The following is a 144,179-nucleotide window of genomic DNA, read 5'->3' on the forward strand; positions in this document are numbered from 1 at the left end:
GAAAATATTTGTGATCTTGGGTTGGGCAAATATTTCTCAGATACAATGCCAAAAGCACAATCCATACAAGAAAAAAAATGAATTGTACTACGTCAAAATAAAAAACTTATGCACTTCAAAAGACACCATTAGGAAAATGAAAAGTAAGCCACAGACTCAGAGAAAATCTATGCAAATCTGATATCTCATAAAGGACTTAAATCCTAACTATATGAAGAATTCTTATCATTCAGTGAGAAGAGAAATAATTATAAGATGGACAAAAGATTTGAATAGACATGTCACGAAAAAATATGGTTAATAAGCCCACAAAAAGATGCTCAATGTGATTAGTCATTAGGGAAATGTAAATCAAAACTAGAATGCGCTTCACACACACTGAAACGACTATAATCAAAAAGAGAGGAACAAGTATGGGAGGGGATATGGAGACTTGGAATGCATCTACATTGCTAGCAGAAATGTAAAATGGTACAGCTACTTATGAAAACAGTTTGACAGTTTCTCTTAGAAGTTAAAAATGAATATACCATGTGACTCAGAAATTCTCCTCCCAGCAATTGGCTCAATGGAAATGAAAACATATCCACATAGAGACTGGTAGGTAGATGCTCATAACAGCTTTATTTAGAATAACCCCGGACTGGAAACAATAAATGTCCATCAACGGGTGAAATGGAGAAACAAAATATGGTTTATTTGTACAACCAAATAGCAGGCAGCAAAACAAAAACAAAAACAAAAAACTGATGCATGCTAAAATACAAACCACCAAAAATTACTAAATGAGAGAAGGCAGATGCAAACATCGACATATATGAAACCATTTGTAGGAAATGTTCAGGTAAATGTCAGAGACAGCAGGTTGGTGGCTGCCTGGGGTTGCACATGAGGAGAGGGGGTGACCGCAGATGGGCACAGAGATCTTTTTGGGGTGAGGGAAATGATCTCAAATTGGGTTGTGGTAGTCATTGCCCAACTTTGTAGATTTAGTGAAGTATCATTGAATTATACCCTTGGAAGTGAGTGAAATTTATGGCACGTAAATTATTTCTTAATAAAACTGCTAGTGATGAAATAGGTTTACTTTATATTATAGTGCCTAGCACATGGCCTTGCATAAATGATGGCATTGTTCTTTGAGGATATATTTTGTTTTCTGAGCTCAGACCTGTTGCCTCAGAGGACGAGGAGGGCAATAAGGACTAACAGCTAGCATTTCCCGAGTACTCTCTGTGTTCCAGACTCTTAACTGTTTTCTGTGTATTACCTCTTTCAACCTTCAACCATTTTTGGACACAGTATTATGACTGATCACAGATAAGGAAATGGAACCTTTCTGGAGGTCAAGGGGCCAAGGTATGGGGAGTCATTTGCCTCCAACAGATCTAAGCTATCCTAACCATCAAGAACCTTTAAGACCTAAGAATTTCTAGTCTGGTCATGGGGCTAGCTAACAGCTCTGGGTACCTCCTCCACTCTACATGTGGCCCTGCTGAAGACTTCCCTGTTTGAAACCTCGTGATTCTGGATTACCTGGCAGTGCTGCTCTGTGATGAGATTGTTGGCCGCCATGACACTAATGGCCCACCTGACTCTGACTCATGTTTATTCTTGTTATAGGACTGACCCCTCTTGACCCATGTTGGAGGATGGTGATGAGTGGCAGCTTCTGAACGCTGTCAGGGTGACTTCTGTGACTCGGGCCGATATTCTGGCCTCACCTCTGCCCTGAGAGTTCCCTGGAGGTCATGAAAACCTTCCCTCAGGATTGGCCCTCAGCCAGGACTCAGTAGGCCCATAGTCCATTCACTGTCATCCCTGGGCCACGGGGCAACCTCGTTAGAGGAGGGAAGAACCTTCTATTAGTTTAAATATTTTATCCTTTAGAGTTTAGCTCCTGGTGACACTCTAGGCTACAGAGTTGGAAGTGTCGGGCACCGTTTCAGTTGCTAACGGGGCTTTAAGTCCTTGGGCCCAAATCCCTCATACACTTTCTACCATATTGCTCAAGTCCTAGGATTCTCGGGGCTTCATTTGCTCCGACCATGAAGCACCGTGGCTAATGTTCTGTATCAGAGTCCTACTAGACATAGTTGAAACATAAAAAGGAATGTGTACTCAGACAGACAGTCCTGTGTGAGCTGAAGGAATAGTGAAGGTCCCCCTCACATCCATCAGGTTTCAGACAACTTTTATAGTCTGTGCACTCTTGTGCAGCTGACAATTTCATACGTCTTGTGTTTTGTCATTTCCATAAACTGCCTCAAATTTGCTCTATTCGTTTTCTTTGCTGAAGGTATCGCCCTCCCCCACTGCCATATTTGGATTCAATTGTCCCATCAATCACTACTTACCAAATGCCTCCCATGACCAGGACCTGTGCTAGGAGAACAGGGGAGACAGGGGAGCCTAAGAGGACTCTTCTCTTCTAGGATCTTTCGGGCCCATTGGAGAGACAGGAGGCACATAGATGGAGAGAAAATTGATATTAGTGCAGATGGTGGAACGGGGAAGAGATAACCCCATACCACTGTTGAAATTCTGATTCTAGATTGCTTGGGCCAGGGTAACCGTGGGTGAGGCCTAGCAGGGACCTGGACAAACCCCCTGCCACGGAGGCCCTCTAATGAGGCAGCCTCTAGGATGCTTGGCTCTGGTGGTTCTCCCAGAGTGAGACCTGGCTGGGGCTGCCTCTCGGAGGCTGGTAAGTGGGTGACTCCAAGCTCCACGAAGCCAGAGCAGCTGTCAACAGACCATCCAGACTTGTCTTGACTGACATTGAGGGTTACCTCGGATTATCCAGCAGCCTACCTTCCCTCCCGCAAATATGCTGAATTCCCAGGCCAGTTAATATGCTCCTGAGTAAATGAGAAGTTAAAGTATATATTGAAGCTATTATGAGGCAAAAGTTAACTCAGGTCTCACTTCTTCCTTGAGCCAAATTCCAGTGTTAGATGGCCTCCGGGGTCTTTCCCTGGTTTTCTTTCCTTCTCCTCCTTCTGTCATGTTATAGCTAAATCATGGGCTAACATGGCTTTTGGAGAAGGGAGGAGGCTATAACTGGTATCCTTTGGTCCCTGGAGGGTGGGAGTGGCCAAGGAGGAGCCAGAGAGTGCCGGTGGGTGGGGGGTTGGGGGGGTGGGTGGCCTTGCTCCTTCCCTGCTCTCAGCAGGCAAACAGAGCTGGCTTGCTTTTTATCTTGATTATATCTATGCTAGGCTTTAGCATTTGATTCCTTTTGAACAATGAATCCCGCTGTTAAGCAAAAAAATACTGAAAACTACTGTTTTAAGAAAGCCCGTATTAAGTGCAATGCTGAACTAGTGATTTAAAAGAAGTTTGCTTAGGGACTTGAAATAATAATCCAGAGGAGCAAATTCCCTGTTAGTCCTGGACGTGCTCCAAGTTCATGCTCTCTTGACTCTGCGAAGTTCTATGAACACTGTAGCTAGATCTTTATTTCAGCACACAGTTTTTAATCATGTCTCCAGCCTGAGAAGAATGAAGTGGCATTCAGATTTAGGGGATTGTAAAGATACATGTATTTAAGCTTTTGCATTGTTTGCATTTGCATTATGGATACAAAGCTTTTAGAATTGTTTCTGGAATGCCCTTTTCCTAACACATACTTTTTTTCTTCCCATCTTCTAAAGATAACACTGAAAAATATTTTGCATCCAGGCTAGAAATTATTAAAAAGTTTTAAAGCGCCATAACTTCTGTTATTTTTCTCATATAGACTTTTTTGTGTACACTGAAGACTTTGTACCCCTCAGATGTTTTGTCATGAAACAGGGCTTCTGTGGATAAGCCTTGCTCACCATCTGCTTGCTTACAAAAGGTGATAGCTGGGAAGTAGGAAGAGCTGGAGCCAATAATTAAAAGCCAGGCGTCTCTGACTCCCTTGATTACCCTGATTCTAGAAGTTTCTTAACAGCTGGATTCCCAGAAACAAGGATTCTAGCCTTGCTGACTTCACAGGCTTGTTTTGAGTTGGAATGGATATTGCTGTGTGAAGGCTTTCTTCAAATATCAAGAGCTGTACACGGTCCCATCTCCTAAAGGGAACAGGGCTCTGCATTTCTCGCATGACAATGATACTTATCTAGACATCTTGACTTCATCTTTCAGTATGTTGAGATTTAGTCTTTTCGAAGAGAAAAAGAAAACCGTAAAAGCTGTAGGACTTACCTTGAGTGACTATAGAGGGATCTTTCATAATCTTTATATAAATGTCATTTTTAAAGAAAGAATGGATTGTCATGCTTACATGCTTGTAACTTGAATTTTATTGTCCACTACCATGCTATTACTGTTGTATACAGATTTGGCATTTATGTTTTCAGTCCACAGAATTTTGTATTCCTTTATTATATTAACAACAGAGGTATTACAGAGAAGAATGTCACAACAGTAATGTTTTATATCTTCTTGATCTTGTTCATGTCCATGAAGTAGTTAACATTAACAGGAAAGCTTTAATCTCTGGCTGGCACATATATGTTAAGTGTGTAAATAGCTTGTTCCATGTCTCATTGTGTTAAAACAGAGACATTACAAGGATGAACGCGAAACCAGTAAAGCTGTACTGTTTTTTTTTTTCCTAAAAGAAATTTTAGGATGTTAACATAGCTCAAAATAATGTCTTTTCATTCTTAAAAATCCTCGAGTTTCCAGACCTAGAACAAGTGAGCTGTGCTCGATGCGTTGGTATTTGGAAGGCGGCATTCCCTTTCCCTCATTTTGTGTTGTTACAGACGAAATGCGTTTTCAGTATACACGATTCAAGTGGGGGAAAAGCCCCATATTGAATTCCACAATATTCCTTAGACTGGGAAACAAATCTCTTTTGGAGTAGTCAACGTTTATTTTCTCATTACTCTGCAGCCAAACAATTTACTATGTAAATGTAGAAATACAAACAGCTTTATCGAACAAAATATTTTCTAGCTGCCTAACAGAAATGATTTCTTAAGAAAACAGAACAAAATTTCTCAGTTTCATTATTCAGCTTTGTAAATATTTTGCCAGAGCTTTTTTTTCTTGGGGTGGGGGAAGCAAATAAAAGAGTTTAAAAGCTCATACGTGTCTATTTTGTTTTAGCTTGGTGTATTTATTAAGAGTAAATTCTGTATGTCTTTGCAGTTCATCAATATGCGTATTTAGAAGTTTCTCAAATTCTTTTGCTCGTTTCTCTTCCTCCAGAAGGAAATGCTGTGCAGCCAGAGAGGCTGGGAAGACTATATCTGGGGGAGACTAAAGACAGAAAGAAATGTTAGATGAGGAAACACAAAGCCTTCTAAACCTTCCTGTTTCCAGACGCGCTTCATCCCTGGCATGGTCGAAGGGCAACTCTCAGGGAGATAATCCACGCTAAACTCTCCCTGCTTTTGTAATCCAGGGACGGCTCGGGAAATCCTGACGGAACGAAAACATCACAGCACCATTATATTCCAAAGCTCTAGAAACGAATATTACTGTGTCCAACTGCAAAAGCAGGGACAACATGGAACTTGCCTGAAACATACTTGACCAATTTGTCAAACCGAGGTTACTCACCTGAAAATAGGCAACTCCAAAAAGCTAAAATGAAGATTATAGTAGACTCGGGCAAGGAAAGCTTAATAGGAAAAAAAAAAAAAAAATTAAGGACTAGAGGAAAAAGGAAGCTAACTGCTGTCTGGAGTTGGCCAGGTGGGGAGGGCCGGCAGCATGGTGCATGTTGCCGTACGAGAAGCTTCCTCGTGGGGAAGGCCCTAGTGCTGGAACGCAGCTCGTTTGTCTGATTAGAGCTGACAAAGCCTCAGTCGTGAGCGCCCAGTTACACACTTTGTGGTAATATGGGAGTGTTCATTTGATTCTTTGTGACCTGTGAAGTCCTAATTAATACCAAATGACTTAGCAGATCCCACACTAGAGGAGTCTCTGATAGAAAAAAATTGCCTTGTGTAGCCTCTGGTGAGTTTAGTAGGCAAGTTGCATTGAAGGCCCTTAAGATTCCGCAACAAGGCCAGAGAACTCTATACTATTTGTAAAACAGTTCCTGTAATGCTGCTGAGCCCTGGTTGAGGTAGAGCATCTAAGAAGTGGGTAGGATGACTGGATCAAGCTCTGTCCTTAGCCACTCAGTGGAAATTACAGATGGGTCCAATGCGGTCTGCCTTTCGCCAAGGTTAAGTTAGCTAGCTGTTGCTATTGAGTATCTCATCTGCTTGCAACAAAGACCAAAGCTGAGGAATTCCTAACAGGGCAGCATCTCTCAGGGACACCAACAAGCCTCTTGGCAATCAGTTCACACAGGGTCCCTTACACCTTGGAAAGGGCAATGTTTCATCCTTACCAGCACTGACATGTATTCTATGGGTTTGCCTTTCCTGCCCAAAGGGCCTTGGCCTTGACCACTACCTGAGAGCTCACAGACAGACCGATTTACTGATGTGGGATCCTGATTAATACTAAAGGAACCTAATTTGCAGCAGAGGAGTATGTCAGTGGGGCATGACGTTGGCATTCATTGGGCTTCCTGCATACAACACCCTCTAGAGGATGCTAGCCTGATAGACTTCTTGAAGGCAGGGCTGGGACATCAGCTGGGAAATTATACCCTGTGAGGATGGGGTACCCTTCTCCGGGATATGGTGTAGACAGTCAACCAATGGCTATTACACACTACTGTGTTTCCAACAGGTAGAACACAGGAATCTGGGAACAGAAGGGAAGATGGAGGAATGGCTCCACTCTCTGTCATTTCTGTTGACCCACTTGGAGAATTTGGACCTTCTGTCTTTGTATCTTGAGTATCGAGGTGGTTGGTCTCAGAGAGGAAAATGCCTCCAACAAGAGACCTATAAGACTCTCACTAAACTTAAAGCACTAGCCACCACCTAGCCACCTTGGGTACCTCATTCCAACAAGATCAGAGGCTCAGAAAAGAGGTACTACCCCAGCAGAGGTACCTGGCCCTAATCACCACAGAGACTACTGCTACATGGGGCACCTGCGCGCTCAGTTCATTAAGCGTCTGCCTTCGGCTCAGGTCATAATCCCGGGGTCCTGGGATTGAGCCCCACATTGGGCTCCCTGCTCAGCGGGGAGTCTGCTTCTCCCTCTCCCTCTGCTGCTTCCCCTGCTTGTGGGTATGTGCTCTCTCTCTCTTTTTGTCAAATAAATAATGAAAATGTTAAATAAAAAAGACTATTGCTACATAACAGAGGTTGTAAGGAACATGTCTGATATTCAAATGAGCCACTGAGATTTCTTTTAATACCCTCGTGCCTACTTTTAACTGTAAGTAGCCACATCCTGGCAAGGGCATGGGCATCTAGAATGGGTGAAGAGATGATGACTAGCAGTCAAGTCCTTGAGACCAGTTGCAGCATCAAGGCCTGTATTGTGTTGCACTAACCCTCCTCTTGAGCCTTTCCCAGAAATTACGGCCAGCCAGAAGCTTGGAGAAGCTAGGCCGGAATGGAATGAACAACAGGAAGAGAATATGATCTGAGCGGTTCAAGAGGCAGATGGTAGCAGAAGCTGTTGGTGCCCTATGAGGATTCCCTTCAGTGGGCTAGTACATCCATTCCCCAGCTGCTGGGGGTGTTGGTTCTCTGGACACCTACCCTCAGCTGGGCTGGAGCCTCCTGCCTCATCCAAGAAGTTGCAGTAGCTCCTTCAGCCCATTCCCTCTCCTCCCAGAGGCAAGGACTGATGGACACAAGGCCCGGAACGCCTGACTTCCTGTCACCAAGGGAACCTACTCTGTCATGCAATTCATGCTCCAAGCTCCTGGTGAGACCAGGCCAAGCTAACTTCTTGCTGAGACCTCACCCTTGTTTAGCTTTTCTCCCCGCCCTTAGACTGCTTCCCTGACTCTCCTTCTGTCGAGAATACTACCTTCAGTAAATCACTTTCATAAGAATTTCCATCTCAGATTCTAGGAAACCTGATCTCAGATGGATGACTTCCTAACTTCTGGCTTGAATGATGAGTGGGTGACATCAATGCCATTTACTGAGAAAAAATAAAACAGTAAAAGGGGCCCATTAGGGTGAAGGTCTTACTTATTTTCGATTCCCCAGGTTCTAGCGCAGATTTGGGCACAGAGTATATTTTAAATATACAAAATTTTTAATTAATATATGAATGGAGTAAGTGCTTTTGATTTTGAATAATGCTGAATTAGAGGTGACTTGGGACTCAGACAGATTGTCATATAGAAGATGCAATAGGTCATCAGTCCAGATCTCAAAAGATAGGTCTGGATCAGAGATATTTCAAAGTTATAGATAATTAAAGCCCTGAGTCTGATTGAAATCATTCAAGACATGCAAATAAAAAAAGCAGTTCAAAAATGGGATCTTGGAGAGAACTTCATTTCAGGCCCCCATCCCATGTTCATGTTCTCGACCTTGTCAGCAATGATAACCGTATTATGTATTAATGGAGATTTTCAGCAACCCGTCTGCTATCCTTCCAGCTTAGTCTAGTATCCCCACTTTCTCACGTCACTCATCCCCTTCTAACTCTGCTTATATTCCAGATCCATCCTTACAACCATTCAGAAACTTGTCCCCCATCCTCCCCGCCCCCTGCCCGTATCCTGTCTCTGTCCTAGGGACTGGGTAAAACCCAGGCCTAAATAAACAGCCTGAGCCATGCCTGCATCTGAGGGGCAGGTAGATGGGCGGGTGGGGGTTATATCACTGCAGGGACTGATTCCACGGGAAGTCCATGACCGCAAATGTCAGGTGGTTAAACACCGCCTGACTGTCCTACTGCCCTTCCCTGGGATATTCACTTTCTCACTCATTACCTGGTGCCTCCTTCTCAGGAGGGAGCTCCCTCACCTCTCCACGCCCTTTTGCACCTCTAGCCATATTTTAGGCCATACTCAGTTTCAGAGACTCTTACTTCTAGCTCTACTGTGGATTCTATTCCTTCGTATCTTGTCGATGGCTGTTTCTGCAAATAAGCCTTGTTGCTCATGGGTCCCACCTCCTTTGCCATCAGTTTTTCCTCCTCTCCTTCAAGGTTCCCATTGAACCACTAAGTGTTATGGTCTGAGGCTTTGTCTTGGGACAGTTTCCCCATTTATACCCTGCAAAGTATTCTCATCCAGCCCTACAGATTTCAATGCCAGCCACATGCTGATTACTCCCATACTTTGTTTCCAGCTCTGATCTCTTGCTGGAATACCAGAGTCCCATATCCCAACACCTATCTGATATCCCCATCGCATGACTAATAAACACATTGAATGCAGGGCCCTGTCTAGAAATCATGGCTTTATCCTCTCACCCCACTCCTCCCCCTTGTCTTTCATGTCTGCACATGGCACTAGCATCCACCCGGTGCTCAGGGGCCATCCTAGGAGTCATCTCAGAGTCCCCTCTTTCCCTCACCTCCCAGAGCCAACCCCCTGTCAGTCTGGTGTGTTCTCCACCCCATTTCCCAGATCCCAGATGTTTCTCTCTCTCCACCGTAGCCAAGCCAGCACCATCATCTCTTGCCTTGACTACTGAAATAGCCTGAAAATTGTTCTCCCCATTCCTACATTTGCCCCTCTCTAATTTATTATTTATTTGGCAATCAAAAGGGTCTTCTTAAAAGATATTTTAAAAACAAAACTCAAAGTCCTTCCCTTGGCCTATAGTCTCTACAGATCTTTTCTTCTGAATACTTCTCTGTCCCCATTTCATTCCATCCTCTCTCTCCTCCTAGGTCCAGACTCTTCCACCTGCTCCTTGACTGGTTCTCAAACTTAACAAACTTGATCGTGCCTTACGGATCTGCACCAGGGACTCCCTCTGCCTGCAGACCTCCTCCTCCAGATCTTTGGATCATTTGTTGTTGTTGTTGTTGTTGTTGTTGTTAATTTAGGTCTCAACTTAATTTAGGTCCCCTCAGTGTCCCCTCTGCATTTTCCAGGTCATGTAACTGAAAGTAATCTTTCACACTCCTGTTACTTCCTGTCACATCACTGGCTTCTCTTTTTGTCATACAATTTATCACTATTGGATTTTTTTTATATTCCTTTGTTTCCAGTCATTAATTGTCCCCACCCTTTTTTGAGGTAAAATGCACATCAAATAAAACCATTTTTTTTTTTTTTTTTTTAAAGATTTCATTTATTTATTTGACAGAGAGAAATCACAAGTAGGTAGAGAGGCAGGCAGAGAGAGAGAGGAGGAAGCAGGCTCCCTGCCAAGCAGAGAGCCCGATGCGGGACTCGATCCCAGGACCCTGAGATCATGACCTGAGCCGAAGGCAGCGGCTCAACCACTGAGCCACCCAGGCGCCCCATAAAACCATTTTAAAATGAATCACTCAGTGGCCTTTACAATTTACACTCACAATGTTATGGAACAACCATCTCTTTCTGGTTCCAAAATAGTTTTATCCTCCTGACAGGAAACTCAACCCATTAAGCCACTGATCCCCATTCCCCATGCCGCCCTTGGTAACCACCAATCTGCATCCTGTTTCTATGATTCACCTATTCTCAGCCCTTCATATAGGTGGAATCATAAAATATATCATCTTTGGGACCTATTGCTCTTGCTTAGCCTTGTGTTTTGGGGGTTCATCCAACACATTGTAGTATGTATCACTACTCCACTCCTTTTTATGGCTGAATAGTATTCCACTGTGTCTGGGACACTATTTGTTAATTCATTCATCCATTTTTTGGTGGGGGTGGGGTGGGGCATTCCTCTCTTTTGCCAGACTGTAGACCTGTCTCATCAAAGATGTGTTTAGAACAGAACCTGCCATACACTTGATGCTTATAATATATGTGTATTTTATGCCTGAATGATGAACATTAATATTTAAGGGAGATGTATAGGAGGCAGAAGCTTGGAAGCAGACTGGGAAAAAGGAATTCGAAAGACAACAGGGAAATCAGTGAAGAATAGGGTCATAGAAGCCAGAGGACATGAGAGTTTTAAGAAAAAAAGATGAAGAAGAGTTCTTAAAGGCATATTTAATTAGCAGCTAGAAGGTTCCTGATGGTCTTGGAAGGAACAGAATTGACATAGAAGTTAAAATGCAGAAGTGTGTGGGGGGGGGAGGAACCACTGGACCCAAAAGAGTGGACTGGGCTGTGTCTTTCAGGGAACATCACAGATTAAGTTCTCCATGCCCAGACTTAAAACAGTAGAGAATTTTCTTTCCTGGTGACTGTGGAGCTAGGAATTTCCTCAAAGGATTAACACGGAATTTTAGAGACAGAAGAAAGCCTAGTGCTTATTAAGTTAATAAAACAGATGATCTCATATGCTTTCTATGTGCCTACTAGTGCCACACCCTATTTTAGGTGCAGGGGTTACAATGGTAAACAAAGAAAAAAATCCCTACTTTAATGGAGCTTAAATTCTAAAGGAGGGAGGCAAACACACAAGCAGATGTAAAATGGTTTATGGTGAAGTGCTATGAACAAAACAAAAACCAGGACTAGGGGTCAGGGAATAAAGAGGGAGGTGCTCTGGTTGGTTGGTTGCCCAGGCCCCTCGGATGAGGTGATAGTTGAGAAGAAACGAACGATCCTACAATGCCAACAACTGCTGACATTAGAACATTTAGCAATTCATCATGTTTGCTTTCCCTGGGATAATGCTTACTTTGGAGTCCTTAAAGGTCCAAATTTTGTTGATACAGAATTTGCTAAATCCCCTTAGTGGTTCCCGTAGCTTAAATCAGGAAATTTATTTCAGTTACTTTGTCGATATGAGATTTTATTCTGTTCAAATAATTCTGGCATTTCAAGGCTTCAAGGGTTAATGGTTTTAAGTCTTCTCTTTCCACCAGAGCTTAAATCTTACTTCCAAAAGAAGGGGATAGATTCCAGAAAAGCAGAAAAATACTCATGGGATAGCCATCCGGTTTAAACATTTTCTGTTGTAGCCAATGTTTATAATTTGTATCCAATATGAGTATACCATGGAGAGGTGCTGAAAAATTACATAATATATTTTGAATACAAGTGAATGCAATTGGTAAGAGTAATACTAGTTACTTTCTGAGGTAAATACTTACTTTAAGAAACCCCGTGAATATTATGTTCAAGAAATTAAATAATAAGGCAGAAAATTTCAGCACAGAACTAGAAAATGTAAAAAAAGAATGAAACGAAAATTCAAGACTTGAAAAATAAAAGACTGAAATCAACCTACCGGAGACCATTTTCTTGAGACAGGGAGAGTGGCTCTTTTATGTATAGAAACCAATGCAGAAAGTCAAGGAAAATGAAGAAACATAAGAATATGAAATTAAGAACATTTTCCCCCTGTTTTATGAGGTCAGCATAATGCTGACAAGGACAGCAAAGGAATATTACAGGCTAATTTCTCTAGTGAACACAAAGCAAAAATTCTAAGCCAATATGAACAGACCAAATACAGTAATCAAGTGGAGTTTATTCCAAAAATTCAAAGTTGGGTTAACAAGAAAAGAGGAGGAGAAAAATTATATGGTTTATAATTCAAAGTTGGGTTAACAAGAAAAGCAGAGGAGAAAAATTATATGGTTTATTTTATTTTTTTTTCGGTCATTTTAAAAGCAGTAGTAAAAGCATTTGATAAAATTCCATATTAATTCGTGAACAAAGTTCACAATCTAGGAATAAAAGGGAATTTCCATAATCTTTTCAAAGGAATCTATAAAATACCTATAGAAATATCATACATAATGGTGGACTACTGAAAGCTTTCTCTTTTCAACTGCAAATGAGAGAAGGATACTGTCTGTACCACTGCTCCTACTCAACATTTACTGGAGGAGGCCTTAGTATAATAAAGCAAGAAAAAGAGAAAAAAGGTATAAAGATATGAAAGTAGAAAAACTGTCATTAGTTTGATTCTGGATACAGAAAATTCAATAGCATCTACAGGAATGGAAAACATGTGCAAATTCAATTGAATATTTTCATGGGAAAAGGGTTTGATAATACTACCTTGCACCATATGCAAAATTTGATTTCTGGTATAAATGTAAATATGAAAGGTAAAGAGCCAAAGGTTCTAGAAGAAAATATTTTTATAACTTTGGGACAAGCCAAGTTTTAAATACGATACCAAAAATGTTAACCACAGAAGTTTGAGCGTATTAAAATTAGAAACTTCTGGTTACCAAAAGATGTTATTAAGTGAAGAAACAAGTAAGAGTAGGAGAAGATATCTAAAATTTATATAACCAACAAAGGGCTTATATCCAGAATATAGAAGGAACTCCTACAAATCAATGAGAATAAAGGTGGTCCAACAGGAAGTTGGGAAAGGAAATTGAACAGACATTTTACAAAGGAGAATATAAAAATGGCCGGTAAATATATGAAAAGGAGCTCAGCTTCATTATTCACCAGATATATAACTAAAACCACAATAGGAAGTTACCACACACTGACCAGGAAAACTAAAATTAAAAAGACTAATAATACCAAGTGTTGGAAAGAATATATAACAGGAACACTCATATACTACTTATTGGGGTATTAACTGGCTCAAACTATTAGGAAAACAGTTTTGCATTCCCTCCTAAAACTGACCTTACGAATATCCCCTGACCTAGCAATTTCACTCTTGGGAATATGCCCAATGGAAATGTGTACACATGTGTGCCAAAAACACATATGAGAATGTGTTTAGTGGTATTATTTGTAATATTCTCAAGCAGGATATAACTCAAATGCATGCCAACAGCAAAATGGATAAATTGTAGTCTTCTCCCACGTAGCATTTATGTACAATGGACTACTATAGCGAAACAAAAATAGATCAACTACAGCCATAGAAAACAATGTGGATGATGGACCTCAGAAGTAATGTTGAGTAAAAGAAGCCAGACATAAAGAACACATATAGTATGATACCATTTACATAAAATTTACAAATGGCCACAACTAATTTGTGACATTGAGAGTCAGGGTGGTGTTTACCTTAGGAGCAAATGGAAGGGGTGACTGGAAGGGAATGCGAGAGGTGCTTCCCGAGTGTCACCAATGTTCTGTTTGTTACTTGCATGCTAATTACACGGATGTTCCCTCTGTGATAACTCATCAAGCTGAACAATTTTGATTGTGAGTATTTCTGTATGTATGTCAGAGTCAATAAAAAGAATTTTTTTTTTTTTTAAACAGGCATAAAAGGACTCTTGGGTGGCTCAGACGGTTAAGTGTGTGCCTCTGGCTCAGGTCATGATCCCAGGGTCCTGGGATCGAGTCCCACATCGGCTCCCACCTCAGCAGAGTCTGTTTCTCCCTCTTTCTCTACCTCTCCCCCTGCTTGTGCTCTCTTTCTCTCTCTCTCAAATGAATAAATAAAATATCTAAAAAAGAAAAAAATTTAAAAAGAAAAAAAATAAAACAGACATAAAAGATCATTTGTTGCTCTTTAAAATAGGCAGATCATTGAGGGCTCATGCAGTGTCAAAGGATGAGTCCTAAGCGTTTGAATTTTTAAAAATCTGAATTTTTAAAATTTTAAAATTTTCACCAGTAATTCTGGCCTGCACTCGAGGGTAATAGCCAGAGACAGAAACACTTCATGGAGCATTATGGATCTCTTTTCCTTCTAAGGAAAGGCATGGCCAGATGACTCGCAGACCCACCTCAGAGTCCAATCCGGAGCAACTTTTTTTTTTTTTTTTTAATGTGTACATCAGTATATAGGTATCAGTGTAAGAGTAATCACTCCCTAAAGGAAAAAAATAAGCCACTCACCAGTGGGAACACTTCGTCGTCACTAACCAGGGGACTTGTCATTTCTTTGGTTTGAAATGGCAAAGGTGGCAGAGGAGGTGTCACACTTCTGTTTGGCTCACGATCTTGGCTAAGTCTAGAAGAGAAGGATGGTCCTCGTTTACTGCTACACCAAGGACACTGCTTATTCTCGCGGCTAAGGTAGTTTCTCTGATGTCTAAAGGTGGTGGCTGGGCGGGGGGAAGCACAAAAACTTTGGGCTTCTTATCTCGGTATCTCTTTGAAAATCATCTTCCTGATGAGTCATTTCTAATGATTAATAGTGAACCGGAAACTTGGTAATTGTTAAAAATATTCTTCTATTCTTATTCCCTGGATTGCATCCCTTTCTGTGTTTTACTTTTGGGTCTCTTTGCCATTTAATTCAATAACATGATACCCAATTTGGGAAGAATCTAAGAACGGCTCACACTGCTGCCCTTGATGATTCTAAATAATCCTCTTTTTGTATTCTCTATTTCACTTAACCTTGCTGGCTTTCTTAACAGAATTATGCTGCCTTTTTTTTAATGCTAAACTAAGTCCTTGTACAATAATTCTAATTTCTACAGGGCTTAATAATTTGCAACATTTTGCTGTTCCTGGGTGGCTCAGTCAGTTAGGTGCCTTCAGCTCAGGTCAGGATCCGGGGGTCCTGGGATCGAGTCCTGAGCTGGGCTCTCTGCCCAGCAAGAAGTCTGCTTTTCCCTCTGCCCTCCCTCCTGATCATGCATTTTCTCTATTTCTCTCAATAAAACCATAAAAAAACATTTTTTCAATTTGTATCATCTCCTAAATTCTTCCACACTTAGTAGTTTTATGACCTTGACCTTGAGCAGGAAATTATGTCTTTCTGTGACTTTAATTTTTTCTTTGATAAAAAGTGGGTTGTTGGGAGAAATGAACTTCACAATTGGGATGAAAGGTACAGTACAGAATTGGTTGTTTGTACTAAAATAGAAGGTAGAAGGTAGAAGACTGAATAAAAAACCAGTGAGATTTTAAATTTTGGTATGCTGACTAAACAAAGGAAGAACAAAGCAAAAAACCGAACCAATTTCCCATAAAATTTTACATAAAGAGGTCCTAATAGTACAAGCTACTTGGGACCAAATAAATGTCTTTCTGAACATTAATTCATGAAATTGGGGTTGAAATTCAATCAAAATCATCAAAGCCCATGAAAACATAAGAATCCCTTCAACTTAAGATTATTTATTCATTTTTACTGATTATTCAAATTCTCCACAGGTATTGATTTACCATTTTCAAAGCCTTCATATTTTAATTTCCTGCAGTTGCAAAAAATTCACATTTCTGTTCTCTGTTCTTATCCAAAGACTATCTGTCTATACAGGCTTGTTTCCTATCATGTAAACATTCTCAAAGTGGTGCATACAAGTAACAATAAAAGTAAAGTGAGACATCTGTAAATTAGGACATAAAAACAAACACAACATGTTTTCCATTTTTACTGATCTTGAAATATATCCTTTTTAAAATCCATTCTTCCAAACCATAATTACCATGGAAACAGAACAGCAAATTAAACTGAAATAACGTGGTTTATGATGTGCATGTTAAGATGAAACAGCCCACAATTCGGATAGAATTATAACAATTGTAGGGTACATCTGCACAGAGTCTGCAGTCGAACCTTTTAACTGAGTGAGGGTAACATCTACACGTCAAAGCACAGTGGGAAAAATAAGATAATTATAGAAGGGACTCAAGAAATATATATCTCTTCATAATCTCAATTATACAAAGATTTCAGGGAAAGTATTTGTCCTAAATATTCTATAGAAGTATCTCAATGACCCCTTTTGCTTTGGATGTATCGATACAGTTTTATAGTGTTAATTCCTGAAACTTATAGGTGAACATGTGTTTTACTGTAAGATCCATAAAATACAGAGATTGAAAGGAAAGTCTACATTATGGAGTAAAATCCTTTTGTTTTAAGTCGTCTTTATATCTGAAAAGTTCTTCTAAAATGCAGCTATTCAAATACTTCATAAAACCGTCTTGCAAAAATGCTCAGTCTATCAGTTTAAAAGCTATCTTAAAAGTTATTTCTGAAGGCTTTTATTTCCTTCTCACAAGCTGGTCTTTTCAGTTTGCTTTTCCACAGGCCCTTGTCCCAAGCCTCTGCCTGCTTAGGCCAGGAGGGCAGGACCCAGTTGTTGGTGGGAGCAGAGCTCTGCCTCTGAGGCCATGGTGTCAGCTGTCCACAGTTTTCAGAGTTGTCTGACTGGACATCTGTTCCTGGTCCTCTGTTAGTTTTCCCTGGGCTACAGGATAATATTCTTAGCATGAACAGGTTCCCTTCACAAGTGCTAATTTGCCTGCTTCCAACCTTGCCTTCTAGCACTCCACGTGATGCTCCCCGTTCCACGAACTACTCATTATTTCCTGGCCCGCAACTGTTCAGCCTGCTATGTTTTGCTCCTTATTCAGTAACGCCTTGGTACAAAATTTTCTCAACTTACTTTTTTGGCTTCTGGATGACAATTCCTCCCTTGACAAGGGATTCTGTGAGTGTGGTTATGACAAACCCACCAACTTTGGTTTTCTTAATATTAGAATCTTTTTATTTCTTAACTAGATTTGAAGCAATTTTAATGATTAATATTTATGATCACTAAACTCTCTCCAGTGCATGATGTAACCTTTAAAACTTTACATTAACTTTTAAGTATGTATTGTATATAGAGATGAAGCCCCTTTTATTACAAAATTGAGGTGTCATTAAAATTGGTCATGTTAATCACTCTGGATACGGCTATTCAAAATTAGCTTGTAAATTACCCTTAAACTTCAAAACTCTAACTTTTAAAAACTTTAAAAATATTCAATACCTCCTCACCAAATTCAATTATATCTTATTCATAATTTTTTAAAGTGCTGAATAACTTTATCAGAAAGCAAATCTTATGGAATATCCTAAAATGCTTTGCATTTTAAGTGGATGAGCATGAAGAACTTCTTATTCTAATAGGAATGAAAAAAAAATTGAGTTACTTCTGAGTGGATAAAAGATTATTTAAAAATGTATTATGTGAAATACATCAATCAGAGAAAGAAAATTACCATATGATTTCGCTCATATGTGGAATTTTTAAAAAAAGATTTTATTTATTTAGTTGACAGAGAGAGAGATCACAAGTAGGGACAGAGGCGGGCAGAGAGGGAGGGGGAAGCAAGCTCCCCACTGAGCAGAGAGCCTGATGTGGGGCTCGATCCCAGGACTTTGAGATCATGACCTGAGCCGAAGGCAGAGGCTTAACCCACTGAGCCACCCAGGCGCCCCACTCATGTGTGGAATTTAAGGAACAAAACAGAGGATCACAGGGAAATGGAGGGAAAAATAAAATAAGATGAAATCAGTGAGGAAGACAAACCATAGGAAACAGAACTGAGGGTTGCTGGAGGGGTGGGGGGCTGGAGTAACTGGGTGATGGGCATTGAAGAGGGCATGTGATGTGAGCACTGGGTGCTGTAGGCAACTGATGAATCCCTAAACTCTGCTTCTGAAACTAATAATACACTAGATGTTAATTAATCCAATTTAAATAAAATAAAAATGTTAAAAAATGTATTATGCCAATCTTCCTCAGCTAAAAGGAGGAAGCAGCTAAAAATCAGACTTAAAAATTTTGTGGGGGACGTCTGGGTGACTCAATCGGTTAAGCATCTCCCTTTGGCTCAGGTCATCATTGCAGGGTCCTAGGATGGAGTCCTGCATCAGGCTCCCTGCTCAGTGGGGAGTCTTCTGCTCCCTCTGCCTGCCGCTCCCCTTGCTTGTGCTCTCTCTCTCTGACAAATAAATCAATAAAGTCTTTAAAAATTTTTTTTGTGGAATACTTTCTTCATATACTTGTACCTAAAAGATTTCTCCTTTCTAAAATAGTTTAATGAGACCTCACCGCATTAGCCATTGCTATGTAAATATGACTCAGTATTTTCTGATGATTTTTATGTCTCATGAGTACATAGAGCTTTTGCTATTTGGCTTCACTGAGCTGTGCTGTGAGGGAAAGAAGGAACATTTCATTTTTCACTTGCTAAAATTAATAGACATGTACTTTACAGCTCTCTACTGCTGAGCCCGCTGTCCTTGCAACTCAACAACGCTTTCCCCATAGTGGGTTCTACATGGTAATAATTTATTCAGAACATTTGAAATGCTGTTTCTTTTAAAAATCAGGTCACTGGAGAACACTGAAATCAGACAAGGCATTAAAACTAATTTAATGAAACTTTCAACAGATGAGACTGGCAGGACACAAGGGTCTGCAGCAGAAATAGTAGGTCCAAGCTGCTTATTAAGATAATCTCCTGCTGAGCACTTTACCTCGTGTTGCTTTCTGTGTCCCCTACTGTCTTATTTTTGTTAGGCACTTTTAACACATTCTGTGCCGTCCAACAAAGCAGAAAGGGGGCAATCCAAACAATAAAATTACTTCATTTTTTTTTTAAGATTTTATTTATTTATTTGACAGAGAGAAATCACAAGTAGATGGAGAGGCAGGCAGAGAGAGAGAGAGGGGGAAGCAGGCTCCCCGCTGAGCAGAGAGCCTGATGTGGGACTCGATCCCAGGACCCTGAGATCATGACCTGAGCTGAAGGCAGTGGCTTAACCCACTGAGCCACCCAGGCGCCCCAAAATTACTTCTTTAAAAATAACAAAAGGCAAATTAACTGTCTTTTAAATAACAACTCCTGGTACTGTCATCTAAGGCTTTCAGAGTTATTCCCAACAAGCAAGAACAGGAAACAGTGTTCTGCCCCTAATGGGGGCTCTATCCAGTCCAGTTTTGGCTAAGACTCACAGGAAGACCCTTTATCATATCTTTAGGGGTTTGCTTTTCTCTTGCCAAGGGGGAAAAAAAACAACGTATACATGGGTTTGTGATTTGACCCCTGGAGAAATCTGCATAGTAGGATTAATTCCATATTAGAAAATATACTTCTGTGCCACAGTCAAAATGAGACCCCTTTTGGACAGATTTTCAATTCTACTGGCCAGCACATGGGCACATTCACCAGAGAACTGGCCTACAGCCATGTCTCAGTGGCCTGTTCCATTTATCTGCACCCCCTCCCCAGATCTCCAACCTCTGCCCTGGCCAGCATCCTGCCATCAATTTTTTTTTGGGGGGGGGGGGCAGCAGCCAGTCTGTCCTCATTTCCTTCCTGAACTACTTGAAGAAAGGCTATTAATTTAGCACTTTCGAAAGGTGGCCATTTCTTGCATCCAATTAGGACCTATCCTCTAACTTGTACAGGGATGAGGTGATACCAGTAGGAGAGACATACACAACATCCACAAGAATGTTGAACAGACATATTTTTGGTATGTCCCGTGGATTTATGCATTTATCCACCTGTAGAACTGGGCATGCTTTGTTACAAGGATGAGCCTGGATTCACCCCTCTTCCACCCCACCTATCTCTGAGGAAATGTCAGATTCAGCCATTTGACCATCAACACCAACTTTTTAGGCACTGTGTGTTGTTGAAGAAGTATTCATATTATTCTAAAGGCTAACAATTTTGTTAGTAATAATAATATCAATAAGAATGGCTAACATTTATGGAAATACTTGTTTTACATGGAACTATGTGTTCTTCTCCAATTCTCGCAAAGAAAGTTATAATTATTATCCCTATTTATTGATTGGAAATTGAGGATAACGAAGTTTCCATAAATTTCCCAAGGTTGTAAATATTATGTTATATGAAAACAGTATGTGAGCTCTTCCTGCTAAGTACTATGAGTTCTTGAGCTAAAGTTGTATTGAGGTTGGGTCCTATCAATTCACCATTTTGTGGCACCACAAAATGTTAATAAATCTGATATTAAATGAGTTTGGGGAGTGTTGCATACTACACCCCTTCTTGACCCTCACAATGTACACTAGCATGTTAATAACTCAGAGCTGTCCTGTGAGAAAAGAAGCTTGTTTATTTTGCTGAGAATTTTCCAAGTCTGGAGAAAGACAAAAAAGTCTCCAGAGACAGATTTGATTCCATAAATATTTTATTAAAGTTGAATAAATTAGTCTGATTTTATAGTTGACATATTTACTTAAATTCTGAACTAAGGCACTTTAAAAGGGATTCTGTGGCTAGCAGATATTAATTCCCCATATGCTTCTCTTCACTCAGGGGAAACCTCCTACCCATTGTCCAATTCTTTCCCTAGGAAGCAATCACTGGTTTGTTGCTACTGTTGGAGTGTCGGAATAAAGTGTGTATTTTGAAGTGAGTCAGAAGTGACATAGTCCTATATTTCTACTTTGTTTGAACAATATATGTAACATATGAAAATCTAGTTTTTCTTTTGACATTAAAAATAAGATATCTGTTTGTATATTTTATTGCTGCATCAGTATCTAAGAAGGGTCTGAAGAGACAAAAATTCACTGTAACACTACCCATTTCCCTGTTAGATTTTGAAAGCTATCAACAGCACAGAATTTCACATAAAACAACAGATCTATACTATGCAGTACCATTGCAAAATAAAATTTTTAACAACTGAAGAGCAAGTTTACAAAATTCTATTTTGAATTGTTTCAAAATTCATTTCTATTAAATGTGCATACATTTGTGTCCTTATATAAGAGAGTTAACGTACCTATCTTCATGTTTTTCCATTTTTACTTGGTTTTGATAGGTGTACTGTCCCATTTCCTCATAGGTATTTTGGTTAGCCCATGCTGATTTGCCATTGACACGAAGTTTTGCAAGATCATTTCGGAGCCTTTCATTCTCGTGTTCCAGTTTGTTAATAGATGTATGCCTTGAATGTTCCCTGTTAGTGAAGTCCATAGTCTAAAGAATTAAAAAAAATCACTGAAAAAACTGTTCCTTATAAGTGATGCATACATTCTGTGCGTTTAAACACATCTGTTGGAAGGGGTCTTCCATTGGAGTCCAAAGATACGGATCTACTCCTCTGTACTTCCTAAGGCCCTTCCCCCTCACCTCCTCACAACACAGGTACTCAGTGACGGCTGCCATTGAACACATGCCCAGGAAAGCAATGCATACTCTAGTGTCCATGTACGCATTAGCATTCTCTGTATCTAGAACAGATTAGCTGGATTCAAGAGTTTTCATGTCTATGGGGTATGCCTTCTGGTGTTAATAATGGAACAAGAATAAATATACATTTCAATTTTGAAAGACTTTTTCTGATGACAAGAACACATGTCATTAGAGAAAAATCACATATTGCTTCCCCACTCTTGGGTGATGCAACAAATTATATACAAAATCCATATAGACTAGAGTCTGCTTCTGGACCATTTTAAAGCAAAGATCTAACAGCTGAGATGGTCCCAGTACCCTAGTTTTGAGGAGTGCAGCTTCATGATGGAGTTCTACTATCTGGTATAAGCACCCCCCCCCAATTTTTAATGGGTCTTAAGAAGAGAATGAGACACATGTTTAAATCACAAGATGAGAGGTTTAGAGCAAGAACAAAGATTTCCAGTGTTTTTTGAATTAAATGCCATAAGAAGTTCCTTAGGGAGAGTCTAAACTTTTCTTCTCGCAAGTTTTAAAAAACAGGATTATTCTCCCAAGAAAACTCATAAAAATGCTTTAAATGAGTCTACATAATCTTTTCTAGTCCTGTGATTTAGGTATCTGTGAGTCGTGTAGTTGCTGATTCAACAATACTTCTAATGTTGTCAGAGGGCAATATTTAAGCACAAAAAGTGTAACATAGATAAAGTATCATTTTTGAAGCTCCGAACTTCTATGGTTAAAAGCCCATAAGACCATAGATGAAAATGGCTTAGAACTTTATTTTGAAGTTTCTAAATGTGAGGCTTTGACATGGCAGACATGTCACGGGCTAGGTACTCCATAAAATCATTACAATTTCTTGGATGGAACCATGTGTTTTAAATTATTCCTATACTACTGTATTAGTATCAGGATTGACAAGGAAGGGTAGAAATGTATACATATTAGGTATGAAAAATATTTAGCCATTTGTTGTATTTTTTCTTCAAAGGACAAGCCTGCTTACTATATTTTCTGTTTACTGCCTAATGTGTTACAGAAACTCATGAATTGTTAGAATGAAAGAAAATTCTCTGGAAGAACAAATTCCCCTAAAATAATAGGGTTGTGTGTTTATACAGCTATTGACCAAGATGTCCTTTGGAAAGGAGGATCTTTGACGTATTTCTCTGCTTGGGAGGCCCATGCCCTTAAGTATACCTCTTCACATTTGCTCATTTGAGATACTCACATTTGCTCATTTGAGATACACCAATGCAGATAAAATAGTAATTTGTACTATGCTTTATAAGAGAAGGGATTTTTTATTCTAAAGTGAGAGCAGATTTGCAATACATACAAAGGATGTGGTCTTATAAAATTTGCCCTTCATAAGGAAAATATTCATTTGAGCAGATATAGTCAAGAAAGGTCATGGAAAACATTCAAAATTTCATTCTTAAAAAAATCTATTCATCAAAATATATAATTCTTGATGGTCTGCTTCTCAGTTATAACTTTAAGTTTTTTCTACAAACTTAGATTTCATCTGTGATTCCTTTTGGCCTAGTGTTGGTTTAAAGTAATTAAGAATGATAGTAATAATTTTTTAAAGGACTTGGTAATTTTCTAAATATACCATAATTAAATAAGTATTGTGAACATGACCTGAAAAAATCACACAGGTGATGTATTTACATGATATATATTTAAAAGCATATTCTATTTTCCTTGACAACAACATTTTGGGGATCCCTCATTTCATGTTTCTTTTAAATTCTTTTCTAGTAATTTCAGGAAATAATCCTCCACTAGATGGTTATCATGTGAAAACAGACACTGATTAAATTCTACCTCTGTGATTCTGATGATTTATTTTATAGGCCTGTTATTCTAAAATTTTACCCCCATATTTTAGAGGTTTGTAGTTTTAACCTATTGCATTCTTTTTTTTTTTTTAAGATTTTATTTATTTATTTGACAGAGAGAGATCACAAGTAGATGGAGAGGCAGGAAGAGAGAGAGAGAGGAGGAAGCAGGCTCCCTGCCGAGCAGAGAACCCGATATGGGACTCGATCCCAGGACCCTGAGATCATGACCTGAGCCGAAGGCAGCGGCTTAACCCACTGAGCCACCCAGGCGCCCCATAACCTATTGCATTCTTGAAATGGCAAAACCTCTTAATGTGTACATGCTTTGACATGCTAGCACGAGGCCAGTTGAGTTACTGAAGTGTCTGAATAATAATATTTTATATGTACACTTTTTCTTTTTAAGTTCATGTATATTCAACAATACTAGGCTAACAAAATATTTCTACAGAAGGACCAGCTTTAATCATGTTTTATGGTTAGTATATTAATTTTTAATATGTAAATGGATGGATTAGATACTTATGAGGATACTAATTTTTTAGGCTAATTTTATTTAGCAAACTTTATGGATAGTGAAGGACAAATCAGTTAAAAATTACCATAAATTCCAAGTTCTGATAAAATCTGATTTTATGATACCTGTCTTAAATGAAGGAAAATTTACTAAATATACTTCTGGGTCTACAGAAATATGGAATCACAAAAAACTAGAATGATAAACTTGATTTTTCATTAGCTACCCAGCAGGAGAATAAAGGTCAACCCCTCACACTTTTTTCTATGTAACTGTTCTTGCACAAATGCAAGGAAAACATCTTTTCCAGAGCTACTTCTGCGCTATTTTAAGTATCTCATGAGACCTGAGGAGAACTGACATACCAGGTAGTTAGTCCCGTCAGTGGACTCTGCAGATGAGAAAAAGAGCTGCCATAGCCCCACGCATGCAGCAGGTAATAACTGAGAACAGGACTGACTCTTACCCCTACTGCAGGGGGAAGGCCTTTTTTAAACTTTCTTTTCCTAATTGTGAATAAGCAGGGTGCTTCACAGTTAGTCAAGCAGATAATTGCAAAGTTCTAGTGATTTTGGAGGGACCTACCTTAATATCAGTAATTTCACTTGTCTAGAAAGGAAAAACAAACAATTACTGTTTGAATACTATCCAAATACCACATATTTTAGAAAACCTAAAAATAAGGATGTAAATATTTTGTTTCTTATTGCCTGAGGTAAAATTTCAGTGCCCATTCTTTAATTCCATGCTTATTTATCCATTCCAGTTATTTCAGAAAGAATTAACTATCTCATTATGGGATTTTAACACATAACAGGAGTTTTCTGTAATGTGAAATCTTTCAACTAATGATTGCTGGGTAAGTGACATAATAGATTGCAAACTCTTAAAGAACAAAAAATTATGTTTATTTTATTTTATTTTTTTTTTAATTCAATAGACACTCCAGATCTTTCTCTTTGGGGAGTGGCTTGACTATTTCAATTATCAAAGTCAATTTCAAATCTTCATATCCAAAAAAAGAGAGAGCAATTATAAAGTCATCTTTCTGTGTAAATTACAATCCTACATAAAGTGTATGTGATTAAGTACTATTTTAATAAGGCATCACACTGAGGGCAATTCATCAGTGGCATTCCATTTTATGATAGTCATTTAAACAATCTTTAAACAAATATGTACCATGTATACATATGTGCAGTATATATATGTGCTAAGTGCTACAGAGGTGACCAAGTATGAAAAGTGACCTTGTCTTCATGGAAAATACAATAAAACTGAGTAGATGAAATTAACATGCATTTAAAAAGTGACTCATATAAATTATAATTGCATATTAAATTATGTTGCACCATGTATGAACTCAAATGTTTTCTGAATCAATGAATGGCAAGAACTATTGGACTAAGATCATGTAGGAGGTGGGATAAAACAAGGCTCTGGCAATCTCTTTAATGATGTGAGCAAAAATTTCCATGCAAACTTATTCGTTGCCTCTTACACTACTGGTGAGAGCCACAAATTCACAAGTATTCATCGAGCCCTACCCTATACCAAACCCTATATGAGGAAGTATAAAATATAGTCCACTTCTTCCCTCAAGGAGTCTATGACTGATGGGACAAGACACACATACACCACACAATTAAAATATAAAAGAAGACAATTCAAAACTTGATGTTAAATTGTTATAACTGCTAAATAAATTCCAAGAAAGAAGAAGTAATTGGAGTCTAGAGTAATTAAGATGATTTCATGGAGGAGATACAATTTAATCTAGGTCCGAAGGGACTGACAGGATTTAGTAAAGTAGAACTACATCTTTGCTTTGGTAAAGTAAAGGAAAGCATTAAGGTGGAGGGTATATAATGGATTCATTCATTCATTCTCTCACTCATTCACTCATTGCTTTGTTCATTCACTCATCTAACGAAATATTTTCTCGTTGCCTCCTGTATTCAGGCACTGAACTAGGTGCTTGGGTACAACAGTGAATGAACTAGGACCATAACTGCCCTCAATGAGCCTACTGGTAAGGAGATGGTAGCTGACAAGAAATAGGCAATTTTACCATTGTGCTATGATAGATGTTAAGTAAAAGATGTTATGATACTTTCAAAGATGGACACTTAACAGAGCAAAGGAAAATCAAAGAAGATTTTGTATAACAAGTAAAATTTTGTTGAGTCACCTGACACATTAATAGGGCATGGCTATGTGAAGTAGGAAAAGGGAATTCTTCGCTAGAAGGAAAGCATGTGTAAAGGTCTGGAAGCAAGAAAGAGCATGAGAAAGGACCATTACATAAGCAGATGAGGCTAAGACAGGCCTAGCTCTAGCAGAGGATTTGTGTAGGTCACTAAGTGGGAGAGCCAGATTAAGGAAGCCACAGAATATGAAGAGTTCTGACTTCCTACTGGGAACTGAGCACATGTTCTTGAAAGGGAAGGTTATGTTAGAAAAGCACATCCGGTATGAGGAATGGAGAGCTTGGAAGTCATTGGGTGATGCAGAGGAAGTAACTTGGAGTGGTTGCTGGATCTATACTGTAAGAGAAAGCATATCACCAGAGGAGCAAGAGCCGACAGCAACACCTGTGGAATGAGAAGGGGTAGGAACAGTAGGGTGAAGAGCCAGTGAACAAAATGGAAGAAAGAGAGAAAATCACAGAATATAATAACAATTAGTATCATGCATTTGGAGTTATTCAAACCAACTTACCACCTACGTGGTAAGTGCTCGATCCCAGGACCCTGAGATCATGACCTGAGAAGAAGGCAGAGGCTTTAACACACCGAGCCACCCAGGTGTCTCCCAAGAACAAATATTATTCTAAACAGTAGCACTCTAAAACAATTTCATGTGAAATCAGAAAAACTTAAAGAAAAACTTAAAGATTTCACTCCTTTTTCTATGAAATGAGATCGTCATACTTTCAGCATATACTTGTAATAAGGCTACAGGCACTGATATGGGTAAAGCATCCCGCAAATTATAAGGAATGTATGTGACAAGCACCCAACGAATGAGTAACAGCTCCTTGTTATCACACAGTTCTCCCAGGTTCCCTGACTCTTCCTCATCTCTGCCCTTTGCACATTCTGTTCTCTCACCAGGACTCTTTCCCACCAATCCATCTGACTGACTGCTCCCCAGATGCCCTTTAGTGCTCCCAAAACAGGGTTAGGTAATCCCTGTCAGGGTCCCTGAATTCTGAGCTTTCCCATCACTCTCTAGTTCAATTATCCAGGTAACTGTCTATATCTGATAATATATGGTTTCCTACTAATATTAAGTTTCATGAATTCAAGGATCTTTTCTGACTTATTCACAATACTCCCATACCACCAGATACAGACTAGGCATTCAATAAATATTTACAGAAAGAAAGAAAGAAAGAAAGAAAGAAAGAAAGAAAGAAAGAAAGAAAGAAAGAAAGAAAGAAAGACATTCTGTGGTGATTGAGGCATATGATAGATAGAGAACAAAATAGAGGGACCAGAAATAAACCCACATGGTATGGTCAAGTAATCTTTAGTAAAAGCACTAAGAACACACAGTGGGGAAAGTATAGTCTCTTCAATAAATGTTGGGAAGACTAGATATTCACAAGCAAAAGAATGATACTGACCTCTATATTCTATCACTCACAAAAAAAAATTAACTTGAAATGGAATGAAGATATAAATATCAGACTTGAAGTTAAAACTAGAAGAAAGCAGAGGGGCAACAAATACCTGATGTTGGTTCTGGCAATGATTTGTTGTATATGACACCAAAAATACAGGCAACAAAAGCAAAGAGACAAGTGGGACTACTTCAAACTAAAAAACTTCTTGCACAACAAGGAAACAATCAAGAGAGTGAAAAGGCAACCTATGGGACAGGAGAAAATATTTTTTTTTAGAAATTGTTTTGAAAGTATTGAGAATATTGTCACATAGAATCCAGGAATATGTCAAAATTGTTAGAACAGGATTGTTTGGGGTTGAAGGGTTGAATTTTGTCCCTCCACAAAAAAAAAAAAAAAAAGCATGTTGAAGTCCTAATTCCTAGTACCTCAGGATGTGGCCTTATTTGGGAAAAGGATCTTTACATAGCAATTAAGTGAAAGCGAGGTCACTAGGGTGGGCCGTAATGTAATATGACAGGTAGTCTACAAAAAGGGAAAATTTGGACAGAGATGGACACGCATGGAGGGAAGATGATATGGAGAAACAGACAAAGGCTGTGTGAAGGGAAATACAAGGAAGATGCCTTGTGAGGACAGAGGACAGAATGGTGTATCTATAAGCCAAGGATTGCCAAAGCTCACTGGAAAATCACTAGAAGCTATCGAGAAGTGAGGAAGAACCATCCTCTACAGGTTTTAGGAGTGTGGCCCTGTTGACACCTTGATTTGGGGCTTCTATTTCCAGGACTGTATGACAAGAAGTTTCTATTGTTCTAAGTTATCTGATTTGTGGTACTTTGTTATGGTAGCCCTAGCAAATGAACACAATGACCAAGGTTTATTCTAAAAATTCAAAGATGGTCATATCAGGAAATCAGTCTATTATATACAACAACAAACCAACAGACAAAATCCAGATGATGTCATAAATGCTGAAAAGGTGTTTGGTAAAAGCCAGGAGCAAATTTTAAAAACTCTGAGTAAAACTAGGAATAAAAAGAGTTAAGACCATAACCTAAGAACAAATATTATTCTTTTTTTTATTATTATTTTATTTGACAGACAGAGATCACAAGTAGGCAGAGAGGCAGGTGGCGGGGGGTAGGCTCCCTGCTGAGCAGAGAGTCCGATGCAGGGCTCGATCCCAGGACCCTGAGATCATGACCTGAGCAGAAGGCAGAGGCTTTAACCCACTGAGCCACCCAGGTGCCTCCCAAGAACAAATATTATTCTAAACAGTAGCATTCTAAAACAATTTCATGTGAAATCAGAAATTAGTTTGTCAGCAATCACTATCATTATTTCATATTCTCTTGGTTTTAGCAAATGCAGTATGACAAAAAAATAACTGATATGAACAGTAAAGAAAAAGAGTTGAAATTACTATTTTTGTTAAAATGATTGTATATCTCAAAAAAACCCTAGAAAACTTCCCACTAGAATTAAAAGACAATTTGACTTTTTTGCTACATTAGCAATAAGTTCTTAAAGGAAAAAAGAAAAATATTCTACTTAGAAGAGTGGCAAGAATTATATAACACCTGAGCATAAATTTTAAAAGGAAGGCACAGAACCTATACAAAGAAAATTGTAAGCTCTTATTGAAGAGCATAAACTGAGATATGAAGAAATGGAAACCCATGTCATATTCTTGAATGAGAAAACTTACTATCATATAAATGTCAATTCTTTTTTTTAAGATTTTATTTATTTGTCAGAGAGAGAGAGACAAACAGACAGACAGACAGTGAGCACAAGCAGGGGAAGCAGTAGGCAAAGGGAGAAGCAGGCTTCCCACTGAGTAAGGAGCCTGATGCAGGACCCTGGGATCATGAACTGAGCCAAAGGCAACCACTTAACTGAATGAGCCACCCAGGTGTCCCAAAAGTGTTAATTCTTTCAAAGTTATATGTATATTTATTTTTATTCCAAATAAAACCCAACAGGAAATTATCTAGAGAAACTGGATAAATTGAACTTAACTTTCCTATAAAAATTTAAATTGGGTTCTTGTTTTATATCATATGCAAAATTATAATCCATATGAATTAAAGACTTAGATGAAAAATGTAAAAGTCATTGAAAATACTCTAAAAAATAGTGTATACTGTCTAGAAGTTGGAAAAACCTTGTTATTCCAGGATGGATATGCAGAAGGTATAAACAAAAAGATACATGTGTCTGATGGATAAAAGTTTTTTTTTTTTAAAGGTTTTATTTATTTATTTGACAGAGAGAGAGGAGAGAGAGAGCACAAGCAGGGCGAATGGCAGGCAGAGGCAAAGGGAGAGACAGGTACCCCACTGAGCAGGTAGCCTGATGTGAGGCTCGATCCCAGGACCCTGAGATCATGGGTTGAAGGCAGCTGAAGGCTGAAGGCAGATGCTTAAACAACTGAGCCACCCTGATGCCCCGACAAATAAAAGTTTAAAACTTTTCATATGGTAAAAAGATATAAATAAGTTATATACAATAAATTTAGGAAAACGCTATTATAAACTGACAAGAAAAAGACATTCCAACAGAAAAATGAGCAAAAAATATAATTCATAGTACAATGCCAATTAATATACAAAAATATACTCCCTATATCCAGGGTAAGAGAAATTAAAGTACTACTGAGAAATCACTTTACATCCATCAGACTGACAAAAATTTAAAAGAGCAGTAACACCTCTCACTGCTGAGGAGGAAAGAAAAAGGTGCATGCACACAGAGATGGGAGAAATAGGATTTGACAAAAAATGTTTTAAAATTAAAACATACAGGGCACCTGGGTGGTGCAGTCGGTTCAGCAGCCAATTCTTGGTTTTGGCTCAGGCATGATCTCAGGGTCGTGGGATCAAGGCTTACAACGGGCTCCATACTCAGCATGGAGTCTGCTTCAGATTCTCTCTCCCTCTGCCCCTCCTGCCTACCGGCTTTCTCTTTTTCCTCTAAAAAATGCATATAAAGCAACAATTCCATTCTTTTTTTTTGTAAGAAAAGGAGAGAGAGGGTTGGGAGAACAAAGGGAAAAGGAAAGAGAGAATCTTAAGTAGGCTCCGTGCCCAGTGCAGAGCCCAGGGCTCTATCTCAGGACCCTGAGATCAGGACGTGAGCTGAAATCACGTTGAATGTGTAACTGACTCATCCAGGCGCCCCCAGTAATTCCAGTCTTAGGAAGCTCTTCCAAGATATATGTATGAGGATGTTTTACATAGTATTGTTTATTTGTGCAAAAATCCAATAAGAGTTGAATTAATTTTAAATGGATTGATTCTGAAAAATGGTTGAATAAATTTTGATATATTCACATCATGGGATATTACTAAGCCATTATGCAAAATGAAATAGATCTAAACCAGTTGATGCATAAGAATTTGCAAAGCATATTGCTGAGCGAACAAAAACAAGACAGAAAAGTGTGCAAAATGTAATCCAACTTTTAAAAAAAGTTAAAACCCCCAAGTAGGTATAGGATTACATACCTATATGTACACACACACACACACACACACACACACACACACACGAATTCATAGACAGAAAAAAGTACAAAATGATACATACCAAATGGTTCACCTGTGTTACCTGATGGATGGGCGTATGAGGCGGGTGAAGAAACAGAGCAAAGGAGAAGGGGAGAAGCGAGAACAAAGAGACTGCATGAAAATCACTAGCGTGTAAGTTGTAGTTCAATTTATTAAAAATTATATGTATACTACATGAGTATATATTAATTAAGAAATGAGGGGAAAATGATGCTTTCTTCCTGTCTTATAGAGATGTCCATAAAATACAGTTAAAAGCAGTTTAGAATAATGTACTTATTACACACTTATTTCTGGAGAGGGACACTCAGCTCATCCCTTCTATATGTGTGCAGGAGCAAGAGAAAGTTATAGAATGCTACACACTGGTTTGCTAGCACTGTTTCTCGCTGCAGTCGGACCTGGGACTGGGGATAGCAAGAGGATAACCAGCTTCTTCTTTACATATCTTTATGTGCTTTCTTTCTTGGGAAAAAAAAAAAATCAACGAAGAAAGCCAAATGCCTATACAAGTCAGTACGAAGCAGGCTCAGTGTGGGTTGTGATGACGCAGAATTCACACTGAAAAGCATTTAGTTTGAAATAAAAAGAAAAATAACACAAAAAACATTTTGTGAGAGGGGGGGAAAAAAGATACTCATGGGGGCAGGACCTGATTTAAATTTTTGTGTGTCAAGCGTTTAGAAATAAGATTCCAAAATGTCATGCGGATTTTATGGAACAGATAGGGAAACATATATACTTTCCTTTTTATTCATCTGTCCTCCAATCACAGAATCTGTCACCAGGGCCAAAGAAGGCAGAATGCTTGCAGAATGCTTCTAACTCTCTGATGCTAAACGCTTACCATCATGGGAAGGAGTACCTACTCTCCCAGGAGTACAGTATCAGGGAGAAGTCCTGCTCCACCTTCCTCCCGTCATAGCCAAGGAAATCGAACCTGCCGGCCACGCTCATCTTTGATCCTTTCCATTCTCTCAATGACAGGAAAATTATTTCAGGATTTTCTCTCAGAGCAAATACATGCTAAACAAGTAACGGTGGTATTTCCTTAGTTCACTAAGTGCAAGTTCTCCTATTTACATCTAAAAACAAACCGTCAACAGATATACTAAACAAAAATGAAAGACACCCGGAGCCTGTTTAGGCAGCCCTTTGTTAATTGATAGAGCAACTGCTTCAAACCACAAGGTCAGTCCTCGGTCATTCATTTGTTCATCCTTCCTTTTACTGAATCAACATTCAATGAGCACTTACTATACCCCTGACATTGCGAGGTGCTGGGGTGACAAACATGAATAAAACATGGTCTCTGCTTACCATTCAGTTGGGAACAGACAGGCTACCAAACAAGTGAGATGAAAATACAGATCAAGTGTGGATGGACCAGTTCACTCTGACTGGGTTTTCAGGGGCGGCTTCATCAAGGCTAAGCCTGACACATGAGTCAGGCCATGTTGGATGGAGGATTTTAGAGATAATGGCAGGAGCAAAAGCAAGCGAGAAGCATGTTGGAGGAAAGCATCAGAATTTAGCCCAATCCAAGAAAAGAACACAGGAGAAAACTTGAAATTCGAATGTTCTAGCCCGAGGATAAAAGTAAGTTCAATCCAAGTGCCAGATAATTTGCAGCCCAACCCCTGTGTGCCTGACACATAGGAGGTGCTCAGTAAATAAGGTCTGGGTAAATCCTGACCGACTGTGTAATCTCTCGGTTTGATTCACTGAATGATTTCAGAGTTTTTACCATGTACCGTCCAGGATCTAAATCGCCCATCATTCCTTTCAGGTGTGTGTTTTCCGTTCGGACAGCTTTATATCTCATATCTGAGACCTGAAAACAGATTGATAGGTAAAAGTGAGTGCAAAATATATAATAGAAGCTCCACAATAGTATTAGAATTAATTTTATTAACCTAAATGTTTTCTGAGTGTAGTGAAGACAAACACTGATTAGGCATGATCATCCCAAATCAGTATTTGCATTCCGTTTTCATTTTGGCAGCCTTCACTTAACCCTCCTTGCCTGATCAGTGCTAAATTAAAAACATATACTGACAATAATGACTCATTTACTTTTTTCTTTCCAATTCCAAAATTCCATTTCTCACTTCTATTTTCTACTGTATGAAAATTAGCACCAGAAAAATCACAACTTAAAAAACATGGAATTCTTCACTACGTAATTAAGTTTTACAATATGCAAACATGATTTTTATGTTTAATTTTGTTCTTTCTAATATTTCTACCCTTTTTTGGTGGGGGGGGGTGACTACTTCATTTTGTCTAATTTATTTCTTCTTCCCTGATTTCTTCTACTTGACAGCACTTAGACATAGTATCTGCTCTTTTATTCAATAGGTTTCATTTCTATATAAAACTCTCCCCTTTAAATAATTTACTGTCGTAGATTACAAAATATGTTCTCCCTAAAAAAAAAAAAAACTAAGAACATAGAAAAGTATAAAGAATAAAATGAGAATCACCCATAATCCAGCTACCAGATCACTGCTAACAGTTTTCAATATCTTTTCCTGTACAGGTACAACTAATGCTATTATCCCATCTACACTATGTTTCTGTGTACTATACAAATTAATCACAGTTTAAGATTTATCATTGGATAAGAGCCAACTCTCGTTTTTATAATACACAGGATTTAAATAGCCATCTTATTGGTGAAGTGACCCTCAAATGCCTAGAAAGTTACTGAATGGTACTTTCAAACCCTCTCGATTTGGGGTTAAAAAACAACAACAACAGATAAACCCTAGCTTTAACTAACAAGTCACCAATTTGATCATGAGTATGAGATTGAGGGCATTTCGAAAGAAACAGAAGGAAGGGAGGGAGGGTAGACTTTGAAGTTATTTGCAGTATTTTAACAGTAGAATGGTATAATTGCTGATTTTTTTTTTTAACCATGGACCGTGCTGTGCATTGAGTCAATGTTCAGTAAATATGGACTAATTTTCATGTTTCAACATCCTTTTTTAAAATCCCAAGATATGGGGTACCTGGGTAGCTCAGTCAGTTAAGTGTCTGCCTTCAGCTAAGGTCATGATCCTGGAGTCCTGGGATCAAGCCCCACATTGGGCTTTCTGCTCAGCGGGGAGCCTGCTTCTCCCTCTGCCCCTTACCCTGCTTTCATGCTCTAATAAAGAAAATCTTAAAAAAAAAAAAAAAAAAAAAAAACCCCAAAGTAAATACATAAGATGGGGGTGAGAAGTATCCACAAAAACCTGGAATAGAGACTTTTTTTTTTTAAGATTTTATTTATTTATTTGAGAGAGAGACAGTGAAAGAGAACATGAGAGGGGAGAAAATCAGAGGGAGAAGCAGACTCTCCAAGGAGCTGGGAGCCCGATGTGGGACTCGATCCCAGGACCCTGGGATCATGACCTGAGCCAAAGGCAGTCGCTTAACCAACTGAGCCATCCAGGCGCCCGACTTTTTTTTTTTTTAAAGACAAAAATATTAATGGAACTACAGGACACAGATTCAGGAAGAAATCTTTGACTGGAGCGCTCTGTGGGAGGTGATCAAAATATGTGTCATAAGGAAATGTTAGGATGAGATTCAGTGCAATTATCTTCTGTCGTCACTTTAGCCCTGGATCTGTTTTGATGACACTTTGCGATATTTTGCAAAGGTTTCAGGGGGCTCCACCAAGCATTTCCATGATGCTAGTCTCAGACACAATACCGAGAAACACAGTGTTTTGTTCTTCCTCGAGGAAAACCAGGGTCTCCACTGGGCAAGACAGTGACCCAGCCGAGGGCTGTCCTGCCCGCTTGCGTACCTGTTGTTTTGCTAACATTTTTTCTTTGATTTCTAACTCCATTTTTAACTGTCTTTCCAGAAGGGCAGCTTTCTTCATGATAGTTGCTATAGTGATCTCCTTCTGATGAAGCTCCTCGGTTAGGTCAGAGATTTCGTTCCTCATTCTTTCCTGCTCAGAGCCATGGTCCTCTTCCTCCTGATAGAGTTGCCTTCTTATCTGCAGTAGAGACATTGTGGCAAATATTAACATGTCTTTTTCTTTATCAAGCAACTTAAGGCTTTTGTTAGCCATGTTCAGCCTTTCCGTCCTGTCTTAAACCTTTGGCAAGCCCCACTTTACCCTCCTTTTCCGATCAATGCTGAATTAAAGAGATACTTACAATAAATGACTCATTTACTTTTTTTCCTTTCAAGTTCAAAATTCTGTTGTTCACTTCTAGTTTCTATTGTATGCCAGTCATCACTTACTACCAATGCTACTTTGATAACTACTTTGACAGGAAGTCAAAGAAAATAAAGAAAATATTATCAAGCACTTACCTCCAAGCATAACTGAGGTCTAATTAGAATACAAAACCTGCACATAATTATTGTATACAATTTGGTGAGTTTGGACATACACTCATGTTACTATCATCACAATCAATACAATAATCATACCCATTACCTCCGGAAGTTTCCCTGTGTTCCTTTTTGCTTTAGACCCTCTTAAAAATTTAAGTGCATAATTCCTTGCTGTCAACTATAGATACTGTTCTAGAACTTAACTTTATACCCATCAAATGACCACTGAGGAATGCTTGGTAGAAGAGACTTGGACCCACTATGCAGAGGCAGATGGATCAACCATGTTTTTCGGGAGAAAAATTTGGCTTAGAATGATTAAGTGACTTGTTCAAGGTCCCAAAGCTATTAACCAACAGAGCTGGGACTAGAACCTAGGACTCTGAGCTTTAAATTCAGTGCCTTTTTGACTAAATTATGTGTACCTTGTATGTCTAAACACTATGTTTTTCAGAATCACATTATAATAAATTTCAAACTTAATGTGTCTATGAAAATGCATCACCTCCTCCCCTTAAGCAGGTGGAGTCTCGTTCTCAACTATAGTTAGGCCTTCCCTGTCAGCAACCTCCGGACCACCCGGAGCTCCTCCCCACCCTTGTCCTACCACATGCAGACAGGCAGCAAGTTCTGTTCCTCACACTTCACCTCTAAACTGCTCCTCTGCTCTCCATTTCTACTACTACTGTCTTGGTCCAGCCTCTTACCACCTTTCTAGAAATCATTCACTGTCTCTCATTCTTGAGATTTGGAGATAAAGTACATAGTCACCAATCTCATGAAAATCATAGTCCCTTGTGGGAAAAAATCAATAGTTACAACACAGAGTAGCAATCCACATCAGCAGTATGAAGTAGAGGGATGCTTAACCCAGTCTGGGGATATCAGGATGGGCTTCCCGGAGGAGGGGACATCAGACAAATACTGAAGGACGAATGGAAGCCAGATGGAAGGCAGGGATGGAGAAGTGCCCCAGGCAAAGAGTGCAGGGAAGACAGGCAGGGGTCGGGGTTTGTGGAGAAACCCATGCCCAGTGAAGCAAAAGGAGCCTGGGGTGGTGACGACTCGATGTGTTGTGAGAAATAAGGCTGGAGAGCTTAACGGAGCCCATCCACAAAGATTTATATGATTTTCTCCAGGGCACTTAATTCTAAAATTGATTTTTTTTTCATTTCATCTTTAAAGGTTTTAGGATCTATCTGTAAAAGAATAAGGGCACTCTCACTCTCTCTCTCTCTTTTTAAACATAGCCAGAATATCAATATCTTAAAAATATTAGCAATTCCTCAATATAATCAAATATCCAGGAAGTATTCAAATTTAAAAATGTGTCAGGACTGTAATGAATGTTTTTTGCTTATTCGAATTGTGATCTAAATATGAGGACTGGCTCATATCTTTATAAAGCCCCTTGTTTTGTGTTTGTGTGTGTTCTAGTCTATATACATCATTTCATTTAATTCCTGCAACAGTTCTCTAGTTTATGGAATGAGAAGTTAAGTACGTAACCTTTCTAAGTCATATTCCTGCTGACAGGAAGTCTGATTCTAAGACCTTACCCCCCCGTGCTATGTAACCCCTGGGAGCCGAACCCTGAAAGGTTGTTCACACAGTGGAAAAGCTAGCATGGGATGACCTAATGTGGAAAGGATGCAAGTCCAGAAGGAAAACCTGATCTGTCCTCAGCTCTACACCACCAACCCCTCATGTGGGATTCTATGTTTATTATTAACAATCTTAGAATTTCAGAGTTGGGGGTGTGCATTGGAGGCTCACTCAGTTAAGCATCTGACTCTTGATTTTGCTCAGGTCATGATCTCAGGGTCGTGAGATTGAGCCTCACGTTGGGCTCTGCACTGGGTGTGAAGCCTGCTTAAATTCTCTCCCTCCCTCTACCTCTACCCCTTAAAAGAAAAAAAGAAAAAGAATTTCAGATTTGGATATGACCTTAGGAGTCTCACAGTCCGAGCCCAACCCCATCACCGAAAGATGGAGAGGGAAAAAAAGACTCCCAAGGCAGGGAATGGACTGGGCCTAAGTTATCCAGCTCCTAAGAGCAGGAGAGAAGAGTACAGATATCCTCACCCTGAGGACAGTGTGAAACATCTCCTTTCATTTCCAATCTTCTCTCTCCAGTTTTTTTTTTTTTCTTTACAATTTATTTGATGAAACCACAGGGTTCTTTGTGTGGTTTGTCCCAGTTTGGATTTTGCTAATGGCATCCCTGTTGTGTAGTTAACATGTTTTCTCAAAATGGAACTTTCAGAATACAAAAAAAAAAAAAAAAATGAATATACTATTAGGAAAAAGGAGTAAACTGTTTTTATTATTTTCAGAGCATTCAGATATTAAAACAACATGCTCTGCTGCAAAGCTTCCCTCTAAATGAGATTAATTTACCGAGCTCTAAATGACTTTTGGCTTTATTAAAAATGTCAATTTTATCACGAAGTACATGACAAAAATAGTTCTACACTGAAAAAAGAGAAAGAAAGCAAGCACTTGCAGGATTCATAATACGTGGCTCTTGTTGCTTTTATTACAAGAGAATGAAAATGCTCTCCACAAACACTTCCTGGGAGCTCTAGCTATTTATACACAATTCATTTGTTACCTTTCTTGCATGGCAGTGCATTATCTAGAGGTCTCCAAGAGCCTATGAAGATAATTTGTGCCTTGCCTTCTCTCCTTCCATACTGAAACTGTGCAATGTCAGTAGATTCCTATTATTCAAAGTGTTACTGAGTCTATGGGTTAAGAATAGTGTTACTCTACTTTAGGTGGCTTTAATCAACCTTTGTATCATAATGCCTTCGCTGGGGATACCAGCAAAGATGTAGTTTTTTAAAGTTATATGTTTAAATAGCAGTGAAACCAGTTTCATAGGATTATGTGAAAAATAAAAGGAAAATGATCTTTAGTTTATAACACCTCTTCTACACTTAATAGCTACGTGATGGTCAACTCTGTGGGAGAGAGAATTTGTCTTTTGCATCACTGTAGTTCCTACAGAAACAAGCAGAATAGCCATAGTCCTACTCAATGCTCAATAAATGTATTTTGAATTTATACAAATGGCAACTGAATTTATGAGCCTACACAATTATGGGAGACCTTCACATTGATATTAATTCACTTGTTTTCCAAATATTTATTTCACTTTTCTATTTCAGGTGCTGTCCTGGGCTAGATGATGATTTGAATCCATGCCCAGGTTTTCCCTACTTTTAACAATTGTTTAGATCATATAACATTGACTATTTAGGTGTGGTTCAAACCTAAAGACTAAAGACATGGGTAGTAGCCATGATAAGCTCATGGAAAGGAAGCCTCTACTGGATTCTGTTAGAGGGCAAAGAGAATATACTTTTTGTAGAGAGCTGAGAACCACAAGGTCTTTGACGACCGAGCTCAGGCCTTAATCATCCCTGTATTGCTTGTTATTGGCAGATTACTTGGCATGGCTTAGGTGCTCAGTGACAAACGTGGGTGTAACCAATAACAATGGCAGCCTCCACTCACTCAGCACCTCCTCTGAGCTAGGCAGGCCTTGTTCCAAGCACTTTACATGCATTTATAAAATGGATTTTAACTTAAGGGGAGGGTATGGGCTCTGGAGTCAGATTGCCTGGATCTGAATCTGACCTCTGCTGCCAATGGCTGTGTAATATTGGGGCAAATTACCCAATTTCTCTGTGCCTTAGTGTCCTCAAATGTACAAAAAGATGATGTTATACTACTTTATAAACTGTTGTGAGGAATCAATGAGCTGAGATTTGCTAGGCCCTCAGAGCCCCTCCTGGTGCATGGGGACTGCTATTTAAGTAGCAGAATTATTAGTAGCCCCTTTAAGCCGCATCACAGTTGTAGCAGGCAGGTACTACACATTCCATCTTCATCCTAGAAATGGGCAACTTGCCCAGGCAACTTCCCCGAGCTTATGTACCTACTCGATGGTGGGAGGCCTGAGTCTGGGCTCTCATACTTCTTGCAATAAGCTACTTGTCATGGAGCCCAGTGTCACAGTCTCCCAGTGGCACAGTGAGGACTTAAGGTTTGTGTTTTTTGTAGCATCATGCAGAAGAATGTCGGAATTAGCAGCCTGGTAGCTTATTGTCTTAGGGAAAAATATAGAAGGAAAAAGAAGGGAATGAGAAGGAAGGTTCCCCCCCACCCCTCCCATTTTGTGTTCAAGGACTTCAGATCAGCCTGGAAGAATGAAACCCATTTTTTCCCATACCTTGTTCAATTCTTTTTCATGATTTGGTTGATCTAGGTTCACTGAAAACAGCTCTTTCCTCTTCCTTTCTGATTCTTTAGTAGAAGGTGAATAAGATGATTCAAGTCTACAAATTGAACAATGCGAATAAAAATTAAACTTAACTTGGTAAACTGTCATGGTTATATTGTCAATTTAGACTGTTGTAGGTTGTAGAGATAGATTATTAGTTTATTGGAAAAATTTCTAGTTCCAGATTGCAAATTCTAATACATTCAGATCCCATAAGTATTTATATATTTAACTGAGTGCAAATGGTTTGAGTGAAAAAAAAAAGGTAGCAATTAATATGGAATTTCAATTATGCCTTGAAAATTGACAGAATACCGAGTTTGCATTTGTAGATAAGATTTTTATATAAGGAGACTATTTCCTATAATAAAATAGCTTGGGAGCCCCTTTAAAAAAAGGAAACACATCTAACTAGCTTGTACATCATGGAAAGGAACTATGCCAAGAGAAGTCTGAGGGGAGCAGCTACTCCATAAAAGTGACCCAAAATAACTAAATCTGACAGTCTACCCAGATAAAGCACAAATACATCTGTTCTTTGGCTGCTTAATTTATAAAAGGAATTGCCAGCGCATAGGGATACCAGAGAGGAAACGCAGAAACTAGTATAAAAAGTATAATTTCTATAGGAGGTTTGGAGAAGTACAACTGGGTTCACTTCTAAATAAGGGAAGTTGGTAAATGAAAAGAAAAATCATTGAAACAGAAAATAAAAATAGCCAGGGAAGGACAGTAGCATGCTTTCTATTGTTTGAGTAATCTCTTCAAGTCTGGTGTTTTGAGGAATGTACCCACCTGTAAGGGAGTACAAGTTCAGATTTCCAAAGAACTTTTTAAAAGGCTCCATATATCACAAACTTAAACCACACAAACAGAATCTGAGCAATGACAGAGAAATACCTGATGTAAATACTCAAAAGAAAGAGATATTTTAAAAGGCATAGGTTTGTAGTGATATCCCTGAGGTACTTGTATCTAGACCGTATTGCCTTTCTTCTGATTATCAAATATATGTGTTAACTGTAGAAAACAGAGGATATCAGAGTATATGCTGCTATTATATCATCAGGGAAAAAGAATTATTGGCATTTTTGTGTATATTATCATCTTTCTTCTATGCATGTGGTTATAAATGTATAAATGTTTCCCATACAATTAGAAAGTTCTGCACACATTATTTTTCAGTCCCCTTTTGTTTCCTACTCAGTAATATATTGTGAGCATTTTATCCAATATTCTCTTCCAACATTATTTCAGAATCAGTCTTAAATTTTTCTTATTTGCTATTATTTGAAAGGGGTGAAAAATGACATTTCCTATTTTTCAATTCTTCCAAAGCAATTTCAAGAAATGGAATGCTGAATGAATTGGGGGGGAAAAAAACACCCTCATGGTGGTCTTGTAAATTTCACTGAGCAACTGGAACAAACACTGAAGGTCAATGTGGACAAGTTCAAAGAAGAAAACAGTAATCATGCTAATATAAAATGCTAATAATCATAGTATGTGAAGGAATTATCATTTGTTAGGTAAGAGTGTTGGAATTATTTTTAATAATTCTCAGAACATATCACAACACGGTGCTTCTGTAGCTAAAGATAAAGGAAAATCTAACAAAATCATAGCATTATTGAGAAAGATTCTGAAAATGAGTAAAAAGCATTACTATGCTACTTGTATAAAACTACTGTGTGTCTACACCCAGGAGGCTGGGCTGCCTTGTGTTTATACCACTGGAAAGAAAAATAGAGTCCAAAGGAAAGAAACCGAAACAATAGAAAGGCTAGAATCACCTTCATAAAAGAACAAACCAAAAGCATGAGAAACTTTCAATGGGAAAGATGAAGGTTAAGAAGACTAGGCCCAAAGTCTGAAATACAATGGAAGCTGTGAAAAGATAAGTATCTATCTTTCCATCACATCTCAGAATAATACTAGAACTGAGGAATACCCTCCAAACAACAAAGCTGAAGTTTGGAGGCCAAAATAAATACCACTTTAAGCAGAGAATGGAATTAGGCATAACAAAAGAATTGTATTGGCCAAATATGTGAATAACTGCAAGATTTTAGATGATATCATACCTTGAAGGAAAGCGGACCAGGTCTGGAGTTCAGCACTGGCCTTGTGGGACAGCACCACAGAAAGTACCTACAGTGCTCTTCCATAAAACCACAGCTACACAGAGGGTGAAAGGTTTGCTCTTCTGGGAAATTTCTTACGTATTTAGGCATATACATCCTTTGTACAAAGACATTTCTCATCAACTCACCACACTGGAACAGTGCCTTGTGTGCTATATTTTCCCAGTAGATTTATTAATGATCAGTGATGAAATCTATAGCTTGCATATACAGTATTCTCTAGCGCTGACTGGCTAATAGGCATTCTACTGTCTTTGGTGAGATACACAATAGGTCATTTTTTAGGAAGTTAATTTGCCATTTGTTGTAAGTGTAGAGCTCAAAAAAAATTCAAGCAAGTCCCGCAACTTTAAACAAAGAATCATTGCCTTTAAAATCAGGTAATCATCTTTCAGCAAAATATCCCTTACCATTTGATTATCAGTTTTTAAAATCCTATCATTAGCCTTCAGATCTGAGAAGGATTCAAGTTCCAGTGAGAATTAGAACATTAGTGAGTGGTTCGAACAGTCAGACTTTCTACTCACAAGTATAAATATTTCATTATCCTTAGCAGTCCCATTTCCTTTGTGGTTCTGGAATATACAATATCTGTCTGATTTTAAAAGAGGAAAAAAATCTGCTCTAACAAAACCCCCTTAATGGAACTGACAAAGTAGTGAGTATGGAGACCAAAAGAAATACATTTACAAGTGAAAAAGTTAGTAACAGGTTTATAGGCAATCAAAATAAAAACATTTAAAAATATGGAATGAATCTTATTTATCAATATATGCAATTAAATATAAGCTTAATACTACTTTCTTTACAGTATCCTGAAAAATAAAAGTTCTAAGAAAATGTCCAACTCACTGTGCGACATAAGTATCCATAAATAAGAATATGATATAATTTTCTAGCTAAGTAAATATATTCATTTTGAAGATGAAATAATCATGGATTTAATTTTTAATACCAAATATTATTCAATAATTAACAGCATGTTAATACAAAACAAAGACTTAATTCTCATTTTAAATCTCAAACTCTTAAGATATTCAAACACTGTGTCTTGAACTACTTCTCTCAGCCTGCTGAGTATAAAGAATATACCTTTTTTTACTTTCTTGAATATTTTGGCACTCTCCTATTTTTAATAATTCTCTGTGCAGCTGCAATCGTTCCATTTCTATGATTCTCAAGAGATCATCACGTGACTGTAACTCACTTTTCACCTCTGAGAGTCCTGCTTCCATGGCCTATATAAAAACATCAAAGAGGTCCAGTGCTCACATTTGGATATCATGATTATAATATATTTAAAATATTTAACATCTAGGAACCAGCCTAATTCCAAATTAAGTGGTATTGAGTCCTTGGTTGGCTCTAACAGAATTCCATTCATTCATTCATTTACTCAACGAATATTTGCTGAGTCCTTATTATGTGCTCAACCCTGATGATACAGACATAGACTCTGTTCTCAGCGAGCTTACAGTCTAGGGATAAGGAGTAATCATTAATCATACAAATCTGATCACACTGTATGGGAGTTTGAGAGATTCTAAAGGTATGAATAAAATATTAATGTGTAAAATTTGGATTAATGCCAATAATTCCTAATTTAAAGATAATAGCCAAGAAGAATCTAATTTCAAAGCTGGCGAACACAGTGAGTTATAAACCGTGGTCTGCGGGTCCACTACTGTCCAACAATCCAGTGAATCCAGTGTTTTATTTTGTTGATAAGAGGTTTGAGCAAGATTAAAAGCTGCTGGGAAGGGTCCAGGTAGGAGAGAGGAGGAATAATTGTAATGGTGTTGGTTCCTGGGAAGGTGGGCGGAGTGAGTTCCAAAGTCCAAGTGGAGGAATCGCCTAAAACAAAAAATGAAGGAAGGAAGGAAGATGGAATGTAGAATGGAAGTTTGTGCATCTGAATATGGAGAGATAAGACAGTGGCTTTCTGTTGGCTTCTATTTTTCTTGTGAAATAGAAAGATTTCACTAGAAGGAGAGGGGAGGTGGGGGTATCGGAGGAATTTTTAAAAAGATTTTATTTATTTATTTGAGAGAGAGAGGGAGCATGAGCAGGGGAAGGGGTGGAGGGGGAGGGGAGAAGCAGACTCCCCTCTGAGCAGGGAGCATGATGTGGGGCTTGATCCCAGGACCCTGGGATCATAACCTGAGCTGAAGGCAGATGCTTAACTGACTGAGTCACCCAGGTGTGCTCATGGGATTGATGTTTAAGAGTGGAGAAGGTCTGACATGGCCAGCAATCAGGATGGGAGAATCTGCTGACTGGAGCAGCAGAAGAGGCTTCCTGGCAGTGCTGAGTACTCATTTGAGATTCGTGGCCATGACCTGTTGAGTGATTTTCTCCAGCAGTACTTGGCTGTTCTCTGGGAGAAAGGTTATGGCAGAGTTCTTTCAAATCATCAGGTTCCATCTACTCACATATACAGGGAAACTAATATTTATTAAGCACACCTGACCCAGGTCATCAGCTCCATTGCCACTTTAGTAGATGAGGAAATCAAAGGTCAAAGTTGGTCCACATTCACAAAGCTCAAAAATGGCAGATTTTAGAAAAGAAAAATCCAGGTCTTTTGTCTACTAGTCCAGTTGGAACATCCAAAATGCAAAAATAATTTGTTTCATGAAAAATTAATGAAACAGACTGTTGGTTAAAAACAGTCTGTTTCATTAATGAAACAGCTTATTGGTTAAAACAGGGTGGGGTGTTATGAAGGTGGAGGTTCCTCTGCTAATAAAGGCTGTAGAAAATATCTTTAAAAAATCATTGGTTCAATAACAAATTTATTTGAATATAATCCACATTCCATAAAATTCACCCATTGAAAGCATATAATTCAGCGGACCTTAGTATGTTCACAAAGTTCTGCAGGTATCACCACTAATTCCAGAACATTTTCATCACAACCAAAATAAACCCCATATCCATTAGTACTCATTTCCCAATTTCCCTCCCCCTTGTCCCTGGCAGCCATGAACATATGTTCTGTCTCTATGGAATTGCCTATTCTGGACATTTCACACAAATGGAATCCTATAACATGTGGCCTTTGCAACTGGCTTCTTTCACTCAGCATAATGCTTTCAAGGTGCATCCATGTTATAGCAGGTATTGGGATTTTATTCCTTTTTGGTGAGGGATAATATTTAATTATATGAATATGCCACATTTTGTTTATTAGTTTGCCAGTTGCTGGACATCTGATGTTTCTTCTTTTTGGCCATAATACTGCTATAAAATTTCATGTACAAGCTTTGGGCATGTTTCCTTATTCATTAATTCTTATCCCCAAATTCAGAGAGCCTAGAAATATAATTATGCAGACAGTATAGGACATATGAGTTCCCAAAGAAACTTTTTTTTAACCAAAGCCTTAGATTTATATTATTTTCCGGGAGACCTAGAGACCTGCGTTTGTGGAAAGACCTCACTGCAATACATTAGCCCCACAAGTTCCCCGCTGACTTGGAAATAAGAGTAAAAATATATTCCAACAGGTGATCTAATAAACTTGTTTAGATAAAGATGTGTTTGAATAAAGCCCCTGTTTCAAACAGTGAGGATTTTTCAGATGAGGCTGAAATTTCAAAATAAACAAAAGAAATGTGAAACAATAGATTCACAAGTAGAAAAACAAATTGATTTGATGTATATGTCATCCATTACTTTGGCTAATTGAAGAAGGCACCATCTGGGCTCCCTGACTTGCAGATTTGCCACCACTTGAAGCTACACGTGGGCAAGAAGCTTCACTTGGGGAAAGGAGAGGATAAAAAGGCTTTAACTCCAGGCCATTGAAATGCAGAGTCACCATGGGCTAGAGTTAATTAAAATTCAGTAACCCTGGGGATAGTTTATTTGTTTACTGTTATTGGAAAAGAATACCTATAAGACTGATATTTGGGAAAAATAAGCTTATTTGTGATCTAGCTACCCAGGTAAGAGAATTTATCAAAATTGAAACTTTTCATAATATAAATCAATAATAATGATTTGACACGTTTTTCTAGCATGGATGAATATGCAAAATACTTTAATTATAATAGACAGAATTATGTAAATTGACTATAAAAGTACAAGAAAAGAGGCTTTGCTGATACAGATAAATTGAGAGTTGTTTTTTGACTTAATGCAATATCCCTTTGAATTCAATGTCAATAATACTGAGATGACACAGAATTAGTGAATTTGTTTAACTTAGATGTAGCTTTAAAATTGGCATGCTTTTGCATAAAATCCAAATTAATTATTTGTCACTGTGGATGCAAATATTTTTTAAAAAGGACTCTTTGGTACTTGGTTCAGTGACCAGAATACTATCAAGATTGTTTGGAACAAATTAAATATGTAAATCTACTTTTTTTTTGTCTTAAGTAAACGGGACCCCCCCCCCCCATGTGGGGCTGGAACTCACAACCTCAAGATCGAGAGTGGCATCCTCTACCGAATGAGCCAGCCAGGAGCGCCTGTAAATCTACTTTTTGAACTGTAAATTTTATGACATCTAAACACAGATCAAGTATTTCCAGTGACTACTTGTCTTTCAAATTGAGGTATGTTGTAAGTGTAACTACACACCAGATTTTGAGGACTTAGTATGAAAAGAAATGTAAAATATCTCATTATCTCATTAATAACTTTTTACGTTGATTATATGTTGAAATGATAATATTTTAACCACTGAGCCACCCAGGCACCCTGAAATGTTAATGTTTTAGATATATGTTGGTTTGAATAAAATATATAACTATTATGTATTAATTTCATCCATGTCTTATGACTTTTTTTAATGTGATTACTAGAAAAATGTAAAATGATAGTTGTGACTTGTATTGTATTTCTGTGGGACAATGTGGCTCTAGTGCCTTAAGGATCCATTAACAAGCCAACAGAAAAGGTCAGTTTTGGGGGGGCATAGGTATTAGAAAAACGCAACAATTTCTTTTTGTCATTAACTTCTAATGGGAAATGCCACATATTTTAAAAATGTGAGCATAGTATAGTGTAGTAAATAAATATGTGCAATGGCATTAATATGTATGCAGACACATTTCAAAGTTGTGGAAAGACAAGTGAGATGTGATTCATGTGAAAATCCAGATGCAGCTGGCATTAAAGTGTGTTGTAAACTAAAGAGAATTGTATATACTATAAGTGACAGTAATTCAAATTGAAATGGTTGTCTTTCTAAATTCATGTGTGAGATGTGGAACACTGTCACATGACAGGTTTGCAAAAAGAGAAGAGAAACTTCTTTCTAAATATATGTACTGGTTAAGTGATTATTTACCTCTAATTATTCCCATTTGGTAAAATATGAATTTTGTAAAACAAGTTTAAGGCCCATCTATTTAGTTAGAAATTTGCCTAATGGTTTGAGAGCAGTGCTTTTTAAACCTTCAAACCAGATACCAAATAGTAAATAATTGATAACTTCTTATTTCGTATTTGCTTTAAAGCAAGAGAATGAAACATAGGTCAAATTTATAAATAAAACAAGGAAAAGGGCAAATAAAAGCATTATTTTCAGCATTTGTCTTCTAAAGACATCAAAAACAAGTAGTGTTTTCTTGGGCATAGAAATCTGATCTGTTGGCTACCTTCAAGTTTTTGAACCAAATTACTTCTCAAAGATCTTTTTCACTTAAAGCATACTTTCATATGTTAAGCATACTCCAGGATAATTTGGTTTTTTAATACATGTGATTCTTTTGTGAAATACAAAATGGAGATTCTTGGTTTAAATTTAATAATATCCCTAGACCTAAGGATAACTAAATTATTTTTGTTTAGTGAACAAAAATCTGTAAAAATAACTTTGGCAAATTGTCTCATAGAAATTGGCATAGAAATAAAGATAAATAAGGGTCATATTAAAATGTATCATTAACTATGAAAAAGACCATAAAATAGAGTAGAAAATTCCTCATGAAGAATATGAGAAAAAGAAATATTTCAAAATTAAATCAAGTTTTCTCAACCTCGGCACTATCTATACTTTGTTCTGGATAATTCTTTGTTGTGGGGGTTGTCTTGTGCATTATTGGATGTAGTGTATCAGGCCTCTACACACTAGATGCCAATAGCATCCCTCTACCCCATTATGACAACCACAGATATATCCAAGCATCACCAGGTGTCACTTGGGAAGCAAAATCACTCCACTAGAGAATCACCGATTTAAAGGAAAGTCATAACGTTTAGGGACAACTAATACTGTTATTTTATAACCTTTGGTATAAATATCAATATGAATTATTTCACAATTGATTGACTTCTATGAGTGGCTGGGCTTTTATTTTTTTAGTATATATTCAGGAACATTGGTAAATCATTATGTATGTTAATATACATATATATCAGGAAAAGTGAAAGTGGATAACATGGCCTTTCCTTAGGCCAGACGAGCTATGGAGCCTTCTCAGGAGTGCATGTATGTAAGTCCTGAGAAGTCTGTAGAGCTCTTGGGCAGAAGGATGAGGCATACCCTGCTGAACTTGGGTCAGGAGAGTTGATTTATTCCCAAAGGACACATCTCCCAAAGGACAGGGAGGCTTTGACCATTAGGTGGTCTGAGGTCTCTACTTCCTGCTACACGTTCAGATTCTCTGGTTGCACCTTCTCCCTTCTTGTCAATAGGAGTGTCAGTGTGAGAAGTGTTCATATAAGTCATTCACTTGGAGAGAGGGAAGAGTTTATAGTCTGAACTGAGAATGTGAATTTATTAATGTTTCTCAATGTACACTTTTCCTATCTGCAATATTCTTTCTTTTAACCAGATTCCTCAACTCCCTTCCTGGAAAAATATAACAGATGAAATTCTGAGAAGGAGAAAGGTGGTGCTGGTCAAGGAAAGCATTATAGAGAAGGTCAGTCATGCCGCCAAGGAAGGAGAACAGAGGCTGTTTCTAGAATACAGGGTAAGAGCAGCCATTTCTATTTTCCAAGTGAGCCCAACAACTGAAGGCTGAACCTCAGCCTATAACAGAGAATGTTCTTGGATGCTATAATAGGTCCAGACAAAATTTTGGGAGGGGGAGATTAAGAGGAACTGATGTTAGTGGAGAAGTTGAACCTCACTGAAGCATACAAGCAGACTCCATAACTGGGCTCACTCATGAAATACGTTAGGGAAAACTAAAGAGAATAGAACAGAAAATAGATCTCTGGGGACCAGAACCAAAAAGACCTCAAAAAGGGACAAAGAAGACTGACTCTTCAGTCTGTGCTGGAGGACCTAAAGCCCAGGGGAGAATATTTGGAAACGACCCACAAATATATTCTCCTAACTTACTGACTGTGATCCCGGTGCAGACTCTAGCAGTACAAAGACAGCTGCAGAATGTCTTGAAATAAAAGACAGAGGTCTGACCAATTGCCCAGGGAGATTGAGAAGGGAGCCCCTGAGAGAAAATGCCCTCAGAAGTAGAGGTCCTGCAAACCCCTCAGTCAGGACTGGTGGGCTGATAGGCAAACTGAACACCAGAAGCCACCTGACAGCCTCTCAAGTAGAAGAGGAAGGGCTAGTCTGATTTATGGTATAGCAAAGCTGGAGAAAACACCATTGGTACCACCCCCATTTCTAAACAATTTGTGGCTTGTTCAGGGCTTAGGATCTGTGGTTTGCTCACTTTGTTTGTTTACATCTATATGATAATTTGTATTAGAATCACAGCCCTGCCCCCCCCCCCACAAAGCTGGATTTAGGGATGAAGGAGATGTCCTTCTCTTAGAAATACCATGGAGGAGGAGAAACTGGGAGCCTTGTGTTCAGCCCCCCTACAGACATGGAGAAAGAGGAAATGGAGGAGTAGATGCCGGTAGAGAAAGAAAGAAAAAAACGAATCCCATATATAATGTGGCAGGATGGGGAAATGAGGAGTTGGCCCAAGACTAAGAAATGACCTCGGGAATGTAAGTGGTAGAAGATCCTGAGGAATATCTTAGAGAAGTGGAGGTCTGCTCAGATAGTGACCTCCAGAGTTTATATCTCAGCGTGAGGAAGGGATGGAGTGGAACTAAGAATGGGCCAGCAGACATGCTCGAGCTGGTAGAAAGAGGCCAAATGCTTGTAGGGAGGAGATAAGACCAAAATTGGAGATAAAACTATAGAATCTGTCAACTATAGAAATAAGAAATATATATTGAGTAAAGAAATTGGTAATGACCAATTTTGATGAATGCTGTATTACTTTCTTAGTGACGCAGAAGTAGACAAGAAAGAGAGAGAGAGAAGGAGGAGAGGAAGGAAGGAAGGACAAAAGAACAGGGAGAGGAAGAAAGGGAAGGAGGAGGGAGGGAGGAAGAGATAGAAAGATTGCTGGGTTAAGAAGAAAATTCATGCTTAGAAAAACCAGCAATCACATCTGCCAGGATAGAAATTTCTTAAGAACAAACAACTCCCCCCACCCCAAACTCCAGACTACTTGGTAAATGATTATGGTAAAGTGAACAGTGATAAATCCCAGGGAGTGACCTCCATGCCTCTCATTGAGGTAATTAGAGGTAATTGCCAGTTTTTCTTTTGTGTTGTTTCTCTTTTTCTTATGAATGTAAGAAGTTTTTGTACACTAAGAATTGTTGACCCTTACTGGTCTCCTGGGTCTTCAACCCAGGATTTCTGCAAGTCAGGGAGGCACAGGGTCAGAGAGAATCTGGGGACACAGGACAGCGTGTGGCCAGAGGGCCATGTGTTAGGCACGGGGTCTGTGAGTGAGCGCTCTTCTGTCCTGGAAACGCCATCGTTCTGTACTACTGGAGGACTCATGTTCACTCTGGTGGGGAAAAGCATCTATGGGATTAGAGAATTTACCTATCAAGTGAGAATTACTAAGAAGAACAAGGAACAGAATTTATACATGGCATAGAAAATTAGCTTTCTAATCTATATACCAGTTCAGTCACGATTTCTACAACTCATGGGCAGTATCAGTTGTAAAATAAAGAATCACCTGGCACTGTCTTTGGTACATCTTCAGTTCTTGTAAGAGCTTCTGATTTTCATCTTGTAACTTATTCCTGCTTAATGCTATTTCACTCACAGCTGACTTTAGTTTTTCAATAATGAACTCATCTCTTTCACTGGCTTCGCAACTATGATCCGGGTCGCACATCAACCGAGGATCTTCTGAGCTGCTGTCTTCTGAGCACTGCTTTTTACCGCTGAGTTGAGTTTGGTAACTTTGTGCCTGTTTCTGAGAAAGATTAAGACTGTGTTAATGAAAGGGAGAACATCGTATTTAAGCTTCCATAAATAACATTCAAGAATGGGAGAAAAGGCTTGGGAAAAACATCTTTCAGTATGTTTGTAGTGGAGTTTCTCTTTGTAATTCAGTCTTGTTTTTTTTTTTTTTTTTTCTAAAACCTCCATTTCAGATGATGTAAAGAGAAAACATAGTTGTAGAACCTCAGAGCAAAGACACAGAGTAGGGGAGGGGGTTTGGAGTAGGGAAGTCTTAATAAGTAAGAAACAATGTACAGAAGAGGAAAATTGTGGCTACAATCACACAATAGTTGAAAAGGTCAATAGGATGGAAAATAACCAAAATGAACAAAATTAAACAAAGACACTTGGATTGTAGGAAAGACTTGTCAACATGTATAACAAGGGTCAACAATTCTTAATGTACAAAAACTTCTTACATTCATAAGAAAAAGAGAAACAACAAAAGAAAAACTGGCAAAATTTATAAACAGGAAATCACAGAAAAGGAAATAGAAAAGTCTAAGAAGGAAAGGAAGAGATGCTCAACCTTACAAGTAGTCAGAGAAATGCAAAACAAACCAAGCCATTCTGCTATCAGTCCAAGTTGGTAAAAATAAAAAGACTGATAACATTCCATATTGGTGAATATATGAGTACCCCCACAAAATGTCCATGAATGAAAATTACTATAATCTTTTGGGAAGTAATATGCTGGTATTTATCATAAAAATTTGAATATACATAATGCCCTGTGGCTCAAGAATTATTTCTAGGATTTTTAATCTAACAAAAGAGAAATATTAGCATTTAAAGATGTATGTACAAGGATATTTGTTAGAGTATTATAATAGCAAAAAACCTAAAAACAACCTGAATGCTCATCAATAAGGAAATGATTGAAAGAATTATGGTATAGCTACTATATACTATGATACATATGGTAATAGAAACCAAATTCTATTAAATATTATTCAGAATTAATTAATGACTTGAAAGAATATCCATGAGGAAGGATAATTATTAAGTAAAACAGCAAAATTTTAAAAAGGAAAAAATATACAACTTCCCCCAAATACATACTTTACATGTTTGTACAAACAAAGAAAAAGTACAGAAAGAAAAACACCTATTATTTGTATTAAATCAATAAGAATAGAGAAGATGAAGTTATAGGTTTTACATTGGATTATTTTGTATTGTTGAATTCAGAGACCATATATAACTTAAGTAATTCAAGGAATGTAAAGAATGAAAAGTAAGAAAACAAACCAAAATCAAACAAAAACCACAGTTTCTCACTGGCTTCAATAAAAATTCCAAATTCCTTGGCCAGGACTTTAAAGCTTATTATAATCTGTATCCAACTCACCAGGCTTACCAACTCCTACCCTTCCTCGCCTTCCACAGGGACTCGCAGCCAACTGGCGCATTTTCAATACCCATAATTTTCCTTTTGCTCTCTTGCTTCAGTCATTTTACTCCCATTACTTCCACCACCCAAAATATCTTCTCAAAATACAACCATTCTTCAAGGTCCAGCCCAGTCCTACTCCTGTTGGAGGACAATTGCTCACTATCTCAGCCCAAGATTTTCCCTTACTCCTCTGAACTCTAAAAGGGTTTCCTATTCACTTGCCATTAATTATCTGTAAATATATACATGTGTTGTCTCTACACCTAAGCTGTAAGGTTCTCGAGGTCAGGAACCAAGCAATCTCAGTCTTTTTAAGCAACTTGCCCATAGGCATGCAAAAACATACGTTTTTTAATGATATAATCAAATGGTCACTTTTAAAAGTACCATCCTTTGAGACATGTAGACTAAATTCACCATTACAAATTTTCATGCACTTGCGACTTTACCCAGTGTTAGATCTACTCTGGTTATTTTCTCTTAGTTGGCATTTTTATCTGTAATAAGATTGGTTACAAAGATGGTAATAGTTAACCTCTAATTTTTTCTAAGTTAGAGGGTAGTATTAGGTAATGTACCTGAAATTGATTACACTTCTCAGATAATAATTTTTGTTGAGCATCTAAAGAAACCAGATGAGTCTGATAGAGTATCTCTTGCTTGTCCCATTCTCTTGACTTTGCTCTAAATTCCTTTTTAAAAAGTGGGGGACAAACATAAATTGAAGAAAATTATTCACTTAAAAGCACAATGAGTAAGGCTTCTTTCATTTGTACATCTTCATTCTAAACAACTATATCCATTCTTTCCTCATTTGGAAAACAAAATAAAGTCACTCATCTTGAGTTTATTACTAGATATAGCTTCTGATTCTTATCACCAAACCTGTATTCTTAATTTTATTTGTTTGTTTTTATGGGATGAGGCTTGGACTGATTTAGTGACTTTGTCCCCTTGTGGATTTCAAGGCTACTGTCCAAGGTAAAGCCAAAATCAGCTCATTCTGGGGGAACAGAACAGCTATTTCAGTCCTAACTTAGGATACCAGCAGAGCTGCCCTGGGGAAGAAGTGGGGTAATGAGTTTGATGCAACATACTTGGTTCTACAAGTTTTTGTTCAAAGTAGTGTATTTGTAGAACATGAATGTTCACAACTTAACACAAGGAAGGGATATGGCTTTGGGAATCAATCAGTCAAGGAAGGCTATAAATTAGGAGGCTCTTACAGTAATTAAAGATGACCTGAAATTGAGTGGTAGTCATAAGGTTGGAAAACTATAGATATGCCCTCCTTTAAATATATAATACCCTATGATAAATGGATCATGTTTATTAAGACAAATGGGAACAGTTCATATAAAGTTATTGACTTTGATTCTGACATTTCACAATTTAAAATTAGGTACACAAAAACAGGGTCTTCAATAATAGCGACAAATTTACAAAACTAGGCTCCTTTATAAAATAGCTGATATTTCAAATTAGTATAATGCAGATTTTTAAAATTCCTGTTTACTTTTAATTTTGGAAGGGATTTTTGGAGTTAGAAGTCAAAATATGGACAAGGTTGACTTACACGGTTCATATCTTTCAGATAATACTAGTATTTAGCAACACACACCCGACAATCTCAATCTTGAAAATAAATATTTCCCAGCATGCTTTAAGAGAAGGCAAATTCTCTTTACGAATTCTACAACAGGTAGAAATGAGGTCAAGAATGAGACCAAGTAGGCTAGAAATTTGGGTCACAGAAATATCAGCAGGTGCTCATAACAGTCCTGGTTTCTTGATGTTACAGATGTATTGGTTTTAAAACTGGTTTCAAGCCCACAAACATATCCATAGGTTATGGGACCATAAAGAGACCTAGGGAGACTTATTAGGATTTTTTTTAGGGGCTGGAGTTGTCTCTACTAGGTTTCAGAGAGTCCGTAGACTTGCCTAAACCTCCAGAGTAAATTCCCCACGGCTGGAAAAACTTTTCTGGTTCTTCAAGGTTGAGAGTGGGTCAGGGTCATTAAGATTAATTTCTAGGGGAAGTCCATTATATTATATGGTTTTTAATCCCTTTACTAAATACTGGAAGACAAACTCACATTTCCTTAGTGATGGTATATGCCAAGGGCTCTACAAACCTCTACCTGTAAGATGGCTTTCACTTTTTAGTATGAACATTTCATACTTACATAAAAGTAGAGATTTAAAAAAAACTCCCATGTACCCTTCACCCAGTTTGACCACCATCAACCTAACCACCTCCATCCCCCCTCTCTCCACCCTTTGTTGGACTGTTTTAAGACAACTTCCAGACCTCATGTATCCTCACCTCTAAATGCTTCAGTGTGCATCTAAATATATACAAATGTGTATTTTCTTCTCATGTAGCCACAATGTCACCTATAAGATATTTTAACCCCAATTATTGGTGAAAAAATGAAATCTCTGGGAGGCTAACAACTTGCCTACAGGTCACAAGGCAAATAAACGAGTCAGTCAGGAAGTGTTCTAAATTATAAACTGTCATGTTCTTCCACATCTACATGCTATTTCCCATTTCTCTGTTACTAGACCAGTGAATAAACATTTGTCCCAAAGGAAAAACATGCTTAGATGCAGACTAAAACTGGAATAGCCCATCTCTTACACATTAATTTTTCATATGGCTCTAAGTAAAAAGTATTTCCATAATTATACAGATTAAACCACCTATACAGTGTGCTTAAAAATTTTTATATAAGTAGAAACCCATCAAGTCATATATATATTATATACATAATATATATGTATATATACACATATGATATATATACACACATATATGTGTACATGTGTATATATGTGTATATATACATACATATATATTTTTTAGAGAGAGTGCCTGAGCAGAGGAGGGGAGTGGCAGAGGGAGAGATACTCTCAAGCAGCCTCCACCCCCAGCACGAAGCCTGACATGAGGCTCCATCTCATGACCCTGACATCATGACATGAGCTGAAATCAAGAGTCAGATGCTTAATCGACTCAACCACCCAGGTGCTCCAGCTCATATTTTGCTACTAATTTCATCTATAAATTCATGAAATCTATTCTATGTAAATATTTCATTCCCTAAATGCAAAAGTGTTCACACAAAGTACTTAATATTAATTTCAGACTTTTTTTGTCTGAATAATTTGTATGGCTGTGGTTGTCCCATAAAACCCCATGAGAAATCAATTAAAAGCTAATCAGTGACTTGATCTCAGCATTTTCAGTCAAAGCACATCTTTGGGCACCTTCTGAGATCAGGATATTTCTGAAGCCAGTCTGGTCATACCACCATAAGAGCCAGGTAGTTGGTTACACGTGGCACATGGTACATTTTCCTATAGAGTCAATTTTACTTAGCAGTAGTAATTTTGTTTTTTTTTTTTTTTTAAAAAAAACCTGTATTATTCAGTAGAATGTAAAATTTATAGGAATTTAAGAGCTAAAACCCAAGTTTTTCAGTAAAGTTCTTGCAACAGGTTAATTTTAGGGTTGTGGTCCTAGATTTTTCTTTCTTCTTTTAAAGATATTTTGGAGGGAAAGTTTAAGAAGGACTGTGAATTGAAGAGTAAAATGATGAAAATCAAACAGGGCAACGGCAGTTAGCTAGGAGGAAGTTAAGAGGCAGGAGACCAGGGAAAAGGGCAAACCTGGGCTGGATATGGGGGGTAAAAGAAAAGATCAATTCTTAGGTATGCACCTGGGTGACTGTGAGAGGCCAACTATGATGCATCAGGCAAGTAGGAGGAAGGGAAATCACCAGCTGGGGATGGTAAGGGGGATGCTGGGTTTTAGGGCTTTAGAGCAAAAGAAGAAATGGAATAGGCTATCTTGAGGTCAATTAATGAACAATAATGGAAGGCCTAGGACCTGGTCTCAGGTTAAACAACAGGAATTTAGAGTAGAATCTATCTGCTGTTACATGACCTCTAGCAGGAATGCTCAAGGGCTCCGAAAAATAATGGGTTTGCTTTTTCCAAGGTCGGGAAGTTAGGAGATAAAAATAAGTGAGTTCGTGAATAATAAGACAGAGATCTCCGAAGCTCTGGGTAATATGTGGTTGCTGTCTTGGAGTGGCACTACCTCTTTAAGAAAAAAACCCTGAAACTCCAAGCCCTCTTCCAAAAACTGTTGGGAGGCTTCATTGGGATTTAAGTACCCAATAGTTAAATAGCCATTAAAAGATTTATTAGATATTCAATTTAACTGACCCCAGGGATGTCCTTCAATTTCACTCAACATCTGCAGTTTCTTTGAACTCTATTTTTTTTTTTTTTTTTTGGCTCTCCAAAAATGCTGATCTGTATAAAAGATGCATAAATCAAAGTGATGTTTTAATTCGCTAAGTGCCTAAAGGGAAGGTGCACTAAGAAAATACATTGAATGAGCAGCTGATTTGTAATGGTGTTTGTTACCACAGCTGTACGTGCCATGGAGCACAGCGGAGACCGGAGACCGCCAGGCTGTAGCAGCGGCAGGAATCGATCCTGACGGTGCAGGAAAGAAACTAACAAAGTACATGGCTCACCTCTAATTTCTGGTTCAAGTTGCTCAGTTCAAAGGGTGTTTCTTCTTTGAGGTGTGGTAACTCCTTTCGCCGAACTTTACTTTGTTTCATCTGGTGTAGTCTCAGTTTCTCAAAGCTATTCGTCAGTTTGGAAAACTGGAAGTAAGAAAGAATTCCAACGTCTCACTGTGACTGGCTTTTATTTTTTTTTAATAGTTTTTTTTTTAAGATTTTATTTATTTATTTGACAGACATAGATGACAAGTAGGCAGAGAGGCAGGCAGAGAGAGAGGAAGAAGCAGACTCCCTGCTGAGCAGAGAGCCTGACCCTGGGCTCAATCCCAAGACCCTAGAATCATGACCTGAGCCGAAGACAGAGAGGCTTTAACCCATTGAGCCACCCAGGCACCCCAGTGACTCGCTTTTCTGACTTGAATTCACAAGAGTTCTTTTCTTGGGCACATCTTTGATGATTTAAGTCATGATTGGAAAATGCAGTAATGCTTAAATCTTCTGATTTGTGAAGACAGGACCAGTTATTAAAACTAAATTATTGGAGCTGAACACCATTCGGTTTTCATGTGAATTTGGGACTTCATCAACTGCACAGTTAAATGAGTCACTCATTTAACAAAACATAAATGTTTTATTCAGCTTTGTTTTAACCATATGTAGCAAAGCTTACAAGTTTTAAAAACCAAGTTTTTTCTTTTATTTAGTGCCATCTTGTGTTGACAATTTTAATTTCAGTAACCCCTTCTATAAAATAACAAGTATGTATATTTTATTCAAGAAACTGAAAACTGAAAACTGAATTTAAAAGCTACAAATAGCATAAACTACTTGTTCATGTTGATAGAAGTTTAAGTAAATTTAAGTATCAAATTGATACAATTTTTTTCTTAGCAATAATTCTTTTAACTTAGACTGTACTATTTTTTCTGGTTGGTTTTTTTGTTGTTGTTGTTATACCTTCAATAATAGATTAGAAGCAGCATGATCCATCAACATCTGTGGAGAAATTTCTAGATAACTATTTATAAAAGCTTTTTGGTTTTATTTTGAACTTTGAAATAATTATAATTACAGTATAATTATACGGTATAATATTAAGCCAGGAAATGACATTGGTACAATAGATGTGTATAGTTTTATGCTATCTTATCACCTGTGTAGATTTGTGTGACCACAACCACAATCAAGATACAGAACCATTCCAACAGCACAGAGACCTCCCTGCCTTTGTAGTGATACTCAGACCTCTCATCTTCCCACCCCTAACCCCTGGCAATCACTAATTTATTTCTATATCTATAATTTTGTCATTTGAGAATTTTATAAAATGGAATCAAATAGCATATGACATTTTGAGATTGGGTTTTTTTAGTCCCCATAATGCCCAGAAGATGCATGCTTGTATCAATAGTTCATTCCTTTTTATTATTCAGTCTTATTCCATGGTATGGAGGGAACTGCATTTGCTTGACCATTCATTTTGGTTATTTCCAATTTTGGCTCCCACAAATAAAGTTATGAACGGTCACATCTACTTTTTCTGATATTAATATAGTCACTTGTTTTCTTCTTCTCATATTATTTTTAAAATTGAAATATAATTCACCTGCCATAAAAATCACCATTTTAAAATAAAATTAACTGGTTTTTAGTATATTCCATAGTTGTGCAACGATCAGATTACCTGATTTCAGAATATTTTCATTACCACAAAAAGAAACCCTAGAATGTTAGAATGGTTATAGATTTCCTCCTACCCCCAGTCCCTGAAACTATTAATCTGCTTTCTCTCTCTAGGGATTTGCCTATTCGGATCAGTTCATTTTAGTGGGATCATACATTATATGATCTTTTGTGTCTGGCTTCTTTCACTTTACGCTTTCAAGGTTCATCTGTGTTGTAGCATGGATCAATACCAAATAGTATGCCATTGCATGGATATGCCATATTTGGTTTCACTGTTCATCAATCGATGGACTTTGGATTCTTTCTAGTTTTTGCATATTACAAATAAAGCTGCTATGAGCACTTGTGTACAAGTTTCTGTGTGGATACATATATTTATTTCTCTTGGATACATAAGTAGGAGTGGAATTGCTGGATCATAGGGAAACTCTGAGTTTAACTTTTTAAGGCACTGCCGAACTACTTTCCAAGTGGCTGCACCATTTCCCAGTATTACTGAGAACATACAGGGTTCTAATTTCTCCATATCCTCACTGACATTTGCTATTGTCCATCTTTTTGATTATAGCCATTCTGGCCAGGGTGAATGAGTATCTCGTAATTTGATATGCATTTCCTCAATGACTCATGATGTTGAGTATTTTTTCATATGCTTATTGGATACTTGTATAGCTTCTCTGAAAAAATGTCTATTCATATCTTTGCCCATTTTAAAGTTAGGTCATTTACTTTTTATTATTGACTAGTACGAGTTTTTTTTTTTTTCTGGATACTAGTCCTTTATCAGATATATCATTTGTAAATATTTTCTCCCACTTTGTGAGTTGTCTCTTCATTTTCTTGATGGTGTCCTTTGAAGCACAGAGGTGGTTTGATTTTAATGAAGTTAAATTCATCTGATTTTTCTTGTGCTTTTGGTGCCAAATCTAAGAAACCATTGCCTAATCCAAAGTCATGAAGATCTACTCTGTGCTTTTTCTACGAGCTTTATAGATTAAATTTTTACAGTTAGGTCTTTAATCCATTTTGAGTTCATTTTTATTTATGGTTTAGGTTTAACTTAGTTCTTTTACATGTGGATATTCAATTGTGCCTTTATGTTTGTTGAAAAGACTCTTCTTTCTCCACAGAATTATCGTGGCACCGCTTCTGCTCTGATTAGTATTTGCATGGTATTTTTTTCTACCTTTTTATTTCAAATTACCTATATAGTTATGTCTGAAGTGAGTTTCTAGAACAGAACATACTGTGAGGTCATATTTTCTTAATTTACTCTGTCAATCAACATCTTTTAACTGATGTATTTAGACATTTCCCATTTAATGTAATTATTGATATATTAGAGCTTAAGCCTTACTCTTGTTGTTCTTTTTTGTTTTCCAGTTTTTGGTTTCTCTATTTTAGCTTTTCTGTTTTCTTCAGGGTTATTTGAGCATTATTTATAATTCTTTCTTGGTTTATCTATAGGGTATTTGAATATTATCTATTTGAATAGCTTTCTCAATTGGTGATCTAGGTATTACATTATATATACATAAGTCATTACAGTCTACTGGTGTCAACATCTTACCAGTTCAAGTGAAATGCAGAGGTTTTACTTTTTTTATGTCTCTCTTTGCCCTGACCCATTTGTAACATAATTGTCTTAAGTATTCCTTCAACATACATTAAGAACTGTGTTAGACATGGTTATAATTTTTGCTTTATCTGTCAAACAATTTAGAAAACTCAAAGAGAAGGAAAGTATTGCTTTATCCATTTTTTAAAATGCTTTCCATTGTTTTTTATTCCTTCCTGATATCTCAAGATTCTTTCTTTGTCATTTCCTTCCTGCTAAAGGAACTTTCTTTAGCCATTCTTTGAAGGTAGGTTTATTAGTGACAAATTCTCTTCATTTGAGAAGGACTTGGTTTTCCCTTCATTCCTAAGGATATTTTTTCTAGGCATAGAATTCTGGGTTGACATTTATGTTTTTCAGCAAATGAAAAATGTCCCACATTCTCTGGCCTCCATGGTTTCTGATGAGAAATCTGTTATCTGAATTGATTCTTCAGGTAGGTAAGGTGTTATTTCTCTCTTCTGCTTCCAAGATTTTTTTTCTTTGTCTGTTGGTTTTGAGAACTTTGTCTACAATGTGTCTCGGTCTTGGTTTCTCTGTATTTATCTTGTTTGACTTTCACTCAGATTCTTGAATCTATAGGTTTATATCTTTTACCAAGTTTTGACACTTTCACCTGTACTTCTTTGAATACTTTCTCAGTCCCACTCTCCTCTCCCTTCTGGGACTCTATGACACAAATTTCCAATCTTTTGTTATAGTCCTGCATGTCCCTTAGCTTCATTTTCTTTTAGTCTGTTTTTTCTCTGTTGTTCAGATTGGTTAATTTCCATCCCGTTATCTTTAAGCTCACTAACTATTTCCTCCGTCCTCTTCATCCTACTTTTGAGTACATCCACTGAATTCTTTTAGTTTGGCTATTTCATTTTCCAGAGGTAAAATTTCTAACTGGCTGTTTATTATAGTTTTGTTTCTTGGCTATAACTTTCATTTGTTTCAGGTGTGTTTGTAATTGCTCGCTGAATCATTTTTATAACAGCTGCTTTAAAATCCTTGTTAGATAATTCTAACATCTGTATTCACTCAGTGTTGCCATCTCTTGGTTGTCTTTTCTCATTCAAGTTTAGATCTTCCTGGTTCCTGGTGTGATGGGTTGTTTTTTTAACTGAAACTTGGACATTGTGGGTATTGTACTAGATTTTCTTTAGGGATTGTGTTTCAGCCATCCTTTTCTGACAGCACTCTGGCAAGGAAAGGGAGACGCTGCCTCATCACTGCCAGGGGGCAGTGGGAGTTCAGCTCTTGGCCTCAGTCGGTAACCCGAGGGAGATGTTCCTTATCCCTGCTGGGTGGAAATGGGAGTTCAGGATCCCCACTAGTCTTCAATGATACCACCTTGACTGGAGGGGCCTAGGTCCCTTATTATTGCCTCTCACCTGTCCTTCAGTGAAAGTGTAATGAGGGCAAGTGGACTCTTTACCACTGAGAGGTGGTAAACATCCTGATTCCTCATTAGGCTTCCCTTGATACCATTCAGAGAGGAGGGGGATTGCCTGCTCACCACCAAATGGGCATACTAGTCCAGGCTCTCCACATGGCCTCCATTAACACCATGGGTTGGGGAGGGCCTTGCCAACGCTTACTGGTCACGAGATTCCTGGCTCTCCACTCCAGTCTTCTCTCATACCACCCAGGCTCCGGAGCCTGGACTACCTCATTATAAGCTGATGAGAAAGAGGCTGTCTACATAGTCTGTGCTGGGCTGGGGGTGGGTTTGGGGCTAAAGTCTTTTTCGGTGGTGTTGGCTGGAGTGGAACAGTTATTATCTAAAAGTGTATAATCTTGCTAAGTAGTCTTTTTCTGGGTCTTTTGGCTGCAGAAAGTAGGCATTCCTTGGGATTGTTTTTGTTTGTGCCTGGGTTGTCAACTTCTCCATTCCCCAGCATGGGATATAAGGGGCAAAGAGAAATCCCAGGGAACTCACTACTATGTCACTCCTTGGATACCAAGGTTTTAGTTGGCCTGTCTCCCTCTACTTCTTAGAGTCTTCTCATTTTATAATAATGTCCAGGTTTTCTAGTTTTAATTAGCAGGATCTAAATGCATCTACTCCACCTTACCAGAAGTGGAAATCTCAAATATATATATATATAAAAATATATATATATATAATATATATAATATATAATTTAATCATAGTTTCATAATGGATAGAAGGAAAAGAAAATATTCTCTTTTAAAAAGAAGCAGTTTCTGGGGCGCCTGGGTGGCTCAGTGGTTTGGGCTGCTGCCTTCGGCTCGGGTCATGATCTTGGGGTCCTGGGATTGAGCCCCGCATCGGGCTCTCTGCTCTGCAGGAAGCCTGCTTCCCCCCCCCTCTCTCTCTGCCTACCTCTCTGCCTACTTGTGATCTCTGTCTGTCAAATAAATAAATAAAATCTTAAAAAAAATAAAAATAAAATAAAAAGAAGCAGTTTCTATGAGAAAGTTTTGATAGAGTTGAGTTATTCAAAGAAGAGTATGGTAAAGTATATCCTTAAAATATTTTAGGAAAATGAAATTGTAGATAAACCAGGAATTTCAAAGAAGGAATCAGTAGAGTGAGCTAGCAGCAACCAAAGCATGTTTGCTACAAGATAGCATTTTCTAGTTAGAAGAATGACATATTACGAGCTATTATGCAAACCAGTTCTCTCTTTTTCCCTCTTTCCTTCTCTGCTGCTCTCCTCTTTAACTCTTTTCTTTCTTTTAACATGAGAAGAAAAGAAGAGCAGAAAACTGTAGTGGAAGCAGATGGCTGCTCTTTCAAGAACAATGTAGTTTTTCCAAAATGTATCCTATGAAACACATGTTTACAGTGTTTACACTGTAATAGTGTACTACAGTATAAGCCAGTTTTAGCTTAAAAAATACAGTTCCATGATCAAATATGTTTTGAAAAATGCTGGATTAAAAAGGTTAAATGGATTTGTTTGAAACAGGAATTTGCACAGCCTGTCATATGCTAGCATGCACTGTGAATGTCCAGGAGCCACCAGGAAGTAAACAGCATTTCCTAAAACTTTCAATATTAGCATTCCACAGAACACAGTTTTGTGAAATTGCCATAAGGCAATAATTTGTTGGTTAGCCAGCAGCCAAGTAATAAAATGAAGCTGCAAAGCAACTAATGGCAGGGATTCATGTATTACATGACCACTCAGCACCTGTAAACAGCCTTACAACTTTTTAACAATGGACATGAAAAGAAACCCAGAGATTAAAGATCTGGTAAGCAGTAACTGAACTAATGAAATGTAATTCTGAGATGGTATATCACTTGTATCTCCATTTCTTTATTTTTTTTTAAAACTTATTCCAGATCGTGTTTATACTGAACAAATACAGTGATTTAATATATATGTTGGTATTTCAGAGCTTTATGATTACAGGAAAAACAAGGTTGATTGAGTTAAGTGTTAAATGCTTAGTCTTAGAAAAACCATTTAGTTTTGTAATTCAAGCTACCATCTAGTGGCAGCTCTTTGAATTGCAGGAAAAATGTGTAAATTTACTAGCTGGACAGTCTTTTAAGATTATGCTGAATGGTATCAAATGTTTCATATCCAATCTTAATAGCTGATGACTTCCCTAAGAAGGTACTTAAGAAATAATTAACTACTTCAAGCTCACTTAATTGTATTATCACTTGTGAAATCTTTGCACTTCATAAATTTCATGATCAAACTGTTATTTCCCATTGATTCATTTATTAAGTTAAGCAAGGACAAGAGCAGCTACTAGATCTGAGATGCACAGATAATGATTGCCCTATGCAATATTTGTGGTAAGGGAGAGAAGATTTTTGGCTTGCTAGCACAGTGAGGAAGTGGAGGAATAAATAACAAAAAAATCAGATTATTCAGATTTCTATTCCGAATTCCTATTCAGAAGACCTATAGCCCTACCAGTATCGAAGTACCAAAGACCAGTTTTTTTCTCTTCAATTATCTATTTCATAATAGCAAAGTCATTTTTGTTGTTCACATTGCTAGCTATTATCATGTAATTAATCAACAAGTCATCTGATGAATAGAAAGGTAATAGTCTTGCACTATGCTAACAGTTAAAGGGATAAAGAGCTGACAGTCTTAATAAAAGAAACAATCTAATAAAACAATGAAAGACAGTCAAACATATAACCCTTCATTAAATATAAAAACTTCACTTGTATTAAAAATAGATCATTTTAATAAAATCAATACAACTTATAAATACATAAATTTGATATAATTTTATATGTGAAAACATGTATCAAAATGTGTTAAATCATCAAAGGAGATTAAATACATTGTTTCCTTACTTGAGCTTTTAGGGTTTGCAGTTGTCCTTCATAATTTTGCGTCATTGCTAAGTTACATTTTTCCAGACTGTCCAGCTTCTGCCTAAGTAAGCCCACCTGCAGCAAGAACAAAACTTAATTTTGATTTTTTTCTAAATTTTGCCTGATGAAAGCAGAAAATGTGCAAAGGAGGAGCATGCTTTAAGTAAAACTGCTGTCCTCAAACGAGAATAAATATTTGCACTGCAGTTCTTAAAATAGCTATTAATAATGAAAGTCACAAAACCCCACATTGCTGGTGCTATTCCACTGGGTACACATAAGAACGGGGCGGTATGGATGTCTGACAAAAGATCCGTGTCACCATCACATCTGACATTAAGGTTTAGAATTTACTTTGCATTATTTTTTCAGGAGGCCATGTCACCATCACTCAGGCAGAGCCTCTGCGGATGCAGTTCTGTTTTTATTTTGGGCACCACTGTCTTCAGTGGGCGCTCTGTTTCGGGGGCACCACGGAGTGTGGGCTGCATTTTTAGAAGAACATTTCAAAAAGAGAAGAATGATGTCTCAGAGGAGTTCCCAGGGGTTTGGCTTGCAGAATTGGCTGAAAATGCAAGGGAAGCACCTGTGTACACATCTGGGTCATCACAGATATGGGAGCAAGAAAATAGTCTCTTGCATATTCCGGGCCTGATGACCTGCCTCCACCCTGAAGGGAAGCCAAATGCCAGTAACTAAATAACTCAGTTAACTATGTCAAGAGATAAGTTCTACTGGGAGGCCAACAAAGGTAGAGAGATGGCTGAAGAATAAGTTGGCTGATGATGGTTTTGTATAAGATTAAAGTAAATACTTCTCTTAGGCCTTACCCAGAAGAAAAATTCATAGACACAAAAGTCTGCATTAGGTCAAGTTTGTGATTTTTCTGGAACTCGTCTGGAAGCCCGAGAGTACTCGTACGTTCCATGTGCTGTAAGCAACCTTGTGGAGGCTGGGGGCACTCCTCTTAAGAGGGGGCCCACATATATTCACACACCCCCTTCACCTAACTTTTTTCTTCCCTGTCCCACAATCATGTGTTGACATTTCACTTCTTTCTGGAAATGTTCTCCTAGTAGATTTGAAGAGATACTTGACTTAGCCATTACCAAAGACAGAGTTTGGACAACTAGCTTGTTTCTACAGTTGCAAAAGCACTGACATCTTTACTTGCAAACAATATTTATTTCACATATATATATTGAATATCTATTTACTTTTATAGATGGCATTTTGTTTTTCTGCATCAGCAAATTTTTATGGGTTGAGGTTCCAATTGTCACTTATTTGATGGAACACATTTAGCACGCTATGACAGAATTCCAAGCAGTAAAGGCTACCGCTGATGCCTGATAAAAAGTATACATAATGAAAAACATACCCTGGAGAGAATAAATATTATTTATAACTGCCTGAGTAATTAACAATACATATATTCAGTACCTCTTGGCCTTTCTGATCCAAGCATGTTTGTGCATTTGCCAACTCTTGATCCCGAAGATCTAATCGTGTCTCCAAAGCCCGCATTTTCCTTTCCCAATCCAATTTTTTGTTGCTTACCATGATGTCAATTTGCTCCATTAATTCCTGAAGTTCGGCCTCACAAGGAGAAGCTCTGGCAATGGTTGAAAAGTGTAACGCATTTTAAAAGAGGGAAATGTGAGGACAAGAAAAATTATTCCACTGCTCTGAATAGTGCTCTGATCATTGTTTCCTCAAATTGTTCAAATACTTAAATAGAAAGAAGTCTGGAAGCCAGAGGTTAAATTTTAAACTAAAACTGAAAGCTAATTTCAGAGTAAACAATGAATATACATTAATTTTTTTAAAATGACATCTCCTAAATTATAGTTGCTGTCCTAATATAATGCAATAATTGATAAAGACACTGCTTCTGTTCTCTTCTTAGTATACGTGGTAGCACCTGGGTCTCCCAGAGCCAAAAATTTTGACTTGGACAAGGAAGTCCTAAAATGAAAACACATGTGCAGATTATGTTATATCAGAAATAAGGTGACAATAAATGAAGTTAGCTGAAAAAAATTAAATAAAATAACAATTTTAGAGTGGACTGATTCTATGGAAAATTTGAATTATGAAAAAGGTCCAATGCTTTTCTATGTAAATGTACGAACATGTACCTATGTCTGTCATAGCTTGACTAAGTTTGGTGGCAGGCAACCTGGGACTCCAACCATGCCTATCAGGGATAGAAGAGCAACCCCAGGCTAGGAAGGGCCCGATTCAAGGGTACTAATTGGGTGACAGGGATTGTAGTGTGATCTGACTGGTGTCCCTTTGGAAGGAATCTGATCAGGCAGGTGTGGGCAGAATAATGTAAGTCTTTAGATAATGGGGATACTGTGAGTCGGGTAAGGGGCAATATCTTGGTTCTCAGAGGGTCTATTTATAATTGAAACAAAACCCTTGTAATAGCTAGATTTATAGAGGTGCTAATTGCGAGGACAGATTGCTGTTGCTCCCAGGGCAGGGTTCTCCTTCAAAGAAACTGACGTATTCCACAGGGGCCTGGAATAAGTCCAGTTATTCAGACTGGATATGCAGGCAGATGTTGAAGCCTCAGATTTCAGCCTACAGAACACACACACATCCAGGATTAGAAAGCGAGTTATTTCAGTATCCATTCAATGGTGGTGACGGGGCTTCTAATATATTTGTGTGGGTGGAAGGAAGGCAGGAGGAAAAGGCAGGCGAGAAATATCTCCTCCATTTAGTTTCACCAAATCAGAATTTTAGAGGTAATTAAAAGTCATTTAGCATATTCTGAAAAATGTCAGGCCCAGAGAGGTCAAGGTCACACAGTAATTAGTGGGAGACCCAGGTCAAGATCGTAGGCAACTGCTTCCCATCTTCAGCTCCTTTTGGTGTACCACATAGCAAAAGACACAATGTTTTGAATAAGAACTCACTTGAAAGATACAGCATAGATTAGCTCCATTGCAATAAGGTTAGGAAGAGGTAGAAGAACCCAAAGAACTCAGAATTCCCAGGATCAATTTCTAAAATGCCCAGGCAACTTGAACGAAGGGTGTCCCTTTGATAGGCTTATTCACCAATGGACTCAGCAGTTTTGACATCAGAGAGCTTCTAAGTACAAAGTGCCATTCTGAAGTCTTGTAGGATTTCTGGACTAAGGCCCAAAGGCTCTCCATTTTCACTTAAAACCTAAAAAAAATCTGAGGGAAAGGAAGTACTAATTCCTCTATAAATAAGCTTATTGAATTTTAATTGGAGTTACGACATGGGGAAAACCAGCAGAACTAAAAGAATCGTTTTCACACCATTTTCTTTTCATAACAACGTGTATCACCTTTGCCATAATTATATTGTTTTTCTGCTATTGTAAGCTCTGAAAGGGCCATTTTATCACCATCTCACTGGAGCTCAGCACAGTGCTCCAGCACATAGCAGATACTCAATAAATTTTTGAAAAATGAACAAATGAGTCCTTTTCATCATTATTTGCTCAGCATGTAGGAACGCACCATGCCAATGGAATTAAAATATAGGCCAAAAGTAGAGAGCAACATAATGGAAGCCACTCAGTCAATATTGTTAAATAAAGGAGCGTATGGTTTCTTTCCTGACTATGACTATGCCATGCAAAAATCAGGATATTATACTCAGATTGGAAGGACTTTTACAAGTCACCGTGTCCAACTACCCACCCAGTGTTTGCACATCTTTCACAATGTTTCGTATGAGAATCATCTATGATGCCCTGCTGATCAGATTCAGCAGATCTAGAACAGAGGTCATTCTGCATCGCTAGCAAAGATATCAGGTGATCCTGGTAAATGCCAAGGCTTGTGATCTGTTTCACAGTATCACTGCCAAAAGGTCAACCAGCCTAGGTCTGAATTTCTCCTTTACCAGGTAACCGCTATCTGAGATTGTAGCCAGATAGCAATGAGTTTTAAGAAGTTCTTTCTTATTTTGAAGAGCTCTTTCACCCCCTGGTTCTAATTTGATAAATTAGGACCATGCAGAACAAGTGCCTTTTCAACACAGTAGACCTTTGAGTACTTGAATACAGTTATTAATATGTCAAATACATTATCTGTACCTCCAGATTCTTCCAGGTTTTCTCAGTATTTAGTAGTAGATACTGAACATTCCTACAGACAATGGCCAGAACACTTACCCACAACTTCTATAGCAATAGTCCTAGAATGGTCAGGACTCGGTCAATGACTGATGGCTTCCTTAATTTTTGCCCCCACTTCCAACTCAGGACCAACTGGAGAAAGTCAAATACAGTCCCCAAACTAATCATATAGAACACCCCCCTTCTACTAATCCTGCCTCCATCTTCCCTGTAACAACCTCCATCCAAAGAAAGCATGACCAAAGCCTTCTCTTTTGTTTACTGTAAAGCTTTCCCACTGGCCTTCAAGTCTCTGCCAAATGTAAGTGATGTTTGCTGACTCCCTTGCAATAGCAAGCTTTGAATAAATAGGCTTCTTTTGTTCTCATTTGGGTGCTCTTTGCTTATGTCCACAAGTATCTTTATTTCCTCCAATTGCCCGTGGAAATTTCTTTTTTCTCCACCCCTCACTACCTACTATACTGCCTGGAAAATACTAGACGCTTAACATACCATTTGTTGAATGAATGAAAAAGTGAATGACTACGTTAAGATTTTCAGACCCTTTATAATCCTGGTGGCTCTCTACTGAACAAGAGTTCCTGTGTTGATTCCTCCTTGAAATGTACCATTCAGAACTTTAACAGAACACCCCAGGTGTTGTCTAACCAGTTTAGGTAGGGGTTCTCACATCCTGTTTTTGGTGCTATGCATTTTTATTCAAGCAGATAAAGATCACCTTAGCTTTGAATCTGGGAAGGGGAAAGGCAAAGCAGTGATATAATACCATTTCAAGGTGAGTTTATTCATGTCCGAACACCTTTTTCACATATGCTACAAACAAAGCCACTATCTTGTGCTTGTTTCATCCTGGGGGGTGGGGGGCTGCTCTAAGGGCAGAGCTTTATATTTATCCTTATTACATTTCATTGTGATAGTTTCAGCCTCTCAACGTGTGTTGTCATCACTGGTTCGTTAATGAAGCAAACATCCATTCAGGGACTGCTGCCCGCTGTGTGAGGAACTGGGAAGACAGAGACACATGACCTGTGCATAGAGACACCTGCAAGGCAGGGATAATACAAGACTGATGAATACGTGCAGCTCTTCGGGGACTAGAAAGCAAAGGTACTAAATACAATCTTGGACAAGATGGGTTACCACAGAAGCCTTCCTCAAGGAGCTTATTATGTTTTGGGATCCTGTTTGTCAGAAAATATATTCACTATACCTCTCAGTTTTGTGTCATCTGCAGATCTGATAAGCAAAGCATTAGTTGTTTCATATACAAATACATTTTTTTCCTACAAGTGACTGTAAAATATCACACCAGACAAGACGGAGGACAGGGCTCTCTGGCATTCCACTACCAAGCTCGTCAGAGTGACAGGGATCAGGTGATTATTTCTTTTCTTATAATAAGTTTCTAATCCACTTATTTAAATTTATAATCTTTTCTCTTTTTTCCCCCTATAAAAATGTCATGAAAAGCCCTGTAAAATAATATGGCAAAGCCCAAGTAAGATTCTATCTATAAACTCCCTGATGCACTGGTATATCAGCCCCGTGAGCCCGGCTGATCTAGTATGTGTTTGTGCTGAGTCCTGGAGTCACTGCTTCCTCCTTTGGATGCTCACAAGCCACCCATAATCCCTTCCAGAATCTTCCCGAAGACTTAGTCAAACTCAGATTTACATCCAGCTCAGCTTTCTGTCAAATTTAATATTCCTTTTTGAAATTAAATTGACTAATCTACTAGTGTATCTTCCCTTCTTCAGTTTTTCAGGGATAATTAAGAGCAAGTTGGTCTCCACAGAATCAGTATTTTCTCCTAAATCTAATGAACTTCAAAATGAAATACAAAAGGCTTAGTTTAGCCTTCTCCACAGAGCTGAGCACTAACACTATTCATAGTTTCATTTCTTCCCATAGTCAAATGCTGACTAACACTACGCTAATTACTTTCCTGTTCTTCCTCTTACAGATCCTCACAACATTCCATAAAGTAGGTCTTATTTTTCCAATTTTAGAAAAGTTGGTGGAGGCATTAAAAAAGAAAAAAGTCCTCTGAGTCTTCCAGCTTTAAGAAGTAGGTGGATTGTGGCTGATACACTACTGTAGACATATAAAACTTGGCCCTGACTACTGGGTTTATCCCCAGGGGGTAATTCCCAAGAGAAGGATTGTGCGGTCAGGAGAGAGGTCTCAAACCAGAAGGAAGGGGACACACTGAGATTTGCAGGGTGATGTACTAGTCTGAGGGGACTAGAGTCAAAATATGTGAAGAGAGCAAAATACAAAGCTGATGGTTTAAAATGGTGGTAGGTGGCCAGAGTGTAGGGGGGACGGGAGAATAGAAAGTAGAGAGTCATTCAGAGTAAAAAGAGCTAGAGTAAGATACATGGACATGTAGGTTACTCCAAAGTCCTTTCACGTATGGGCTTACGTGCTGGTCCTTACAAAGGCAGACCTTCATCAGACAGACGGCTATGGTGACCATATTATCTATTATCCAAACCAGGACAATTTTGAAAGTGGAAGAGGCACTCATGACAATTATGCCAGGACAAAGGTATAAAACAGTGATTGTTCTGGGCCAAGGGGGATGTAGGGACAACCTGCCTACCCATCATCAATCTGGAAAATAGAAATGGAAAAAGAGGTCTGTAAAAACAAAGTGAGTTCATTTGGGGACGTAAGAGATGTCAGAATAGAAATGGATCTTGGGTTTGAGAGAGAGAAGAGGGGGTTTGAAAAACAAACATGGAAATCATTGTGGAGGAAGCGGAGGGATTGAGAAAGGAAAGCATAAGCTGAAGAGAAAGAGAAGACTATGTTCCGCAACATGGAAGAGTCTAAGAGAACGAGTCTCCAAAAGGTTGATGGGTAATATAAACCATCATATCAGGTCTTAATTTTTCAAGATATTTTAATGAAACTCTTCTAAAATGAAGCAGTTATATTACTTAGTTATATTATTATTATATTATATATTATATCTATTATATATAATATATATTATTATATATTACTTAGTTATATTACTATATATTTAGTCATATCAATATAATTTAACTTTTCTGTGGTGGCTCATAGACCCTGTTCTGTATATCAAATACTGTACCACCCCAGAAACTTAAATAGAACCAAATGGGAGAGATTCCAGATGCCCCAGAACCCACTTTCATAGACATATCTGTGATGTCAGCCTGCTCTATAGTTGACTGTTCCCCCAAGACAGTAAAGTGAAAGGCTTACTACTTTATGACTCCTCCATCACAATTTCACAGTTGCCTTCCTTCAAAATTGGCTACCAAATTATAGCTAAAAATAGCTTTTCTCTAGCACTTTTCTCATTGTCCAAAAAATGCTATTTACTGTCATCACTAATGTGTGCTGACTTACCAGCTTTACAACGCCTATCTTTACTGCATATTTAAGATGGTGGCTTATTCTTAGTCTATTCTTCTCACTCATCTGTAATAAGCTTAATGTTGGAATGTGGAGGGGTAGAAATCCCTACATTCCTCCAAAGCATGCTTACATGTACTTATCAAGGCTTTATTCTAGAGCCTTCATCAAAATCATCAAAGAGAGACATTTACAGAAATAAAATGCAATGTGATAGCTTTCAAGTCCCTGTCAATGTTTTATCAGAATTCTAGATACAGGGGCTCGGTGGGTTAAGTCTCTGCGTTTGGCTCAGGTCATGATCTCAGAGTCCTGGGATCGGGCCCCACATTGGGCTCTCTCCTCAGCAGGGAGCCTGCTTCCTCCTCTCTCTCTGCCTGCCTCTCTGCCTACTTGTGATCTTTCTCTGTCAAATAAATAAATAAAATCCTTAAAAAAAAAAAGGAATTCTAGATATATACAAATTTAATATCTAACAGCTTTTATGTTCTAAAAAGAATGGAAGATCTTGTAAATACCTGTATTACAGTTAAACTTTTTCTAAAAACTTTTTCTATAATGACTACTCCTCTTCTGAGTAACATCTTGGCTCACACACTGAATAATAGAAGAGGATAGTTGAAATATTAGCAAACACCAACCCTCTTTCTGCAGGTGATTTTTATAATTACTTAAAAATACAAATAACCAAACTATCTCCATAAACTTATATATCTGACACATTTCATATTAATATGAAGAACCATGATATGATTAATAATAAACTATATATAGGTTAGTTTGGATTCTATAAGCCAATCTCTGGGGCAATTAAAACTCCCTCTTGCTAAAAGGTCTATCTGATGAAAGACTGCAGTGGTAGTACAAAGGAGGGTAGCCACTTAACCCCTTTTTTATTTAAAACTAGAGCCAGCTAGTTCACTGGATCCTAACAGCAAAGAATTAGCTAAGCATTGATAAAACCTGTTTTTCCAATATTAGGAAAATAAAAAAGATGCTGGTTCCTGAATGTTGGAAATGAACCGTCCAATGCCTGCTTATTCTTATAACTTCCAAATCTCTCTCTGCAGCCAGAGCTCTGAGCTCCAGACTTCAATATCCAACTACCATTCAACATCAACATTCCCACAAGATGTATATAGGTATCTCAAACTTCTCATATTCAAAACAGCACTTGAACCCCCACACCACAGACCTGCTCCCACTCCAGTCCACTCAGTCTCTTTAATTGGCATTGCAGCTATAGCAGCTCAGGATCCAAACCCTCATGACCTGAGATTCGTGTTTCCTCAACCCCCAGAATAACAGGTCTATTGGCATTGCCTCCAATATATACCCTAAATTCTGATCACTTCTCACCCTGTCCAGTGGTAAGAACTTGGTCTGAGTCATCCTTATCACTTGTCTGATTCCATTCTTATCTCCCACTTGGATAGGTGCCTGCACCCAACATCCACCCTTCCTTTCTTCCATAACAGATCTCCAGTGTTACTCAGAGTGGAAATGTGTCCAGCTAAAAGTACAACTACATTGGCCAGTCTCTCCTGGAGCTAGGCATGGCCATGCAACAAAATCTGGCCTGTGAGAGGTAATAGCCATGAAGCTCTTTAGAAGAGAGCTAGAGTGGTGGTCCTTGTGCCTATGCTTCGCTCATACTTTCCACTTGGGGGCACTCAGCCTGATTTCCAGGGTACAGAACCTGCATTTCTTTGCTTGAATCCCTCTTCTTGCCACTGGGGTCCTCTGTGCCACCTGTGTGATAGGCCAGAGGTAACAGGAAATTAAAGCCCTCCCGGAAGCAATCCTCAACCAGTGAATGTCAGTTATTGGTATGTAAATACTCACTTTCTCCCTGGATGGAATATCTCTAAGGGCTGTGCTCTAGACTGCGCTCTAGACTGGGTTCCAGAATCTCCCCAGTAGGTTTTGTTTCAATCACTCTCAGTGGTAGCTGATTTCATAACTTGCCCTTTCTTATTTCACTTCCCTGTCCCTATAGGTGGTAGGCCGAAACACGATCCCCAAAGATATCACATCTGAAAGTCTGCAATAAGTAAATAAATGTTACTTTATTTAGAAGAAAGGTCTTGGCATAAGTTGATGATCTTGAGTTGGGAGATTATCCTAGATCATCTGCTTGTGCCCTAAGAAAGAGGCAGGGGAAGATGGGACACACACAGGAGAAGAGATATGGAGATGAACCAGAGAGGGGCGTGAAGATGCTGGCTTGAAAGGTCAGAGAGATGCGGCCAGGAGCCAAGGAGTGCTGACAGAAGCCACCAGAAACCAGAAGAGGCAAGGAATGGATTCTTCCCCAGAGCATCTGGAGAGAATGTAGCCCTCCAGATGCCTTGATGTTGACCCAGGGATACTGACTTTGGACTTCTGGACTCCAGAACTGTGAGTGAATCCATTTTGGTTGTTTTACACCACGTTTGTCATATAGCAGTCAGAGGAAACTAATACACCACATTTTTCATCTCCCAAAGAAACCACATGCATCCAAATCCTTGTTTCTTGGGGCTTTGGCTTCTGGAAGAAGCCAAAATAAAATGCTGGTGTGCGCTCTTCTGCTTTTACCCTATTGCCCTTGCTCTGCTCCCACTCTGGAAGGAGATGTAACGGTTGAGGCAGGTAGCCATCTTGTGGTCATAAGGGGACCACAAACAAAAAAGCCCCACCCTGAGGGTGGGGAAGCAGAAAGCTACACAGAGACTTGTATACATAGCTAATGATTTGGTATCTTCAGCTGGATGTGTAACAGGCATCTCAAACCAAGCTTGCGTTTTCTCTAGTCTTCCTTGTTTTAATAAATGACAGTCTTATCCTTCCAGATGGTGGGTAAAGAGTCTTGCATCATCCTTTGCCCATCTATCTCTTGCACACCACATATCCAATCCACGATCTCTAAATATTGTCAGCACTTGGCTCAGTGGTTTAAGCCACTGCCTTCAGCTCGGGTCATGGTCTCGGGGTCCTGGGATCGAGTCCCACATCGGGCTCTCTGCTCAGCGGGGAGCCTGCTCCCTCCTCTCTCTCTCTGCCTACTTGTGATCTCTCTCTCTCTCTGTCAAATAAATAAATAAAATCTTTTAAAATCTTTAAAAAATGTACCCATTTGTTTCTATTACTACTTTACCAACCTGATCCCAATCACTGTCATCTCCCACCCGAATTACTACAATGGCTTCGCTTGTCTATCCGTCCTGCTCTTGCCATGCTGTGGTCTCTTCTCCGCAGAGTAACCGGAGTAAGTGTTTTAAAACGATAAGTCAGAGAATGTCACTGCTTTCCTCCATGCCCTCCAGTGACTTCCGATTTTAAACGGCCCCTGTGCCTAACCCATGGTGTAGGTTACTGCAATTAACCTCACTTAAAAATTGTGCTGGAAAAAGTTTATGCAAATGTTTTCCTTCATGGTGGTGTTTTGAATCTTTGCCTAAACTCAGTAGCAGCTGAGTTGTCTCTCAAAGGAGTCTTTCCCTTCCTTTGTTTCTTCCCTGCTCTCTCCCTCCCTTCTCCCAACCCCCACTCCCTCCCTTCCCAGTTTCTTCCTCCCTTTCAAAATCACTCAGTGAATTCCTATAAGCACTAAGTACCATCTAACATATTTCAGGATCTACCTTCAAAGTAAAATATCAGGATTTTACCCTAGGTCTATTTCACTTTGTTTCTTCTTCAGAAAAACTGGGAAGTACAATTTACCAGATTTGATTACTCTGGAAAGGAATATGTGTGGCTGGGAATAAAGAGTAGAAGGAGAATAATGGGGCCATTCAGAAGACAAGAGAATTAATCATATTTTAAAAAAGAATTTTCAATGTGAAAAAGAATAAATCACAACAATTTAGGAGTGCCTGGGTGGCTCAGTCAGTTTAGCAGCTATATTCAGCTCAATTATAATCTCAGGGTTCTGAGGTGGAGCCCCACATTGAGCTCCCTGCTCAGCCAGGAGCCTGCTTCTCCCTACTCCTCTACACTCCCCCTGCTTGTGCTCTCTTTCCCTCAAAAAAATAGATAAAATCTTTAAAAAAGAATATTTTACTGCAACTTATTAAACTGTTAATATATTAATTACACTAGAATGTTTTACAAATTATAATTAAAATTGTATTAAACTAAGAAATTGGGAAAGTAAAGTTGTGATTATGAATTAACACATCTCAGAGGGAAAGAACACATAAAAGGTTAAGAAAGATTCACACACAGAGTACTGCTTTAAAGATCTTTCTGAATTAGATGTGAGAAGTTTATGCTTTATTATCCATCTGCCTTGGCTCTTTGAAAATATGACTTTCATGGCAGATTAAAAAAAATTGGCAGATCATGCAGCAGATTTTTAGGAAGGATTTGATAAGATTCTATGAACGAGATCAATGACTAAGATGTAAGTCACAGAATCAAAAAATAGAGTAAATGATTTAGTAGAGAAAAATGAGACTTTTGGTTGAAGACAGATGAACATAAATATTTTTCCTTCCCAAATCCTACTAAAATAAGGCAAAGGGATATGTTTAACCTACAAGGGTAAAGATAATGGTAGCCGGCAGTAGACAAAGCCAAGAAGCAACCCAGTGAAGTAGAAGGTAAGTGCTGGCAGCCCAATTTACACCCTCTAAGCCGGAGAATTTAGAAGAGTGTTCTCTAGAATCTGATCAGCCTGAGACAGAGACTGAACAAGATGGGGCTGATGACATGCCTTGATGCTCCCTGTCAATGAGCAGCTTCTGTATACATTGGAGTTTCCTGTCAGCTTTGACTCTGCCATCTTACACAGGGGTGAGCAGCCGGCAATTACAGACGTTTGAGGAAAGCAGTTCACGCAACTAGGTCAAATGCAAACAGAAAGACATTTTTGGAAGGAAATCATGAAGAAGAAAACTTAAAAATTATAGCTAAGTTTCTAGAATTCTTAACTCCAGGAGAAAACAAAACATTCTATAAGAAAGGAAGAGTCGCCACAGCATGCAATATGTCTCAGAGGTGAGGAGCATTTATAAAGGCATAACGAGGCAAAGGGAATGTTGATGAAATCAGAATTAGGGTGTATTGGGTGGATGGAAGAATAAGAAGTATGGCTCTGTGTGTGTGTGTGTGTGACTGTGTGTATATTTATGTGTGGGACCGTGTATATGTGCATGGGTGGGACTGTGTGTATGTGTGTGACTGTACGTTTGTGACTGCGTATGTGTATGTGTGTGACTGATTATGTGTATGCGTGTGACGGGGCTGTGTGTATGTACGTGTGTGGGAGTATATGTATGTGTATGACTGTATGAATGTGTATGTATGGGACTGTGTATGTGTACGTGTGGGACTGTGTGTATGACTGTGTATGTGTATGTGTGGGACTATGTGTATGTATGTGTGTATGACTGTATATGTGTATGTGTGGGACTCCGTGTATGTGCATGTGTGTGGCTGTGTATGTGTATGTGTGGGACTGTACATATGTGTATGTGTGTTTGTATGACTGTGTATGTGTATGTGTGGGACTGTGTGTATGTGTATATGTGTGTGTGTGAGACTCTGTATATGGTGGGAATGAAGTGGTGGAGGCAGGAAAAGTAACCAAAATGGGCATCAATAGATAATGCCTAAAACTGAAAAATCAAAAAGTAGCAAAATAATCATGTTATATAGAGATACGGAGATAAATACCAAAATAATCTGCCAGAAGAATTTCCTCTGGGGAATGGAAAAATGGGGAGGCAACAGGAGACTGTTGTTTTTTGATAACAGTGATAAGAAACCAAATGACTTTTTAAACTATATATATGTGTAACTCAACAAAGAAAGATCTGGATAAATGTTCTGTTTCAGTTAGAAAAGATATTTTAAAGAAGTAAGCCACTATAGGGGAATCCACTTACACAAGGGAAAAAAACATTTCTTAAAAGCAACACTCTGGAATTCATACATTTTGGAACTCTATATATGCATTTCGTTGAGCTGAGGATTACTTAATGCATTTTATTCTGATCAAATTCCTTTTTAGAAATGTCCTTTAGGGGTGCCTGGATGGCTCAGTCAGTTAACCCTCTGACTTTGGCTCAGGTCCTGGCATGGTTGCTGGTACTAAAGATCTCAGGAGAGGCAGTAAAAACATGAAGTCAGTGCTGAAATAAAAGTGAGAAAACTCAAGAAATTCCTCAAGGACAACAATGGAAATTACAAGAGAAAAGAAAAAGATCAGATCCTTCTAGGAGATGAGACTGACAGAAGAGTGTGTGGAATCATTAACCAAAGAAATAGAAGAAAATGTCACTGAGTTGAGGAGATCTGAATTTTTTGTGTAACAGTTCACCAAATGCTGTGAAGGATTACTGCAAAAGAATCCGTACCTAGAAAGTTTTCCTGATAAATTGTAAGTTGGAAGGATAAAAAGAAATCCTATAAACTTTCACACACACATACAGAGAGAGAGAGAGAGAGAGAGAGAAAGGAAGGAGGGAAGAACAAACCTGAAAGAGAGCCCTGCTCTCAGGGCTCCCTGCTCAGTGGGGTGTCTGCTTCTCCTCCTCCCTTTGCCCCTCCCCCTGTTTGGGCTCTCTGTCTCTCTAAAATAAATAAATAAAAGCTTTATTTATTTAAATAATAGGATGTAAAAATCCTTAAAAATAGGATGTAAAGCTTCTAAGAGAAAATGAGGAAAAAGAAGATTAGATCAGACTAGTAAGTTTGGGGAAATCAAAATGGGTCAAATATTAGCATAAGTAAATAAATGAATAAGTAAATAAATCCTCTTTTTAATGGCAAAGACTCTCCAATTGAGGTATATTTTTATATCTAATCATATGTTCTTTACAAGAAACACAATATGATATAAAAAATTTCAAAACAAGAGTGTGAGATGATAGAAAATACAAACTGGTCTCTGTCCTGATTCCTGGCACAGTGCTGCTAAAATCCTTGCCATTTCCTTAGTGATAATAGCACCAGGAGCATCTGTTGCTCTAACATCTGGTCTTTGACCTGGGTTCCTGGCTCAGGGCTCCTGAAACTTTTGTAATTTCCCAGGTGATAGGAGTGTCTTTTATTCTAATGAGGCAATCCTGGGTGGTCTCCTGGCTGAGGGCTGGTCACTGCAAAGACCAAGCCATTACTGGAAGCTTGGAATTTTCAGCCCCACCTTCCATTCTCTTGAGAAGGGAGAAAGGCTGCAAATGGAATTAATGGTCCATTAGGCCTATCCAATGGAGTGGCCATAGAAATCCCCAAAGCAACAGGGTTCGGAGAGCTTCTGGGTCAAGTAAGACAGGAAGTGCTGGGAGGCTGGCCCGGCCTGCCAAGAGCCTGGAAGCCAAGCACGACTTCCCACACACCTTGCCTTGCCTCTCTTCCATCTGGTGGTTCGTCTGTAGCCTTTCTCCTTCATCCTGGTAAACATGTTTCCCCACCTTCTGTGAACCGCTCTGGCAAATTAGGTGGGGGGCACTGGAATGTCCTATCTACAATGGCCCGAAGCACAGGCAGCAACCTGGGCTTGCTCCTGGCATCTAAAGTGGCAGCAGGAGCAGTCTTGTGGGGCTGAGCCCTTCCCCTGTGTGGCCCCGCGCCATCTCCAGGTAGGCAGTGTCAGAATTGTGTTAAATTGTAGGACACCCGGGGTGGGGGAACACAGACAATGGCTCGGTGGGGGAAAACCTCCACACATTTGATGACCAGAAGTGTCAGAGGTGAAGTGTTCTCTGTGAAGATAAAGGCACACAGGGAAGAAAGACATAGGAGAGAAGAACTGGTTTCTCCCTACAGAGAAAGGAAAAGACTGAGTTTCTTCCATTACAAAAGGGGATGATGAAGGACATGACAGACTAAAGTAAACGAAAGAGAGGGAGGTGGCAAGATGAATATCAGGTGAAGCAGAATTTCAACAACAAAAAAACACATGAACCTATACTTGTGAGTTCTTTCATAAAACTACATCGTGTAATGGATCAAGATACAACATCCATGAACCTCAATGCATTAAGCAACAGAACACTGAAATCTGTTTCAGATTTCATTTGTAGAATAAAATGGTAGACAAAACACCAGACAAAAACTGTTTCAGGCGCCTGGGTGGCTCAGTGGGTTAAGCCGCTGCCTTCGGCTCAGGTCATGGTCTCAGGGTCCTGGGATCGAGTCCCACATCGGGCTCTCTGCTCAGCAGGGGGCCTGCTTCCCTTCCTCTCTCTCTGTGATCTCTTCCCTTCCTCTCTCCTACTGTGATCTCTCTGTCAAATAAATAAATAAAATCTTAAAAAAAAAAAAAACTGTTTCAAACATAAGAATTGGATAAAACTACAATATGGTAAAGAGCTTTCTTAAAATTTGACAGATCAAATAGACAAAATGTAAGGTAACGATGGATTTGGAAAACATGATTTAAACATAGTAAAAGGTCTGATGACCTGTGTGAAAATTTTTTAACATTTTTATGTAAGCATTACAGAATATACATGAGGTTTCAAATGTCCAAAGGACATTTCTAACAGCTGGTCATGCAATAGATTATAAGAACACGCTAAACAAAACTGGAATATTGGATGGGCCACAGTGGCAGTAGTGAGATTAGAAAGTAATAATAATAAAAATATAATTACCCCCCCACCCTTGGAAGTTACAGGTCTTAAATATTTCAAATTAGTCACAGAGGAAATCCAAGTTGAAATACCAGACTATTTAGGAAATGAGAGTGGAAACACCAATAGTATGGCCCACAGCAGAGCTGTACTCAGGAGAAACTTGAGTTTTGATGCTTTTATTACTTAAAGAAATCATAAAATTCAGAAATCATAAGAATAACTGAACCAGGTTTTTCAACTCAAAAATCAGGAGAAAAAGATAAGTAAGAGAAATCATATAAGGACAAGCTAGTCAGAGTAGAAATTAAGAAGGAAACAGAAACAAAGCAAAATCTAGACACAGTGCTCTTTAACAGGCCCAATACAAATAGACCTTTCGTTCATTCTGCAGTAATTTATGTTCTGGGCACACACTCTAAAAGCAAACGGAAAGGACAAACTCAGATATGGATGTTTTGATTAGAAGGAGTGTAGGTTGATTAATACAACAGAAATGTAAACACCTATAATCGGGGGAATCATGGATTTAAAATTAAAATCAAACCCTGTGCTAACCCAAGTGTCAGAAAATAATGATTCACCCAACAAGTGTTCTGTGCAGAAGCTCCCTCCTTATGCCTTCACACTTTCTGTTCCTACTGTCTACAGAGCTCTCTTTGCCCAATACAAGCTCTGTTCCAATACCACCTTACCAGGAACCTTGTTTGATCATCCCATTCAATCTCCCAACCTTAGCCTGCTTTGCCTTTCTTCATATGACCATGTGAAACATTTCATATCTCCCACTAACCCTTGGAGGAGTGGCCTTGTTTTGTTCACTGCTCTCTTCCTTGTGCTGAGACCAGTCAATGGCTTATAGTAGACTCTAGATATCTGTTAGATGAAGTCGTGTCACAAAATATTACGGTGTATGTAGGTGACATGGTTTGCTCTTTTACATGCCCCCGATGAGGTTTTATTGTCTTTATGATCTAGATTTTTACATATTATCTCAATAGCATGAAGGACAGAAGCAAAGCCAACCTGGCTCCCCATGCTTTGTAGACCATGGTAGACAACGTCTGGTCCCATGCATGCTGGGATGAGTAGGGTAGTTCCTCATGGAAACCTCTAGTGATTCTCATTCACTTCTGGCTTGCAGTTACATTGTACCCAGACAAGCTCTATGACTCTCGACTAATTCTAAGTTCTTTAAGGTCTGTTTCTTATTGATCTTTGTATAAACCAAGAGACTTAATGTTGTGCTTGCCATGCATTCAATATTATACACATTCCCCCTGAAAGAAAGAATGAAGACAAACAGCAGTCCCCATGGCCTCAGATCTGCAGGAGTGAAGAGGTATCTGGTACCAACCGAAGGTTCAAGACCTTCAGTCTGCCTCTTAGCCCTCAGTGCCATCATCACATCAGGGACCTAACACCCATTCAGTCCCAGATTCTAACCTGGCTCTTCTGCACATAGTAGGCAGGCTGCTCCCACATCTCACTGCCACCCATTTCCAGTGTAGCAAAGCCTGCAGGGATTAGAGCCACATGTATCTGAATTCAAATCCTGCTTTTCCATCAACCAGTTGTATATTCAGAGCAATTTGCTGCTTTCTTTCTACCTTTCTGAGCTCAGAAATATAGCAAAGGCTGCTAACTGTCAATATTTATTGACAGTTGCTTTCTTTCTACCATTCTGAGCTCAGAAATATAGCAAAGGCTGCTAACTGCCAATATTCATTCTTCTTTCGTCACCTAGACTTTAGCTGGCCATCGAGCTACTCAGTTAGAGAACACATGTCCCAATCTTTTCCTGCAGCTAGCTAGCTGTAGCTCTGGGACGAAGTTCTGGCCCACAGGAAATGGCTAGAAGTGAGGCCTGCTATTTCCAGGACACATTCCAAAAAGGACCCAAATCTCCTCTACTCTTGCCCTTGCCCTTTCCCTCTGGCAGGAGCACAGGGGTGGAAGCTGAAGCCATTGCTTCGGGTCCAGACATAAAAATCATGCAGGGAGGATGGCAGAGCTGCCCTCCCAGTCCTGCGCTACTTATCCCAAAACTTGTCCATGAAACAGAAATAAACTTCAATCTTATTTAAACCACTGTATTTTTGGGGTCTCCTTATTATAAGACCTTAGACTCGAGTCTAACAAGCACATTTGATTTTCTTAGTTATACAATGAGAACAGTACCCAGCCAGGCTGTTGCAAGATGTGTGCAGCAAGATCTAGAAAACTGACCATTGTTCTTACCCAGACCTGTGCAGCTTTCCTTTAGCCTGATGTCAAAGTCATGATCTGAGCAGAACAACTGAAAGGAGTTATTATTGGAGTGGTTTGACGAGTGCAAGTCAGACACAGTCAAGATTAGGCACTAGAGCACCACTCCTACCCACTGTCCCTCCCATGTTCATCCCTCACCTGCCCCCGCTTCCCAGTCCCCAGCTTTGGGGTTAGCCAGTGGCCAGCTGACTAATGAAACAACAGGAAAAGAAACCTTTGTGGTCCTGGTGGCATGGGAGGGGTGGGGACAAGATATCTGTGAAAGGGAATTTAATTTTTTACAGTGGGGAACGCTATACAAATTTTATTCCTTATCTCTTCATGAAACCTTTGGTAAAATATCCAGTTCTTATTGTTGTATGGGAAGCCAAATCTTTTTTTTTTTTTTTAAGATTTTATTTATTTATTTATTTATTTATTTGACAGAGAGATATCACGAGTGGTCAGAGAGGCAGGCAGAGAGAGAGGGGGAAGCAGGCTCCCTGCTGAGGAGAGAGTACAATGTGGGGCTTGATCCCAGGACCCTGGGATCATGACCTGAGCTGAAGGCAGAGGCTTAACCCACTGAGCCGCCCAGGTACCCCCAAATCTTTTTATTTTTAATTTTATTAAGTTTTAAAATTTTAATTCCAGGATAGTTAACATATTGTTATATTAGTGTCAGGTATACAATAGAGTGATTCAGCAGTTCTATACATCACCCATCACTCTTCATGATAAAGACACTTTCATCCTTTTCACCTATTTCACCCATCCCACCACCCACTTGCCTTCTGGTGACCATCAGTTTGTTCTCTGTAGTTTGGAGTCTATACTGGCCAAATCTGTTATGAGGTTATGTTTACAGACTGAGCTCAGCCTTAAGGGCAAGTGTGGAGGGAAACCTGAGATACTCAGTGCAGCAAGAAAGGAATGAACTGGGTGGGACATGCTGGGAACCCAAGAGCCCGCACATTGGCCTTTGTGGGCAGCCATCATCGTAAAACACCAGAAAAACTCACTAAAAGTTGGAAAATGGTGATTTTCGAGTACAGACCCATAGTCAAAATTGGAGAGATTCACACCATAGGTTCTTGATTAGAATCACTTGAATTTTTCTCCATCTACCTCACCAATACTAATCGGTACATCCTACTATTAATATTCCAATTTCAAAATTCATTATCTGAGAGTTTAGGAGATAGTTAAAGACTTACTTATTAAACAGAAAATTTTCAATCAACACTTACCCCATAGCATTATGGGTTTGGTTCTCCATGTCAAGAAACTGTTGCATCTGGTTTGTGTCTTGATTTTTAATCTGTTAGGGGGAAAATGATCTAGATTACTAAAACGCTTACTTTATCAACCTATGAAACAGGAAAATTCTACTACTGGCAAACCATGGTGTGTGTGCTTCTCCAAGGGTAGTAGCTCTTGATTCTACAAAATGTAGAAATTTGGGCCTTTTAAAAAATCCCTCCCCTGTGTTTATGACATTGGCTTAGTCATAAGTTGAAATAGGTGGTATTGGCTGAAACGAGCGTTCACTGGCTATTTTCTGAAGAACAGCTTGGTGCCAGGTACCTTGCAAAGTGCTCATCACAAGAGATGAGTAAAACAATTCCTGTTGTAGAGGAGTTATAGCTAAATGTTATCATACTTTCCTTTCTTGTCCCTTAAAAGTTTGCCTTTTATTTGAGTAAATTCTCTCTTTGGCCCTTTCTGGGCTTTGTTAGAATGAATATACCACGAGATTTAGGACAAACGGATTAAGAGTTGCCTAAAAATATAAATCTTACAATTCCTCAGTGGCTTTGTGGGCACCTGCTTATCTGGATGTTAGTACTTGCCTAAATTATAAAAAAGAAAAGAAAAGAAAGATAAAAAAGTTTCCCCAAGCAACAAAGTTTTAATTACAACAACAACATATGAGGATAAGTGGACAAAGTACTGAAAAGAACTTCAGCTGCTCTGAATCACTGAATTGAAGCCAATAAAATAGCATTCAAGATGGTAGAACGAAGAGGAAGGCTTCCCAGCTCACATCATTTCCAAATTAAAGGAATTTAAAGAGAGGCTCTGAGACTCTATGTGGAGCGGAGAGGTGCGTAGCAGGGATGGGGAGGGAAAACTTGACAGAACAGACAAATGAGTAAACTGATTTTGCAGGTTCTTCCAATCACTCACTTTAACGTCAGGCAAACTGAGGCACAGACAAGCTAGTTGACTTGCCCAAGGCCACAAAGCTAGAACCTACACCTGCTGACTCGGGGAGACCGGGCTCTGGGTTCTGCGCTCTGCGCTCCCCTCGGGACATCCCAGGCTCTCCCCGCCAGCGCGCGCCCCCGCCCCCCGGACTGCGCACGGTTCACGTCCAGCCCCCCAGCGCAGCAGCCGGCCTGTAGGGGTCCCCGGGCCTGGCCGAGGAGCGAGGTCGAGGACGGAGGGTCGAAACCGGGTCCCCGGGACCAGGGCGGGTTACCTGCGCCGCGCCGCGCTCTCCCGAGAGGTCTGAGGCCCCGGGAGCAGGAACGCCGGGGTCAACCCCAGCCCGGCCCGCCCCCAGGGGCCCCGCCGCCCGCCGCCGCGCTCCCGCCACCCGGGCCCGCCCGCCGCGCGGCCTCCGAGGCCGTTAGGGCCTCTCCCTCCCGGCCACCCTACGGCCCGCCGCGCCGCCAGTGGTTGCCATGGCGACGCGGCCGAACTCGCGGCCGTCGCGGCCGCCGCGGCCGCCTCAGGGACGGGGAGCGGGGGGATGGGCTCGGCAGCCGCCGCGGAGCACCCTTGCTGGGTGGCATCGGGGTCCTCGCCCTCCCCCGGTTACCCGTGCGGTCTCTGCCCCCTCCCTGAACAGTCTTCCCCGAGACCGTATCCTGGGTCCTTTCCTCTTCATGGCTCTCCCTAGCCCAGGGTCGGGCACCCAACAGGGCTGGAGAAATATTTGTTCAGTGAAGGAAGGAAAAGTAGGGGGAAGGATCTGAATCCACGTTTCTTTTCTTTTCTTTTTTCTTTTCTTTTCTTTCTTTCTTCTTTTCTTTTCTTTCTTTTCTTTTTCTTTCTTTCTTTCTTTCTTTCTTTCTTTCTTTCTTTCTTTCTGTACCCAAGGTGGGGCTCGAACTCACAACCCGAGATCAGAGCGTCTCGTGCTCTACTGACTGAATGAGCCAGCCATTCTCCCCAGCATCCAACTTTCTTACTTGGGGTAAAGAGAACTCTCACTTGGGGTAAAGAGAACTCCCTTTCTCTTGGCCAAGGTCAAGGTGTCCTTCCCCTCGGAAGAACGGGGCGGGGAGGGAAGGGGGTCGGTTAAAGCTGCATTGCTCCGCCCACAGCCGCTCAGCCAACAGCAGCAACCGTACCTGTCTTTCCCATACAGCGCCCAGGTCCTTTGGGTCCTCACAACTTTGCCAGTTAGGCGGAGCTGACAGGATTGCCTCCCTTTTTTAGGGAGAAGGAAATAGCTCCTAAGTAGGTTAGGAGGGAACCAAGTGACTGATTCCAGATTCTTTTCTTTTTTCACTAAATTCCAAGAATAATTGATGATAGAATCTCTGTGTCATAGTTCTGATTTCAAAGAACAGGAAAGAATATATGCATATATACATGTATACATACATGGCGATTTTTTCTATTGATACCTTGGGTGATATTTTTAAGCACTTGAATTTGTAATTGGAAAATATTTTTGCACCAATTTTAGGAACATTTGCTCGGAAATCTGGTTGATTAACATCTAATTCTTAAAATCTTTTCTTTGCACTCCACTTTCATGACAGTAACATTAATTTGCTCCTTAAAATGACTGTCAATTTACCATTGACCCCAATCCCTCCATCCAGGTTCCATTTGAATTTCAAAAAACCGTCTGCTGTTTCTTGACAAATTGAGTTTCCTAGATGAATGGTGTAAAGTAATTTAGGTCATTAGTTCTAATAAGTGTTTCATAGCTCTCATTATGCTTGAATGAAGAGAGTGATCATTTCATCTTAACTTGAAACTTTCCATTATTCAGGAAACCTTAAGTCATATTCTTTATTCTTGTCTAAACTTAATGGGTCAATGTATTTATTCTGACCCGAAGAAGGGAAAATGGAAGCAGGAACAAAATTTCATGGAGTTTCAGAATGTCCAGTATTACTCACGTTGTGTAACGCTTTACCACTGTAAGTACTTTCATGCTCATTATTTCTTTAGATGCTCAGAAGTACCATGTGACATGTGTAACAGGGGTTATTCCAGCTCCTTTTGGCAGATTAGGAACCTGAACCTCGGAATAGTGAATTTGTCCAAGATGATACATCTAGCTCAGATGCAGCTAAGATAACGATCCTAGATCATTTTACTCTAAATGCCGTGCTCCTCAAACTCTGCCCAAACGTTAAGATTGAGTAGTTTTCTTGAGCAGACAGAATTTTGCATAGGTAACTGTAGATGTGTTTAAAGCCACATTTTTACAAAAAAGAATGGGTGTGGGCAGGGCTTGCAAAGCGTAAGTGTGTGATAGAGTTTAAGAAGATTTAAATATAGGATGGAACCACTCCCCTCAATTTAATAGGAGTAGAGGCTTTCATATGGGGATGAAAGTTAAGGCCTGATATGAAAGACCTACCTTCCCACCACCTCACCACCCCTCACCGCTCAAATAAATACTAACTGCAAAGACTGGAACTTACCCTGAAGCGGACCTATTATTTTACCTTTTCAGATGAGATTGTTTTGAAATGGATGAGGAAAGCAGGAAGTCTCCGAGTCTAAAGGAGGAGACGAGTGTGACCAGGCTGCTGGTGAGAGATGGCAAGAGAGCTCAGTCCTGTAAGAGAATTGGAGGACACAGTAAGGACAGAATAAAACATAAAATATAACCAGAAACGGTCAAAAGAGAGTATAGGAGACATGTATGATTGAGGAATGAGAATGATCTGTGGAGGAGAAGCTGGAGGACCAATGATATAAAATAAATAATAATTGTACCCATGGACTGAACCTTAAAAATGGAAAAACAAAGTAGTTTTCACAGCATAACTTGTAATGCTAGCACAGAAAAGGAACATGCACTTAAGCATAAGTAAGCTTATATAAATTAACGTCTGTCTTTTTTACAAGGGAAATACTTATTTTTATATCTCCAAGAGAAGATTCAGAAATTGTATAGACATTACAATAAAAAGTTTATCTTATCCATAGAAAATATTTTAGAAGAAAGTTTAACATAATAACGATCAAATACTCATAAAATAGAAGAAACCATAGAGGGGATATGGTTCAACCTTTTCATTTTATATGAAAAAACTCAGATCTGAAGAGTTAAAATGATTTGACTCCCTTCATTGCTAGTTAATAAGAAACATAGAGATTTTAGAGTGCTTTTTTTTAATTATATTATGCTGCTTCTATAAATGGAAGCAAGTTGAGGAATTTTCTGGAGATACTTCAATACATATTCAGTACATATTCTAGTTGGGAATATAACTATTCAGGAAAAGGAAATTTAGTTTTTACAAACAAGATCACCATAGGGACAGTACTGTCCAATAGAAATATAATGCAAACCACTTATGTAATCTTAAATATTCTAGTAGTCAAATTAAAAAAATAAAAAGAAGTAGGTGAAGTTAATTTTAACAATATACTTATTTAACTTAAGTTATCCAAAATATTATTTCAATACATAGTTAATATAAAAAAATTATTAAGATACTGTGCATTTTTTTTTCATACTAAGTTTTCAAAATCTCCTGTCTAGTTTATACTTACAGCACAATCAGTTCATAGAGCCATATTCAAGTGCTCAATAACCACATGTGACTGGTGGCTACCATATTGGATAGACCAGCCCCAGAATACAGGTTCCTGGCCAATGTACTAAAGCCCTTTGTTAAGTGTGAAGGGTCATGCAATGACAGAGATTCTAAATTATTTGGATGTGATTTGAGAGGGACTAAGAAAGTCTCCTCCACCATCTCTAGGTTGGAAGAAGAGAAATGCATCCCTGGGACCCTTAGATGGGCAGGGAGAGGTCTTTCACTGCATTATGATTCACAGTCCTATCAATTCTCCTAGTAACAGCTGCTTTTCCAAAGAGAATTCAGAGGAAATGGGAGGGCCTTACCTCTTAGTTTTGGCTGACCGGGGGCTTAGGTGCCAAAGGAGTGTGTCCTCCTGATGGGAATTATAGCATCAGGACTCATTGTAGGTTCAGAAAACAAAACCAAAGTCTTTGGAAAATGGCAATCATAATTTTTTCCCTCACTTTGCCCTCTTATAGACCCTTAGTGTTTTAGCACTATGGTTTTGAAAAGTCATCCTCTCTTGAGCATTAAGGGGAATGAAGGATTCTGTATCAACTTGAGCTAAAGTTTCATGGATGGAATAACTTATTTCCTGGAATCGGGCACAGGAGGGGCAATGCTGAAGTGAAAAGTTTCCAGTGGGGAAAATGAATTTGGATCCCCCTCTGGGGAGTCAACTCTTCCTAGAAGTTCATCTCTGTTAAAGCTTTTCAAGTACCAAGCTAATAAAATAGTGAGAAATTATTGGGTCAAAGTCTAGGAAAAGGCAAGAAATAACCTAGAGAAGTGGGCCCAGCCTCAATGCTACTTTTGCCTGGAAGGCGTTTGATGCTTTGGGAGGAATAACTACAAAACTGAGTGGCAGTTGTGTTGGTCTTACCAAGCAAACGGAACAAAAGACAAAGCCTGGGCTCACTCCAAGTAAGGAGTTCGGCCTTTAAATTGGAACCCGACAGGGCTTTGCCTTCAAGAATATGGTAAGATGGAAATAATTAAGCACCCTTAGTGACTTGCGACCCAGCTTTGGATTGCCTGGGTAATTTAGGACAGCCTCAATGTCAGAGCAAGGCTGAGGCAGTATTGAACTGGTGATTAAGACAGCAGAAGGAAGGAAGCAAACAGTTTCTTTGGTGAAGATTCAAATCATCCAAGGCCTCAGATTACTCCAAAGAATAATTTCTCAAATACAGTGACCGAAACACACTCAAAGATAATCTGGGGCCAGGAAACAAGATACCCTCAGGGAAAACCAGTATAAACTACAGACCACAGAAACCAAACCATGGAAACCTTAGATACTGGAATCAGAAAACAATTGTAAAACTCTATGGTTAAAGACATAAAAGACAAGATTGGAAAAGTCTTTAGGGAGACTAAATATAAAAAGTGACTTAGTGGGACATCTGGGTGGCTCAGTCAGTTGAGCATCTGACTCTTGGTTTCTGCTTAGGTCATGGTCTCAGGGTTGTGGGATCGAGCCCCATGTCTGGCTGTATTCTCAACACAGTCTGCTTCAGATTCTCTCTCCTCTCCCTCCCACTCACTCTCTCTGTCTCTCTGTCTCTCTCTCTCAAATAAAAAATAAATAAACCAATACTTTAAAAAAAAACTGACTTAGCATATTTGAAAAGGAACCAAATAGAAATTCTAGAACTAAGAAAAATTACTAACAACCAAAATTAAGAACACGATTGATGTATGTAATACTAGTTTGATACAGGTACAGAGTGAATTCGTGAACTAGAGCATAGATCAGAAGAAAGCTTGCAGATGGTAGAAGACAGAACAATGAAAAATATTTTAAGATGAAGGTTTATAGCTTTAGTATTTTTTGATATAGTTATTTGTTGTTATGAAAATAAAATAGATAATATATATGAACATGCCTAGTATATGTCCTGGTCTGTATTGGGTACCCAAGAAGTATTTGTTTAATTTGAAATAAAAAATTTTAATTTGCATAACTTGCAAATCATCTTTGTCACTCTTTATAATTCCCATTTCTGTGTCAAATGTTCAAGCTTCTCTTTTAATTTTTTTTTAAAAGATTTTACTTATTTGGCAAAGATATCAAGAGAGGAAACTTAAACAAGGGGAGGCAAAGGGAGAAGCAGGCTCCCCGCTGAACACGGAGCTGGACATGGGGATTGATCCTAGGACCCCGGGGTCATGACCCGAGCTGAACGCAGACACTCAATGACTGAGATACCCAGGAACCCCCAAGCTTCCCTTTTAGTTTTTTAAACATATTACTCACAGTTATTTTTTATTTTGTTTCTTATGATTCCAATTTCAAAATTTTCAGTATTTATTACTACTAGTTCTTACCATGTTGTCTTATTTTTGTGTGTATATGTTATGATTTTTGACTATGAGATAATTTGGGCAGAAGAATTGATTTCTGAGACATCTTTGGAGTTACACTGGGGTTAAATGCTTCCAAAGAGGATTTGCATTTGCTTTTGGAGTTGCCTTGGGGCCTATCTAACCCCGAGTGACTTATTAAATTCTTCATAGGAAATTTTTCAGACAGCACAGGTAATATGAATGAATGAAAAACAAGTGTAGGGACAACTCATGATGAAATTTCCAGAGAAAGAATTTCCCTTTATCCAGGGCCAAAGTCACAATGGATGTGTTTTCTGCTGTCTTATTGTTGTGACTTAAAAAAAAAAAAAGTGTCTTTTCTTTTAGAACAGTTTCAGATTTATAGAAAAACTATAAAGATGATACAGAAAGTTTCCAGATATGCCAATCAGGTAGATCTTATTAACAACATCTTACATTATTATGGTCCTTTTGTTATAATTAATAAACTAATACTGGTATATTACTATTAAATAAAGTCCATACTTTACTCGTAGTTCCTTGGTTGTTACCCGATGTCTTTTTTTTTCCATCACAGGGCCCCATCCAGGGTAAGACCTTACATTTAGTTACCGTGTCTCTTTGGGTATCTCTTGGCTGTGACAGTTTCTAAGAGTTTCCTTGTTTTCGATCATCTTGACAGTTTTAGGAAGTGCTAGTTAGGGATTTTTGTGGAATGTCCCTCAAATGGAATTTGTCTAATGTTTTTCTCCTGGTTAGACTAGGGTTATGGGTTTGGGGGAGGAAGATCACAGAAATAAACTGCCATTTTTAGCATATCATATCAATGATACCTTCTACCAACCTGATTTATGTTGGCATTGATCTTGGTCACTGGCTGGGAGGGTGTTTGTCATTTCTCTCCATTATAAAGTTACTCCCCCAACCCTTTCCATACTATACTCTTGTGAAGAAAGTCACCATGTGTGGCCCACACGTAAGGAATATGCTCCATTGCCTTCTTAAGGGTAGAGTAATTTCTTTTTAATTTAAAAAAGGGTTTTTTAAAAAAAGATTTGTTTATTTTTTAAAAGATTTTATTGATTTATTAGAGAGAGAGAGAGAGTGAGAGCACAAGCAGGAGGAGGAACAGAGGGAGAAGCAGACTCCCCGCTGAGGAGGGAGCCTGGCATGGGGTTTGATCCTAGGATCCTGAGATCATGACCTGAGCTGAAGGCAGATGCTTAACTCACTGAGCCACTCAGATGTCCCAAGATACATTTATTTGAGAGAGAGAGAAACAGACAGCTGGAGCAGGGCTGTGGGGAAGGGCAGAGGGAGAGAGAGAATCCTTAAACAGACTCCCTGCTGAGTGGGGAGCCCAACATGGGGCTCACAATTATGACCTGAGCCAAAGGCAGACGTCTAACCAACTGAGCTACCCAAGTTCTCCAAAATGCCAGGAGATTTTTAGCAGATGCTGTGCTTGATGGATTTAAGTATTCGTCTTGAATTTTGTACAGAAACTCATTATCATCATAGACAAATAAGACAACCACTGTAGTAGTAGAAATGGAAAGAAAGAAAGAAAGAAAGAAAGAAAGAAAGAAAGAAAGAAAGAAAGAGAATTATAATAAAAGAAGTGACAAGAAATCCTTGCAAATGACTGTTAAAAAAATCATCCAGGTAATTCTGGTATTCTATTTTCCTCTCACAAAACATTTCTTTTCTATTCCTTTTAATATTCCCTTTCCTGAAGCTGTTCAAACCTCATTAAATTGTCATGTTGTCGCGGTAGCCTTATCTCCAAACGTGAATTAACTATATGTTGACTTGAAGAAACATTTTTTTCTTCTGTGGTGTTATGCCAGTATTGCCAGTGAAGAGATATGCAGCACTTTGAGAACTCTCAAGTAATAAAATTCTATTAGACATAGTGCTGTAAAGCTTCAAACTATATCTTCATGTTCATGTTCAGAAACCTAATGGCTTTTTTTTTTTTCAACTGTAGCAATTTCACTGGAGTAATACAGTTCTAGAGTGGTGACTTATACCCTTTAATTAAGGTATTTGTCAGAATTAGGTATACCAGGATATAAGTAGTACAGAATTTCTGTATACCGTAAAATATATTCTGGGTTTGTTTTCACTTAAGTTCAGGAATGCAGGTCCAGGCCTCTAAGAGACTGAGTATTTCCTCTGAGACTAAGAATGCAGATAGTTTTCATTGGACGACCCAGCTTCATTACCTAGAATAGATATTGGGAAGGTTTGTGAGTTTGTTTTCAGGCCCCAGAGGGAAAAAGAGCTGTTATCCATTAGTAGTATCTCCCACAGACCAAGGGTCTGTGTTGTGCATTTCGCACTCCAAAAGATTGTTCTCATTGTTTCTGTTTTCTTTCCTTTTGTTTCAATTTTAATTTTTATCAAACTTATACATATGCATAGTTAGAAACTCAAATATTCGTGGTTAAAGAGCCCGTTAGGAAGACGAAGGCTTATAATAAAAAATAGTCGTCTCCTGATGCAGCCTCAGGAGCTCCTCATGTCCACCCCAAGACGACCTTTTGAAGTTCCTTGGTTCTTCTTCTTTGCCCCAGCAGTTCTCAGGGTTGTTAGTAGCAAAAGCAGACCAATTCAGACAATTGGGTAGCTCACAGGGGTGCTTAGTTTCTAGGAACAGAGGTTAAAGCCATGTGACACACTCCCCTAAAAAAAGAAAGTTCTACCACCGCTTCACCACTGGTACCAATGTGTTCGGAAACTCGACTTGTGGCCATGTTCTGAAGCTCAGTGATTCTGCCACTCCCTTACTGGCCAAATGTTCTCCCAAGGGGCCCCTTCCTCGAGGTGCCCCCTTCTAAGGCAGACTCTCAAGGGAGCGAGTCTGGTAGTGGAGTCCAGGTCCCAGGTGACTATGCCAGCCGCCAAGGACACTGGAACAGAATTGGGGGATTATTTTGGGGGCACATATGGCAGTAAATTTCCCAAATATAATAAGAGGTTGTACAAAAGGAGCTGGACAGACTGAAAAGAAATGACAAATATCTATCGCAGCTTTTTTTTTTTAAGATTTTATTTATTTATGTGACAGATAGAGATCACAACTAGGCAGAGAGGCAGGCAGAGAGAGAGGAGGAAGCTGACCCCCTGCTGAGGAGATGAGGGGCTCGATCCCAGGACTCTAGGATCATGACCTGAGCCGAAGGCAGAGGCTTTAACCCACTGAGCCACCCAGGCACACCTCACAGCTTTTTAATGGATGAGTTTATTTTACTATTTTTAAATTTTGTATTTTACATACTACCTAGGCTGGTCCCCACTATTGAAGACAATCATAACTCCCCCCAAACACAGATTTCTCTGCATCCACCCATCTGTATAACCATATATTTTTTCATAGATCAGTATTTGAGTTTACATTATTCTATACATGTAAAATTATTTTTATCGGAGCCAATATCTTATTATTTTCTTTTCTTGTATGTTATGTTTCCCTTAAAATTAAGTTATCGCTTTTTTCATTTCATAGTTTCCTGACAAGTTTTTTTTTTAAGACTGTATTTATTTATTTGACAGAGATTATAAGTAGGCAGAGAGGTAGGCAGAGAGAGAGGAAACAGGTTCCTTGACGAGCAGAGAGCCCGATATGGGGCTCGATCCCAGGACCCTGGGATCATGACCTGAGCCGAAGGCAGAGGCTTTAACCCACTGAGCCACCCAGGCACCCCTGATAGTTTTCTATATACCTGTCATTAAATTTTATTCTAAATTTTATTCCAGATTGTACTTTCTGGTGTCATATTTTAAAATTTCTAGGTGATCTGTTTTGTTGTGTTTCTGTTTTTTTAAAAAATATTTAATTTATTTATTTGCAAGAGAAAGATCATGAGCAGGGTTAGGGACAGAGGGAGAAGCAGACTCCCCACTGAGCAGAGAGCCCAACACAGGGGCTCGATCCCAGGACCCTGGGATCATGACCTGAGCTGAGGCAGATGCTTAACAGACTGAGCCACCCAGGTGCCTCTAGGTGGTCTGTTTTGTTTTCTAAATGTTCTTTTTTCATAATGTGTGTGTGTGTGTGTGTGTGTGTGTGATGGATGTAATGCTTTTTCTTATTTTCCTGAAGATAATTATTGTCTGTTCCTTTTCTGCTTCTTGTCAGTTTCATCTCCGTTACCTTTCCTATTAGTTTTGGTCTCCATGATCTTAAAAGTTGCCTTCAAATCTCTTATCATTCTTATTTTGGCTCATATTTAAGAAAGAAGCCCTATGTTGTGAGACAGGGTAGGGCTTATTAAATACTGGACTTCACTGGAGGGTAATTGGGCAGAACACAACCATTTCACCAGGGGACTCCCAAGTGTCAACATTTTATTTCTTCCCCCATTTTTCTCTTTGGCTGATCACTTTCCTCTGAGAGAATTCCTTTAATATCCTGCCCTTAAACATGGCTGCCAGCATCTAAGAGCTGAGCCATGGAAGTTGTTTAGAATAGAGGCTTTCATTCAGTGGCCCCGTGTTTAGTTGGTAGCACTATTTTTATGCTGAGTGCACTAAGTCTAGAGACCTCTGGTTTGCCATCTTCAGAGAGTAAACCTCCGATTTTCTGTCAACTTCATGAAGAGGCAGTTATCTGGCTGGGGAGAGGACCTAGGTAATGATCTATATCCTCTGTGGACTTTCAACCAACCCTGTTGTTTTCTTCTCTACTTGGTCTCCCATATTCTGAAGTACTTGGTAAAGTCAGTTTCTTTTTCTTCTTAAATCCTTGGCATGGGTTGATATGCTTCTAGGTTTAGTCCTGGTGGGCTTGGGTTTCAGCTTCCTGTGGAGTTAGTCACCATTTATCCATAGTTAATATTGTGAGAGTTACCCAGAACAGTTATCCAGCTAAAATTATACCACTGTCTTCTTTCCTACTCTCTCCCTCTGCTCTCTCTACTCCTCCTCTCCCTCCATCTCTATCTGTATCTCCCTCTCCTCCCTTCTTTTCTCTCACTATGTGTGTGTGTGTGTGTGTGTGTATGTGTGTATGTGTTGGTAACCCCTTCCTGTCACTGTAGTGGAGTATTGGGAGGGATGAATAGATAAAGCATGTTTCAGTCTTCCATATTTCTGTGTTAATTAGAAATCCCTTGTTACATATTATTTCTTACAATCTTGTCAACATTTACTGTTTAGTACCACAAGTAGAATTGAAATAATATTTTTCACAATTGACATGTCTGCTTTTATCAGTTTCTAACAAATCAAATCTTCAGTAGGAACAAACTGGTTTTCTTCCTGGAGATTTGATCATTATGTTGAGACTTGGCTAGGATATCATCTCTGTTCTCTTTCAATCTCAGTTCAATATTTATAACTAACTATTAAATCTCTCTCAATTCTATACCTTGCTACCTTCTAATTACATAAGCAACACAGGTTTCTTTTAGCACGTTTGGAAAACACAGAAGAATACAAAGCAGTAAAAACAAAACAAAACAAAACAAAAAAAACAACCACCTCATTACTCTTTTTTCAAAGTAATATGTAAAATTCACTCTACCAGATCTCTGTAAGCACTATCAACATTTTGGTCTGTAGGCTTCTAGATAGTTCTGTGTTTATACATACATATGCAAGGTTAGATTTGTTTCTCCCAAAATACAGGATCATGCTATACATATTATTATAAAGCTTGCTCTGGAGGGCACCTGGGTGGCTCAGTGGGTTAAACCTCTGCTTTTGGCTCAGATCGTGATCTCAGAGTCCTGGGATTGAGCCCCGCATCACATCGGGCTCTCTGCTCAGTGGGGAGCCTGCTTCCCCCTCTCTCTCTGCCTGCCTCTCTACCTACTTGTGATCTCTCTCTCTCTGTCAAAAAACAAAACAAAACAAAACAAAAAACACCACTACAAAAAACAACAAACAAACATACAAACAAAAAAACTTAAAAAGAAAAAGCTTGCTCTGTTCTTTTTTACTTAATGGTATATCAATAACATTTTTCCAAGTTAGTATTTTTTTTTTTACATACTTCATTAATTTTAATGGGTATTGAGGTAGTTTTAAGACAGATTCCTAAATAAAATAACTCCACTTGTTCTTGATCGTCCTCTCCAAGATTTGGAGCATAATTCCCTTCTGAGTGTGGGCTTAGTGACTCACTTCTAATGAACAGAATATGGCAGAAGTGACAATGTGTGTCATTTGAGAATAGATCATAAAAGATATTGCAGCTTCTCCTTTGCTCCCTCTCTCCCAGACCACTCATTCAAGGAGAAACAAGTTCTATGTTACCAAGACACTCAAGTATCCCTAAAGAAAGGCCCACATGGCAAGAAGCGAGGGGCCCCTACCAACAGTCAGTGAGGAACTGTGACCCTCGGCCAATATACATTTCCGTGAATCATCTTGGTAGTGGGTCTGCCAGCCTGTGTCAAGCCTTCAGGCCCACAGGTTACTAAAAATAATTATAATTACAGAAATACCACTGTATTAGACTGAAGGAGACAGAGATAGTACACAGTGAAATGAGGCATTTGGAATCCAAAATTTTACTGAGAAAGCTACACAGCTCCAAAACAGGCTACCTTTCAAGGAAAAGGCAGAATAAATCAAAAGAGGTAATCAAGCAGCTGGAATGTGGAGCCAAGGGCCACAGAGAATCATTCCTAGGCAGGAGTAAGACTGAATTCAAATCAAGAAACTTCTAACTTAGAACAGTGATTGCTTTGGGCCTCCCATTTTCCCTCTTTTTAGTCAGGAATGTCTAGAGTGGTTATCCTTGGCCTGTCCCATATATGTATGCTGGGTGCGTATGTTATCTTATCTTTTTAGTGCATAGGGCTTGAGATCAAAGGGACTGCACTTAAGGAATGACACCGAGAAGCTTCAGCCATTCCTTGATCCAACTAACATGACATGTTTCTGAACTTTAAGCTGATACTGTAAAGTTTTGAGACTCGGGGGGTAGACGGGGGTAGGCTTAGAAGGGGATGAGTATATTTTCTCTGTGAAAGTAATTTTAATAATTTATGGCCAGAAGACAAGTTGGGGTAGTTTTAAAATATGTCCAAGAATCAGTCAACACTTCCCTCCAAAAAGTGGAGACAAAATCACTTTTCCTTGAGCTTAGACTGGACTTGATGACTTGGAATATTGTAGAATGGATAGAATCGTAATGCTGTAGAGTATTGTAGAAATGATAGTGTGTGACTTCTAAGGCAAGGCCACAGAAAGCATGGCAGCTCTTTCTTGCTCTCTCTTAGATCACTCGTTCTGGAATAAGCCAGCAGCCATGTCACGAGAATGCAGAAACAGTTCTAGGGAGAGAGTCGTGTGGTTGGTGTGGAGAGGGATTGAGGCCCCCTTGACCAACCGACATGTGAGTGAGCCTTCTTAGAAGCAGAACCTCCTGTCTCAGTCAAGCCTTCAAAGACTGCACTCCTGGCAAACATCTTGACTAACGAAGGACCCTGAGTTAGAACCGCCTAGCAAAGCCACAGCCAAATTCACCACCTTTAGAAACTGGGAGATAATAAAGAACTATTGTTTTGAACTGCTAATCTTGAGCAAAACTTATCACCCAGAAATACGTAACAGAAGTGTGTTGTTCTCCCTGATTCCTTTTTTGCAATTATAAACAATGTTGCACCAAACCTCCTTGCATATATATCTTTATGTCCTTGGGATATTATTTCTATAAGATGAATTCTTTTTTCCCCCCCAAGATTTTATTTATTTATTTGAAAGAGAGAGAGAGAGAGTACAAACAGGGAGAGGAGCAGAGAGAGAGGGAGAAGCAGGCTCCCTGCTGGGCAGGGAGTCTGAAGTGGTACTTGATCCCAGGACCCTAAGATCAGGACCCAAATCGAAGGCAGACACATAATTAACTGAGCCACCCAGATGCGCCTCTATAGGATGAATTCTTTCCTTTTCTTTTCTTTTAAGATTTTATTTATTTATTTGACAGAGAGAGACACAGCAAGAGAGGGAACACAAACAGGGGAGTGGGAGAGGTTGAAGCAAGCTCCCTGCCTAACAGGGAACCTGATGTGGGGCTTGATCCCAGGACCCCGGGATCATGACCTGAGATGAAGGCAGACGCTCAGTGATTGAGCCAAGGTGTCCCTGTAGGATGAATTCTTAAAACTGGTCTGGCTGTGCACATTTTAAACTTAGATATTGTCAAATTTCCTCCCCTAAATAATTTTAACAATTTACACTCATCTGGTTGGATGAGAGTGTCTCTATATCTTTGCCAATTTACATGCTATTAGTCTTTCTAATTTTTCTCAATCCTATGAGAGAAAGTATCTGATATTTTTATTAATCTATATTTCTTAACATTGGCTTAGGATGAGCTTTTTTTTTTTTTTTTTGGTATATTTACAATTCAGATGAAGACTTGCTTGCATCCACCTATTCCTTGATACTTCCTCTTCCCCAGTGCCTGTCATGTGACATAAATGGGCAGTTTCTGAATGGATGGGTGATGGAATCATTGAAATTCAGATATGCAGAAAGTCTTCATTGAACTCCATGGGATGGACTTTTAATTGGGGGAAAAAATACCTTAGCAACCAATTATTCTAATCAGCTTTTCCTTTTCCCTTTATCACTATTTGATTATCATTCAGGTATTCTCTGACTAAGCTCTTTATTATATAATTTGCTCAGGCCAATCTGTTTCCAGAAGTAGCCATATACTTTCCTGTCTGTTTTAAACATAGCAAAATAGCTACATGAAAAATATACAAATAATAATACTGGTAAAACAACAATAACTAATTACAACCATTATTAGGCGCCTATTATGTGCCAAGTGTATCATATACATAACTGATCTAATTTAATCTTTTCTGCAGCACTATAGGCATTATTATTTCCCGCTATAGAAATGAGGAATCTAATATCCAATGAAGATAAATAAGTTAGTAACAATCATAGCTATTAAGCGGTAGAGCTGAGATTCAAATTCTTGTCTGTATGAATTCAAAGCCCACATTCTTTCTACAAAGCTCAGCTGACTTTCTTGGAAATAGACATTTATATAGTTGTGTCCCTATATCGTATGTTCAAAGAAAAAGGAGGTTTCAAGAAAAGAAAACAACGGCACAATTTTAAATAATGAACACTGAAATTATGTTTTTCTTGCCTGAAGGGTAACTGCTCACTGCTGTCGATTCCTTTCTCAGAAAAATGAACTTTTTTCTTCCTTCATGGTTTGCAGACTTAATTCAGCCATCAATGGGTAAGTGACTTATGCCCAGTTAAAGTGAGGAAATGCAATTGAAACACTTAACTATGAAAAGAGAAAAAAAGAAAGTGTGGTTTTTTTTTTTCACCGCTGATCATCATTCTCTACCATCTAAGGATTTATGTCAAGCTGAGAAAACTTCCCCAGTCTGTTCAGAAATAAGACCGCGTAATGAATTTCAACACAACACCACTGATAATGAGATTGATGCCTTCTTTACAAAGCAATTTACAAGACTTCCGAGATAATTTGGGTTTCTGCATGTGGAGGTAACCACAGACTGAAGGCGAGTATACCGCTCAGGTGCATTCCAAAATGTCCCACCAGAATAACGTGAATTTAGTTTTTAGAGAAGATAGCTCCCCTAAATTGCCGAAAGTTGCTTCTAACAAGCCTTGTTCAGAATCACAACACTGTAGAAGGCAACCATGTGGGCAGGAAATAGCTCTGTTTGCAAGAGCACCATGAACTAGATCTCGTGCTACACATTTCTTGGCTTCTTTTTCTGGACGCATCTGAGAGTTTTCATAATTTTAGTCTGTGAAAAGGAGAAGAGAGAAATGTTTGGGTCTTCTTCCCCAGCTGGAAATGGCCAGCTCACGTTCCCTCAATGCTAAACTCAGAAGCCTCCCTAGAATCACATTTTTAGGCATAACGACTCATCTTCAGCCACAGCAGTGACAAGGCTAGAGTGCTTTATACTGGGAACAAAAGGAGGCAATAATGGCGGCAACATGATGAGTAGTCTTGCCACACAGACCTAAGCAACAAGGGTTCTGGGAGTCATTTTTCTTCACTTTGTGTGTTGTTGCACGTGATCGTTGAAGTGTGACACTAAAATGGATAAAACACTGGTATCTCTCTAAAACAGGCCCGCACCGTGATGACAGAAGGTTTATTCATTAATGTTTGTTTGAAGTACTTTTTCATGTATCTCTAACTCAATTTTATTCAGCCAAGTGTGCGGTAACCATTGTTTATAGGATAACCAGAAAACATGACACGCAGAGATACACAGAAAGTCATTCTTAATTCATAGAAGTCATTTCAATAAAATTAAATAACAACACAGTAACAATAATTGAATTTCCTAATATGAATTTCTGTGTTTTAAATAATTTTTAAAGCCATATTGTCTTGTTTTATAAATGGCTGTATTGTGGTCTTTAATTTGTATAGTGGGAATTCATGTTTAGTCTAATACAGGTATGAATGGTTATATATATAAATAGTTACAGATATTTATATATACACGAGTTAGTATAGATGTAAATATTTCCTGGCTTGTCAACTAGGAGGGCTTAGAATCAATGACGCTCAAGTAGAAATGAACATACCTACTGCTCATATCTTGTTTGCCCTTTAAAAAAAAAAAAACCATAGATCCTTGGAGAAATATCAGATTCTAGGACTGAAGAAGGAAATATACACATACAAGATGAGCCTGGAACATCTCAAAATACAAAACCAAACTCAACTAATATGAAGGTATGTCAAAGCAATACAGAAATCAGCTGAAAGAACATCCAATGCCAAAATTAGAATACTTTGAGAAACAAAATAAATGAAGTAGCTTTGGATTATAGTTCAGAATATACAATAAATACCTATGAGTCCATATGGATATAAATAAATGGGAGAGAGGAGACAGATCTTCTGGGCAGAAAAATTTCAAATAATTTCTATAAATACTCTACCCTTGGGGCACCTGGGTGGCTCAGTCGGTTGAACATCCAAGTCTTGGTTTCAGGTCAGGTCATGATCTCAGGGTCTTGGGATCCAGCCCCATGTCAGGCTCCCTGCTCAGTGAGGAGCCCACTTCTCTCTCTCCCTCTCCTCCTCTCCCTGCTTCTGGTCTCTCTCTCTCTCTAATAAATAACAAATAGAAATTTAAAATTTAAATCAATCCATCTATCTATCTTTGGTACTTTTCAATGGCAACCTTTATATTTCTTGGAATTTGACTGTATTTGCTTCATCTTCATACTAATCACATGACTAGTATGCCAGGGCAAACATTCACTGCTTGAATTTTCTGGCCCACCGAGTTTCAGAGAAGGTTGTATTTCAGGTCTCACAGAGGAAGACCTAACAGTGCATGGTAAATGAGATAAGGCACAATTTGAATAATGGTAAAATGTTAGAAAAAGCACCAGAAAACCTAGTCCCAGTTTCTGCCAAACCAGTAGAATGACTTTGGGCAAGCCACTTAACCTCTGAATCTGTTTCTCTCATCTGTGAAATGAGATGATTGGGTTTAATGATCTCTAGGATGATTCCCTGCACCCAAATCCCTTAATATCTACATGGCATGTTTTACATCTTTAGGATTCCTATGGATGAGCGATTAAACATAGAAAGTATGTGGGTAGAGTAGCCTGTATTGTGTTAGGGAAACCAAACGGCATGACCAATATTAAAAATAATGCTAAGACTGATTTATTTCACTTAGTGTAGTACACTATAAGTCCATCCATGTGGTCTCAAATGACACACTCATCCTTTTTATGGCTTGAAATATTATATACACACACACACATACACACAACCATGTTTTCTATCCCTTCATCTATTGATGGATGCTTAGGTTACATACATAATATTTCATACATATACATATACACACACCACATTTTCTTTATCCATTCATTTATTGATGGATGCTTTGTTTCTTCCATATCTTAACTAAATAATGCTACAATAAACAACAATAAGCAGGGGTGCATATATCTTTTCATATTAGTGGTTTTTATTTGGGTAAATACCCAATAATGGAATTGTTGGTATATGGTTCTATTTTTAATTTTTTGATTAACCTCCATACTGTTTTCCACAGTGGCTGCACCAATTTGAATTCCCACCAGTAATGCACGAGGTTCTTTTTCTCCACATCCTCACCAACACTTGTTATTTCTTGTCATTTTGATTTTAGCTATTCTAACTGATGTATGACTATGGTTTTGAATCACTAAATTGTACACCTGAAACTAATGTAACACTGTGTGTCAGCTATACTCATATTTAAAAAAATACTAAATTAAATGCAAACAGGAAAGAAAAGAACAGCATCAAGACACGTATAATGTATATACATGGGAATCCATCTTGGTGGTTTAAGGTTGCTATAATTATATTTAGTCAGGAAAAGGTATTAAGAAGCCGAGCATCATTAAGAAAATAGTTCTCCGGAGACTACCTATTTAAAGAATAAATCTTCCCCCCAAAGAAAAACAATAAAATCCCTAAGGGTACAAAGTTTGTTTGTTTATGAACAATTATATGTTATTGTTTAAAAAAATTTTTTTAAATTTATTTGACAGACAGAGATCACAAGTAGGCAGAGAGGCAGGCAGAGAGAGTTGGGCGGGTGGGGGGGAAGCAGGCTCCCCACTGAGCAGAGAACCAGATGCGGGGCTTAATCCCAGGACTCTGAGATCATGACCCGAGCCGAAGACAGAGGCTTTATTTAACCCACTGAGCCACCCAGGAGCCCCTGTATTTTTTTTTTTTTTAATGAACCATTATAAAAAGGAATAGTGTACTCTGGTAAGGAGACTGACTTTGGTTGGGTTGCATGTGGATGACAATTCCGGTCACAGCCTTAGCTCTGTCTCACAAATTTAGACGAATTAATTATTTTTTCTTTATTTTTGGTCATGTTAAATTTTGAAGGCTTACTGTTTACTTTTTAGGACTATATAAAAGAACATAATTCAGCAAAATGGTTTGGGGACAAGGCTTTAGAGTCAGAGCTGGATTTGAATCCCAGCTTCATGATTTACCTCCTGTGTGTCCTTGGGAAAATGAAACACTCTTTCTGAGCTCAGTTTTCTTTTCTGTAAGGAGAGAACATATCAGTAGTAGAAATCTTCCCCCCCCCCCTTTTTTTTTTCCTGTAGGGACGCTCACTCCATGTGGTTCGTTCAGGTAGGGGCTGAACCCACTCTGTCCTATTCACATGGTTGGGTATGACCCAAACCTGGCAAACCACATTACCTTTCTCCCTAATTTCTATCAACTTCAGAGATAGGCAGATGACCTCACATAGCCAGTCAGACAATTGTCTGAGATTTAACTCCCAGAGCTATAAGGAAGATGCTCCCTTGCTGTCTGGGTTGCTAAGGGGGACGGTACAAGTTTGGGTCTGTTGATGTCCACCATGATTGCTATAGGAAGAGAGACTTCCAGAGACTTGTGGGGATCAGGATGGGATCTCGATAGAGACTGGGATGGAAATGAGGATAGAGTTAGAGGTGGGGCGGGGCATAGAGTTAGAGATATGGACAAGGATGGAGTTAGAGGTAGGGACAGGGACAAGGAACAAGGCCGAGGCAGCAAGGGACAAGTACAGTCAGATGTAGGGAGGGATACGTCCAGCATTTAACCGTGTAGTTCAACCCCTAGATCCAGCTGAACCCATACCCTCAGATCTTCTGGTTACATGAGCCAGTAAATTCCTTTCACTTAAACTAGATTGAACATGATACTCACCTCATAAGGTTATGGCAAAAATTTAATAAAAAAAAAAAAAATACATAAAGCACTTAGCACAATACTTAGCCTGGCCAAGCTGCTGCTGTAAGGTGCTGAAAACACAGTGGCCATTATTAGAACTGATTAAACCTCAATTGTTCTTATTTTTACTTTATGCCACTTTTAGCCCCAAAAAGATTCAAAATGAAGAAGGTAAAAACAAAAACATTAAAATAGGAGACTAGGGGTGCCTGGGTGGCTCAGTGGGTTAAAGCCTCTGCCTTTGGCTAAGGTCATGATCCCCGGGTCCTGGGATCAAGCCCTGCGTTGGGCTCTCTGCTCAGCAGGGAGCCTGCTTCCTCCTCTCTCTCTGCCTGCCTCTCTGCCTGCTTGTGATCTCTGTCTGTCAAATAAATAAATAAAATCTGAAAAAAGATAGGAGACTAGAAAATTCTAGTATTATTGAAGCTCTTTGTCACAGAGGCAACTAAGGAGTTGAAGCTGTTATTTAAAGCGGGGACAGTGCTTCCTAATGGAAGGAGTCCCGGCAGCATCACCCATTCATTCCTTTTACTTTCAGCTTCATACTTTGAGTGACTATATTGAGCTTGATAAAAGATGTACAAGGAAGAAGTAACGGAGTCCTTACTCGCCTGCAGCTTATAGTTTAACATGGACACAGGCATGCAAGGGAGTTTAGTACCATTAGTTAGCCCAATGCAGGGGCATTTAGGAGAAAGGGCGCATTTGTTTGCTCTTGTTGGGGAAATCCCGGAAGATCTCAAAGAGGGGTTGAGTATTTGAGCTGAGACTTGAATTTCTCCAGTTTTTGAGCATGGGGAGAACATTCTAGACTGAGAGAACAAACCCTGACTGGGAATGTGAGGAGGCAGAGCAGTATTGCTGAGCCAGGCAGTTTGGAGATGAGGAGGAACTGCAGACTTGAGGCTGGACAGAAGGGCCGCCATCAGATCTCGGGGGCCTCACGTGATCAGTCAAGGGTAGACAGGCAGGCACAGGCTCCCCAGGAGCACCACAGCAACGTAGATGGCAGGGTGGAGAGTTGGGACAGACGGGCTTCAAGGGCAGGTGTGGAGAAAAGTGGCCAGAGCAATTTCATCAGTTGGGATTCAGTTTGTCTGAGCACAGGAGAGCAGAAAAAACAATGCCTTGAAGAAGATCGAGATTTATTTCTCCCTTACATAAAAATACTCTGAAGATGGGCAGCCTGGGACTGGTGAGGTCCCCTGGGAGTCAGAGCACAAGTGTCCGTTCAGGTCACCATGTGGAGCTCACTTGATATTTGAACAAGATGGCGGTGGGGCTCAAGCCGCTGAGTTGGTGTTCCAGGCAGCAGGTGGATGGAAGGGGTCCCAGGAGTGTTCTTTTATGTCTTAATGTATAAAGTGAGGTCATTTGGGGGCCCCCCGGGTAGCTTAGTTGGTTAAGCATCGGCCTTCTGCGCAGGTCATGATTTCTGGCTCCTGGGACTGAGCCCCTCATCGGGCTCCTTGCTCAGTGGAGAATCTGCTTCTCCCTCTCCCTCTTTGTCCCCCAGCTTGTGCTCTCACTCACTCTCTCTCAAATAAAAAATAAAAATAATAAAAAAAATAAAAGGAGTTTATTTGTTCAGAACTAGCTGTGTGGAAGATTGGAAAATGTGTATTTTGGTGGGCAGCAAGGAGATAAAATAAATATCAGGAAGAAATTAGCAGTCCCTGACACAGTACTGGAGGGATGAAACAGCATGGAGGGGAGGGGGCTGACAACAAACCTGTATAACATTGGTCAAGGGGAGGAAGCAGGAACAACTCCACTGTATAGGCAACAACAATCACAAAGGTAAGACCACGTTCATGCATCCAATTGTGTATTTTCAGAAGTGCATAAAGATCTGTGCACCTATATACATGTGTACCTGTACACACATAAGCTTATGCACACACGCTACACAACAGCTCATAAATATTGTACCACAGTTCTAATTAGTTGGGTCCCAGTGATCAATAATAAATAGGAAAGAGCCCTGTCAATTCTAAACCTCAGATGATCCAGCTTTCTCTTTAATGATAATAAAACCAGAAACATCCTTATAAATATTTTTAAACACAAACTCCTGTGCTATGCTCCTTACGAAAGTTTTCAAGCCCCCAGGGGAACTCTGAATATTCCATGATGCCAAAGGACTTTTTGGACACTTGAGAATTTTTCAGAGCTAGGATTTAAATGTTTGAGGGGAGAGTCAAACGAAGTATAGCCTCGCGATTACTGCTTTTAGACACTGTGTATATCTGTCAGTCAGAGACTGGTTTTCAGATGCCCAGGAGGACAGGTCATTAAAATAAATACTCTGGAGGGTTTCGGCATCAGCAGAGAAGGAACTCGTGCAATCTACAACACTGTTTATATTTCCATCTGTTGCAGGAGCCACTGACAATACATGTGGGGTTATCCAGGCACTGTTTCAAAATGATGTGAGTTGTAGGGGCTGTTAATCACCTGCAGACTCACTATGCAAGGAGGACACATGCCAGGTGCCGTAGAGCAGGTGCAGTCCCCAATTTACCAGGATCGTGTCACAATTCATTTCCATTATGGCAGTCTGGTGTTCAAAATCTGCTTGAAACTAGACAAACATATGCTGGATGGCTGCTAGGTAAGCATGTTTCTCAGGGTAATATATTACACCTAGCAGGTTGCTGGGTAAATTAATGTATTCCTGATCTGCAAGAATCATTTGGAATTGTCTCTGGACGTCTACGTCAAAACCTTAAAGCGTTAGTGACTAGACGAGGTCGAAACTCACCGGCTTGCCAGACCCACGACAGAGCATTCCGCAGTTGATGCTAATATGTTGTAAAGTATGTGCTAATGAATTACAAATAGTGTCACACACTCTGTGCACATTGTCATATTAATTCAAGATTTCAGAATTTCAAAATGCATTTTCAATATGATTCAAGTGTATAAATATTAAGGAGGCATTAACCTTTATCAAAACGATTTTTCCTGTGTTTAAAAGATCAAAATTTAACATAACAGGGCACACAATTTGACTTTGCTGCGAAGTGGTGGATGAGAAGAACAGGATCTGCCCCAAAATTATTCATGTAAAAACTGTGAAAAAACTGAGAAACCTTTCATTTACACTTCTGTGGGAACGGCAGGAGTGCGGCTGGGAGCTGGGAGAGGAGGAATGTGGCAAGTAGGGAGAAAAGAGTAAATTGAAGGATGTCAGTTCTTTAATTAACATGCTGCTTGTCATCTTTGAGCACAGAGAATAACAAAACCCTGCAGGCACCGAAGAAAATGAGCCTTGGAGAGATTTCTCATCCTAGACAACCTACAGGGTTTGTGTCAATTTGGAATCATTGATGCAAACATTTTGTTCAAATACTTCATTTGTTTTCTAGCCGCATGGTATCAACAAGAATGTTTTCAAGGTCAAATGAATATTTTGATAAGTCAGACTGTGGGATTCCAGAACTGGCCTCCTTGAGGCTGATCAGGGACCTTGGCAAAGCAAATTGGAGCTTAAACTCGAGTCCTCAGACCAGTGATATCTTACGCAGCTGTCAATCCCCTTAAAAAGGAAAAAAATTTAAAAAAGAAAAAGAGAAAAAGAAAAGAATAAAAAAGCACTTCCTTGCAGGATTTGCAGCTGGAATCAATCAGTTCCATCCTCAGGGAAGACCAGACTGAAGAAAGTAAAACAGCAAAACTGCATATTTTGGTCTTACCTTGTCAGAATCTTCAATTTGTATAACCGACTGAACCACCCAGGCGCCCCTTAGAATTTTCCATTCGGAAGCAAAGGTCGGGACAGCTTTACGACCGCTGTGTCATCATTCCTCATACCTTGGGGACAGCAATCACGTTGAACTTGGTGACTGCCATGTCCCCATTTTCTGATCCAGTGCTTGGCATTAGTAAGTTTACAATAAATTTTTATTGAGCAAAAACTAGACATCCAGAGTCACACAATTAAAACCACCTCTTTAAATGAACGTAGAAAACATCTGAGGGACTATTAAATGGTAAACCAAATCTTATATTTTATTTTGACCCATGTCCCAGAAACTTCTTAAGGGACTTACGAATTTCTAAATAGCTAAGCTGTCATTTTTTAAAGCATCTGTTTGTGTTTCTGAACTTATATGCAGACAAATCACTGAGGTTTTCAGCAACTCTGGACTAGAGAAAATGAGTCCAAATTGTAGGGGCTTCCAATTTCAAAACAAAGAAGATGTACTCTCTGGCTGAATAATGTGAATTATGGGACATTTTAAATTGTGATTACATGAACACTTCTAATTATTTATTTATTTATTTATTTGACACACCGAGAGAGAGAGAGAGAGAGATCACAAGTAGGTAGAGAGGCAGGCAGAGCGAGGGAGGGGGGAAGCAGGCTCCCTGCTGAGCAAGAGAGCCTGATGTGGGACTAATTCCCAGGACCCCGAGATCATGACCTGAGCCGAAGGCTGAGGCCCAACCCACTGAGCCACCTAGGTGCCCTACATAAACACTTCTAATGGTGTACCACCTCATGGAAGAATAATACATTTTACCCAATATTCCATCTCCTCCATTTGGGAAGAAGTCCCTTCATGAAATTAACCTACACGGCAACCGTTAGGGGACACCATTAGCATGATCATAGAACTTTGGGGGTGAGAGGTAGGATCTGTTTTCCATCCTACTGGGCAACAATTACTGGGTGGTTTGGGCATCTTGAGTTGAATGCTGAATGGAGTTCCCGTGGATTTATTTGGGAAAGAAATGGGAGAGTGAGTGATGGTTTAACTTCTAAATAAAAACACAGTGGGACATCAAGGCTGAGTTTATTCTCTTCATTCCTAAGTAATACCATCGCCAATCAAATCGGTTTCATTCTTTCCTAGTTTATAATTCCAAAGTAGGATATGTCAAGTCATTTGCCGAAGCACCTCCTAAATTGTAAATGTTTAATACTTAATTCAATTTGTAAATGGTTGCTTTGGCAGTGACTGCTAGTTATTGCCCAAAATGTTATATAAATGAGCCAAAGATGGTTTGTGGGTATTGACCAGTAGGTTGCTTATTACTTCCCTGCAGGCTGAGATCTATTAGTTCAAAAGCCTACTGGCACCGCACTCAAGAATTTTATACAGCCAATTATTTAAAAAATAGCCCAAACAAGCAGGTTTTTTAACCATTTAGAGCCTCACTGCTTTGTATAGCTGGGTGAAATCTAAGCCCATGTCTGGTGGCCATGGCAAGGTAGAACCTTCTGGTTGGAAGCCGCTATGGCCCTTCAGGGATCCCTCAGAGACATATCACCTAGCCACGTAAGCCCCCTCCCCTGGGAGACCCCTTGCCCACCTTTCCTCCTGAATGGTCACCTTTACACCAGAAACTTTGGACATTCTCAGGCAATGAGGGACCTTGCTTCTCATGAAACCCTATCCAAGTACCATCCATGCGAGGACACAGCAAGAAGACAACTGCTTATGAACCAGACACCAAGTACTGTGAGAAATTGATGTTTGTGCTTTAAGCCACCCACGGACGGCATTTTGGGATAGCAGCCTGAACAGACAACGACAACAGTCATCATAGAAAACAGATCACAGCCATGGCTCAGAGAAGCAGGCGCATGAGGGGTATCTGGGGAATCGCAAGCAATCCAGTTGATTGAAATCATATGGTACCCGCTGAGGAAGATTGAGCGAAAGTTTGAAAAGTGTGTTCAGGTCATATTTATATGGCCCTTGAACACCAGACCCCTGAAAGCTATTGATTTGGGTTGACAGTGGGGGGGGGGTCCCTGGAGGGTCTTGAGTGAGACAGGGATGCTATGGGAGCTGTGTGCCTGTAAGATTTATCTGGAAATAGCGTGAAGCCTAGACTGAAGAGGAGAAAGACAAGAGATTAAGAAGATACCACTTCAGGGGCTTTGCAGTAATCCAGCAAGATAATGAAAGTCTGAGCCAAAGTGGTGGAAGGGGAAGAAGCCAAAGACATTCAGAGGTTATTGATCATTTCTCTAACCATAATACAGATGATGCCATCCTAACTATCTCATTCCTGTCTATTTTTATCATCGATGCTATAGGTAGCTAGCAGTAAAGTGGCATTGCTTATGTGATTGTGTTTATTCACATTGAACACATTAAAATATTCACAAAGAGATCCTGAGCCTCCTAGAAATAAACACAGAGTGCATAAGTAATTTACCAGGCTGAGAGAATTAAATACTTTAATAGAATAAAAACAAAACAGTTAACTAAAGGGCCTTGTTGGCTGGAAACAGCCACTTCCCCTAAAGACATTTATTTAATTAAAAATGGAGTTCGTGGGACTTCAGCAGTGGTTCAGTCTGTTAAAACGTGGCTCTGTCGGTTGAAAAGTGCAGAAGCAATTCGGCTCAGGCCATGATCCCTAAGTCCTGGGATCTAGCCTGGCATTGGGCTCCCTGCTCAGTAGGAAGCCTGCTTTTCTCTCTGCCCCTTCCCCCTGCTCATGTTCTCTCTCTCTCTCTGTATGAGAAATAAATAAAATCTTAAAAAAAAAAAAAGTTCATAAATTTGTGTGTTGATTTGGTATCTTTCTATAAAATAGCTCTGTATTATTTGGGGGGAAAATATCTATTAGCCTCATAAGGCAATACAACTTAAGATAAAATTTTCATTGGAAAGAAAATAATCAAGCATAGTGGACTTTTTCAAAGGGTGAGAAGCAATTGAATGAATGTTAATTGCCCAGGTGCTGTTAACAGAGCCCAGGCAACCAGAACATTAAAACAACAGTCACAAAGGAGAAGGCTTTGCCTGTATTCTCAGTGGGGTATCTGCCCCTCTGGCATCCCTTTACATTTTCCCCTTCCCCTCAAATAGAGAGGAGCCTGTTGGGTTTGGAAAATGACTCCCACCCCTGGTTCTAGTGAAGAAACAGGTGATGATGCTATGCTCATTAATGTTCTCCATCACTCCATATTTCCCTTGGTTTCCATTAGTAAATGTCTTCCACAACCAAATGCTTTCCGCTACCAAATATTTCCACAGTGAATCGTTCACGCTGGAAAACCTGACCCAGGGAATGCATAGATCACAGCCTTTCGTTTGCTAATAACAGAAACCCTGAGTCAAATGTAGACCTTTATCTCCCCTTACAAGAAGTTTAAAGGGGGGCGCCTGGGTGGCTCAGTGGGTTAAAGAGTCTGCCTTCAGCTCAGGTCATAGTCTCAGGATCCTGGGATCCAGCCCTGCATTGGGCTCTCTGCTCAGCGGGGAGTCTGCTTCCCTGCCCCCCCCCCCGCCCCCGCCCCGCCTCCCGCCTGTCTCTCTGCCTCCTTGTGATCTCTGTCTGTCAAATAAATAAATAAAATCTTAAAAAAAAAAAAAGAAGTTTAAAGGGGCAGCACTCCAAACCACGCCAGCATCAAGGCTCCAGGTCTCAGCTTTGCCTCCTCCATGGCTCAGTATTGCTCTTGGGCTGTTTTTCTCATGACCATGAGAACCTGCATAGACCAGGAGAATATAGACTGCATAGAACAGTCATAGACCAGGAGAATATTTTCCTAGTTAGTCTAGGGCTGCTTGGAATCTATACGAGGAGCTAAAGATGGGATGGATAGCCCCAAAAGAGCAATGCTTTCTGAGGAAGGCGGAAGCTAGAGGTGGGGAGACGTAATGCTAAAGGTGACGTAATGTAAAGGAGACATAACGCTAAATGCAAAAAGGTGTTAAAATGCTTGTCTCCCCCGAGGTGACAACGTGATCGGTGAGTTGTGAGACAGGTGACACCGCAAAACGTTCAGAGTAGGTGGCAGAGACTTCCCACTACTGATTAGGTGAGTCACTCCTGGGCTTAAAATGGCACAGGGCAGAGACTGAGAGAGGGTATGGTGTGAAGGGCTTGAAAGAAGATGCTGGTGTGCTTTGTATCTCAAGCCTCATCCTAAGAGGGCGCAGTGTCTATTCTTAACATAAGCTGAGCAAGAGGGGCTGTAAGGGAATCCCTCTGGGAGCTCTCTGTCCCTTCCTGCCCCACCCCCCACCACAACCCAGTTAGAGAATCAGCATGGGTGTGGCTTGGCTCCTATCCTGGAGGGTTACCGGCTGGAGCAGGCTCACCCACTGTGCTGGTGACGGAGGAGGGAGGGTGGCTGCCCTGCCACACACGGCTTCTGTGTATCCGGTTTCTGGAAGAGGAATGTGTGAATGTTTCCTGTGGCAGGGGTGTGTGCCATATGTGTGAACTCCAGAGTCAGTAGGAGAACTGTTCTAGATCTTGTCCGTTAGCCACGCTGCAGGAACAATGAAACCTCACCAGAAATGAGGCTGAGGAGCTCACGCATTCCCTCGGGCTCGACTGGAGAGCAAGGACATGCAGGAATCACCGGACTTGGCCCCGATTAGAACAACCGCAGGGGACAGACAACCATGATAGGGGGGTGCTCTAAAGAATCCTGGAAAGTGAGTCAACTTGACACACCGGCCAAACCCAGAAAGTATGAGGTCATCTGACAGCAGCACCTGTAAGAACCTCCTTTTCCACTTTTCTTTCCAACCTCTCTGCTCTCCGCTCCCATAGGGGCCGTACCCCGGAAAGCAAGCTGGGTAAAGAAGGACAGGGAAAGAAAGAAGGGTGATACCCTTAAACACCCTGCACGTGGCCAGCCTCTAGCAGTCCCTACCTAGTTTCAGGGCGGGAGGAGAGAAAGTTGTCAATTTAAATCAACTTTAGAGCCAAAGGGAGATAGCGTACCATGCCTTTCAATAGCCAGGAAGTTAATCCCCAGACTCTGAGATCTCTGCGACAACTGCCTCAAAAAACCAAAACAAACCAAACACAGGTACCAATTGCTTTGACCATCATGCTTGCAAAAAGCAGTAGCAGAATTGTGGACCTTTGTGCATGATGTTCATGGCCTCCCAAACCCAGCGTGGGGCTATCGGCCAACAGAGTCTAGATTGAGTCTGGGTATACAGTCAGAGCTTCTGGCCTTCAGCAGGGCGCAAACGCACTCCTTTGAGGGGTGGGCATGGAATTGGGTGAGCCAGCCTGCATGCCCACCACAGGGCCGACACCACAAACCCGGCAGTTTATATCCTGAGTAGATTTGCTCCCTGAATGTGTTTACTTAAGAGGCAGGATTAATGAGAAATCAGTTCATAGCCTCACCATACACTCGAAATCAAGCTACTCTATTACTCTATTACAGAGACCTCTCTGTTTGCCGTTCAGAGACCACCTTTTCCCCAGGCCACCACCCCCCATCCCTGAACAATGAAGCTTCTCCCCAGAGGTCTTACCAAAGCCTATTTTACCCAAATTTTGGGGGGTCTCTCTCGAGTGCTATCTTCCCTAAGAGACTTCCCTTAGCTTTCTGTCGAGTTCCCTCATCTCTGTGATTTCTAGCGCTTCCTGTCCCGAATACCATTTTTATGTGGCATTTATAAGCTTTGGATTAATTTGCTAATTTCTCCCTTCCTTCAGTCAACAAATGTTCAAGGAGCCCATCCAAGGAGCTTTGCCAGGTGCTAGGTGGTAAATAAGACAGTCACCCCTGTCTTCTTAATGTTTACAGACTAGGGAAGAGGAGACAGACACTCAACAAAGAGACATGGAAATATAAGAACGGTGAACGAAAATATAAAAAATCAGATGTGTTGAGACGGAAAATCCAGAATCTATCTTCAGTGCTGTGGTCAGAGAAGGTGTCTCGGAGGAAGTGAAATCTAAAACAGTAAGTCTGAGTAGGGGTTAGCCAAGTGAACAGTTAGGAGGGGACACATTCCAGGCAGAAGGAATCGTATGTCCTGAGTCCTGAGGCAGGCAAGAGATCAAAGCATTTCGGGAATTGAGGGGATCGTATGATTGGGACATTGTGGGCGGGGACCAGGGGGCAGGAGTGCGATAGGTTAGAATTTATATGGGCAGATTGCATGGGGCCTTCCAGGTTGGATTAAACACTTCGGATTTAAGGTTAAGGATACTGGAACATTTTGGAAGGATTTATGGCAGAGCAGTCCTAAGACCCAATTAATGTTTTAAAAGAACACCCTATTCCTCGATGTTAAATGGATTGTAGAAGAGCGAGGTTAGAAGAAAAGAAATTAGATAGGGAGCAGTTATAAAAGCCCAGACAAGAAGTCATTGTGGTTGGCCCACTAATGGTGGTTTCAGGGGAGATGGAAAGAATGGTTTATAATTGAGATCATAAGCTTTGTGTCTTGTGCATGCAAGGCATCCTGCTCAATAAAAACCTATAGCTGTGCTCAGTAAGTAAATATAATGAATCAATATGGTAATTAGTTAATTAATTACATGCTGTTTCAATCTTTTTAAAAGAGGAGCGGATCTATATTGTTAACTGGATCAAACAATTCACAATGGCTGAGAAAGCAATTATATAGACACATGGTTTATCCGGATTGTTTGCTAAGAAGACAGACTGGTTGCAAGTCTGGCCATGTAAAAACGAAATAATACAACCCACATGGTTACCCAGAGTTATGTTTAGTCACTATCCTAGTCCAAATGAAAAATCAATTTGGGTTTAATTCAGTAGATAGAGCTTTAAATGCACAACATAGAGCACTACAATACACAGCAGTGGTTCCTAGATATTTTTAAATTTCATACGCCAGTGTCTGTTTTTTTTTTTTTTTTCTGAAATTGGGGGAATGGCTTAATATTGGTCCTTTTTAGATTGTCTAGAGGAGTATTAAAACAAACCACCACTCTCACAGTTAAGGTTCTTGGCTATAAACAACAGAGACAGATTCTGGCAGCTTTAAGGAAGAAAGAATTTATGATGAGGATTTTAGGTGGCTTGCAGAATTGCCAGGAGGGCTGGAGGCCCAGGGCCAAGCTCACAAGGACACTGCCCAGATCTCTGATGCGATGAAGACACCACTGCCCTTGCCTTCAAGCAGGAGACGACACAGCTTACCAGCTATGGCTGTGTCAATGTCTCCGTTAGATGACTCAGCAGACACCTAGCCCCCAGAACCGACAACAGCCATTGCTGCTGCCACCATTCATCCCCCAAGTGGATTCTGGGCATTTCTTGCTTCTTCAGAACGCTGGTCTCAAACTCAGAGTCTTGGGTCATTTTAGCATTAGTGGAGTGTTGCTCCTGGACTCACGTCCTTGCTGCTACAAGGTCGGTGGGGGAGCGAGTTTCTAGGTGTGGAGGGCGGCTGTGCTTCCCAAAATGATTTACAAAGGGCACACTTTCTCAAATGTCAGAATAGAGTGGAGATATTGGGATCCTAAAAAAGAGTGGCAACTACTATTTATTATGATGGGTTCATAATAAATAGTTCATGAGAGGAAAAAAAATTTAGCACAAAACTATAAAAAGGGGCAAGTTGCAGTATATAGGACAGCTTATTAACGGAATATGTTTTTTTTTTTTTTTAAAGATTTTATTTATTCACTTGACAGATAGAGATCACAAGTAGGCAGAGAGAGAGAGAGGAGGAAGCAGGCTCCCTGCCAAGCAGAGAGCCCAATGCGGGGCTCGATCCCAGGACCCTGAGATCATGACCTGAGCCGAAGGCAGCAGCTTAACCCACTGAGCCACCCAGGCACCCCTTGTTTTGTTTTTTTAAGTAGAAAACTCACAGTATTGTCCTCACTGTTTTCTTTCCTAGATTCATGGTGAAACTGCTGCCGCTGGGCAGCTTGAGCCACAGAACTGTGCTGGGAGCCCACATATGGAGCGGATGTGGCCTTGGGAGTAGCAGACTTGGTCTTTGCATGTCAACTCTACTACTCCCTTAGCCATTGCACAATCTCACGTACGTTAAACCTGAGATTTAAGGTTATCTTTTGGAATGTGGGGGCAAGAATTCCTAACTCAGAGTTGTTGGGTGAATTCAATGAGATAAGGTATGTAAATGTTGGGCAGGAAGCCTAGAACACAGAACAAGCCGGGGGAGGTGCTCCCCTTCTGTTCTTAGGCGTGGTCCAGAAACGGCATCAGTATCTTGCCCTAGAACATTGAGTGTTAGCCCTTTGCAGGCATGAACTGAGCTTGTACTGTTTTGTTTTGTTTTTTAAGATTTTATTTATTTTATTTGAGTGAGAGAGCATAAGAGGCAGGGAGGGGCAGAGGGAGAAGGTGAAGCAGACTCCCTGCCTAGCAGGAAGTACCATGTGGAGGAGTCCACTGGGGAGCTCGGATCATGACCTGAGCTGAAGGCAGACGCTTAACCGACTGAGCCACCTGGACACCCCTGAGCTCATGCTGTTTACTGTTCAATCTCTAGCATCTAGCACTATGCCTACCTACTTCAAAAGTACATAACTACTCAGTGGCTGCTTGCCGAAGAAACAAGTAGCTCTTACTTAAATTACTAATTATATGATGTAATAATGGAAAGCACATGGCATCATTGTTGGCAAAGAATAGTTATTTACTCAAAGCAAATAAATGTGAGTTGCCAACTTCCGTTTCTAGTAACAGTCAACGAAGTTGTTTGAGTCAACCCTCCTCCTAGAATTTTTTTTTTAATATGGTAAAATACATATAAAATTTACCATCTTACCCATTTTTAAGTATACCGTTCAGTGGTATTAAGTACTTTCACACTGTTGTGCAATCATCACCACAATCCATTTCCAGAACTCTCATTTTTTTTTAATTTTAAGATTTTATTTTTTAGAGCAATTTTAGGTTTACAATAAAATTGGAGGAAAGGTACAGCAATTTCTTATAACCCCCCTGTCTGCACACCTGCATAGCCTTTCCCATCATCTGTATCACTAACCAGAATGGTACATTTTTTACTAAGGATGAACCTACATTGATACATTATAATTATCCAAAGTCCATAGTTTATCCTAGGACTCATTCTTGTGTGTATTTTCTATGGGTTTGGACAAATGTATAAGGACATATTACATCATTATATCATACACAGTATTTTCACTATCCTAAAAATCCTCTTTTCTCTGCCCATTTATCACTTCACTTCCCTACCCCTGGTAACCACTGATCCTTTTACTGTCTCCATAATTTTGTCTTTTCCAGAATATCACGAATTTGAAATCATACAGTATATACCCTTCCCAAATTGGCTTCTTTCACTAAGAAATGTGCATTTATGGTTCCTCTTGTCTTTTGATGGCTTTATAGTTCATTTCTTTTTAGTACTGAATAATATCCCAATGTCTGGAGGTATCACAGTTTAACCATTCACCTGCTGAAGGACATTCCAAGTCTGGCCATTACAAATAAAGCTCCTATAAGCATCCATTGGAGGTTTTTGTGTGGACATGTTTTCAGTTCCTTTGGGTAAATACCAAGGAACATGATTGCTGGATTGTATGTTTAGTTTCATAAGAAGCCTCCAAACAATCTTCCAAAGTGCCACGGCCTTCCCACCAGCAGGGAATGGGAGTTCCCGTTGCTCCACACCCTTGTCAGGCTTTGGTGTTGTCAGTGTTTTGGATTTCAGCCATTCTAATACATGGTGTAGTGATATCTTATTGTTTGAATTTGCATTTCCCAGATGATATATATGGAGCATCTCTTCACATGCCTATTTACCATTTGTATATCGTCTTTGGTGCAGTGTGTCTTGAAGCGTTTTGGCCCATTATTAAGTCAGGTTGTTTGTTTTCTTCTTGCTGAGTTTTAAGTGTTCTTTATTTTGTATAACAGTCTTATATAAAAATTTTTTTGCAAATGTTTTCTCCCTGCTATGGCTTATCTTGTAATTCTCTTGATATTGTCTTTAAAGGAGCAGAATTAAGTCTAACTTATCAATTATTTCTTTCGTGGATCATATCTTTGGTGTTGTATCTAAAACCTCATCACTATATCTAAAGTCACCCAGGTTTCTTCTTATATTATCTTTTAGGAGTTTTATAGTTTTTCACTTCATGTTTAGGTCTATCTATGATCTCCATCTTGAGTTAATTTTTGTCTCTCTCTTGGTCGCTTACTGGGCTCTCCTTTTTTTTTTTTTTTTTTTTGTTTGCATGTGGATGTTCAGTTGCTCTAGCTCCGTTTATTGAAGAGGCTCTCTTGGCTCTATTGTATTGCTTGTGCTCTTGGTCAAAGATCAGCTGATCTTAGTACTAATAAGAAGGCTAGCAAATAAATTTATGGGAATCTATTTCTGACCTCTCTATTTTGTTCCTTTGATCTGTTTATATATTCTCTCACTAATACTACTCTGTATTGGTTACGACAGATTTATAGTAAATCTTGAAGTCAGGTAGTGTTAAGTCCATCAACTTTGTTCTTCTCTTTCAATATTGTGTTGACTATTCTGGGCCTTTTGCCTTTTCATATAAACCTTAGAGTCAGTTTGTTAAAACCCATAAACTAATTTGCTGGAATTTTTATTGACCTTGCATTGAATCTATAGTTCAAGTTGGGAAGAGCTGGAATCATGACAGTATTAAGTTTTCCTATCCATGGGGTGCCCAGAGGGCTCAGTCGCTTAAACATCTACCTTCTGCTGGGGTTATGATCCTGGGGTCCTGGGATCAAGTCCCACATTGTGTTCCCTACTCAGCAGGGAGTCTGCTTTTCCCTCTCACCCCCGCTTCTGCTCTCTCTCTCTCTTTCAAATAAATAAATCTTTTTTAAAAAGTCCTCCTATCCATGAACATAAAATATCTTTTCATTATTTAGTTTTTCTGTGATATTTTTTCCACCAGAGTTTTGTAGTTTTCCTCACATAGATCTTATATATATTGTTAGTTTTATACCTAAGTATTTCATTTTGGGGGGTGTTAGTGCTTAAATGGTATGATGTTTTGAATTTCAAATCCACTTGCTCAGTGTTGGCATATAGGAAAGCAGTTGATTCTTGTGGATTAACCTGGTATCCTGCAAACTTGTTATAAGCACTTTTTAAATTGCAGTAGGGTTTTTTTGGTGTTGTTGTTTTGTTTTATTTTATTTTTTTGGTCAGTCCTTTTGTGTGTTCCATCTAGATGATCATGTCATCTGCAAACAGAGACAGTTTGATGTCTTCCTTACCTATCTATATACCTTTTCTTGCTTTTCTTCTTTTATAAAAGGACTTCCATATAATGTTGAAAAGGAGTGATGAGAGGGGATATCCTTCGCTTGTACATTCTTAGCGGGAAGGCTTCAGGTTTTTTTATCATTAAGCATGATGTTAGTTGTAGCTATTTTTGTGGATGGTCTTAATCAAATTGAGAAAGTTCGCCTCTATTTCTAGTTTACCGCGAGTTTTTATCATGAAAGAGTATCAGGTTTTCTGGATCCTTTTCATCTGGCAAAACTGAAATTCCATATTGTACAACAACCCCCCATTCTCTCTCTTCCACTCATCCCCGAGCTCCTGGCAACAATTCTACTTTCTGTCTCTAGGAATCTGACTAGTCTGGGTACCTTATCTGAGTAGAATTGTATGATATTAGCCCTTTTTTGACTGGCTTATTTCATTTAACAAAATGTCTTCAAGATTCATCTATGTTATAGCATAGGTCTGAATTTCTTTTCTCTGTAAGGCAGAATAATATTCCATTGTGTGGAATAAACATTTTGTTTATTAATTTGCCAGAAAACACTTGGGTTACTTCTACCTTTTGGCTATTATAAACAGTAGTGCTATAAGCATGAAGACATACAAATATCTCTTTAGGATCCTGTTCTCAATCCTTTTGGATATATACCCAGAAGTAAAATCGCTGGATCATATGGTAATTCTATTTTTAATTTTTTGAGGAATGACCAACCATACTGTTTTCTGGAATAGCTGTACCATTTTATGTTTCTACCAATACTGTTCAAGAATTTCAACTTCTGCACAACCTTATCAACTTGTTATTTTCTATTTTTTTGATAGGAGACATCCTACCAAGCCAAAAATAGCCAAATTATGGAAGCAGCCCAAGTGTCTATCAATGGATGAATGGATAAATGTATATGAATTATCCATTCATATACATATATATGTATATATATATATATACATATATATATATCAGTTATAAAAAACAACGAAATCTTGCCATTTTCAATGACAATGACATTAATAGAGAGTATTATATTCGATATCATATTCAATGACAATAATAGAGAGTATTATATTAAGTAAAATAAGTCAAAGACAAATACCATGTGATTTCACTCATATGAGAAATTTAAGAAACAAAACAAACAAGCAAAGGGAAAACGAGAGAGACACACCAAAAAACAGACTCTTAACTATACAGAACAAATTGGTGGTTACTGGAGGGGAGGTGGGTAGGGGGATGGGTGAAATAGGTGGTGGGGATTAAGGAGGGCACCTGTGATGAGCCCAGAGTGATGTAGGGAAGTGGCGAAACGAATATAACACTGTATGTTAACTCACTGGAATTAAAATTTTTTAAAAACCCACAAAACTTTTCTTTTGAGATCAGGAACCATACAAGGATGCTGCTATCAGCACTTCCATCTAACTTTGTACTAGAGGTCCTTGTGAGAGCAGTCACACAAACAAGAAAAATGAATAAAACATATAGAGATTTTATAGATTGACACTGTCATTATTCACTGATAATACGAATATATATATGCACTGAAAATCCAAAAGAATCTATAGAGGAGTTGTTATTACTAATAAGAAGGCTAGCCAGCTAGCTGGATATAAAATCAACCTACAGAATCAGCACGTGTTCCCAGTGGAACTATAGAATATCCCAACTGTACTAATAACAGAAAGGATCAATAAATTATGCTGTAGTCTTACAGTGGTTTATATACTGTAATAAAAATGAATGAATTATAGGTATATGCAAATTTATGTGTGAATTTTATAAATGTAAAGTTGACCAAAAAAAGTAAGACTCAGAAGAATCATAGCATGCATTATGATTCTGCTTATAGACAGATCAAAATCAGACATAGATTATGCTTAGTGAAAGAAGCCAGTATATGCTGTATTGTTCTATTTATGCAAAAGTTGGAGACTGAACTAGCCTATAGTGATAGGAAGTGGATTAGTGGTAGTCTGGGGTTGGGACCGAGAGGATTTACTGCAAAGGGACACGAGGAAACTTCCGGGAAGACAAAAATTCTATATTTTGATTGGGGTAGTGGTAACATAGGCATATACACCTGCAAAACTCACTAAACTATATTATTTAATGGTGCATTTTGTTGTACATAAATTTTGCCACAGTATAAATGACACGACACATTTTAAAATAGCTGCTGCAGTAAAACTACAAGGAAAAGTGAGAAAACAATTATCCCAAAGGCAGGCCAGTGGTTTCCTTTCAAGAGAGGAATACATGGGGCACTTGTAGAGTCTTCACAGTGTTTTATTGCTTGGCCTGAGTAGTGGCTCTATCAATTTCACTTTAAAAGATTTTATTTATTTATTTGACAGACAGAGATCACAAGTAGGCAGAGAGGCAGGCAGAGAGACAGGAGGAAGCAGGCTCCCTGCTGAGCAGAGAACCCGATGCGGGGCTGGATCCCAGGACCCTGGGATCATGACCTTAGCTGAAGGCAGAGGCTTTAACCCACTGAGCCACCCAGGCACCCCTCAATTTCACTTCAGAGGGGTTTTTTGTTGTTATTGTTACCTTGCAAATATATGTTTCATGTACTTATGTGTGTGTATTTCACAATAAAACAAAAAAAAAAATGGAAAGCATAACTAAACCCACAAAAGAACGTTTCCCTCTTGCACTCATGGAGTAGAAAATCATGACAGTCCTCATTACCATTCACATTTAGGGAAGAGGTACTGTGGACAGACCACATTAGCAGTGATTGTGTTGGTAGAAGATCCCACGCACATTTTCTTAAAACGGATTTTGCTAAATATCTTGTTTCAAAAAGTATTGCATCTAATTTCCTTCTGAGGTAAGTACAGGATTCGGTTCCTGCTGACTACAAGAGAAATTTCTCTAGATTTTAAGAAGGAGACTCAAATTAAGAGAGACTTAACAACACTTATAAAGTAACTAGAGTCTCTGTGTTACGGTTCAACTCTCAGATGTACATTTTTTAGACAAGTTTTTCACTTATGCTTTTTATTTTGATTATTACCATGTTTATTTCACCAGGAAATTGCTATTTTTTTTTCGAAAGTGATTTGGTGACTAGCAGTCAGGATAGATTATTCTGTGGTAATGAATAAAATGGCAAAGAATCAGAGGACTAATAGAATACACATTTATTGCTCAGTCACACCAAGTGCCTTTTGGTTTCAATGCCTCTTTACCAGTGTGATGGGAAGAATAATACCTTATATTTGTTTAATACTTTGAAATCGATCTTTTCCTCAACATCTTTTTCATTTACTCTTCAGCAGATTTTTAAGGACTGCTTCTGAGCGAGGCACCATGCTAGGTACAGAACGTGGGAATAAGACAGAGGCTCTCGCCTTCTCTGTGCCAGTATCTTGTGGTAACTACAGTATAAAAGCCTGATGGGTACAATGATGGCCAAGAGGAGAGAGTGTTTAACACCATCACAGAGAGACACTCCTAACCGGAAGCTGTACTACATAAGCCAAGGTTTCAAAGAGAAGTAGAAGTTATCAAGGAGAAGGGATGGGGAGGTAGGAAAGGCAATTCAGGGAGTGAGACAGGCAGCTTGAGAGGCATCGAGGGTTACCTTACACGCCCTCCCCAAAACACCAAGAACTGGGCATTCACTGCTCTCCCAGTTTTGTAGCTAAGGAAAGGCAAGCTCAAAGAAGGGAATGATTTTCTCAGTTCACACCCCTAACGAAAGGCAGAGGAGAACTCAGTCTTTTATTTTATTTCATTTTTTTAAAATTTAAATTCAATTAGCCAGCATATTGTGTATCATTCATTTCAGATGTAGTATTCAATAATTTATCAGTTGTGTATCATACCCAGTGCTCATTACATCACGTGCCCGCCTTCATGTCCGTCACCCACTTACCCCAGTCCCTACCCACCTCCCCTCCAGCAGCCTTCAGTTTGTTTCCTATAGTTAAGAGGCTCTCATGGTTTGTCTCCTTCTTTGAATTCTTCCCTTTCAGTTTTCCTTCCTTTCCCCCAAGATCCTCTGCTCTGTTTCTTATAGTCCACATATGAGTGAAACTGTATGATAATTGTCTTTCTCTGATTGACATATTTTGCTCAGCACAATACCCTCCAGTTCCATCCACAGCTATGTAAATGGCAGGTGTTCATCCTTTTAAATCTGAATCTCACGCTCTAAGTACTTACTATCATCATCATCCGTATAAAAAGCATACTTTAAAGTAATGGACATATATAACTCACATGACCTATCTTGACCATATTACTGCCTGGCATAACATTGGTATTCAGTAGATCAAAGGAGTAGAAAGCTCTAGACAACTCTGCTTTCTAAGTGCAAGGTATTTCTTCTCCATATGGGCAGAAATTTCATCTCTCTTTTTCTCTTTTCTTTTTTGTTTTTGAAAATTGAGGCACCATTGACATGTCACATATTAGTTTCAGGTATACAACATAATGATTTGATATTTGTATATTTTGTGAGATGATCACCACCATAAGCATAGTTAACATCTGTCATTAATAATATACATAGTTAAATTGTTCTTGTGATGAGAACTAAGGTTTCATCTCTTTGCAACTTTGAAATATGCAATACAGCATTATTAGCTATTATAACCATGCTGCACGTTATATCCCCAGAACTGACTGATTTTATATCAGGAAGTCTGTACCTTTCATATCTCTTCTTTTTTAAATCATCCTGTCTTTGGTTTCAAGTAGAGCACCTGATACATTATTGGTTCTCTATAAACATTTATTAAGGGAAAGAAGGAAGGAAGTGGAGGGTAATGAAAGAATCTCTAAGTCTTTATCCTTAAACCAATGGGAAAAGTTCCTTTGATTTATTTTTTTTTTTAAGATTTACTTATTTATTTGACAGGGGGATAGAGAAAGTGTGAGAGAGAGAGCAGGGGGAGGGCAGAAGAAGAGAAAGAGAATCTTCAAGCGCGTTCTTTGCTGGGTGGGGGGCCCAACCCAGGACTCAATCTCGGGACCCAGAGATCACGATCTGACCCGAAATCAAGAGTTGGACACTTAACCAACTGAGCCACCCAGGCGCCCCTCCTTTGATCTATTTGAACACCAAAATAACCATTTACTTTGCATTCATAGAACTTCCAGTCCACTTTTTTTGTGAGCTGGTCCATTTTTCATCATGACATAGAGCAATCAGGACACGGAAGTGTGGGTCACAGGAAAAGAGCCCCGTTCAGTATTTTGAACTTGGCAGGTTCCCTAAATGTGGGTCCAGTGACTAGATGGCAAAATCATGTCTGTCGTTATTCATCTGAAATAACACATTCTGCGTGATTTAAACCCTTGGAGACTGGAGATTTATTACCGCTTAGTGATTACTTCAAACATTGCAGATTAATGAGGCGTAAGAGATTACCTCAGACTTTAGTGATCTCAGGAGTTTAGTAAACATCACCAGCTCTTCAGTCTGTAGTGAGAGGTCTGATGGGGCCACAGCAGGCCTTATTTATAGAAACTCTGGTTCTGCACCAGTGGTATACCTGCCCTTTCTACTGTGAGGGAAGATTCGAAAGACGGTTTGGGGTGATTGCACAGCAGTACTTATCTCAGGGGCACATCAAAATGCTGCAGTCAGTCACCTTTAGAATCAACCATTTAGATGGCCTTGGAGCTGAAAACAGAAGCTAAAAGGCCACCGTCTGTCAGTCAGCAATGAGTTTTAACAACCTCCGACACATAATAGTATACTGACTAGTTGCTGAAGTGGCTCCTGAAGAAACCAACAGAAGGCATATTCTTTGCTCATGAGAAGGATGCAAACCAGATGGGAGAAGTATCACAGAATAACAGAAGAGGTCTTGAATCAAGTGCCAAATAATTGGGCAATGGGTCTATAAGAAGGGAGATGCCACAGGGTACCGAGAGCGTCCAGGAAGACTTATTGGAGGAATAGGACTTAAGATACGTAGGTGTGGATTGTCACCCCTGCCTGTGGACTCCTGTGATCCAGGCACACGACGTTTCACCCCATGGAAAACAGACACTTGTACTTCTGAAGGAATATATGAAATTGCAGGTGTCATGGGATTTTTTTTCTTTAAGGATTTGATTTGTTTATTTGACAGAGAGAAAGAAAGAGAATGCACAAGCAGGGGGAGAGGCAGGCAGAGGGAGAGGGAGAAGTAGGCTCCCACTGAACAGAGAGGCTGACATGGGGTTCAATCCCAGGACCCTGGGATCATGACCTGAGCAGAATGCAGATGCTCAACCCACTGAGCCACCAAGGGCTCCCTGCCTCATAAAGTTATTTATAAGCTGCCCATTCTGCCTAGAATATTCTTCCTCCACCTTTCTGCCCTCCCCGAGGGCATTCAAATAGGATTTCCTCTTCCAGATACCTCCCCAGCCTCCTTTGGCACCTGGGCAAAGTCGGCTCCTCCCTCTATGGCTCTCCCATAGCCCTCTGTATGTGTCTCTAACGCATCAGCAACCACACTGGAGTGTAATGAATTGTGTATGTGTCTGTTTCTCCCCTCCACGGTGCCAGGCAAATCAGGGGTTCTCAACAAATATTTGTTGTATGGGTGGATGGACAGACAAATTAACTGGAGGAGGGCTTTCTAATGAGAGACCAGTGGGAGATCTGGTAAGATGGGTCTAGATTTTGAGGGGCCTTTTTTCCCCTAGTTTTATTGAAAAATAATTGACATACATCACTGTGTAAGTGGAAGGCATGCAGCTGGGTGGTCTGATTCACAGATACTGTGAAATGATTATCACAGTAGGTGGGCTCAGAGAACATCCATTTTTCATAGATACAATAAAAAGAAAAGAAAAAAGGAAAAAAATTCTCCTTGTGATAAGAACTCCTAGGATTCACTCTCTTTTAAAAATTGTAATTCACTGATATATTCATTTCAGGTGTACAGTACGGCACTTCCATAGTTCTATGCATTACTTCGTGCTCATTGTGATGAGTGTTACCCTTACTCCTCATCATCAGTTTCACACCCCCCTCCCCTGCTCCTCTGGTCACCACCATCTGTTTGTTTTCTAAAGTTAAGAGTCTGGGGTTTTTGTTGTTGTTGTTGGGTTGTTTTTTTTTGGGGGGGGGTCTCTTTTCTCCTTTGCTTGTTTGTTTTATTTCTTAAATTTCACATTTCTTAAATTTCACATGATTTTCACATCACAGCTGGTGTTTTGTTTTTCCCCGACTGGCTTATTTTGCTTAGCATTATACTCTCTAGATCCATCCACATTGCTGCAAATGGCAAGATCCCATTCTTCTTTGTGGCTGAGTGACATTCCATTGTGTGTGTGTGTGTATGTGTGTGGGCACACACACATGTATATGTCACCTCTTCTTTATCCATTCATGTATTGCTGGACACTTGGGCTGCTTCTATGATTTGGCTATTGTAAGTAGTGCTGCTATAAACACAAGGGGTGCAGAGATCTTTTCAAATTTGTGTTTTCATATTCTTTGGGTAAATACCCAAGAGTGGAATTACTGGATCCTGGTAATTCTATTTTTAAGTTTTTAAAGAAACTTCGTAGTGTTTTCCACAGTGGCTGTACCAGTGTGCCTTCCCACCAACCGTGCACGAGCATTCCTTTTTCTCCGCAGGATGTACTCTCCTAACAACTTTCCTATATATCATAAAGCAGTGTTGTGAAGGCCTTTTTAAAAGCTAAGACAAAGGTAGAGGTAAAGAAAGAGAGAAAGAGAGAAGGAAGGAAAGCAGGAAGGAAGGGAGGAAGGGAAAGAGGGAAGGAAGGAGGGACGTGTTTGAGTAGGTTAAGGGAAAACACTGGAGTTGGATGTTTTTTGTTTTTTCTTTAGATGATCCAGAAAATAAAACCCATCCATAATCTCACTTCTCAGAGATACCCACTATTAACATTATTTGTGTTTCCCCAGCAGTTTTCCTATGCATATAAATACGCTGGCAAATTTCCCTATAATTTATGTTCCCACTATTCATGTACAAGAGTGTCCAAAACTCCAGTCAAGCAAGAAATATTTATTGTATGCTTAGGAATTGCTGTGTAATGGGGAGCAAAACATTGTCCCTGCCTTTCACAGATTTTGCTGTATAGTGGATAAAATAGCATCTAAAATTATAAATTGTTCAGTAAATGACTAAAATGTGCCAAGATTCATCTCCATCATTGTCATATGTTTTCAATGGACATTATATGATGAAACCAGTGTTTCAAATGACTAAGTTGGCACCAGGAGAGATTGAGAAGGAGAGATGTTAATAAGGGACCTGGGTGTGGGTGATGGCAGTGAGAATACAGAAAAGACAGTGAAACCAAGAAATACTTTGAAGCAATACTTCTTTTTTTTTTTTTTTAAGATTTATTTATTTGACAGAGAGAGAGACAGCCAGAGAGGGAACACAAGCAAGGGGAGTGCAAGAGGGAGAAGCAGGCTTCCCGCTGAGCAGGGAGCCTGAGGTGGGGGCTCGGCTCCATCCCAGAACCCTGGGATCAAAGACAGATGCTTAATGACTGAGCCAACCAGGGGCCCCGAATCAAAATTTCTTAATGTAGGGACTACAGATCTATTTTGGGATACAAAGATAAATTTTAGGATTGTTGAGTCCTCAAATTTAGATAGTATATATAGTTTATGTATTTTTCTATGGACAGTAAGTCTGGTCGGTCTTCCTAACCTCTCTGCAGAGGCACTATACATAGTAATGTGTACTGCATTGGATTTAGAAAATCTAGGCTCAAACACTGTCTCTACCACCACAACTTTTGGAACTTTAGACATGTTACTTAAACTTCTGGAGAGAGCAAAGCAATAAAACAATAATAATGTGAAATTTTTTTCACCCCATTAACTTTATTTTATAAGGGTCTACTACCTAAAGGATAAAAATCCTCACTGTAAAGAAAGAACAGCCAATGCTTGATGTCCGATTGATAATGAGGGAGGAGAAAGAAGTAGAAGAAAGGGGGTTCCAAGGTTTCTGGTATGGGAGATGAAATAAATGAAGATTTATTGCAGGAGCATGAAGGACTCTGAGCATATGTTCCTATAGGGGTACAGTCCCTCTGCATTGCATAGTTTTTAGAATACAAGAAGGGGGTACATTATAGATTTTCTATAAAAAATTTAGAGTTTGGATCACTTTGCTGATTATCAAAAATGTTGACTCATTTTAATCGAATACTAAAAGCCAATGTTGGCAGAGTCGGGGGGGGGGATGTTGGGGGAGGAGAGAAAGCTGAGTGGAGAGTGGGTTGGCAAGAAGACTTCCCAGGACCTTCAGATTTGGAGCATCTACAAGTAGGCACTATTCACATAGCTACTGGTAAAATTATTATGTTCTTGGTTGGGAGTCAGGGTTGGACCTTAAGACACTGTTTACAGATAATAATATACACATTGCCATAGAGACATCTTGACAAGGGCCCAGTTGTCAAAGATCGTACCACTTAAAAATGCGTATCTCATTGTTAGACCACACCATCCGTATACACTGGGAGTTAATATATTTATCATATTGTATTTTTCCTTTTTCCTTTTATCATCCTGAGAAAAATTTAAGCTATAGAATCTTGTTATCTGACCACTAAAATTATTTTTGTTATATTTTCTTCATTAATAGTTGCATAAATCTTTTCTTATGAATAATAGTTACATTGCATTGTTTTTCTGTTTTATAATCTTCTTTTGGCTAAAATTTTTTTTTAATGCAGAAATCACAAAAAATGGAAATGACTTGGGTCTTTCTTGTTTTCTATGCAACCGTAGATCTACAAAACACTTTGATAAATGTGGTGGAGGAAAGGGTCTATAGGGAGGAAGCACAGCATTTTCAAAAGACCCCAAGAGAATTTTTGCACCAGTCATACCTTGAAAGTTGTAAACAAGTGCTCTTCGTAATACCCATCCTCCATGCAACTCCTCGACCTGCCTATCTCCCCTCCAGCAACCATCAGTGTGTCCTCTACAGTTAAGAGTCTGTATTATGGTTTACCTCTCTCTCTCTCTTTTTAGCCTCACGTTCATCTACTTTGTTTCTTAGATTCTGTATATGAATGAAATCATATGGTAATTGTCTTTCTCTGATTGACTTACTTTGCTTAGCATTATACACTCTAGCTCCATCCACATCTTTTTTTTTTTAAGATTTTATTTATTTATTTGACAGAGAGAGAGATCACAACTAGACAGAGAGGCAGGCAGAGAGAGAGGGAGCAGCAGGCTCCCTGCCGAGCAGAGAGTCAGATGCAGGGCTCGATCCCAGGACCCTGAGATCATGACCTGAGCTGAAGGCAGAGGCTTATTCCACTGATCCACCCAGGCACCCCTCCATCCACATCTTTGCACACGGCAAGATTTCATTCCTTTTGATGGATGAGTAATATTCAATACACATATTCAACACATCTTTTTCTTTCATTCATCAGTTGTTGGAAACTTGGGGTCTTCCCATAATTTGGCTTCTGTTGACAATGCTGCTATAAACATCAGGGAGCATGTGTCCCTTCAAACCAGTATTTTGGTATCCTTTGGGTAAATACCTAGCAGTGCAATTGCTGGATCATAGGGTAGTTTTATTTTTAATTTTTTAAGGAACCTGTGTACTATTCTCCAGAGTGGCTGCACCCGTTTGCATTCCCACCAACAAAAACAACAATAACAAAAAATGCACGCTATTCCTATTTACCACTCAGTAGAAGTTTAAATGTCTTCAAAAAGACAGGCCACAAGTGCTTGTTGAGAATCTATTATTTATTTGCCTAGGAGTCTGGGGAAATAAAAAGAAACTAAAATATATAGTTTTGTGTTAAGCTCCCAATCTGGCTGTGGCATCAAGATTTATGTTTAGGAAATATTTAAGAAACAAATATAGATAAATGTCCTTGTCAGTCCCTCAGGATGCTATTCTACTGATTCTACTGGTTCTTTCCCTCTGTGGTCAGAGAAAGCAGTTTGTAATAATGTTTAATTATTTAAAGACCAAACTATATCTTCCAGGCTTATGATGCTAAATGCATCTCATTTTCATGCAAAAATGGGACCTTTCTGAACAATACCTATGGTGGTAAGTGCCGGCCACTTACCATGTTTATCATCTCTTTAGAAGAAAAGATAATTTTTTGCATTTAAATATATCAGGATTGGGGCATGTGACCCTGTTACCTAGCCAAAATGGATTGACCCGGAAATCAGAGTCAAAAGTAATTGTTAAGAGCTGAACATAGTCACAATAGGTAAATATTTAATGAGCACTTACTGTGAGTCAAACACTAGACTGAGGTTTTCATTTGTTTTATTTAATCTTAAAATTGTTCTATGAGGTGGTCAGAATATTATTAGATGCATCCTGATAACAATACGCATGTAGTTATACAGACACCCTGACAGGACTGAAAAAATTCTCAATAATAATTCAACTTTAAACACATGTCCATGACCAGCTCATGCCCCCAGAGAATCTTAGTAATTGGTCAATGTCACAAGCTAGAAAGTGGAGTTGCTGGGGCTTGAACCCAGGATCTTTCTGTCTGCCTAAATCCAGAGTCTTACTCTGTATTTTTTGTTTGTTTGTTTTGTTTGTTTGTTTGTTTGTTTAAAGTAAGCTCTATTCCCCAAGTCGGGCTTGAACTAATAACCCCAAGATTAAGAGTTGCTTAAAGAGCCCTTACTCTTAACCCATAGCCTGTGTGGTCATCTCATTCTGCTTAATGAGGGTTTTCTGTATGGCTACAACTCAGTCAAATCCTCTCTTCCTGGAGGGTGTGTTGAAGGTGACACTTACAGTTAGAAAGTGTGGAAGCAAAAGAAATAGAAAAGAGGTAAAGATAGAGAGCACAGGCTTAGGAGAATGGGCGTTGTCAGGAACCAGAAAGAGTGAGATGATAACTATGTCACTATAGCTCAGAAATGCCAGACACGCTAAATGACCCTGAAAGACATCCCAGCATCCCAGCTCTCGTTAGGCCTGATCATGTGACATTTCCTCAAAGAAGTCACCTGAGGTCATCTTTGGCCCTAGCTCCCTGAGCAAACCCTAAGTAACACAGAAATGATCTTTTGCTTGGGCAAGAATCAGGTTCCTGATTTCTATGAAGAAATCGTCATAGAAGAAAGTTAATCCTGACAACATTCCTCACACCTGAAACACACGGAGTACTCTCTAATTAATGACATAGATGACCTACTCTTCAAGAGAATTTAGGAGTTAATTTGACTATAAATTGACACTTGCTAAAAGCTGACTTGAAGCACTTTCTGAGGCTGAGTCTGAGAGACTTGTTAGTTTTCCAGACCTTCAGCTTCTCAAAATTCTCTCCCAGCATTAAATTAGGCCACTGTTGAGTGAAGATTTAGTGTTATAGTTTTTGCTCCAATGAAGAGAGGCATGTACGGAGCATCATTTAAAATAATAAATTACTTTTGTTTCACTGGGAGGAAAAATTCATTTTTCCAAGTGAACAACATATGCTTCCTTTAATTACAAAGAGAATTTTAATAACATTGGGTTTTCTGCCATTTCTTAGCTGCCAGGAAACTCAAAGCCCCAGGATAATGTGCAAGGCTCTCATTAATCGGTCTTATATACCTGGGGCCATTTATATACCTGGTGTTTCCAGTACATTGTGTTCTCATATTTTTAAAATGACCTATTTTTATTATACGTTATCTCCAAACATTTTTGAAAGTGTTAAGTTGAGCCATCTGAAGTTGCCAATAGTCAATCATTTTGAATCTATAAAAGGAGCAATTCCAGATGGTTCAACTTGTAAATCAGAAGTAAATACAAGATGTATGTGTGTGAGGAAAAGTTCCAAAGGGCACATGGCAAAAATTTAACTGTGAAATCCTACAGTGAGTCTGTATATGCTTTTTTAAAAAAAAATTTCTTTATTTATTTGAAAGAGAGCATGAGGGGGAGGGAAAAAGGAGAGGGAGATAAAATTCCAAGCAGACTCCCTGCTGAGCATGGAGCCCTACTCAGGGCTCGATCCCACCACCCTGAGATCATGACCTGAGCTGAAATCAAGGGTCGGATGCTTAACCAGCTGAGTCACCCAGGCACCCCTGCATATGCTTCTTATTTTCTTCTTCCTGCTTTTTGTATTTTCTAAATTTTTTATTGCTTTTGCTTCATTCACCAATACTGTTGCTTCTTCCTTTTTGCTTCTGTCGCAGATTGTGCCTTATTACTCTGTAGCTATCACCCTGGACTTATTATCTTGTATTTATTATCCACACCTATACTTATTACCCGCACTTGATACATTGTACTTACTGCATTGAACTTATGACCCTGTACTGCACCTTCAAAAACAAAAACCAACCAAACAAAAATTCTATGTGTCTCTTCTGTGAATTTCTTGAGAGCAAATACTGTATCTTATTTATTTTCATATTCACTGTACTTGCCTCATAGGAGGGACTCAACAAATGTTTGTCTAATTGAATGAATAAGTGTATTCATGTCAGCCTTAACCAAATTAGAACATAATTCATATATAACATTTCAAGTAATTGATTTTTCTAAAAATAACTGAATAAAGCTTTATAATTACTTTTCTATATTTTACATCTTCTCTTCTATTAATGTGTTAACCTTTGGATGACATACATTCTTTTATTATATTCAGGTGACATTTACATTTCTTTTCAGTTTATTTTAACCTGGCAGTAGCTTTTAGTATTGCATGACTACAGCTCTAAGATCATACTTGGATGTTTTCCAGATTTCTTAAATTGAACTGGGGCTATGTTCAAAGTATGTCCTTGACTCTTGTCCTTTTTGCTTGGAATCATTTCTTTTGATGAACCCAGTATCTATCTTTGCTCTACAGCAGATAACCTTGAGGGCATTTGACTCAGAGCTTTCCTCTGTGTTTTACATCAGTCAGTCTGTGTAGGGTTTATGGCATCTCTTTAAGAATGACCAGTTTCAGATCATAATGATGCCCTGAGCCTAAAATGTATAAACAGCTCTATGTTTCTATGAACAGGGAGGCAGTAAGCTGTGACAAAAGCCAATGCTCCTCAAAATTCAACGTACATACACAACACTGGGGATCTTGTTAAAATATGGATTTTGATTCAGTTGGTCTGGACCAGGGCGTAAGTTTCTACGTCCTAGCAAGGTGCTGCTGGTGCTAAGGGCTTGGGCCCAGTGTGTGAGTAGGCAGATGATGGGCCCTCTTGTATAGCCCTGGGTATCCTTAAATGCTCCAGTTGGAGCCTGGAGAGGGTTCATCTCTAGGAAATGTAGAAGTTCCATGGGCGGGTGGCATTGTATCTGAAGCACGCCCCCAAGTTAGTTCAAGTTTTTGTTGCTTCTCCATCCCCCTTTATCCTTCCAGATGCCCTCTGCAAGGTATGTCATGGAAGCTCAATGTTCTCACCGTGGCATTCCACTTGAGCTTAGCCTTTCCCTATGCTCTGAATTGTCCTGTTATGCATCCAATGAATTCAAGTTCCCATTTGAAACTAATTTAAGGAACACATGCTCAAGAATGTGTCAATAGACAACACAGTTCAACGTGGTAATTTCAATTTGAAAACACAAGTCTTTGGTTTGCATATTTGCTCTGCTATTAACTGGCTAGGGATCTTGACAAATCATTTTTTGCCCTCAAAGAAGTCCACCCTAATCCCTGGAACCTGTGCATGTTACTTTGTCTGGAAAAGAAACTTTGCAGATGTGATTACATTCAGATCTTGAGTTGGGGATATTGTCCTGGATCATCTAGGTTTGCCCAGGGTGATCAGAGGAATCCTTATAAGAGGGAGGTAGGAAATGTCCACAACAGCCAAAATATGGAAAGAACTCAGATGTCCACAGACAGATGGATGGATAAAGAAGATGTGGTACATATATACAATGGAATACTACTGAGCCATCAAAAAAAATGAAACCTTACCATGTGCAGTAATGTGGATGGAACTAGAGGGTACTATGCTAAGCGAAATAAGTCAGTCAGCGTAAGACAAATACCATATGATTTCACTCATATGTGGAATTTAAGAGACAAACACAGGGTTAAAGGGGAAGGAAGGGGAAAATAAAATAAGACAAAATCAGAGAGGGAGACAAACCATAAGAACCTCTTAATTATAGAAAACAAACTGAGGGTTGCTGGAGGCAGTGGGGTGAGGGGATGGGGTAACTGGGTGATGGGCATTAAGAAGGGCACGTGATATAATGAGGACTGGGTATTTTACGCACGTGATGAATCACTGAGCTCTACCTCTGAAGCTAATAATACATTACATGTTAATTAACTGAATTTAAATAAAATTAAATTAAATTTTAAAAAGAGGGAGACAGGAAGATAAAGCAATGTGGAGACAGAAGGAGAGACTGTAGTGATGCAGGCATGAGCCAAGGCAGTCTCTAGAAGCTGGAAGAGGCAAGAAGCAGACTCTCTTTTGGAGCCTCCAGAAGGAACCAAGCCTGCTGACACCTTGATTTTAGTCCAGTAAAACAGATTTTAGATTCCTGGCTTCCAGAATCATGAGAGAACAAATGGTATGGTTTTAAGCCAAGCCACTAGGTATGGGGTAATTTCTTAAAGAAGCATTAGGAAATTAAGACAATGTTTCTGTTTCTTAGTTTCTAATATATGACTAACGATAACAAGACTAATAGAAGCTTTGATGCTAGCTTTATATATATGAAAGTGTTTTGAAAACTCTGAAGCTATGGATCTCAGACTTTAGTGGATAAAGGAATCATTTGAGAGCTTATTAAAATTGAGATTTTTTAGGGAGCCTGGCTGGGTCAATTGGTAGGGCATGTGACTCTTGATCTCAGGGTTGTAGGTTCGAGCCCCAGTGGGTATAGAGATAACTTGTAAAAAAAAAAAAAAAAAATCTTGAAAAAAATAAAATAAGAAAGCGACTGATTTCTGTACATTGATTTTGTGTCCTGCCACATTACTGAATTGCTATGGACTCTGAGAAACAAACTGAGGGTTTTGGAGGGAAGGAGAGTTGGAGGTTGAGTGATCCTGGTGGTGGGTATTAAGGATGGCATGTATTGCACTGGGTGTGGGGCATAAGCAAGGAATTTTGGAACACTGAAAAAAAATTTAATTTAATTTAATTTGAATTAATAAAATAAAATAGAGATTTTTTTTTCCTTCCCTAGGGATTCTGATATGATACGCGTGGGGTTAGCGCATGAATCTGCATTTCCAACAATCACCTGAAACTTTCTCATTTAGGTAGTCCCTGGACCACGCCTGCAGGCATTGTTCTTATGTGTGAATATTGATTAAAATCCAAGCCCCCTGGTGGACAAGTGGGGTAGATCTTGGGGGGAGTGGGGGAGGAAGAAGGCAAAGGTCTAAATCACCTGACAGAGTCTCCCACAAATGAGCATATCTTTGTAAGGTGCCCTCAGATGGAGTTGGTATGTATCATGTCAGCAACAGCATCTATAAAAACAATGATCTTCTGTCCAGTGGCGGGATGTGGCAGCAGCTTATACGGGTACAGGCTCCTGGTCATGGTTCTCCCATGCCATAAGGCACGACCCTGGGGCAGCTGTCTGTCCTTCAGATTCAGAGCATATAGCTACCTCCATGTTCAGAACAACTGAACCAAATGCCCTTATCTATAAAAGTAATGGTCAGAGGACAAACACATTTAAAAAAAAAATAAAACATAGCCGAGGTCTTATTTTGTGTTAGGCCCTGAGTTTCCGTTCTAAAGGAACACACAGTGGGCTGGGCCATGGACAGGGAACCATCCCAGGGGCATGCGCAGAGGGTCCAAAAGACTAGAAGAATCTGCCAACAGAGGACTGAGAAGAGCCAACACTTAAAATGTTGTTAATAACTTTAAAGTGCTAGACCAATGGCTTTTACTTTTCCCTAATTATGCCTGTCTTTCAGAGTGTTACATGAACCCAGAGGGGACACCTAATTCAACTTGGGTGATGGTTAATTTTTATGTGTCAACGTGACTGAATCACAGGGTGCCCAGATATTTGGTCAAACGTTACTTGGGGCTATTTCTGTGAGGGTGTTTTTGGATGAACTTAACAGTTCAGTTGATAGACTGAATAAAGTGGATTGCTTTCCCTAACGTGGATGGGCCCCAACCAGTCAAGCCTAAAGAGAACCAAAGGTTGACCTTTCCCAGAATAAGAATTCCTCCTGCTTGGCTGCCTTTGAACTGGATATTGATTTTCTTCTTGTCTTCTGGCTCAAACTGCACCATCGACTCATCTTGGGTCTTGAGCCTGCTAACCTTCAGACTAAAACTGCCATCAGCTCTCGTGGCTCAGCCCTCTTGACTGCAGATCTTAGGGCTCACCAGCCTCATTAATTGCATGAACCAATCCCTTATAATAAATCTCTCTCTGTGTGTCTCTCCTACACACATACACCCTGTTGGTTTCGTGTCTCTGGAGAACTCTAATGCAGATTGAGTATCAGAGAAGGCTTCACAGAGGAGCTCACTTCTCAGAGAGGTGTTGACATCATTTCTAAATATTCTACTTTATACACTATAAATTCCTTTGTCATTCATCCATTAATTTCAACCAACACTTAGGGTTTGAATGAATTCTGTGAGTGCTCATGGCACACCAGGCACTTTGCTAGGCACAAAGGTGGGGTCTAAGCATAAGACATCGGCTCTGATCTTCCAGTGAGAAAGTCAGGCTTGAAGGCAAAGCACTGCCGAGCAATATTGTACGTACAGATGAGCTTCTGAAAGTGGCAGTCCCATTCTTACAAAATAAAAACAGGCTATCCAGCTAGGATTGCCAGCTAAAATATTGCATGGAATATTCAATTATTGGTTGCTTATCTGAAATTCAGATTTACCTGGGCATCCTGTATTTTTAATTGCTTGATGTGGCAATCCTTTCTTGTTCTCCCTCTATATCCAGACGGTATAGACCTAAGGAAGACAAGGGCCACCTTGGACTCAGAAGGGAAGATGCCCTTCTCTTCTCTTTTAGAGTATTTCTTCCACCCTGGTCAGCCCCCATCCCCTTGGGACTTCCATTGCAGACATTGCATACTGGCTGACAGCAAATCCCCCATATCTCATTCCAGAAATGGTGTAAGCAATCCCTACTGGGACACAGGGGAATGCCTTTGACTCTGCCTCTGGGGAGAGAAGGGGGCCCACATGGCCTGAAGCTAATTCTGCTTTCCCCAAAGGCCCTCCCACCTGGATTTGCTGCTCCAGGTACTTTAAGCTAGTTAAAGCCAGAGCCAGGTTGGGAAAGAGGCAAGCACTCCTGAGTGCTCTTAGAGACAGGACTAAGTGGAGGCTGAAAGCAGGGAATTTGGAATGAGCCTGCATCTGAATCGTCATTTACTTGCTCTATAAACTTGGATGTGTGGCTTAATCTTCCTAAGCCTCTATTTCTTCAAGGATAACATGAGGAGGATCATTTTTCTGTGAGGATTAAGTAAAATGCTGTACATCAGCATAGTGCTTGATATCCAGGGATATGTGCTCAGCACATGGTGGTCATTACTAATGCTTCTGAGTCTCTTTTACACCTAGCTTATTACTGGTTTTTGTGTTTCGAATATGTTGTTGTAAACATTTTTGTGCGTTTTAATTAATTAATTAATTAATTAATTTGGGGAGAGAGAGAGAGAGAGAGAGAGAATCCTAAGCAGGATCCACACCCAGTGCAGAGCCTGATGCAGGGGTGGATCCTATGACACTGAGATCATGCCCTGAGCCTAAACTAAGAGTCCAAGGCTTTCCCATCCAGCCCCTGGAATTTATTTATTTATTTATTTATTTATTTATTTATTTATTTATTTTAGTTTTGAATGTGTGTCTTGGAACAAGTTCCTAGGAGTAGTATTATTAGGCCAAAGACCATCAGAGGCACAGAGCACAGATGCAGAGCATCGACTCTGAAGCCAGAGAAGCTAGGATCTTCTTCCTGGCTACTCTTCTTCCTGGTTATACAATTTTGGGCAGATTCCTTCACTTCTGTATGCTGTGGTGTTATGGAATTTAAATCAGTATTAGTTTTTACGGTGAATGTATGATTGGTCTCTGTACCTATTGGCAGGTTACCTTCTAACTATAATAGTTTGATTATGATAGTAACTATCTTCCCATTAGACTAAGAGCAAATCATATTCCCCTTTGCATCTACCATTTTTTTAAGTGTTTTTACATTTCTCTGCTTTCTTTTACTTTAATCTTTGTTTTTCATCATATCTGTTCTATTATGAAGTTTTGCTTCAAGCTTCAGAAGTTATGTTCCATTTGCATCTAAATGACTCTAACTTGGTACTTTAGGAAGTAAATGGGGAAGATATTTTGGGAACAGGAAGCCTTTTTAGTGCCCTTTATTTAGCACCAGCAATGAGAAATTTGAGGGCAATAGCAGGAAACAGGGACTCTGAGAACCACAGTAAGATTGACTTTGAATCTGAGGTAGAATTCTTCATATAGTAATGGGATAGTTGAAAAGTGGAAACAACATCAGATCCAGAATCAGAACATCTTTTTGTTAACAGTATGATCTTCGGCAGGTGGCTAGAATGTCTCTTGATTTAGTTCATTTTCAGACAGCCTTTTAAAATTTAGCCTACCAACTTATACGCTTTTATTAAGTTAAAGACCCTATAAAGAAGACACTTAAAAGAGATAAGAGGGGTGTTTTTGTAATTTGGGTGATAAGGTCAAAAAGGAATAAACAGAAATAAAACTGGGACACCAAGGTGGCTCAGTCGGTTAAACGTCTACCTTTGGCTCAGGTCATGATCTCAGGTTCCTGGGATGGGGTCCCACATTGGGCTCCCTGCTCTGTGGAAAGCCTGTTTGTCACTTTCCCTCTGCTCCTCCCCAGCCCCTGCTCATGTGCTTGCAGACTCTCTCTGGGTGTCTCAAATAACTAAAATCTTAGGGGAAAAAAAAAAGAAAGAAATGGGACTAACTACCAAATGGCACATATTTTTACTCTTGGCTCTAAGATACACTGTCTGCATGGATAGGCAACCTTATTTTTGAGATGAGTGGAAATATACCTCCCGATTTCTCCAGGACAATTTTCCTATACCAAGGTATTAGAGAAATAAGCAAGCCTGTGTCTCAGGGTATGTCCTGAACAAGGGATGTGGAAAGAAGACTGCCGAGCTCTACAGGAGCTCTCTCCTTCCACACCGCCCCAGCTACTGCCCACAGTATTGAGGGGGCTTTCCACTGGTCCCATCTCTGCAACGTCAGGCATGGTTCTACTCATTGGTTCTCATTGGTTTATTTTCTCCTCACACCCAACCGAAGAGCAAAGATCTAATTTTTATGAGCTCCCAATTTTTATTTGGCAGGAAGACAAGGTGAATGAAGCACACCATTTTCCTGGCTGCCTTCAGCTAGCTGGATCTTTATACAGAGTTTTAAGCTCAAACATGCTTGTTGTCGGAATTCAGAATGTCGGAATGCACGATAGCATGCATTTTATTCCTCTTTCCAGGGGTAATGAACAAAGTGATGTCAGGCAGGGGAAAATTCCTAAACAGACACCAATATCTGTTTTACCTTTCCTCACTCTCTAGGGTTAGATGATCACAAATGAAATTTAAAGAATATTCTGTACGGCAGGTTTGTCAGCTTCTCTCAATCTCAATCTTCATTTGTCAAATAGGAATAATAAGAATGCCTATCCCTATCCCAGAACTGTTGTAAGTGTTAAGAAAGAAAATGCAGGAGTGCCTGGGTGGCTCAGTCAATTAAAGTTCTGCCCTCGGCTCAGGTCATGATCCCTGGGTCCTGAGATCGGTCTCTCTGCTCAGCGGGGAGCCCGCTTCTCCCTTTCCCTCTGCCTGCTGTTCCCCTTGTTTGTGCTCTCTCTCTGTCAAATAAATAAATAAAGTCTTAAAAAAAGGAAGATAATGAAACATTGTTTCATAAGCCACTAAAGGGTTTACAATTATTAGTTAATATTTTTATTAGCTTCAAAATCTAAACCATAATTCCACTCATTACTAACGGAAACAATAACAGTGGCAAGCATTCGGTAACATACTAAGGATGGTAAGGATCAGAAAATATTGAGGATAATTTTTCTGTTTATTTTTATATTTGGAGTTTATAGATTTGCTTGTGGTTTACTGTATGATCAATTTCTGTCAATACTCCTATGAACACATGAAAAGGAAAGGTACGAAATTCCAATTTTCTTAGGCATAAAATTCTACATATATTTATTAAATACCTCATTAGTTAAATTATTTATTTTCTCTGTATTAAGATTTTTCAAACTGGCGATCTATGGATGAGCTTCAGGAGAGCTGTACTTTTTTTTTTTTTTTTTAATAGAGGGAAGGTTCATAGTTTTTTCATGTTCTCAAAGGGATCTGTGACTCCCCTGCTCTATAAAAAAAAATCTGCTCTATACCCTACTTGATCTGTGGAGGACTAAGAAAGGAAAGTTAAGCTACTAAATATAACTTAATAGACTTATTAAAAACTATCCTCAAACAAAAATTATAGTTATTTTGTTAACGTACAGGATTCCTGAGAAATTGTCATGTTGATATTTACTATATTGCTAAATGGCCTTTGTCAAGTTTATTAGGGGCCTTGGAATGAGACTCACAAAAAGTCTGGGCTTCTATAGGATGGCAGACAAAGGCCAACTCCCTTAATCAAAATTTATCAAATCCAGAACAAGCTGGTCACATATATTCCGTTTTCCTTAAGTTTTGCACTGGGTCTCTTGCAATGTCCTCTGATGAATTCTAAGTCTTTTTCCTGAATACTTCTCCTCAGTTGATTTTCTGAGGAGACAGTCCCATTTTGGAAAGCTAATCATGCCTTAAGGTGACTCAGTTCAAAGTCACATACTTCCTCAAGTGAGGCAAGGAAATAAATGCATCAATTTCTAGGATGAAAATGACAACCACTTAAAAACCGACAGCCAAATTACAGACGTATTTGGAACAGGAACTATCTGCTGGCAAACAAATCATGACGGCCATGAAGAAATTAAAGTCCACCTTAAGAGAAAAACTGAAGAGGCATTCAAATGAATAGGGAGGATTGAAGCTATAACCTATGCTCCTACAAAAGTCCCTATGCCTAATCCTCAGAAGTATTAGAAATTTGCAGGACTGACTTACCCATTAGGCTCACAGTATTATGATACCATGCACAAATGGTCCATGATGCTTTCAGGGCTCAGTGAGATATCCTAACTGCAATTTCTTTTAAAATCAGGGGAAAATGGTAATAATAATAATGATATACAATCATGAATCCAGCCGAAATTATGTTTGCCTTTAACCAATGCAGTCATAAAATATATTATATAATTTTTTTTATGGGAGAGGGACCCATGAAGGCAAAAGTGTCCACCTCCCATGGAAGTCATAATAGGGGTCATGGAAATTATTGTTTACTCAATGTGGTTCCTGGTCAGTATGTGAGCAGATGCCTTGTGAAGTTTGCCTTCATGTGTGTTTATGCATGGTTCTAAAGCACTGTTTAGAATAGATTATATTCTCTTAGAAGAAGAGGGATTGAGGCTACAGAGCCTCATCATGTCTGTGTATCTTTCTTTCTGTTTGCTTCACTCTGGCTCTTTCTAACCAGGAACTTCTTTTACTTGCTTATCTCATGACCCAGTAGTCTCTAGCCTCAACTAAGCATCAGATTTGCCACTGATGTTGGTTTTCTATGGATCAGAATTCAAATTCTCTGCTGGAGTTTCCTCTAGTCAAGTGTTCAACATAGATGAAATTAGCTGTAACTGATCTTTCCCCTCTTGTTCCCCCCACCACATACACATACACACACACTCCTGCATGCCCTGCAGAACTTGTCATAGGTATGGTTAGCCCTTCTGGAGGCTCCATTGGGTGGTTAATGAAATGTTTTCTACTATATAGTTTTAATATGGCTCAATGACACTCAAGAAGAAAACTATCACAGGACGATGAGCCTGGCAGTAAGTAGTGGTCTAATTCTAATTACATTATTATAATTTTTCATGTTCTTGATTGTCATTTTTGCCACATATTCAACACATGGGAAACAGAAGGGTCCTCTCCAGGAAATGTCATTTGCAGAAACTGTCCAGTCTAGGCAGGTCTCAGTGAAGGGCCACATTGCATAATCAGGCAGGACTCCTGCCTTGAGATTAAGCCATTCTCTGAAGATGAACGATACCCCGCTGAGTCTCTTTTTTGCTGGATAAGTGACCTATCTGAGTTAAGTATCCACATCACATACACTTCCTGTCACTTTGGGATTATAATAAGCCTCCTTCATTAATGATTCTGTATTAGGAACATCTGAGTAGATGTGACTTTAATAGCAAGTTGAATTTTATTTAATTATCACAGTGTCACACACCTTTCTACATTTGTAGAATTTTAATACTCAACAAGCACCATATTGTTTCACTATAAAGAGGTATGATTGGTGCATAGCAATTTGGTATGACCAAGGCATATACTGTCTATCTCAAGAATGAGATGAACCCTGAGAAAGAAAAAAACTTTTATCTGTCGTATTTCCCATTTAGATGTGTCACTCCTATTTAAAATTGAAGAACAGGAAAGATTAGGTCCTTTTTGATCAGAAGAAAGCTTTGAGTAAAAAAAGACTGATCAATGACAGTTGTTTTTCTTTTAATATTATCTTACTAATAGAGAAATAGGAAAAAATCTGTCATGGGCATTGTATCAGCCAGGATTCAGTTTTGAAGAACAGAATCTATTCGGCAAGTTTAAGAGAAAGGGATTTATTAAAGGCTATTTTATGGTTTATTGTGCCATTGGGAAGCAAAGAATTGCCTCCCAGATTGAACTTGCAAGAACGACTCCCAAAACAACTGTAGATCTGGGGCAGGGGAGCAGCTGCTTCTGCAGTGGTCAAGAGGCTGCAGATTCAGAAAGCTAAAATCCTAGCTACCTGCTCCTGGATATCCTGCCTCTCTGCCCACGACAGTCTCCACACCAACCAAGCGGTGTGACATCTTGTCTCTCGTCCCATGTGGCTTTAGTTCTAAATTAAAGTTTCATTTGACTATACTTGATTTGTGAAGCTGTACCTGCAAGGAAGACTGAGAACTGTAGCTTTTAGCTTTCTGGCCTCTGCATGGTAAAAAGCATCCAGAACGGAGGCCAATGAGCCAACTTG

At 39.3% G+C, this 144,179-nt stretch overlaps 1 protein-coding gene and 1 long non-coding RNA gene across 11 annotated transcripts; one reads left to right on the top strand and one right to left on the bottom strand.

The window, feature by feature from the left end:
- Positions 1-4,274: 4,274 nt before the first annotated feature.
- On the bottom strand, positions 4,275-86,716 carry DEUP1 (deuterosome assembly protein 1). 10 transcript variants are annotated; one of them, XM_082682677.1, is made up of 16 exons: positions 86,617-86,716; positions 84,505-84,575; positions 66,365-66,536; positions 64,901-64,996; positions 57,321-57,455; positions 53,343-53,456; positions 51,097-51,339; positions 43,226-43,371; positions 39,939-40,044; positions 35,154-35,351; positions 33,099-33,185; positions 31,371-31,391; positions 24,731-24,754; positions 21,381-21,577; positions 14,717-14,831; positions 4,275-5,259 (listed from the first exon to the last, which is right to left on the bottom strand). In XM_082682677.1, exons 2-16 carry the CDS (start codon positions 84,549-84,551, stop codon positions 5,083-5,085), a joined length of 1,878 nt encoding a protein of 625 aa, XP_082538803.1. In that variant the 5' UTR covers positions 84,552-84,575; positions 86,617-86,716; the 3' UTR covers positions 4,275-5,082. The 10 variants fall into 10 exon arrangements, with proteins under 10 accessions (XP_082538803.1, XP_082538801.1, XP_082538806.1 ...); XM_082682675.1 differs by lacking the exon at positions 86,617-86,716 and adding an exon at positions 85,740-85,890; XM_082682680.1 differs by lacking the exons at positions 53,343-53,456; positions 86,617-86,716 and adding an exon at positions 85,740-85,890.
- Positions 86,717-86,859: 143 nt separating this feature from the next.
- On the top strand, positions 86,860-98,982 carry LOC309840526. The gene is made up of 3 exons (XR_014298650.1): positions 86,860-87,420; positions 87,963-88,090; positions 98,610-98,982. It is a non-coding gene; the product is annotated as an uncharacterized lncRNA (long non-coding RNA).
- Positions 98,983-144,179: the final 45,197 nt, after the last annotated feature.

This window comes from Mustela nivalis (genome assembly GCF_964662115.1).
Source record: "Mustela nivalis genome assembly, chromosome: 9".
Classification (NCBI taxonomy): Eukaryota; Metazoa; Chordata; class Mammalia; order Carnivora; family Mustelidae; genus Mustela; species Mustela nivalis.

Excerpts from the sequence above, each read along its gene's own strand:
- DEUP1 (XM_082682677.1), bottom strand. The coding sequence starts at position 84,551 with ATGCAACAGTTTCTTGACATGGAGAACCAAACCCATAATGCTATGGG. Across the intron at positions 64,997-66,364 it reads TGGATCAGAAAGGCCAAGAG|GTGGGCTTACTTAGGCAGAA; the intron begins GTACTGAATATA and ends TTCTTGCTGCAG. Across the intron at positions 35,352-39,938 it reads ATGAAAAAGAATTGAACAAG|ATAAGAAGGCAACTCTATCA; the intron begins GTATGGGAAAAA and ends TCTCTACTGCAG.